Consider the following 117261-nt stretch of genomic DNA (forward strand, 5'->3'; position numbering starts at 1 on the left):
CTGCTCTCGGGGCTGTTGCCGTGGTCACTAGATGCCTGTGACCTTCCTGTCCTTTCTTTGTGCCCAGGGTCACTGCTGCTCCCTGCTGTCATCTAGCAGTGCATAGGCAGAGTGTTGTTATTAATGGTAGTCACCTTGTGTTGAGTCAAGTCACTAGTGGATTCCTGCAGGGATCTGTGTTATGACCACGGCACTTCACCATCTTTATTTCTTATTTGGATGAAGGCATCAAAATACAGTCCTTAAATTTTCGTTTAAGCACTTTACAGTCACTGGATTCAACATCGAGTTCAACAATTTCGGACCATAACCTCTGCCCATATTTTGCTCCCTTTCCTCCTTTTTTAACCACCGTCCCCACCCCGCCCCTCCCCCCCCCCACCTCCCCCCCGCCCACCCGCGATCTTGTGTAATTTTTTTCTCTCTGTCTCCCATGGCAGCTGGTAATTATTCCGCCATTCACACCCTAGCTAGACTCATCTTTTGCTAACCTGCCATTACCATCTCAAGTCAGCTCATCATCCCTTTGTCTCTCAATTCTTTCCTGTCTTCCACCCTTATCTTCTCTTTTGTTCTTTCCTCCCATCCCCCTTTCAGTGCTCCTTAAGAAGCAGTTCATTTTGAACATTCACCAGTTCTTACGAAGGGTCATCGACCTGACAGGTTAACTCTGTTTCTTTCTCCACAGATGCTGCCTGACCCGCTGAGATTTCTAGCATTTTCTGTTTTTATATCTTAAATTTTCTGATGAGACTAAGACACCTCCCTATCTCTCTAACCTTCTCCAGCCCTACAACCCTCCAAGAACTCTATGTTCCTCAAACTTTGGCCACTCATGCAGCCCCTCTCCTTTCACCCCACCAATGGTAGCTGTGCCTTTAGCCGTCTAGGGACGAGGCTCAGGAATTCCCTTCCTAAAATCCTCTGCTTCTCTCTCCTCCTTTAAGACCCAACTTAAATCCTAGCACTTTGACCAAGTCCAGTTTGGATCCTGTTATATATGTGAACTTGTATTTACTCTGTACAGCCACCAGAGGGCTCATCCCTTGGAGTCCCAAGGGAACCCATAATCCCTTGGGAACACAGGTATTTAAGGAAGCCTCACTGGTTGGAGAGGCACTCTGGAGACCTGCAATAAAAGATTAAGGTCAAACTTTACTTTGAACTCACAGTGTTCAGTCTGACCCTTTCTCCATACATAACAACTATCAACGAGATACAGATAGCGAGCCCAAAGATGCAGAGAACAGTGGGCATCCTGGAGAAATTCTCGGAGTAGATGATTGGGAAACTTTTGTGGAGCGACTCAACCAATATTTGTAGCCAACGAGCTAGATGGGGAAGAGAACGCTGCCAAACAAAGGGCGATCCTCCTCACCGTCTGTGGGGCACCAACGTATGGCCTCATGAAGAATCTGCTCACTCCAGCGAAACCCACGGAGAAATCGTATGACGATTTGTGCACACTGGTCCGGGAGCATTTGAACCCGAAGGAAAGCATCCTGATGGCAAGATACCAGTTCTACACCTACAAAAGGTCTGAAGACCAGGAAGTGGCGAGTCATGTCGCTGACTTAAGACGCCTTGCAGGACATTGCGAATTTGAAGGACATTTGGAGCACATGCTCAGAGACTTTTTCGTACTTGGCATTGGCCACGAAACCATACTTTGCAAACTTTTGATTCTAGAGACCCCAACCTTGAGTGAGGCCATAGCAATAGCCCAGGCGTTCATTGCCACCAGTGATAGTACTAAGCAAATCTCTCAGCACACGTGCTGCTACAAGTACTGTGAACAAAGTGATGTTGTTTTCGAACCGTAACATACAGGGCAGGTCATACATACCTGCAACTGCACATCCGCAGATGTCTTAGAGTCCACCATCTAGAGTGATGAATGCAAGGCCAGTAACACCTTGTTGGCGCTGCGGGGGTGATCATCGTTTCCATTCATGCCGATTCAAAGCGTACGTTTGCAAGGGTTGTGGAACAATGGGACACCTCCAACGAGTGTGCAGGCGAGCTGTAAATCCTGTTAAAACTTGAAAACGACCATGTTGTAGAGGAGAAAAGATCCACGGAGGATGACGATGAACCAGAGCCTCAGACCGAGGAGGCAGAGGTATATGGGTTGCACACATTCACCATGAATTGTCCCCCGATAATGCTGAATGTTGAGAACTAAATGTACTCCCGGTGTCAATGGAGCTGGACATGGGTGCGAGCCAGTCCATCATGGGCAAAAAGACTTTCGAAAGATTGTGGTGCAACAAGGCCTCAAAGTCAGTCTTAATTCCAGTTCGCACAAAACTAAGAACTTACACAAAAGAACTGATTCCTGCAATCGGCAGTGCTACCTTAAAGGTCTCCTACGATGGAACGGTGCACAAGCTACCACTCTGGGTGGTACTGGGCGATGGTCCCACGCTGCTCGGCAGAAGCTGGCTGGGAAAGATACGCTGGAACTGGGACGACGTCCGAGCGCTATCGCCCACTGACGACACTTCGTGTGCACAGGCCTTAAACAAATTTCCTTTGCTGTTCGAGCCAAGCATCGGGAAATTCCAAGGAGCAAAAGTGCAGATCCACCTAATTCCGAAGGCGCGACCCATCCATCACAAGGCGAGAGCAGTACCGTACATGATGAGAAAAAGGGTAGAGATCGAGTTAGACCGGCTGCAACGAGAGGGCATCATTTCACCGATCGAGTTCAACAAGTGGGCCAGTCCGATCGTTCCTGTCCTCAAGGGAGACAGCACTGTCAGAATCTGTGGCGATTACAAAGTAACTATCAATCGTTTCTCCCTGCAGGACCAATACCCACTACCAAAGGCCGACAACCTCTTTGCAATGCTGGCGGGAGGAAAGACGTTCACGAAGCTGGATCTGACTTCAGCCTACATGACGCAGGAACTGGAGGAATCATCGAAGGCCCTCACATGCATCAACACGCACAAAGGTCTTTTTGTTTACAATAGATGCCCGTTTGGAATCCGATCAGCGGTGGCGATATTCCAGAGAAACATGGAAAGTTTACTGAAGTCGGTCCCGCACACCATGGTATTCCAGGACGACATCTTGGTCACAGGCCAGAACACAGTCGAGCATCTGTAGCACATGGAGGAGGTTCTTAGTCGACTCAACCACGTGGGGCTCAGGTTAAAACGCTCGAAGTGCATTTTCCTGGCGCCTGAAGTGGAGTTCTTGGGAAAGAGGATTGCAGCGGACAGCATCAGGCCCACCAACACGAAGACGGAGGCAATCGAGAACACACCGAGGCCACAGAACGTGATGGAGCTGCTGTCGTTTCTGGGACTCCTGATCTACTTTGGTAACTTCTTACCGGGATTTAGCACACTGTTAGAACCATTGCATATTTTACTACGGAAAGGGGACGAATGGGTTTGGGGCAAAAGCCAAGAAAATGCCTTTGTAAAAGCGAGAAAATTGTTATGCTCAAACAAATTGCTTGTGTTGTATGATCCATGTAAGCGTTTGATACTAGCATGTGATGCGTCATCATATGGCGTTGGGTGTGTATTGCAACAAGCTAATGATTCTGGGAAAATATAACCGGTTGCGTATGCATCCAGGAGTCTGTCTAAGGCTGAGAGAGCCTACAGCATGATTGAGAACTACAGCGTGTGTCTATGGGGTAAAGAAAATGCATCAATACCCGTTTGGGCTAAAATTCGAATTGGAAACTGACCATAAGCCACTTATATCCCTGTTTTCCGAGAGTAAAGAGATAAATACCAACGCATCGGCCCGCATCCAGAGATGGACGCTCACGTTGTCCGCATACAACTACGCCATCCGCCACAGGCCAGGCACAGAAAACTGCGCCGATGCTCTCAGTAGGCTGCCATTGCCCACCACGGGGGTGGAAATGGCGCAGCCCGCAGATCTAGCCATGGTTATGGAAGCATTTGAGAGTGAGCAATCACCCGTCACTGCTTGGCAGATCAAAACCTGGTCAAGGCAGGACCCCTTATTATCTCTAGTCAAAAGCTGTGTGCTTCACAGAAGCTGGTCCAGGTTCCCAGTGGAAATGCAGGAAGAGATTAAGCCGTTCCAGCGGCGCAAAGATGAAATGTCTATACAAGCAGACTGCCTTCTGTGGGGCAATCGAGTAGTGGTCCCCAAGAAGGGCAGAGACACCTTCATCAATGACCATCACAGTACCCACCCTGGCATCGTATTGATGAAAGTGATAGCCAAATCCCACGTGTGGTGGCTCGGTATCGATGCGGACTTAGCGTCCTGCGTTCACAGATGTAATACATGCTCGCAGTTAAGCAATGCAACCATGGAGGGGCCGCTAAGTTTATGGTCTTAGCCCTCCAAACCGTGGTCTAGGGTACACGTCGACTATGCAGGCCCGTTCTTGGGTAAAATGTTCCTTGTGGTTGTGGATACGTCCTCCAAGTGGATTGAATGTGAGATAATTTCAGCTAGCACGTCTGCTGCCATACTGAAAGTCTGCGGGCCATGTTTGCCACTCACGGCTGACCCCATGTCCTGGTGAGCGACAACGGGCCATGTTTTACCAGTGCTGAGTTCAAAGAATTCATGACCCATAATGGGATCAAACATGTCACATCTGCCCCGTTAAACCAGCGTCCAATGGTCAGGCAGAGAGAGCAGTGCAAACCATCAAGCAAGGCTTGAAGAGGGTAACTGAAGGCTCACTGCAGACTCGCCTATCCCGAGTCCTGCTTAGCTACGGCACAAGACCCCACTCACTCACTGGGATCCCACCTGCTAAACTGCTCATGAAAAGAGCACCTAAGACAAGGCTCTTGTTAGTTCACCCTGATCTACATGAACAGGTAGAGAGCAGGCGACTTCTACAAAGTACATACCATAATAGCGCAAATGTGTCATGTGAGATTGAAATCAATGATCCTGTATTTATATTGAATTATGGACAAGGTCCCAACTGGCTTCCCGGCACTGTCGTGGCCAAAGAGGGGAGCAGGGTGTTTTGGGTCAAACTTTCAAATGGACTCATTCACCAGAAACACTTGGACCAAATCAAACTCAGATTCACGGATTATCCTGAGCAACCCACCTTAGACCCTACCTTCTTTGATTCCCCCAACATACACACCAGTGGTAACCAGCACCACGGTTGACTACGAAGCAGAACTCATCATCCACAGCAGCCTAGCAGGACCCAACACACCAGGCAGCCCAGCAAGGCCAGCTGCACAGCAGCCCAGCGAGGGCCCAACAAATGATTCAACAATACCAGCTTTCACACCGAGACGATCAACCAGGGCAAGAAGTGCCCCAGATCGACTCACATTGTAAATAGTTACACTATTGACTTTTGGGGGGGGAAGGGGGGAGTGTTGTTATATACGTGAACTTGTATTTACTCTGTACAGCCACCAGAGGGCTCATCCCCTGAAGTCCCAAGGGATCTATAATTCCTTGGGAGCACAGGTATTTAAGGAGACCTCACAGGTTGGAGAGGCACTCTGGAGACCTGCAATAAAAGACTAAGGTCACACTTTACTTTGAGCTCACAGTGTTCAGTCTGACTCTTTCTCCATACATAACAGATCCCTGTCAAATTTTGTTTGATTACACTCCTGTAAAGCTCCTCGCAATGCTTTCCGACATTAAAGGTGGTCTAATAACATTGAAGTTTATTTAGATATAACAATTGGCCAGCAGACCACGCAGTAGGACACAGTCTGTATACAGCAACAGAATAAGGCTTGTACCCAGTAAAACAACTCGCATCATCCTACGTTTGTATCACAATTCAGCTTCTAGTTTAAAACACATTCTGTGTGTCTTATCAAACAATCCCCTTAGACTAAGCAAAAATGAAGTGACCTTTTCTTTATTTCTGCCAGAGGCATAAGAGCATTACCTCAGGGAGTTGTTGATCTTGTAAATCTGGTGATTTGAATCACAGCCAGTTAGCACCAATGAACCAGAGCTTAATTGAACATTTTGCATAGACACACCCTTCTCAGCATTCACAAGAATATGTAAAATATGACAATTATTACTATGCATTATAAATATTGAACATTTCTTCATTACACTCCATGATTTTTAAATCTATAAATAATAGATCATGACTCACCTTTTCTGTAAAATTCCTTTATTCATTTCTTGGTTCGTTTGTTCCTGTATACCGTACTTCGCACGCAGGTGAACAAGGGAAATTAAGGATAGTGTTAAAGCCAAGGAAGAGGCATATAATTTGGCTAGAAAAAGCAACAAACCTGAGGACTGGGAGAAATTTAGAATTCAACAGAGGAAGACTAAGGGTTTAATAAAGAGGGGGAAAATAGAGTACGAGAGGAAGCTTGTAGGGTACATAAAAACTGACTGCAAAAGCTTCTATAAATATGTGAAGAGAAAAAGATTAGTGAAGACAAACATAGGTTCCTTGCAGTTGGATTCAGGTGAATTTATAATGGGGAACAAAGAAATAGCAGACCAATTGAACAAATACTTCGGTTCTGTCTTCACGAAGGAAGACACAAATAACCTTCCGATTGTCTGGTGAGAAGGAGGAACTGAAGGATATCCTTATTAGGCGGGAAATTGTGTTAGGGAAATTGATGGGATTGAAGGCCGATAAATCCCCGGGGCCTGATTGTCTGCATCCCAGAGTATTAAGGAAGTGGCCCTAGAAATAGTGGATGCATTTGTGATCATTTTCCAACAGTCTATTGACTCTGGATCAGTTCCAATGGACTGGAGGGTAGTTAATGTAACACCACATTTTAAAAAAGGAGGGAGAGAGAAAACGGGTAATTATAGACCGGTTAGCCTGACATCAGTAGTGGGGAAAATGTTGGAATCAATCATTCAGGATGAAATAGCAGCGCATTTGGAAAGCAGTGACAGGATCAGACCAAGTCAGCATAGATTAATGAAAGGGAAATCATGCTTGATGAATCTTCTGGAATTTTTTGAGGATGTACCTAGTAGAGTGGACAAGGGAGAACCAGTGGATGTGGTATATTTGGACTTTCAAAAGGCTTTTGACAAGGTCCCGCACAAGAGATTGGTGTTCAAAATCAAAGCGCATGGTATTGGGGGTAATGTACTGATGTGGATAGAGAACTGGTTGGCAGACAGGAAGCAGAGAGTCGGGATAAACGGGTCCTTTTCAGAATGGCAGGCCGTGACTAGTGGAGTGCTGCAGGGCTCAGTGCTGGGACCCCAGCTCTTTACAATATACATTAATGATTTAGATGAAGGAATTGAGTGTAATATCTCCAAGTTTGCAGATGATACTAAACTGGCTGGTGGTGTGAGCTGTGAGGAGGACGCTAAGAGGCTGCAGGGTGACTTGGACAGGTTAGGTGAGTGGGCAAATGCATGGCAGATGCAGTATAATGTGGATAAATGTGAGGTTATCATTTTGGGGGCAAAATCACGAAGGAAGAATATTATCTGGATGGCAGCAGATTAGGAAAAGGGGAGGTGCAACGAGACCTGAGTGTCATGGTTCATCAGTCACTGAAAGTGGGCATGCAGGTACAGCAGGCGGTGAAGAAGGCAAATGGTATGTTGGCCTTCATAGCTAGGGGATTTGAGTATAGGAGCAGGGAGGTCTTACTGCAGTTGTACAAGGCCTTAGTGAGGCCTCACCTGGAATATTGTGTTCTGTTTTGGTCTCTAATCTGAGGAAGCACGTTCTTGTTATTGTGGGAGTGCAGCGAAGGTTCACCAGACTGATTCCAGGGATAGCTGGACTGTCATATGAGGAGAGACTGGATCGACTGGGCCTTTATTCACTGGAGTTTAGAAGGATGAGAGGGGATCTTATAGAAACGTATAAGATTCTGACGGGACTGGACAGGTTAGATGCGGGAAGAATGTTCCCGATGTTGGGGAAGTCCAGAACCAGGGGACATAGTCTTAGGATAAGAGGTAGGCCATTTAGGACTGAGATAAGGAGAAACTTCTTCACTCAGAGAGTTGTTAACCTATGAAATTCCCTGCCGTAGAGAGTTGTTGATGCCAGTTCATTGGATATATTCAAAAGGGAGTTAGATATGGCCCTTACGGCTAATAAAGAGATCCAGGGGTATGGAGAGAAAGCAGGAAAGGGGTACTGAGGGAATGATCAGCCATGATCTTATTGAATGGTGGTGCAGGCTCGAAGGGCCGAATGGTCTACTCCTGCACCTATTTTCTATGTTTCTATGTTTCTATGTGAGAATCCACCAAAACAATAAACAGAAAAAATGGCAGGGGAGAAGTATGCGTAGGATTCAGAAAAAAATTATTTTATGTTCAGCAGCTTTGGCTTCTCTCTTTCCTGTGCTGTTGCTACTCTACAAGTACCCTCTGAGAGCAGTGTAAGCTGGTAGCTTTGAGTTATATTGCCAGCTCCACATTATGTACACGAGTAGTAGAAATCTGGAACTCTCTTCCCCCAAAAGGTTGTGGATGTTGGGACAATTGGAACTTTCAAAACTGAGATCGACAGATTTTTGTTGGGTAAAGTATGGAGCAAAACGAGTTGAGATACAGATCAGCCATGATCTAATTGGGTGGAGCAGGCCCTAGGGGCTGAATTGCGTAATCCTGTTCCTATGTTCTGGAATCAGAGAAAAGCAGGGCACCCGCTTAAACTCTTAAACCAAAGCACAGTGTGTGGTAACCAGCATACAAATGCCATAGACATTTTGCTGCTGAGGTGTCTTGTTTCCCATTTACTGACATTGAAAATGTAAAGGCAGGGAACTTTTAAAAATGCAATTGCCAAAGCCCAACTACTTAGAGTGTTCTCACACCTGAAACCACGCTCACTTGGTTTGGCTGTAGTTGCTCTGCGCACATCGTTAACCACCTTGTCACTGGTTTCAATATCCATACCCTCCGTTACTAGCAAACTGTGGCTGCAGTATTTACCATGTACAGGATGCACAGCAGCCAATCACCAAGCTTTCTTCAACAACACCTCCTAGTTTTGCAACCTCTACCACCAAGAAAAACAAGGTGTCATAGGGACACCATCACCTTTAAGTTCCCATCCAAGTCACACACATCATACTGCATTGGATATATATTGCTCTCCCTTTATTGCCTCTGGGTCAAAATCTTAGAATTCCCTTCCTAAGACCATCATGAGGGCACCTTCAGCACAAGGATTGCATCCATTCAAGGAGGAGGTGCACCACCCCTTTCTCATGGCAACTAGGGATTATCAATGAAAATGATGCCTTGCCTGGATCACTCACATCCTGAGAACAAATAGTAAAAAAATCTCCGATACACAAGTATAAGAGAACTGCCTTCTTAGTTTAGATTTTTTTCTGTTTCTATCTTGGCTAAAATTGCTTTTCTTTTTATTTTATTTTTTTTTATTTCCTCCTTTTTGTTATTACTTACAATCTTGTTCGTTTTTTCTTGTTTTTCTTTCTTTTTCTTTTTGAGGTGATTTTTTTTCTCTCCAATTTTCTCCCCTGATGGCACTGACTTGTGTTTCATAGATGCCAGTGGCCCAAATAGTTATTCTTCCTGTGTGGCACTGGACATTGAATCTGATTGAGCCGTGCTCCGTTCTTGCTCCACGCGCACACACTTTCCAACATCAGTCACTGGATTGCTACCAGTAGTGGGAACTTTAGCTATAACTGTAAGCTTTCCTGAACCTAGATATACTGAAGCCTTCACACCTGTCCCATCAATGATCACCTTACTCATCACATACCGCAGGAGGAGGAGGGATGGGAAGAGGAAGAAGAGGGATGGAGAAGGCAGGCAGCAAATTCCCGTTCCAGATGAATTGTCTGTGAACGCCTCATCAGATGCTGGTTTCTGTGACTGGAACCCCAGACCACTTCCCTATCTTACCATCCCTCTGTCACGGAACATCACAATGCCTTCCTGGCACAAAGCTGAAACATTAGCCACCACAAAACGCACATTCCAAACAAAATTTATAAATTTATCCAAAGGCAATCAAAATTACAATATCAACTATTCACCCATGTACATTCCCTTCGCCTACTCGTGTGCTCCTACACAGTGCTCCCCCAATGGCTGCAGTATGGCTGGTGGAAGGCTATTAACTTTCAGTGAGGGAGACTATAGGTTGTAGGACAACCTCGACCAGCTGTGGGCCTACCAGGCCTGGCTGTGGATTGCAACACCTCAGCATGTGTGGCAGCATTCTGGGCTGGCTGATATGCAGCGACAAGGGCAATGGCGGAGTGGCAATGGTGGGAGCAGGAATGCTGTCATCCTGAGAGAGGACAGCAGGTTCTTGCTCCACAGACCCACTGCCAGTTCCCCTGGGGCAGTGCCTCAGCATTCCTAGCAATCTGTTGGAGGACAGATTGCTGGCCTGCTGTGACATCCTGCAAGCCCCTTTTGAGACGCGTAAAGCCAGAGACAAGGGCAGCAGTCTGAGCTTTCACTCCAGCACTGAGACTTCGGGTCGCTTCTGCCTATACTGTAATGGAAGCTGCGAGATTGTCCATCACACCCAGCATCATCTGTGCGTCCACAGGGTCTCTCATGGAGTTGCCCATCATTTCCATCCTGGAATTCACGGGCTCCAAGCTCAGCGCAAAACCCTGTGCAGTGTTGGAGCTGGACTCCTCCATGCTCCTTGACACTGACAAGAGGCTCTCAGGCAGGCTTGCCATTTGCGTTCCCTGTACTTTTTTTTCACCTTGTGCAGCCCCTTTAACGGTCAGCCCAGGCCATTCAAAATACTGCACATGCTCGGTTTTTACATTGAAATGCTGGCAGAAAGGCTACGCAAGTTCCCTGGGGCAGTGCATGGCCACGCGGCCACACACCTTGCAGGGAACACTGCCTGCCATTGCACCAAGCATTTCTGTGTGCACGCTTATTCTGAAGATCGCCCCATCGAGGTCATCATCTGAGTCCTGTGGAGCAAAACTCGTGCGCGAACTCGCCCTCTGGGAGCTGTCACCCAAGCTATCCTTTCCCCCTGGCTTGGTTGCAGCCCACTCATGCAGATGACTCACCACATGCAGGTTCCACCTCTATACTGCCCTCTAAAGGCTGTGCAGTGCCATTTTCTGAACTGGTGTTTGCGAGTGTCAAATACAGTGCCAGTGTCTCTTCTTGTTCGTCTCCTCCTTCAGTTTGCTGATGATGAGAGACAGGCTGGCCTGCTGGCAGTTCTTGCGTATTTGAAAGCAGAAAGGCACCAGGGTCAGGTTGTGGTAAGGGGTGTTGTGTTCCTAACACAGATGAGACTGCACACAGGGAGGTTAAAGTAACAGTGACCTCAGTCTTTATTAAGACACTCCAAAGTGAGGAACAGACCTTAGGGGCCGGCTTATATACAGTGCTCCCAAGGGATGCTGGGATCCTTTGGGACTTCAGAGGATGAGCTCCCTGGTGGCAGAACATGGGAGTGCATGCTTTACAGATACACAACATCACTCCCACCGAAAGTCAAAGTGAAAACTATTTACAAGGTGAGGCGGTCGGGAGCCTTTCTTTCCCTGGTGGACCGTTTCGGTACAAATGTCTGTTTTGGTGTGTTGGCTGTGCCCTCACTGGGCTGGCGTGTTGTTGGCCCTGCAGGGCTGCTGGGTGAGCCTGGCTATGCTGGGCTGTTGAGCGTGATGGGTTCGATTTCCTGGTCTGGGGTGGTGTCATTGATCCTTTGGGTGTGTGTTGTGGGCTTGAAAAAGGTGGTATCTGCTGTGCGTTGTTCAGGGCAGTCTGTGAACCGCAGCCTCGTTTTGTCCAGGTGCTTTCTGCAAATTTGTCCATTGTCTAGTTTGACTACAAACACCCTACTCCCTTCTTTAGCTACCACCGTGCCTGCGATCCACTTGCGACCATGTCCACAGTTTAGTACATACACAGGGTCATTCAGATCAATTTTCCGTGACACAGTGGCGTGACCATCGTTTACATTTTGTTGCTGCCGCCTGCTCTCTACCTGATCATGCAGGTTGGGGTGAACCAGCGAGAGTCTGGTTTTAAGTGTCCTTTTCAAGAGTAGCTCAGCCGGGGTCACCCCTGTAAGCGAGTGGGGTCTCGTGCGGTAGCTGAGCAGTACTCGGGACAGGCGGGTTTGGAGTGAGCCTTCTGTGACTCGTTTAAGGCTCTGTTTGATTGTTTGTACTGCCCGCTCTTCCTGCCCATTGGAGGCTGGTTTAAACGGGGCCGAGGTGACGTGTTTGATCCCATTGCGGGTCATGAATTCTTTAAATTCAGCACTGGTGAAATATGGCCCGTTGTCACTGAACAGTATGTCAGGCAGGCCATGGGTGGCAAACATGGCCCTCAGGCTTTCAATGGTGGCGGTGGCAGTGCTTCCTGACATTATTTCACATTCAATCCATTTTGAAAAAGCATCCACCACCACCAGGAATATTTTACCGAGAAACGGGCCCGCATAGTCGGCATGGATCCTCGACCATGGTCTGGAGGGCCAGGACCACAAACTTAGTGGTGCCTCTCTGGGCGCGTTGCTCAACTGAGCACACACGCTGCATTGCCGTACACAGGACTCTAAGTCAGAGTCGATACCAGGCCACCACACGTGGAATCTGGCTATCGCTTTCATCATTACTATGTCCGGGTGTGTGCTGTGGAGATCCGAGATGAACGTCTCCCTGCCCTTTTTGCGTAGCACTACGCGGTTACCCCACAACAGGCAGTCTCCCTGAATGGACAGCTTGTCCTTTTGCCGCTGGAACGGCTTGATTAGCTCTTGCATTTCAACGGGGATGCTGGCCCAGCTCCCATGCAGTACACAGTTTTTTACAAGGACAGTGTTGTAGGCATTAGGCACCTGCTGAATATATCAAAACACTAGGCATTAGGCACCTGCTGAATATATCTAAACTCATATAAGTTTAAAGTGGCCACATATAAAATGGCTGCCCAAGCATGATGGGTACTCAGTTAGTCAAGTAATGAACTGGGGCTGACCGAGCAATGACTGAGCAATGACCCTGTGAGGCCCACTACCGGGAATGCCTTAGCTCACTCACTTCAGACAAGATAACTATAAACGAACCATTATAGTACCTGATGTGGAATGTCCTTTGACTAAGGACTTCACACAGCAGAGCCCAAGGAACAGAGATAAGGGGGGGGGGGGCCACCTCACATAACGAGGTCATTAATCAGCCCGAGCTGACAAAAACCGAACATACAGCCCCTGAGATATCAGGAGAATTCTATTGGGTTAAAGAAACCTATATGTAATCTATAATCATTATGATTGGATTGTGTCCAGCCGAAGTGGGCTGAGTAACTGTAAAGAACTATTGTAAAACATATAAATATCGATGAGTTTCTTTGTTCGTCGGAGAGAAGTGCCTGGATCCAGTCCTGAGGCTTCCTCCCCGCTAGAGAAAATAAAGGCCACATTGGCGTTGGAACCGACTCTGAGTGTTGAGTGATTCTTCCGAGAAAACATTCATGCTAACAGACAGCAGAAGATCTTGGCTGGTTCAAGTCCCAATCTGGCGGCCGTGACAGGTGATTTATCATTTTCAAACGCTTCCATTGCCATCAACAAGTCTGCGGGCTGCACCGCCATCAACAAGTTTGCAGGCTGCGCCATTTCCACCCCCGTGGTGGGCAATGGTAGCCGACTGAGAGCATCCGCACAGTTCGCAGTGCCTGGCCTGTGGCGGATGGTATAGTTATACGCTGATAGTGCGAGTGCCCATCTTTGTATGCGGGCTGAGGCATTAGTATTTATCCCCTTGTTTTCAGCGAACAGGGATATGAGGGGCTTGTGATCGGTTTCCAGCTCAAATTTGAGGCCAAACAACTACTGATGCATTTTCTTTACCCCGAACACACACGCTAATGCCTCTTTCTCAATCATGCTGTAGGCCCTCTCGGCCTTAGACAAGCTCCTGGAGGCATAGGCGACAGGTTGCAACTTTCCCGCAACGTTAGCTTGTTGTAATATACACCCGACTCCGTACGACGATGCATCACATGCTAGCACAAGTCTTTTACGGGTTATACAATACAAGCAGCTTGTTGGAGCATAAAATGTTTCTGGCTTTCTCAAAAGCAATTACTTGTTTTTTTTCCCCATATCCAGTTCTCACCTTTACGCAATAACACATGTAGGGGCTCTAAGAGGGTACTTAACCCAGGTAGGAAGTTACCAAAATAGTTGAGGAGTTCCAGGAACGACCGCAGCTCCGTGACTGGATGCGTTCCTGATAGCCTCTGTCTTGGCGTCTGTGGGCCGAATGCCATCCGCCGCGATCTTTCTCCCCAAAAACTCCACTTCTGTTGCCATGAAGATGCATTTCGACCTCGTCAGCCGCAGCCCTAAATGATCCAATCACTGGAGGGCCTCCTCCAGGTTTTGTAGGTGCTCGACGGTGTCCCGACCCGTGACCAATATGTCGTCCTGAAAAACCACCATGCGTGGTACCGACTTGAGTCGGCTCTCCATGTTTCTCTGGAAGATCGCTGCAGCCGACTGAATTCCAAACGGGCATCTGTTGTAGATGAATAGTCCCTTGTGCGTGTTGATGCAGGTGAGGCCCTTTGAAGACTCCTCCAGCGTCATGTAAGCCGAAGTCAGCTCGAGCTTGGTGAACGTCTTGCCTCCTGCCAGCGTCGCAAATAGGTCGTCTGTCTTAGGTAGCAGGTATTGGTCATGTGGCGAGAAACGATTAATAGTTACTTTATAATCGCCGCAAATCCTGACCGTGCCATTACATTTGAGTACTGGAACAATCGGGCTGGCCCACTCGCTGAATTCCACTGGGGAGATGATGCCCTCGCGTTGCAGCCTGCCCAGCTCGATTTCCACTCTCTCCCTCATCATGTGAGGTATTAATTATGCGTTGTGGTGAATGGGTCATGCCTCTGGGACCAAGTGGATCCACACCTTCGCCCCGGAAAAGTTTCCAATGCCTGGCTCAAAAAGGGAAGGAAATTTGTTAAGAACCTGGGTACATGAGGCCTCATCGACATGTGATAGCGCTCGGATGTCATCCCAGTTCCAGCGGATTTTGCCCAGCCAGCTCCTTCCAAGCAGTGTGGGGCCATTGCCCAGGACAATCCAGAGTAGCAGTTCATGCACCCGTGCCCTCGTAGGTGACCTTGACCATGGCAGGACAGTGATAAGCTCTTTGGTATACATTCTCAGTTTCGTGTGGATGGGGCTCAGGGCTGGTCTGAATGCCTTGTTGCACCACAGTCTCTCAAACATCTTTTTACTCATGATGGATTGGCTAGCGCCAGTGTCCAGTTCCATGGCTACAGGTAAGTCATTCAATTTTATGTTTAGCATTATAGGTGGACATTTCGTCGAAAATGTGTGCACCCCGTGTACTTCAGCATCTGCCTCCTCTCTCTGAGGCTTGAAATTGCTTTGATTCACCATGGACCGATCTTCCTCTGCCACATGGTGGTTAGCATGTTTTGCAGAGCTTGCAGCTCGTCTGCAAGCTCGTTGGAGGTGCCCCATTGTTCCACAGCTCTTGCAAACATACCCTTTGAAGCAGCATGAATAGGCTGAATGGAAGTCTCCACAACGCCAACAAGGTGTGAATTGCCTTGCATTCATCCTTTGTTGCGGACTCTGAGTCATCTGGGTCACCTGGGACTGCTGGCAGTTGCAGGCTCGTGGTTTCTGCCTTGTACATTTCTGCTCGCAAACACAGTTCTAGTTAATTTATGAACATTGCTAGCACTTGTGTGCTGAGAGATTTGCTTGGTGTTATCACTGGTGGATATAAACGCCTGTGCTATCGCAATGGCCTTACTGAGGGTCGGTATCTCGACAGTCAAAAGTTTTTGTAGGCTGGTCTCGTGGCCAATGCCCAGTACAAAAAAGTCTCTGAGCATTTGCTCCATGTAGCCATCAAACTCACATTGTCCTGCAAGTCGCCTTAGCTCAGCCACTACCTGACCTTCAGATCACTGGTACGTATAGAACCGATACCTCGCCATCAGCACACTCTCCCTCGGGTTAAGATGCTCCCAAACGATTGTACACAGCTCCTCATACGACATATCTGTGGGTTTCACTGGAGCGAGAAGATTCTTCATGAGGCTGTAGGTCGGTGCCCCGCAGACCGTGAGGAGGACCGCTCTCCTTTTTGCAGCGCTTCCTTCTCCGTCCAGCTCGTTGGCTACAAAGTACTGGTCTAACCGTTCGACATAGGCTTCCCAGTCTTCACACACCGAGAACTTCTCCAGGATGCCCACAGTTTGCTGCATCTTTGGGTTGGATTTGTGTACTCGTCGCCAGTTGTTGTGTTCCTAACACAGATGAGACTGCACACAGGGCGGTTAAAGTAACAGTGACCTCAGTCTTTATTAAGACACTCCAGAGTGAGGAACAGGTCTTCAGGGCCGGCTTATATACAGTGCTCCCAAGGGACGCTGGGATCCCTTGGGACCTCAGGGGATACGCTCCCTGGTGGCAGAACATAGGAGTGCATGCTTTACAGATACACAACCAAGGGGAATCCTTGCATACCATCAGCAACTTGTAAATGAGAAGAGATTGTGGGATGAGGGGAAAATGGGATGTGAGCTGTACATCATCAGCAACTGTTTCAAGTTCTCTGTTGGCCATGGACTTCGTCCCTGCCTCTCCAATTATTTCAAGCATATTCCAGGTCCTTGGAACCCCATTGGTGGCCGTGATTGATTCAGCAATCTCTTCTGACAACCTTCTGCAAATGACTTTGGATAGTCCCTTGACTGCCATGGGTAGAGGACAGCCCGCTTTAGTTGTACCCCCAGGACCAAGGCCTTCCAGCATCTGAAACTTTCCTAGCTCATTCCCTAGATGTTGTGCCATCGCCATCTCCAGAGTGAGAATGAGCTGCTTCTGCTCCCCTTTAAGTAGGGCAGAGAGCCTCAGCCAAACCTTATTGGCTACTAGACTGCACCCGATAATGACCCCATGTTGACCGCTAAGCCAATCGGCAGCATGTTTCGTGCTGAGATCAGCGCTCCAATCATTATCATCATCATGGGCAGTCCCTCATATCGAGGATGACTTGCTTCCACGCCAAAAAGGGATGAGTTTACAGCTGTTTCAATGAAGAACCTAATATTCCAGGTCCCTACCTACATGTTGACGGGTGGAAGATGCCTGTGCGTGGATTTTTTTAACATGTGGTGGCCGTTGCATACCAGCCACCACATGGGCTTGACAGAGCTAGGTCTTGGTACAATGGCAAGGATTAACCAAGATGACTGGAGACCAGCTCTGCTGCACGGACCTAGTGCGCACACATATTGCAGTGTGGGCTGGCTCGTGCTGCCCCTGGGCCCTTGACTCTTCTGGGTCCCAAACTCACACCTCTCCTGGGACCCGATCATATCGCTCCATGATCTCTTGCTGCTCCTGCGCCCCAACCTCGCCGCTCCTGCTGTACCTGCCCACGCTCCAATCACCGACCTGGATTTTGGTGACGTCGAATCCAGTCGCCCTCTTCACAGCCGTCGCTCTCCAGCACACACTGTACCTTGAAGTGGTATGCTCCTTTATAGGCCCCGACCTGCTGATGGTCCTTGCAGGTCAGGGCGGCCACGCCAACTGCCGGGTCAAGCCGCACGCTGCTCCTCAAAGGAGGAAAAGTTTATGGAGACAATGACACACAAAGGTCCGGAATGTTCTGGAACTCATCTGCGTAACTATGACACAAGAGCAATGTAGTGACATTTTTTTCCTTCCATGGAAATTCACAGGCCGATTTACGCCACAATATCAGTAGACGCGAATTTGCTCGATCGTTTGTGCTATTTCCAAGACAGAATTTGCCGCTCGTATACACAGCTCCACCCCCAATGCTAAAGACCAGCTCGTGCAATTTTCCTGCATGAGAAATGTAGACACAGCACGATCCAATTAACCGATATCAGCCTAACGAAGATTTCTGGAGCGTGATTTATGATTTATTTTTCTTACTGAGACCTGGTGTCTGCTGAAACAAAGTGCCAACAGTCTCGGAACGACGAAGCAGTGGGAATGGCCCTCCCAAAGGGTATACCCCTGTCCTGCATAATAAAAAGATGTAGAGCTACAGCAGCGGTATGGGGTGCAGAGAGCGAGGCACCATGGCAGAAGACGGCAGCCCACTCACTATTACCCCTGTTGATTACGCACAACACCGATTTTAATGTTTCGGCAAATGGGCTAAGCGAGAAATTCTTTCGTTAAGTTCCTGTCAGCAAGATCAGTGTAGAAATCGACATAATTTCTACAGAAGAGCATCCAGTCATTATAATGACCAGGCAACATACATTTTGCATGCTGCCTGCACCGCTTAGAACTGGCGCATACAAATAGCACTGGCCCGTTATAGCGCCTGTTTCGGGCCTTATTCAATTTCAAGTCCTAAATGTTTTAACAGATGGCATACGCATGGTCAATGCGATCTCTTGGACATGTTTCAATCACCTGTGGGGGTTGGAGAAGAATTTTAGAGGTTTTTTCCACTCATTCACCTGCGTAATTTTCCTGTTTTTTGCCTCTCTCAGGAGATTACATGGTTGCGGAGGAGGGGTGATGGTGAGTGGCAGGGAGTGTTTCATCATGAAGCTCCAGGCATCGTGAGTGTGGAGCAGGCTTGATGCACCAGCTGGGCTTTTTCTATCAGCCTTTTCGTATGTTTGTATGTTTCACCTGTTCTTACCTTTTTGGTGTCGTTGTCTAGTGGGATTTGATTGTTTTATCTTTGCTCTGGATCTTCAGTTGCAAACTGATGATTGGAATAACAGCGGGGATTATTCAAGCTGAGAAATGGCCTATTGTGTGTAATTCTTTAATTGCCCTCATGGGGATGCTGTAGCAAACACGGAGATGTGCTGAGAATATTTTCATGATCAGACATCAATTTTATTTTACATGAATGTTTCATTCAGGTGCTCAAGATTTTAGCTGAATTGTAAGTTGTTCAATTATCCTAAGGTATTGGAAGCTACCTTTTGTAAAAAAAATCAATGCTTTGTTTATAAATGAGATAAAGAAAGAACTTTAAGAAAAACATCCTTGCCACTTGAGAGGGCAGTTAAGTCAACCACATTGATGTGGGACCTGAGTAATATAAAGGCCAGACCAAGTAAGGACATCAGTTTCCTTCCCTAAAGGACAATAGTGAACCATTATTGGGAGGTGTGCTTTGTGAGATGTGGCTGGACAGGAAAGATGGAAGAGCTCAAACTCCTGGTTTCTTGTCCAGGGTGGAAGGGAGCCCAATGTTGTATGGAAAACTCATCTTAAATTAAGAGCTAGTCAGATTCAGAAAAAGAGCTAACTAGAAAAAGTGAATGTTAAAGAAAGAACTTGCATTTATATAGCATCTTTCATACACTTAGGCATCTTGAAGCACTTTACAGCCAATGTTTCCTTCTGAAGTGTAGTCATTGTTGTAATGTAGGAAATGTAGAAAATGTGGCACCAATTTGCACACAAAGGTCATCCACTTTGGACCCAAGGTAGATCGATCAGGGTATTTTCTAAATGGCGAGGAGCTAGAAACTATGGATGAGCAGAGAGATGTAGGGGTCCAAGTACAGAATCATTAAAAGCTAATGGACTTAAAAAAGCCAATGGAATATTGGCCTTTATCTCAAAGGTATGGAATACAAAGGGGGGGAATTTATGTTCCAGCTGTACAGAGATCTGGTTAGACTACATCTGGTGTAGAGTTCATTTCTGGGCACCACAACGCAGGAAGGAAATACTGGCCTTGGAGGGAGTGCATTACAGATTCACCAGAATGATACTAGGGCTAAAAGGATTAAATTATGAGGACAGGTTGCAAAGACTAGGCTTGAATTCCCTTGAATATAGAAGATTAAGGGGTGATCTATTGGAGTGTTTAAGATGATTAAAGTATTTAATAGGGTAAATAGAGAAAAACTATTTCCTCTGGTGGGAGAGTCCAAAAAAAGGGGGCATAACCTTAAAATTAGTGATAGGCCATTCAGGGATGATCTCAGAAAATATTCTTCCCACAAAGGGTAGTGTAAAATGTGGAACACACTCCCCAAAAGCTGTTGAGGCTTGATTAATTGAAAATTTCAAAATTGAGTGATAGATTTTTGTTAGGCAAGGGTATTAAAGGTTATGGAACTAAGGCAGATAGAGTTAAGATACAGATCAGCCATGATCTGAATGAACAGGTTCAAGGGTCTGAATGGTGTACTCCTCTTCCTACGTTACTAGTAAATGACTAACAAAGTCATTCTTATATCGAGGCACAATGGCCAAGAACAACCAGCTTGTTGTGAGGGATCAGCTCTCCCTCAGGGGATGGGTCCATCTATGACTGGGCTCCACTTAAAGGGCTCAATTTTCCCCAAGCCCGTTTTCTGGCGTATTGCCAGAATTACTCCCGTTTTTCTAGGCCAAAAATGCGCCAGAAATAATTTGCCAAACTTTCCCTGATGTATAATTCGAATTTGGCGCCGCGCAGCGTGTCCAGTCGCCTCGGGGGGTGGAGCCTGCTGTCTGCGCTGAAAAACAAAGTCGCACCTTCTGCGCATGTGCAGAAAAACAAGGTTACGTTTTTGACGTTGTTGCAATGGATACGTATGCTCAGTACAGCTTGGATTTGGCAATCGGCCATTTTTAAAGAGCCAGTTGCGTGTGTGAGAAGGAGTGCTGTGAGAGCATTGGAAAATCACAGCTGCAGCAATACAAGATGCAACGCAGTGCAAGGACCAAGAATTTCTGACAGGAAGAAGTGGAGGCACTAGTTACTGTGATTGAGACCAGATGGCAGGAGCTGGATACCAGCAGAGGTCACATAAAAGTTCCACCCAAAGAAATGAAGAAACGCTAGAACCAAGTTGCAGAAGATTACTGCGCAGTGGTGACCACCACGAGATCTGGAGGCCAGTGTAAAAAGAAATGACAGGACCTTGATCAAGTAGTTAGTGTAAGTAATATTTTAATTTATTCAATGCAATTGCAATTGTAAATACGACCATCTGTATATGTCCCACCCAGCAGAAAGACACCCTCTCTAAAAAGTTAGGTTTTTATCTTTGCAGAGCAAGGTGGCACATGATAAAAGGGAAAGAACTCGAACAGGAGGAGGCCTGGCAAATCTGCACCCACTGACACCCTTGGAAGAGAAGGTCGCTGCTTTGATGGGTCCTGCCTGGAGAAAAGCAATCAGTACTGCACAAGCTGGGCCCACACTCGAGGGAGAGGGTCAGTCCTGCAAATTCATCATGGACCTTCAAATCAGCCTGCTGCCTGGCCTGTGATGTGTGAGCCTACTCATGCCACCCACCCTGCCCCCTTCTCTGCTGCTAACCATTTGACTGTTCTGCCTTTCTTTGCTGCTGCTGTTGTTATTATTATTATTGTTACTGTTGTAACTGTTCTCAAATTAAAAGTTTTTTGTAAGTTATGTAAATTTACAAGTTTATAAGTGATCTTAAAGTTTTTAAGTGATCTTAAAGAGTGATCTTAAAGTAAAGTTTGATACAAGAATAATTTTATTAAAGTTAAGTTAAGTACATTGTAAACTTTTGAATAAAATATATTTGACATTAAAACTGAATCATGTTCCATTAACACAACACAACATTACGGAACAATTCCAAACAGTAAACATATCCATGAGGAATTGTTGTCGCAGAGCTCTCAGGCATCAGTAAAGCGTTCACGGATGAGCTGCTAGCGCAAGGCTCAAGCAATCAGTAAAGGGGCACGATGGCCCGCCGTCATGCTCCAGCCTCAGGCATTTGCATGGCTTCCTCATCCTCATCGTCCTCCCCCTCCTTCTGCTTGTCATCTGCATCTTCCACATCATTATCATCAGCCACCCTCACTGCAGGTGGGTCTTCCACTACCAGGTGCTGCTGCCTCATGATGGCTAAGTTATGCAGCATGTAGCACACAACAGTGAACTGACCGACAATCTCAGGAGCGTACAGCAAGTAGCCTCCAGAATGGTCCAGGCATCAGAAACGCTGTTTCAAGATGCCAATGGTCCTCTCTACTATGCTGCGCGTCGCAATGTGTGTCATGTTGTATTCCCGGTCAGCTTCCGTCCAGGTTACACGTCAAGAGCCAGTTGGCAAGGCCATACCCTTTGTCTCCCAGTAGCCAGCTCTGCCCTTCTGGCTGCTGCTGAAACATGGCAGACATAGCGCTGTTGCGTAGGAGGAACACATCATGGGTGCTCCCAGGGTATCTTGCATCAACTGCCATGATGCAATGCATGTCGTCACAAACGAGCTGCACATTAATGGAATGGAAATCTTTTCTGTTCCTGTACAACTCGGAATCCTCCAAAGGTGCTCGCAAGGTGATGTGAGTACAATCAATGCAGCCCTATACCTTTGGGAAGCCAGCAATCCTGGGGAAGCCCACAGCCCTGTCACACATTGCTTGGGCGATCATGGGGAACTTTATGAAGTTATTCCTATGCACATACAGTGCAGCCGTCGTCTGGCGAATGGAGGCATGTGTTGCATGTTGAGAGATGGCGCACACATCCCCAGTTGTAGCTTGAAACGATCCGGAGGCATAGAATGAAAGTGCAGCTGACTTCAACTTCGACTGACAAAGCAGTCCTCCTGATGCTTCTAGGTTGCAGGTCTGCTTTGACTAACTCACGGATCTCACTTACAACTTCTTTGCAGAAACGCAGCCTTCTGACAGAGTCTGCATCACTCGGGTGGAGGTATGGACGCCTGTCTCGATATACCCAAGGTGGGTAAGGCCTCCTGCCCAGCATCCTATGGGCTCTGATGTTCCTGATGCGATGAAGTCGAATCAATTATCTCCTACGTTGCACCATGATGCAGAAGGCTCGCACAAGGTATGGCATTGTCAGTATTGCTCCCATACTTAAATTTAACCTTTGAAAGAAGCTCAAAATGGCAGGAAAGCAGGAAAGCAGGTCAGGTTCACAGTTCTCTCTCCCCCCAAGGTCTGTATGGATGGACCACACCCAAAGGTGTGACTTCTCCTCTCTTCCCCCTCACTTAACTAATTAGAGTCTTGCTACTTCTCCTCTCTCCTCCACCCATTGCAGTCTTCAGTGCAGGAAGTACCTCGCTCCCCGGGCTCGAAGCATTCCAATCGGCACCTCGCTCCCTCTTCCCCGCAGCCCACCCCCCACGACCACGGCTTGTTTTGTAGCCGAACCCCAAGCCCCTGTGTCCGGGCGCAGGGCTAATTCTGTCGGCCAAACCTACGACCCTCCAGCCCTGCTTCATGACGTTCGCTGGTGGCATGTGAGTGAGTAAAAAAATGAGAAAACTTCTGAAATCCAACAAATTTACACTTCTACATTGACAGGTAAAAAAAAGTTTCACTTTATTATTGATTTTGACAGTTTTCTTGAATCACTCCAAAATCTTCGATTTAAAAACAATGGTGTCTTTCAGCGCCGATTTGTGAATGTGCGCTGGTTTTCTTAAGTGCCCAGAAGGTTTTTCGGGAGTGGCCAGATACGCCGACCCAGGAGGAAAAAATGTTGGCCAAACTGTGAAAAATTGAAAAAAATGGCGCAGACATGAAGGAACTCCCCAATGACGTAAAAAGAAATGGCCTAGAAAAATCGTAACTAAGTCAGTTACGTCGTCGCAGATCGCAGGGGGAAACTTGGAAAAAAATAAATACGCCAGAAAAAACAGAGCTGCCAAAAAAACAGCGTAAATGACCGAGGAAACTTGAGCCCATAATGTGTAGAGTGGAGAATGAAGAAGGAAAATGTTGATTCAGAACGTACTGGTCTGGGGAAGCACAGAGCTCAAGAAACATTGGTCATCACCTCAAAAAAGTATACTCACACGGTCCCCTTAACAGGCTACGTGGGCTATTAAAAATTCCATGCAATTGCAGTTAAGCTGGCTCACTGGCTGTGTGGGTCCAGCAGGTTATTTATTACTTTAAGAGGACAACTTTCAAAACAGGAGCACCTAAAAGAAATAGAGCTTGTGCAGACCCCTCACAGGGACTGCTCCAAGGCATACTGGTGGGCTTGGATTACAATAGCTTGACTAAGACAGATAGTGAACTAGTTGCTAAAGAACTTCCAACAATAGTACAACTACCAATCAATGAGTGAATACAGCTCGATAACCCTTCCCAGAAAGCACAAGGAGACTGCCTGGAAGAAAGTTATCCTCTGAAGACTATTAAATATAACTTGTAGAGTTGACTCAATTAAGTTGCTTCTGAGAATGAAATGTTTAGATTAACTTTCCAAAACTATACAAAAGCAAAATACTGCAGATACTTGAATCTGAAATAAAAACAAAAAATGCTGGAAATACTCAGGTCAGGCAGCATCTGTGGCGAGAGAAGCAGAGTTAACGTTTCAGGTCATTGACCCTTCGTCAGAATTGATTTTATATCCGAAACTATAGTTGAGCAGTGATTACAAGTCACTGGCTGCCATTCCCCCACCTTGGGATCATGAAGTCGTATTTAAAACTTTAAAAAAAAGACGAATTTAAAAAAATTAATTCATGGGATGTGGGTGTCACTGGCAAGGCCAGCATTTATTGTCCATCCCTAATTGCCTTTGAGAAAATGGTAGCTGTCCATGTGTTGCGGCGCCCCCAGCCCCGACCTGCGAGAAGACAACATCGGCAGGCAGGGGTAAAGGTAGGAGAGCTAGCCACTGCAGGGAGCGGCGCGAGCTGACCCAGAGTGCGACCACTTCTAGAAGGGCGACTGGACTGACGTCACTGGAGTCCAGGCAGCCCATTGGATTGGCGTCCAAGCCCAGTGCGGGACTGAGATCCGAGCCCAGCGGAGTGCTGAGAGTCGGGCCCAGCAGGAGCGGAGGTCATGCCCATCGGGGGGCGGAGGTCGAGCCCAGCGAGGGGTAGTGCAGCATTTAACAGTGGCGGGGCCGTGGCCCAGGAGCGGCGCAACATTTAACAGCAGCGGGGTCCAGGGGAGGCGCTACAGAGCTTGGTGTCCAGTCGTCTTGGTTAATCCTCGCCACTGGACCAAAACCTAGCTCTGTCAAGCCCGTGTCGTGGCCTGCATGCAATGGTCACCACACGTTAAAAAATTCCATGCACAGGCATCTTCCACCCTTTAAGATGTAACTCATTGTAACACCTGTGAGCCCATCTTTTTTGGGTGTGAAGAGCGTCATCTTCATCACGAGGGACTGCCTAGTAGGAATAGTAGAAAGTCCCAATATAGTTTCTTATAGCGGTTTGATACAACTGACTGGCTTGTTCGGCTGGAGTCACATGCAGGCCAGACCAAGCAAGGACGGCAGATTGTCTTCCCTAAAGGAGATTAGTGAACCAGATGGGTTTTTACAACAATGCACTAGTTTCACGATCACCATTACTCATATTAGCTTTTTATTCCAGGTTTATTTAATTAACTGAAGTTAAATTCCCCAACTGTGGTGGGATAGGAACTCACGTCTCTGGATCATTAGTCCTAACCTCTGGATTACTAGTCCAATAATATTGGACACATCAAATTGGTCAGGGTAGGCTTGAGGAAGAGTTCATAGAGTGCAAAAGACAGGTTCCTTGAGCAGTATATAATGGAACCAACCAGGGGGCAGGTTATCTTAGGCCTGGTCCTGTGTAATGAGACAGGATTAATAAACAATCTCCTAGTAAAGGATCTCCTGGAATTTAGCATGGTTAAATTTCAAATTCAGAAGGAAAAAGTTGGATCTCAAACCAGTGTACTAAACTTAAATAAAGGAGACTATGAAGGTATTAGGGCAGAGTTGGCTAAAGTGGACTGGGAAAATAGATTAAAGTGTAAGACGGTTGATGAACAGTGGCGTACATTTAAGGAGATATTTTACAACTCTCAAGAAAAATATATTCCAGTGAGGAGAAAAGGGTGTAAAAGAAAAGATAGCCATCTGTGGCTAACTAAAGAAATAAAGGACGGTATCCAATTAAAAACATGGGCATACAAAGTGGCCAAAACTAGTGGGAGGACAGCAAATTGGGAAGCTTTTAAAAGCCAGAAAAGAATGACTAAAAAAATGATTAAGAAAGGGAAGATAGATTATGAAAGTAAACTAACACAAAATATAAAAACAGACAGCAAGAGTTTCTATAGGTATATTAAAAAGGAAAAGAGTGGCTAAAGTAAATGTTGGTCCCTTAGAATACAAGACCAGAGAATGAGTAATGGGGACCATGGAGATAGCAGAAACTCTGAACAAATATTTTGTATCCGTCTTTACGGTAGCGGACACAAACAACATCCCAACAGTGGATAGTTAAGGGGCTATAGGGGGGCAGGAACTTAACACAATCATCATCACTAAGGAGGTGGTACTCAGTAAGATAATGGGATTAAAGGCAGAAAAATCCCCTGGACCTGATGGCTTGCATTCGAGGGTCTTAAGAGAAGTAGCGGCAGGGATTGTGGATGCATTGGTTGCAATTTATCAACATTCCCTGGATTCTGGAAAGGTTCCAGCAGATTGGAAAACTGCAAATGTAATGCCCTATTTAAAAAAGGAGGCAGACAAAAAGCAGGAAACTATAGACCAGTTAGCCTAACATCTGTGGTTGGGAAAATGTTGGAGTCATTATTAAAGAAGCAGTAGCAGGATATTTGGAAAAACATAATTCGGTAAGGCAGAGTCAGCATGGATTTATGAAGGGGAAATCATGTTTGACAAATTTGCTGGAATCCTTTGAGGATGTAACAAACAGGGTGGATAAAGGGGAACCAGTGGATGTGGTGTATTTTGACTTCCAGAAGGCATTTGACAAGGTGCTACATAAAAGGTTACTGCACAAGATAAAAGTTCACAGGGTTGGGGGTAATATATTAGCATGGATAGAGGATTGGCTAACTAACAGAAAACAGAGAGTCGGGATAAATGGTTCATTCTCAGGTTGGCAATCAGTAACTAGTGGGGTGCCGCAGGGATCAGTGCTGGGACCCCAACTATTTACAATTTATATTAACGACTTGGAAGAAAGGACTGAGTGTAACATAGCCAAGTTTGCTGACGATACAAAGATGGGAGGAAAAGCAATGTGTGAGGAGGACATAAAAAATCTGCAAAAGGACATAGACAGGCTAAGTGAGTGGGCAAAAATTTGGGAGATGGAGTATAATGTTGGAAAGTGTGAGGTCATGCAGTTTGACAGAAAAAGTCAACGAGCAAGTTATTATTTAAATAGAGAAAAATTGCAAAGTGCTGCAGTACAGCAGGACCTGAGGGTACTTGTGCATTAAACACAAAAGGTTAGTATGCAGGTACAGCAAGTGATCAGGAAGGCCAATGGAATCTTGGCCTTTATTGCAGAAGGGGATGGAGTATAAAAGCAGGGAAGTCATGCTACAGTTCTACAGGGTATTGGTGAGGCCACACCTGGAATACTGCGTGCAGTTTCGATTTCCATATTTACAAAAGGATACACTTGCTTTGGAGACAGTTCAGAGAAGGTTCACTAGGTTGATTCCAGAGATGAGGAGGTTGACTTATGAGGAAAGGTTGAGTAGGTTGGGCCTCTACTCATTGGAATTCAGAAGAATGAGAGGTGATCTTATCGAAACGTCTAAGATTATGAGGGGGCTTGACAAGGTGGATGCAGAGAGGATGTTTCCACTGATGGGGTAGACGAGAACTAGAGGGCATAATCTTAGAATAAGGGGCCGCCCATTTAAAACTGAGATGAGGAGGAATTTCTTCTCTCAGAGGTTTGTAAATCTGTGGAATTCGCTGCCTCAGAGTACTGTGGAAGCTAGAACAGTGAATAAATTTAAGACAGAGATAGACAGCTTCTTAACTGATAAGGGATTAAGGGGTTATGTGGAGTGGGCGGGGAAGTGGACCTGAGTCCATGATCGGATCAGCCATAGAAACATAAAACATAGAAAATAGGTGCAGGAGTAGGCCATTTGGCCCCTCGAACCTGCACCACCATTCAATGAGTTCATGGCTGAACATGCAACTTCAATACCCCATTCCTGCTTTCTCGCCATACCCCTTGATCCCCCTAGTAGTAAGGACTACATCTAACTCCTTTTACATAAGAACATAAGAACATAAGAATTAGGAACAGGAGTAGGCCATCTAGCCCCTCAAGCCTGCTCCGCCATTCAACAAGATCAGGGCTGATCTGGCCGTGGACTCAGCTCCACTTACCCGCCTGCTCCCCGTAACCCTTAATTCCCTTATTGGTTAAAAATCTATCTATCTGTGATTTGAATACATTCAATGAGCTAGCCTCAACTGCTTCCTTGGGCAGAGAATTCCATAGATTCACAATCCTCTGGGAGAAGAAATTCCTTCTCAACTCGGTTTTAAATTGGCTCCTCCGTATTTTGAGGCTGTGCCCCCTAGTTCTAGTCTCCCCGACCAGTGGAAACAACCTCTCTGCCTCTATCTTGTCTATCCCTTTCATTATTTTAAATGTTTCTATAAGATCACCCCTCATCCTTCTGAACTCCAACGAGTAAAGACCCAGTCTACTCAATCTATCATCATAAGGTAACCCTCTCATCTCCGGAATCAGCCTAGTGAATCGTCTCTGTACCCCCTCCAAAGCTAGTATATCCTTCCTTAAGTAAGGTGACCAAAACTGCACGCAGTACTCCAGGTGTGGCCTCACTAATACCCTGTACAGTTGCAGCAGGACCTCCCTGCTTTTGTATTCCATCCCTCTCGCAATGAAGGCCAACATTCCATTCATCTTCCTGATTACCTGCAGCACCTGCAAACTAACTTTTTGGGATTCATGCACAAGGATCCCCAGGTCCCTCTGCAGCGCAGCATGTTGTAATTTCTCCCCATTCAAATAATATTCCCTTTTACTGTTTTTTTTTTCCAAGGTGGATGACCTCACATTTTCCGACATTGTATTCCATCTGCCAAACCTTAGCCCATTCGCTTAACCTATCTAAATCTCTTTGCAGCCTCTCTGTGTCCTCTACACAACCTGCTTTCCCACTAATCTTTGTGTCATCTGCAAATTTTGTTACACTACACTCTGTCCCTTCTTCCAGGTCATCTATGTATATTGTAAACAGTTGTGGTCCCAGCACCGATCCCTGTGGCACACCACTAACCACCGATTTCCAACCCAAAAAGCACCCATTTATCCCGACTCTCTGCTTTCTGTTAGCCAGCCAATTCTCTATCCATGCTAATACATTTCCTCTGACTCCACGTACCTTTATCTTCTGCAGTAATCTTTTGTGTGGCACCTTATCGAATGCCTTTTGGAAATCTAAATACACCACATCCATCGGTACACCTCTATCCACCATGCTCGTTATATCCTCAAAGAATTCCAGTAAATTTTGAATATATTTAGTGAATTGGCCTCAACAACTTTCTGTGGTAGAGAATTTCACAGGTTCATCACTCTCTGGGTGAAGAAGTTTCTCCTCATCTCGGTCCTAAATGGCTTACCCCTTATCCTTAGACTGTGACCCCTGGTTCTGGACTTCCCCAACATTGGGAACAATGTTCCTGCATCTAACCTGTCTAACCCCGTCAGAATTTTAAACGTTTCTATGAGATCCCCTCGCATTCTTCTGAACTCCAGTGAATACAAGCCCAGTTGATCCAGTCTTTCTTGATATGTCAGCCCCGCCATCCGGGAATCAGTCTGGTGAACCTTCGCTGCACTCCCTCAATAGCAAGAATGTCCTTCCTCAAGTTAGGAGACCAAAACTGTACACAATACTCCAGGTGTGGCCTCACCAAGGCCCTGTACAACTGTAGCAACACCTCCCTGCCCCTGTACTCAAATCCCCTCGCTATGAAGGCCAACATGCCATTTGCTTTCTTAACCGCCTGCTGTACCTGCATGCCAACCTTCAATGACAGATGTACCATGACACCCAGGTCTCGTTGCACCTCCCCTTTTCCTAATCTGTCACCATTCAGATAATAGTCTGTTTCTCTGTTTTTACAACCAAAGTGGACAACCTCACATATATCCACATTAAACTTCATCTGCCATGCATTTGCCCACTCACCTAACCTATTCAAGTCACTCTGCAGTCTCATAGCATCCTCCTCGAAGCTCACACTGCCACCCAACTTAATGTCATCCGCAAATTTGGAGATACTACATTTAATCCCCTCGTCTAAATCATGAATGTACAGTGTAAACAGCTGGGGCCCCAGCACAGAACCTTGCGGTACCCCACTAGTCACTGCCTGCCATTCTGAAAAGTACCCATTTACTCCTACTCTTTGCTTCCTGTCTGCCAACCAGTTCTCAATCCACGTCAGCACACTACGCCCAATCCCATGTGCTTTAACTTTGCACATTAATCTCTTGTGTGGGACCTTGTCGAAAGCCTTCTAAAAGTCCAAATACACCACATCAACTGGTTCTCCCTTGTCCACTCTACAGGAAACATCCTCAAAAAATTCCAGAAGATTTGTCAAGCATGATTTCCCTTTCACAAATCCATGTTGACTTTGACCTATCATGTCACCTCTTTCCAAATGCGCTGCTATGACATCCTTAATAATTGATTCCATCATTTTACCCACTACCGATGTCAGGCTGACTGGTCTATAATTCCCTGTTTTCTCTCTCCCTCCTTTTTTAAAAAGTGGAGTTACATTGGCTACCCTCCATTCCATAGGAACTGATCCAGAGTCTATGGAATGTTGGAAAATGACTGTCAATGCATCCGCTATTTCCACGGCCACCTCCTTAAGTACTCTGGGATGCAGCCCATCAGGCCCTGGGGATTTATCGGCCTTCAGTCCCATCAATTTCCCCAACACAATTTCCCGACTAATAAGGATTTCCCTCAGTTCCTCCTTCTTACTAGACCCTCTGACCCCTTTTATATCCGGAAGGTTGTTTGTGTCCTCTTTAGTGAATACCGAACCAAAGTACTTGTTCAATTGGTCTGCCATTTCTTTGTTCCCAGTTATGATTCTGACTGCAGGGGACCTATGTTTGTCTTTACTAACCTTTTTCTCTTTACATATCTATAGAAGCTTTTGCAGTCCATTTTAATGTTCCCTGCAAGCTTCTTCTCGTACTCTATTTTCCCTGCCCTAATCAAACGCTTTGTCCTCCTCTGCTGAGTTCTAAATTTCTCCTAGTCCCCTGGTTTGCTGCTATTTCTGGCCAATTTGTATGCCACTTCCTTGGCTTTAATATTATCCCTGATTTCCCTTGATAGCCATGGTTAAGCCACCTTCCCTTTTTTATTTTTATGCCAGACAGGAATGTACAATTGTCGTAGTTCATCCATGCGGTCTCTAAATGTCTGCCATTGCCCATCCACTGTCAACCCCTTAAGTATCATTCGCCAATCTATCCTAGCCAATTCAAGCCTCATACCTTCAAAGTTACCCTTCTTTAAGATCTGGAGCATGGTCTTTGAATTAACTGGAGCTGAGTCCACGGCCAGATCAGCCATGATCTTGTTGAATGGCGGAGCAGGCTCGAGGGGCTAGATGGCCTACTCCTGTTCCTAATTCTTATGTTCTTATGTCCTTATGTAATTGGTTCCTTCTCCATCCTAATGTAGAATTCTACCATATTATGGTCACTCTTTCCCAAGGGGCCTCGCACTACAAGATTGTTAAGTAATCCTCTCTCATTACACAACACCCAGTCTAAGATGGCCTCCCCCCTAGTTGGTTCCTCGACATATTGGTCTAGAAAACCATCCCTTATGCACTCCAGGAAATCCTCCTCCACCGTATTGTTTCCAGTTTGGTTAGCCCAATCTATATGCATATTAAAGTCACCCATGATAACTGCTGCACCTTTATTGCATGCATCCCTAATTTCCTGTTTGATGCCCTCCCCAACATCACTACTACTGTTTGGAGGTCTGTACACAACTCCCACTAGCGTTTTCTGCCCTTTGGTATTCCATAGCTCCACCCATACCGATTCCACATCATCCAAGCTAATGTCCTTCATTACAATTGCATTAATTTCCTCTTTAACCAGCAACCATGATCGTATTAAGTGGCGGAGCAGGCTCGAGGGGCCGTTGGCCTACTCCTGCTACTATTTCTTATGTTCTTATGTTCTTATGTAATGTAACCACTATGCTACTATGCCCCTAGTGGCCTGAATGGAGCAACTGGCAGGTTCAAACCAGATCCTAATTCTACAGGACTAGAAGTTCTGATATTCTGAAAAAACTTTACTCAAAGGCGAGAGTGCTACCAAAGGAAGAAAGACGAATGAAGAAAAATTAATAAACCTGACAACTACACAGTTGTGCGATTAGGAAGGACCAACAAGAACCAGTTCACTGTTTTAACTAAATTTGCATTTGAAGTTAAAGAAGATTACTTCCCCTTCCCTGAATTCAAATTCCATTCATTTCACCACTTGGCCATTTCCCCAGAACAAAACCAACCATGCCTATCACAACATCTATTTCTTAAACAATTCCAGGGTTGCCAGTTCTACACTAGTCCCAAGTCCATTCTGCATGTTGATCACTGAAAAAGAACTTCCTCACATCAGTCCAAAAGTTGTATCTTACAGAACAGAATTGAGAGCTGAATGACTTACTCCTGTTCCTATGCCAATCTGAACCTACATCCTCTTTGACCTACTATGATTTAAGGGAGCAATGCTTTTTCTATATGGTTTTAACCACTTTGCACATCTCTCTGGACGTCCCATTTTTGTAGTCCCTTTCCAACATTAAAAAATCCTAATTCCTTTGGTCCTGCCTCATAACTCGACGCCAAACATTACTATCAGTTTTCTCTGCACGACATATCTGTAGCTTCAATATTTCCCATGTTTTGTGATGTAAATGGGATATACTATAAATGCCAGTTATTTGTATCTACACGCATTACTTTTATGTAAATCAAATAGTTTACACAATAATGTACAAGTAGATAGCAAAACACCAATGCAAACACATTTAACACCAGCCAATTGGGGAAAAAAGATTTATTTGATATTAAGATTTGGACATTCAAATATACTTCTGGAGCTCAATTTCTCCAATTAGAAAATTATCTAGTGAGATGCAACTACAGCAAACATTAACTCTGAAATTAGATAGTGGGCAATTTACACCACTTTTGATTTGCATTTAGTTGGACAATTTATGAAGACAGCATTTTTTCTGAGATCTGATCAAGTAATCATATACCAAAATACTATCATGGGATATTACACCTTAGTACTACTATAGGATATTACAAAATTTGCATAAATGCATTTTTAATCCAAACATATGGAAATTTACTACTACCAATCATGTTATTCCTGATCTAAGCAAATATAAAACTGTTGGTAAATTATCTAAATATTTATCAGATGATAAACTGTAATTTGCTCCAATAAAACTCAGTAACAAAATACATCCCTATGGCTGAAACTGATATTAACATGAAACTTTTACCATAAGGAATAGTTTAATTACCAAATCACTAGACTGAATCATGAATGCTGTCAACCCTTTATTTTTAATTGTCCATAAAATGCTCAAGTTAGTACCTCGTGTCTAAGAATATCTGAATAGGTGCATGTGTGCTCCTAACATTGTCCTTCAACCCATGACAATTTTACTAGAATTCTCTTTGCAGATAAAAAATTGTGGCATTAGGTTTTTCACTCTAAAAATCAATCGTTCCTGCAGTAGTTGAGAACAAGAAACATTAAGAAATAAAAACTTCACAGGAAAAGTGATCCATCCGTGGCTAACTAAAGAAGTTAAGGATAGCATTAGATTAAAAGAAGAAGCTTATAATGTTGCAAAGTATAGTAATAAGCCTGAGGATTGGAAGAGTTTCAGAAACCAGCAAAGGATGACCAAAAATGTCATAAAAAGGGAGAAAAATAGTATACAAGAGAAAACTAGCAAGAAATATGGAAACAGATTGTAAAGCTTCTACAAGTATATAAAAAGGAAGAGAGTAGCTAAAGTAAACATTGGTCCCTGAGAGACTGAGGCAGGAGAAATTACTATGGGAATAAGGAAATGGCAGAAAGGTTTATTTTTTATCTGTCTTCACTGTAGAAAATGCAAAAAGCATACCTAAAATGGTGGGGAACCAAGGGTCTAATGAGGATGAGGAACTTAATGTAATTACTATAAGTAGAGAAAAAGTACTAGAGAAACTAATAGGCCCAAAAGTCGACAAATCCCCTGGGCCTGATGGCCTACATCCTAGGTTTCTAAAAGAGGTGGTTGCAGAGATAGTGGATGCATTGGTTTTGATCTTTCAAAATTCTCTAGATTCTAGAACAGTTCTAGCGGATTGGAAGGTAGCAAATGTAACATCGCTATTCAAGAAAGGAGGGAGAGAGAAAACAGAGAACTACAGGCCAGTTAGCTTAAATCCATTGTTAAAGAAGTGGCATCAGGGTACTTAGATAATCATAACATGGTTAGGCAATCAACATGGTTTTATGAAAGGGAAATTGTGTTTGACAAATTATTAGAGTTTTTGAGGGTGTAACTAGCAGGGTAGATAAAGGGGAACCAGTGGAAATAGTATATTTGGATTTCCAAAAGGCCTTGAATAAGGTGCCACTTAAAAGGTTATTACACAAGATAAAGGCTTATGGGATCAGAGGTAATATGTTAGCATAGATAGAGGATTGGTTAACGGACAGAAGAGAGTAGGGATAAACGGTCTTTTTCAGGTTGGCAGGCTGTAACTAGTTGGGTGCTGCAATGATCAGTGCTGGAGTTTCAGCTATTTACAATCTATGTTAATAAGCTAGATGAAGGGACCGAGTGTAATGTATCCAAGTTTGCTGATGATATAAAGCTAGGTGGGGCAGTAAGCTGTGAGGAGAACTCAAAGCATCTGTAAAGGGATATAGATAGACTAAGTGAGTGGGCAGTAAGGTGGCAGATGGAGTATAATGTAGAGAAATGTGAGGTTATTCACTTCGGTAGGAAGAACAGAAAAACAGAATATTTTTTAAATGGTGAAACACTTTTAAATATTGGTGTTCAAAGAGATTTGGGTGTCCTTGTTCACGAAACACAGAAAGCTAGCATGCAGGTACAGCAAGCAGTAAGGAAGGCAAATAGCATGTTGTCCTTTATTGCAAGGGAATTGGAGTATAAGAGTAAGGAAGTATTGCTACAATTGTACAGGGCCTTGGTGAGACCACACCTGGAGTATTGTGTGCAGTTTCGGCTTCCTTGCCTTGGAGGCGGTAAAACGGGGGTTCACTAGATTGATTCCTGGGATGAGAGGGCCTATACTCTCTGGAGTTTAGAAGAATGAGAGGTGATCTCTTTGAAAGCTACAAGATTCTGAAGGAGATTGACAGGGTAGATGCAGAGGTTGTTTCCCCTGGCTGGAGTGTCTAGAACTAAGGGGCACAGTCTCAGGATAAGGGGTAGGTCATTTAAGACAAAGATGAGGAGGAATTTCTTCACTCAGAGGGGGTTGTGAATCTTTGGCATTCTCTGCCCCAGAGGGCTGTGGAAGCTGAGCCTCTGAATATATTCAAGGCTGAGGTAGATAGATTTTTGGAGTGTTGGGGAATCAAGAGATATGGAAATCGGATAGGAAAATGAAGTTGAGGTTGATAATCAGCCATGAACTTAGTGAATGGCAGAGGAGGCTCGAAGGGCAATATGGCCTGCTCCTGCACCTATTTCTTATGTTCTTAACAAGGGCTGGTCTTCAATCTACAGCCGCATGCAGTCCCAAGGCTCTGGCAATTAAACCTCAAAGCCCAGGCAACTCTTATCACAAACCATTAAGGAAGAAATACAGATTGGAATTTTGTAGGCGTGCAGGTTTGGAAAGGTTTTTTTTAGCACTTTACCTCATTGGTGGGTACATTATGTTAGGATTAGGTAGCCAGTTGGGCTCAAAATTAGGATCTCTCAGCTGCTTGGAAAAAGGAAGCTAGCCACTGCAGCAGAATCAACAAAGGTCTCGAGGCGGCAACAAACTCAAAATGGACCACAAAATTAGACATCATCAAAATTCACGTAGCTGATTGGTTGCATATCTTGGAGAATGTTGGAGGCCAGTGGAGGGGTAGGGAGCCAGAAGCAGGCGCGAGAGGGGTGAAGTGGGGACGGGCGAGGGGAAGGAGTGGCGGAGGTGGGGGGCGGAGGCCGGGAGCAGCAAAGGTGCGGAGGTGGGCAGCGGCGAGGTGCGGAGGCCAGGAGGCAGGAGCGGCGGAGGTTGGGAGCAGCGAGGAGCGGAGGTCGGAAGCGGCGAGGAGCGGAGAAAGGGACCGACAAGGAACGTCCTATGAATTCCAGGGAGAGAGATCCTGTGGGAAGGAGGACGGTGGACAGTAGGAGTATGTTTGTATTTGTATATATGTACTAGGCCAATGCAGTGGAGCCTGGTCTCCAGTCATCTTGGATCCTCTTGCCACTGGACCAAGACCTTGCTCTGTCAAGCTCTGTGGTAGCTGGTGTGCAATGGCCACGCCACGTTAAAAGAATTCACACACAGGCAACTTCCACCGCTTAAAATGAAGTTTGGGACCTAGAATGTCAGAACACTCATGGACAATCCCAATAGCAACGTTGTATTGTCATCGTTGCCTGGGAACTCAAAACGCTTTGACAAGACATCACCACCCTAAACGAGATCTGGCATAAAGGGGGAAGGCCAGTTCAGGGAACAAGGTGGTGGTTACATGTTCTTCTGGAGAGGTAGAAGAACGCCACCTCCATGGAGTAGGCTTCGCCACAAAAAATAAGCAAGTTGGCTGCCTCAGACTCCCCTTGCGGGATAAACGAACACCTCATGACTCTTCGGCTCAACCTAGCCCGGAAGCAATGTGCATATGCCCCAACACTGGAAGCTACAGACGAGATCAAAGAGGAATTCTACTCCAACCTTGAAGAATCCCTGTCCCGAGTACCAACGGGCGACAAGCTGATCCGCTTGGCGACTTTAATGCCAGAGCTGGAAAGGACACAAGCCTCTGGAAAGATTTGATCGGCAGAGAAGGGGTAGGGAAAATCAACGCCAATGGTACTCTCCTGCTGACAAAATGCTTAGAACATGGCCTTGTCATAAGCAACACCTTGTTCTGTCAGAAAAACAAGTACAAGATTTCATGGCAACACCCTCGATCGAAGCACTGGCATCTGCTAGATTACGTCATCGTCCGAGCGAGGGAGCGCAAGGACATGCCCATCACCCGTGCCATGACAGGAGCGGACGATTGCTGGACGGACCACCGCTTAATCTGCTCGGTGACATCATCAATATTGCTCAAAAACAGCGACGGCAACAGAAACAATGCCACAGGAAAATCAACGCTGGAGCACTCAGAGACCATGCTAAGAAAGGAGCAAGGATGTCTTACTACAGTTATACAGAGCCTTGGTGAGACCGCTCCTGGAGTATTTTGTGCAGTTTTGGTCTCCTTACATAAGGATTCCCTCTACTTGCCATAGAGGGAATGCAACGAAGGCTCACCAGACTGATTCCTGGGATGGCAGGACTGTCGTATGAGGAGAGATTGGGTCGACTAGGCATGTATTCACTAGAGTTTAGAAGAATGAGAGGGGATCTCATTGAAACGTATAAAATTCTGACTGGGTTGGATAGACTGGATGCGGGATGTTTCCCCTGGCTGGGAAGTCTAGAACAAGGGGTCAGTCTCAGGATTGGGTAGGAAATTTAGGACTGATGAGAAATTTTTACACTCAGAGGGTGGTGAATCTATGGAATTCTCTACCACAGAAGGCTGTGGAGGCCATGTCATTGAATATATTTAAGAGGCAGTTAGATAGATTTCTACAAACAAAAGGCTTCAAGAGGTATGGGGGAAAAGCAGGAATATGCTGTTGAGATAGAGGATCAGCTATGATCATATTGAATGGGGGTGCAGACTCGAAGGGCCTACTACTGCTCCTATTTTCTATGTTTCAAATGCCTCACTACCAACCTGGCGAGTCAAAGTGATCCAGAGACTCAGGGTGCTCATGGCGCCTGGTCTGCCCTCAAGGCCTCCTTAATTAAGATCTGCGAGGAGACACTCGGTCACTCGACCAGGAAACACCAGGACTGGTTCGACGAGAACGACCAGGAGATCCAGGAGTTAAGCTACAAGCGCACGGCATTCTTAAATTGGAAACAGTCTGAAGGCCGAGGTCCAAAAAAAACCTTGCAAAATAAAATACAGATGGTGGGTTGAGAAAGCGCAGGAGATCCAGCAACTAGTCGACAACCATGACGTGTATGGATTATTCAGTGCAGTAATGACCAAGCACCCAAGGTCCTAGCCCATTGTGGTCATAGAATGGAGAAGTTTTAATCAAGGACAGAGAGGCAGTCAGTGCTCGTTGGAAGGAGCACTTTGAAGATCTCCTTAACTGGGACTCTGTCTTCGACACGAGTGTACTCGACTCCATCCGACAGCATACTAAGCGCTACCATCTCAGTCCAACCCCAACCCTAGAGGAGGTTGAAAAGGCCATTCGACAACTGAAGAACAAGGCCTCAGGAGCAGATGGAATACCCGCAGAAGCACTAAAACATGGTGCTTTAAGTTTGGCGCGAATATATGAGGTAATTTCCCTTATTTGGAAGCTTAGCATGCCAGGGGATCTCATACGCCGTAATCGTGACCATCTTCAAGAAAGGAGATTAGTCCGATTGCAGTAATGAGAGGAATCTCCCTGCTGTCTACCACACGGAAAGTTAGCGCAAGAATCCTCCTCAATCATCATCTTCCTGTGGCATAAGAGTTCCTCCCAGAGTCGCAATGCAGATTCCGCCCACTAAGGGGCACAATGGACATGATCTTCACCGCGCAACAAATTCAAGAGAATTCCAGGGAACACCAACTTCTATACATGGCCTTCTTTGACCGAACAAAGGTCTTTGACAATGTCAACCGTGAGGGATTATGGAGTGTACTCTTCAAATTTGGCTGTCCTCAAAAATTTGTCACCATCCTCCACTTTTCCTGATAACATGCAAGCCGTGATCCTGACCAATGGATCCATCACAGACCCAATTAATGTGCGAATCGGGGTGAAGCAAGACTGTCATTGTACCAACGCTCTTCGCGATCTTTCGTGCAGCAATGATACAGCTCACCTTCAAGTTTCCCGCTAGAGTGGAGATAATCTATAGAACGGGAAACGGTTCAACCTCCGTCGCCTTCAGTCCAGATCCAAGGTCGTGCCGTTCTTTTGTACAACATGCAGATGACGCTGGCATCTGCGCTCACTCAGGAGGATGAACTCCAAACCATCGTCAACACATCCAACGCAGTGTACGACAGCATGGGTCTTACACTAAACATCCATAAAACACAAGGTGCTCTATCAACCTGCCCCGCCACACAGTACTGGTCCCCGATTATCAAAATTCATGAGGCCTTGGACAACGTGGACCATTTTCGATACCTCAGGAGCCTACTATCAAACAAGTGCAGACATCGATGATGAAATCCAACACCACCTTCAGTGTGCCAGCACAGCCTTTGGTCGCTTAAGGAAGTGTGTTTGAAGACAAGAACCTTAAAACTGGCACAAAGCTTATGGTCTACAGAGCAGTAGTGATACCTGCCCTCATGTATGCTTCTGAGACATGGACTATATACAGCAGGCACATCAAAGCACTGGAGAAGTATCATCAATGCTGCCTCAGGAAGATCCTGCAAATCCATTGGCAGGATGGGCGCACCGTCAAGTGTCCTCGCGCAGGCCAACATCCCCAGCATCGAAACATTGACAACGCTCGATCAGCTCAGACGGATGGGCCACAGCGTCCTTATGCCCAATACGAGACTCCTAAAGCAAGCGCTCTACTCGGAGCTCCAACAGGGCAAACTAGCCCCAGGTGGGCTGAGGAAACGCTTCAAAGACACTCTCAAAGCCTCCTTGAAGTTCACCATCCCCACGGACACCTGGGAATCCCTGGCGCAACATTGTTCAAAATGGAAGAGAATAATCCGTGAAGGTGTCGAACACTTCAAGTCTCTTCGCCAGGAGCAAGCGGAGACCAAGCGCATACGGCGGAAGTACATGACAACCTAAGCACTTCAAAAAAAACGGCCTTTCAACCAACGTACTTTCAACCACCATCTGTCCAACCTGCGACAGAGCCTGTGGTTGGACTTAAGTCATCGGAGAACTCATTTTTAATGTGGAAGCAAGTCATCCTCGACTCCGAGGGACTGCCTATGATGATGATGATGGATAAATTATAAATCTGAACACCAAGATCCAATAGTATCAGCAACTTAAGATATATAAGTGCAAATTAACAGGGACAGATATAAACTTCACATGTGACACTCCAGGCTTCATGGCACAAACCCATGTACTGTCAAATATATATTTATATATACACATACACACACAACATATCCCAGGGATGCAATGACAATGTCTTAGTGAGTTGAACTGGATAAAGCATCTTCTGCACAAGCCCTTACAGGTGCCATCCCAAATCTTTCTGAAGGCGAAAACACTTGGTATGAGTGCAGATACGAATTGTTGAGTTGTTTTATTTCTCAGACAGCAAGTGAACATAGAGAAACAGTTTATGATTGAATAGAGTTCAATCAGTGCAACTTTTTTTGTATAAAATAATGAACACTCTTCCCTGCATTAATGGGTCATCATGCCTGACCAAAATAATGTTCAACTACTCTCCAGCTTCCTAACCTTTTTAGTCTGAGCAAAAGCCTGTGATAGCAGCCTGCTGTTTAAAGAGCTGACTGTCAGTGTGTGTTTGCCTCAAATGTTATGCCTATGTTCACAACCAGAGAGGGCCTATGCCAGACAACTACCAAGCACACTGGAACTTCCCAACACAATGGGAATCAGAAGCAGCTTTCTAGATCTTTCCAGTGCAAAACAATTTAATGGATTCTCTTTTTTCTTTGACAATCACACATTTATGGAACATGGGACAATGGGCTAAATGTCAAAAGGGAACAGTCCAGGCCTGTTAATTTTATTAAAATTGAAAACAAATTCTGAGATTACAATTATGAACACCATCATAAAGAAACAAAAGTCCAAAGATTAACAATTGATGTATTTTCATATGTGGATGGAAGTCACTGCTTTAGAAAATGAAAACCACCCAAACTAGTTTTACACATGCAAATAAGCTTATTAGCATATTTAACAATTTATTAATTCAGAAAGTTTGGTCCAGACTATCTACATGAAACATTTTCATACCAAATGACATTATCTGAATAGCCACTTTACATCAGAAAGTACAAAGGAAGTAATCACTTTCTTCAACACCACTTCTTTATGTAATAAAGCAACACACGCTGAAAGTGATCATTTTTTTCATTTATTTTGTACAAAAGTTTTGCAGTTAAAGGTATTGTAACAATTTCTACCATAAACATACAGTAAATCTATCAGGCCACTGCGTGCTTTTTTTAATTTTGGGGAGAAAAATAATGATGAACTTTAGCATTGATTAAATGCTATTAAGCAAGGGATTTCTTCTCTTAAAAAAGTTAAAACTGGATTGTAATAGTGTCTTTGAATATTGCTTTCATCATTAACACTGAAAAAAGTTGAAATCTAAATGAGTTTTAAAAAAATTACTTGCTACAACATAACAAGGTCACACAATCAGCCCATTATACTTAACTTGCATACTTATTAGCAGCAATATTTTTCTCATTAATCAATGTGCAACTACATACAACAAAGTCTACGCCAAGTGCAGATTTGTTCCTCACAGCTTTCAACTGAATGGAGGGTAAATATTTTTGATTAGACATTAACATTCACAGGTGACAATAAGTCACCAGAAAACCATCCCCGTCCCCTGAAACATCCCTCTACAAAAATCTGTGCTTCTGGGTTCAAAATTCAGTTGATATAGTCCCACATGCATGAAAGCAATAGATGTACAAGGGTCATAATAAGTTCCAATATGTAATTTAACTTAAAAAAATAAAAATAAAAAAGGAACAGCTCTAAACACCTTTCTGCTACTGTAAACACAAAAAATTGACAGTGCTTCAGCCAACTAGTTATCTCCTATATCTTCCTCGTTCTTTGTCTCTATCTCTGTCTCTCTCCCGCATCCTCTCCCTTTCTCGTTCACGTTCCCTGCCTCGGTCGCGTTCTCTGTCTCGTCGGCTGTCTCGAGGCCGTTCACGCTCTCTCTCTCTTTCCCGTGGTCTACTTCGTCGATTGGTGACAACTGCCTGAGTGCGGCGAAGGAAGTCATCGACTCTCATGTCATAGTCATGCTGTTGGAATGAATAAGTACTGTAATTAAAAAGTGAAATTATCGACCTTGCAAAGATCCACAGCTAGAGCACACCATGTCTGAACAAAATCTCTTCTAGTCATTACTTAAGACTGTATTCCGCTGAAGACTATATCTTTTATACTGTAGCAAAGGTCAGGTTTTTTTAAATCTTGTTCGTTACGGAGCAAGGACAGCAGTGCACTTGACAGTTACCATAGTTCCCTGAAGACAAGGTCAATAATATCACGTAACAAGATACTGTTTACAAAAGTGAGATTATAACTGCATCAACATTCCCTCTGTTCTCTGCCGGTCCCGCGCAGCCCGGGACCAGCTTTTGCAATGTTAAAGTGTGAAGGGGCTGTGCGCCCAAAAGAAAAATTACGGGGAACATTGAACTGCATGCTATGCAAAAACTCCAACAGTTTTTAATAACCCATCATAATGAAAGGTAAGTGACTGGAGCCACAACACAGATCTTCAATTATACTTTCAATTTTAAAAAAAAACAAAAGATTAACAGAGAGTCTGATGGTGAGCACCATAAAAGTGTTCTGCCTAGTGTAAATGTGGGGTGAGATTTTTCTTGACTGATTGAAGTTTATTTATAAATCCCCTTGCTTGTTTTGAGAATTAACCATGCTTAAAAGACATGTTTCAATGATTTCCCCAAATTTACATAGGTCTTTAGGATCCAAATTTTCCCTCACCAATCTTCTCCCTTTTAAAAAAAATCCTAAAGTAAAACTTGAAACACCTAGGTCTTCAAATTGACAATAAAACAGAATTTAATGATTCATTAGCATGATCTGACAAGCTAACTTCCCCCTCCACTCGTGCGTTTATAAAGCATTGTTCTGAACTACAACTGGGGTTCTTTGACTGGAGGGGATAACACAAAGAATTCTGGCATATGAGTAACATAGGAGAAATTGCAGCAATTAGAACACTGTATGGTTAACTTCTTTACAGGCATTGAGGGTCAGATACCAGGTTGGTACTTCAATGCCAGACAGCGATGAAGTGGTTCAAAAACAAAAAGGAGTCCTTTTTTCTTCATGTGGTCAAATATGAGACTTCAATCCTTGTGATAGAACCACACTCCCTATGTGTCTTCTGTAAATTATGAGAGTCTAGATTATATTGATTGTGAAGAAAGATAGCTGTAACACTGCCCCCCCCCAACACCACCACCAGTTACCTCTTTCCACACCCAAAAAAACATTAACTATTATGGTTTTCTGACTTTTAGCCAGCTTCCTATCCATGCTGCCACATATTTTCCATGAGAGCAGAGAAAATCAAGCCCAAATATTTTCTAATGGGCTTAGATGTCTCAGATCCTGGAGTTATGGCCAACTTATTAAATACGACAATCCAAAGAAATTCTCTATCTCAGGCGCTCACTTAACCATGATGCAGAGAAGTTCAGACAGATAGGAAGGCTGAATAAAAGGAAGAATTTAAGATTAAAGTGCCTGATCTTAGTTGAAGTCATATTCTCCCCAATGTTAACTTAAAATTTGTTAGTATTGCACAGATTATATTTCTGTATCATTTAACTGGAACCAACCCATTGCTTATCACAACACTTGATCAAGTAAGTTGCTACTACAATGAGCATCAACTACCAGTATGATAGTTGCAGGAATTTTGCACAAAGAACACCTACTGTACATACCACTCGCTTGTCTCTGTATCTGGCTTCATGTGGGACTGGATGATGTCCAGAATATGGTGGGTGTGCCTGAGGTGGTGGGGGGTGATGTTGGTAATAGGGATGATGTGGAGCCTGCTCCATACCAGGATACGGTGGCTGTAAATTGGAAACACATTTAAACGTTAACACATCATCCTCGCCTTCATTTGTAAGCTTTTTGAAACTACAGTAACTGGCTTTATTGCATCCAATATTAAATTATTGACATTTTATTCCCAACAAAGGACTCACAATCATAAAAAACTGTTTAGCAAGGAAGTGTGCAAACAGCAAAGGACTCCATTAGACTCTAGGTCAACAACACTATGCTCAGCCTAAGGGCAGTCAAGCTTGCTTTTCCCAGCAGGAGGGTGATAAAAGAGGATAATTTAATCTCCAGACTGTACAGACACTGCTGAGTAAGGCATGAATAATGGATAAGTTAGCATCCAGTCTGGTTTATAACTGACTTGTAACCCATCTTTTCATATCACTGTGTAAGTATTTAAAGGATGGGCTGGTAGTTGTAACGCAAGCACACTAAACTCAAGTCTTCACTACAATTGCAATTTCACTTAAAGCATAAGGCTGGGTTGCGAAGTAAAAATTGAGATTTTTTTTTGGGGGGGGGGCGGGGGTCAGGGTTTGAACTGCCTCACCTGCTCCACCAAGAATAACTTTTTTTTTTAAAAAAGGGGTGGAAGAGAAAGGACAGAATATGGAAAAAGTGAGAAGTGTTAAAAGCTCATTACTATTACTTTGACATGCAAACAGCCTTTGCCAGATATAAATACCCAAAGCACAATGATGGTCAAAAGTTCTCTACCAAGTAAAGCATGTCTTTGCAACAACTCACCATTCCCTGCCATGGTGGTGGTGGACCAATGCTGTGATGAAATTCCCTCATATAATCATTGTAGGACTGTGAATAAAAGATGCATTTGTAGATTGAAACCAGGCTTTGAAATGTATTTACCAATACATTAGTATGAATGTTACTGTGATTCAAAGGTTTGAAATTTTACATAAAATAACTTACTCCATTTAAAAACACATCACGTCTAACGCCAGAAAATCGTCTGTTGGGATATAAAGTTTTGAGATGATGAGTGAATTTATGCAAGAGAAACAAAAATGCAAATGAGTGACATGTTCAGTTTAGACAACCTACCTCTCTACTTCTTGGTACCGTGGATCCTTCATGTATCCTGCCCAAATATGAACATATTAACAAGCAAAGTTTTGCATGAGCATTTGCACAGAAAACCATTATATTAGTACAGCTAACACAAACATTTAGACAATTCATGGTTTTACCTTGAAAAAACCTATACTCTCTACCAACCTGCAAAGATCTGTATGCATTTAAAAATACATTTCCACACACACCAGCCTTCAAGATTCCAAATATGTCCAAGAAATCCATTTATACAGCTTGACAGATCATTAAAACTAGGGCACATACCCGCTGTTGTCAACTTTAGTTCACGCCTTTGTCAACACTTACCAGTCACTTGCTGGGTCAGAATATCCCGTTCAATTTTGCTAAGTCAACTCTTATGATATAGCTGCAGGTTCTGGCTCTTAGAAGACTCTGGAACATGTTTCTCCCAAATCCATCTTGTATATATAAAAAATTATTAAGCAAATGTCCATGGACAATGCTACTGGCAATTTATTTTGGCTTTTCCTTGCTTGGAATATTTTGTTTTATAGGAGGGAATGCAGACCACATCCTTGATGGATTCTGATCTGGAAGAGTTACTGAGTTCAACAGCATTGAATTGGTCCCACAGGAGGTGCTTTTTAAACTTAGTATTTTAGCAATTATGCCATTTCATTAAAGCTTTCTGCAGTGTGTTCCTTCCATTATGATAAATCCCTTAAATGAAAACAATGAAGGTATGGGACCAGGAACCCAATATTATAACAATTTTTAAATTTACAGAGACTATAAATTACGAGGGACAAGAATATTGGAATTCTAAATTTAAACCAGCTTTGCAATAAATAGAAAAATGGCAATTCTATTGGGCTGTAATTTGGCCTGAATCGCTTTCATTAATGGGACTTTCAGTATGGGAACCATTCAACTCGGGAGAAAGGCAGCTCAAGTGTAATGAAATATTAAAATGCTCTCTGACCTCAAAATAATCTTTATTATCCCCTCACTTAAATAGAGCATCTTCTGTGTTGAGAGAATTACTTAACAGAAGTATAGATTTTAAACTAGGACAATGTCACTAATTAAAGTAGTACAGGGTTGCAATGAAAGATCAGCCAAACCATCTAACCCAGAGGCCCTATCTAGCTTTCAATATAAAAATCGGAGTTCAAACTTGAAAATAACCACTATGTAGTAATCCGATGGTGTATAATTTGAAGACAGGTTCAGAGCTCCTGGATTTAACTCTGGTAACCCTATCTACCAAATAGGAAACTGTTGTTTCAAGCACAGCTAAACTTTATCACTGCTTTTTAAGAAATGTATTCCCCAAATTTTAATACAAAATTTAGAGATTCAGTCAGAAAGATCGTTCCTTTTACAATTATTTTTTTTAGAGAAACTCAATCCTAACCTTTGTGCCTTATTAAATAGAGAAAACATTCTTGGGTGAATCTGTAAGGTTAATATAGCATTTGTTGTGTCACTGTTATATGCCTGAGGCAAATATGCCATAAGTGTGAAAGCAGAGAGTAGGGGTAAAAAGTAGCTATTCACAGTGGCACAAGGTGGGTAGTAGTGCTCCATAAGGATCAGTACTGGGACCAATGTTGTTCACAATTTACATTAACAATTTAGACTTTGGAATCAAAAACACAATTTTTAAATTTGCGGTTGACACCAAATTGGGGGCGAGTCTGAGGAGGACTTTAACAAATTACAGGAGGACATTAATAAACTTACAGAATAGGCATATAATTGGCAAATGAAGTTCAACACAGATAAATGTGAGGTATTGTATTTTAGTCAGAAGAATAGTGAGGTCACTTATTACTTGGAGGGCGAGAATCTAGGTGTGGTAGAGGAACAACGGAATCTCGGAGTACAAATACACAAATCGATAAAAGTTGCAACACAGGTTAGCAAGGCCATAAAAATGCAAACCAAGCACTAGGGTTTATTTCTAGAGGTATAGAATTGAAAAGGAGGGAAGTGATGCTAAACCTGTAACAAACCTTGGTTAGACCACACAGTATTGTGTACAGTTCTGGTCGCCATGTTGTAAAAAAAGGATATAGAGGCACTGAAGAGGGTGCAGAGAAAATTTACAAGGATAATACCAGAAATGCGAGGATATACAAATCAGGAAAGGATGAACAGGCAGGGTCTCTTTTCTCTTTTTAAAAAAAAAGGCTGAGGGGTGATGTATTAGAGGTCTTTAAAATTATGAAAGGTTTTGATAAGAGCGGAGAGAGAATGTTTCCACTTGTAGGGAAGAGCATAACTAGAGGCCATCAATATAAGATCGTCACCAAGAAATCCAATAGGGAATTCAGAAGAAAATTCTTTACCTAGAGTGGTGCGATTGTAGAACTCGCTAATACAGGGAGTGGTTGAAGTGAATAGTATAGATGCATTTAAGGAAAGGCTAGACTAGCATGAGGGAGAAGGGTACAGAGAGTTATGCTGATAGATTTAGATGAGGAAAGACGGGAAGAGGCTCAAGTGGAGCATAAACGCCGGCATGGACTGGTTGGGCCGAATGGCCTGTTTTTGTGCTGTATATCCTATGTTAAATAAATTGATAAGCAAATAAGAGCGGCATTTGCAACGTGCAGTACCTAACTGATAACCTAACTGCGCAAGACTCAAATCTCAACCCATTTCACTGAATAAGGCTATCTGCAGATTTTAGCACTAGCAACAGGTTAATCTTCATCCTCCGGGTCAGACTTCCAAAACCTTTTTCTATAAGCAGACTCTATACTAACAAGCATTGGTTTCTGAAATAGCATTCTTTTATTAATCTGCACTAATTTACTCTTTTACTAACCGTTTTAAACCTTCTGTTCACAGTCAAAGTCCAAACACACAAATATTTTAGGGAGGCACTCCATTCATTTCAGAGTTAATTACATAAAATCAGTTGCAGCATTATGCAAATGGGGAGCCTTAGTTCTTGCTTAAAAATACAAAACGTTCCATAGCCATTTAATCTAAAGCAGTACCATGGATCAAGTTTCTCATATTTTTTTCTTGAACAATGAGTAAATTGCCGATGGCCTTGCCCACGGTCAGATGATGAATACTATTTTTTCCCTATGTAAGATAACAATAGAGCTGCAGATGTACCTCACCGCCTAGTGGCCAGAGCCTGCAGCTACATAAAGTTTGATATAGAAAAATTTTAGCAAAAGCAACAGACAATGATAAATGCCGAAGTGACAACAAGAGGTAAGGCTTGTGGATAGCAAGCAAGTGTCCTGTGCAAAGCAGAAATATACTCAAACCTTTTTATGTAACAATTTTCCTGTTGCTTACATGTGTATATATATATATATATATATATATATGCGCGTGTGTATGTAGGTGTGTCAAAACCTAAACTCTTCAACCAATAGTTCTCAAGCTAGCAAAACTCAAGAATGGAATAAACAGGAGGGCATTTCATTTTGCTGGCTAGGATCTGTGAACAAATTGAACCTACGAAAAATGTAACCTCTTAGTAGAAGGTTCTTTCATTCTATGCAATGTCAGAACGATTTTCACATTGAGCATAAAAAGTTAACATTGTGTTTCAAGTTCAAGGGGATAGATTTCTGAGTGCAGAACGTCTCATGACAGTAGCACATTTCTGAATTTGGACAGAGATCGCCACACTTCTGACATTCTGCTCATTAAAGTGAATGAGTGGAAGATTGTGTGGGGCATGTTGACCTGCACATCCGAATTCCCCAAATCAGTTACACTATGCAAAGTTCTGCTAAAGGAGCATTAATATATAAAATCTCCAAAATGACTTGTGGGGAAGGTAGCACACAAACAAAATAGAAGCAAAAAGTGCTGGAAATACTCAGCAGGTCAAACAGCAGCTGTGGAGAGAGAATCAATTAATGTTTCAGGTCGATGACCTTTCATCAGATGCTCTGATGAATGGTTATCAACTGAAACGTTAACTCTGTTTCTCTCTTTACAGATGCTGCCTGACCTGCTTAGTATTTCCAGTACCTTCTGTATTTATTTCAGATTTCCAGCACTGCAGTATTTTGCTTTTGTACTTAAACAAAATAGGTTCAGTTGCTGCAGTATTCATTTTCCATCGTGTTGAATCACACCAGGCAATATCCTCAACAGGACTTTCAAAAATATTTGGCCGGCACTCCTTAGTGATGAATACAATTGGTGAAAAGCATTTAACCCACTACTTTTACAACAGGCAGTTCTGAAAGTGTAGCATTTCCGAACTGTATAAAGATTCAAAGCTGTAAGCATATCAGTCTTCAAATCATATTTCCAACTCGTGTTATTTCTGGCAATTTAAGTACAGTACAATCCAAATACCCAAATTATATTGAATTTTGTAAATAAAATCATAGACCAAAATCAAAGTTTTATTAATATGAGTGATATTAACAAAAGATAATATTTCAGGAAGGACATTAAGGCCTTAGAGTGCAGATGAGATTTACTAGAATGGTGCCAGAGATGAAAGACTTTGGTTAAGTGGAGACTCTAGAGAAACTGGGACTGTTCTCCTTAGAGCAGAGAAGATTAAGCAGAGATTTGATAGGTGTTCAAAATCTTCGAAGGGTTTCTTGGGATTTAAAAAAGGAGAAACTGGTTTCCAGTGGCAGAAGGGTCAGCAACCAGAGGACACAGATTTAAGGTGAATGGCTAAAGAACCAGAAGCGGCATGAGGAAACATTTCTTTTAACGCAACGATTTGTTGCAATCTGAAAAGCACTGCCTGAAAGGATGGCTGAAGCAGATTAAATAGTAACTTTCAAAAGGGAATTGGATAAATAATTGAAACTAACTAAAAACCCTACAATGGCAGTGATAATTTCTCTGCACTCCTCCAATTCTGGCCTTATATGCATCCCCGATTTTAATCTCACCACCGCTGGCAGCTGTGCCCTCAGCTGTTTAGGCCCCAAGCTCTGGAATTCTCCCGAAACCTCTCTGCCTGCCTCTCTTCCTTTAAGCCATTCTTTAAACGTACCTCGCCTTTCCTAATATCCCATGTGGCTCAGTAACAAATGTTGTTTGATAACATGTCTGAAGCAACTTGGGATGTTTTACTATGTTAGGTGCTATATAAACGAAAGTTGTCCACACATAATAGTGTAGTGCTTATGGCAGTGGACTAGCTACCCAGTGGTAGCAAATTCAAATCCCACCACGGGAAGTTACAAAATAACAACTGATTCATCGGGAAAGAGTGTGATTGAACTTCCACACAATGAACAATACTACTATTTAATCTGCTGTTTAGATACCAAGAACAATTTGTTTTAAGTTAACAGTAATGTGTTACTCAAGTCAACTATAATATCCAGGTTTTAGAATTCAACCAGCTACACCCAGACTATTCAAAGGGTTTAACTTTATCTAACCTGTTGTTGAAAGCTTCAGGTATTTCACTTTTCATTACTTACCTTTATATTGGCTACATCTGCTTAACACCTTTTAGCTTTCACTGCTAACTGCAAACATATCTTAAATCATGGTCAGTCAACAGCACTAACCATATACCTGAAATGGAGAGAAATCTGTACAGCACGTTATATGCTTGCACTTACCTGAAATTTCTATGATGCATGATTATATTTTATTAGGAAACGTGAGGATTCCATGTAGCACGATTTGAATGGGAAACTTGAGCAAGTGTACACAGACTCATGACTGCAACTACACAGCACAATATACTTGACTTTGTCCATTCAAGTATATCTGCAAATCATACAATTGCAGTTGAGTTAGGGTAGACTTCATTCAAATGCCACATTTCTAACTCAAAAACTTCAATATGCTACAAGATAATGACCTGGTCTTTGTGAGAATTCTGGTGGGTAGTCAATCCTTGGTCTCTTTCTGGTGTTATAAGAGTCAAAATCTTCTGCTCGACGCCTATGTAAATTAGGTAAACAGAATTATTATGAAACAACGTGATGAATACAATTGAAAAGCTGACAAAATGTAAAAAAAAACTTTTATAAAAAAGGTAGCAATCAAGAAATGCAAACATATAATGGGTTTGTTTTTTCCTGTGCTTCATTAATCAGAATTACTGTACCAATGAAACAGTTCATCAACTTGATCAGGTGAATTTTTGTATTTTGAGACATTTAACTCAGTGCATACCATGTCTTGCTAACAGTGCATTAAACCCAGTTTTTTTTTTAAAAAAGGATTTCTAAATCACTCATTTTAAAATAGTGCAGAAAGGCTACAGTTAAAACTAGATCATCAGATCTCAAAAAAATTTGAAGAAAGTTAATCAAATTTGAGCACACAAAAGTGACTAGCTATATTCCTGGTGGCTCGATTTTAATATAATGATGGCAACAGAAAGCTTACTTAAAAACTGCCACAAATTTTCATTAAGTTGCAATGCAAAATACAAGTTATCACATGAACACAAAGGGGTGTATCTTTTGTTCATTCTTATTAATGACTCTGGCTGGTTAATAGTTCAGAATTTTCAAATATTTTATACAGTACTAGAGATTTGAAATACAATGGTCCAAACATAATTTTATCCCCACAAAGAAAGACGTAGATTTATATAGTGCTTTTCACGACCACCAGACGTCTCGAAGCGTTTTACAGCCAATGCAGTACTTTTGGAGTGTAGTCACTGTTGTAATGTGGGAAACGCGCAGCCAATTTACACCCAAGCAAGCTCCCACAAACAGCAATGTGATAATGAGCAGATAATCTGTTTTTGTTATGTTGATTGAGGGATAAATATTGGCCAGGACACCAAGGCTTCTTCAAAATAGTGCCATGGGATCTTTTACGTCCACTCAAGAGCAGATGGGACCTTAGTTCAACGTCGCATCCGAAAGACGGCACCTCCAACAGTGCAGCACTCCCTCAGCACTGCACTGGACTGGAGTGTCAGCCTAGATTTTGCGCGCTTGGGACTTGAACCCACAACATTCTGACTCATCGGCGAGTGTGCTATCTACTGAGCCATGGTTGACACAAAAAGGAAGAAGTCACCGAGACCCAACTTTCAAATTACAACAAACAACCTGTTCTTTTTTTTTTATAAAACAGCTTATCAAGGAAAAAAAACAAAATCCTTAATTTTACCTATTCTCTTCCTGCTACACAGGACATGCACTGTCAGTTCTAAAATTCACATTTGTATTATTATGGATGCAACAAGTGAATAAATAGTGGTGAAAAGATCAAGAAATTCAAATCTTATTCACACAATGGGATTCATTCAAGTGTGCAATTTAAGGTCACATTTGATCCCGATTGTCTCCATGGGGAAAAAACATTAACACACAAAAACCTTAAACAAAATGCCTTGGAAGTCTTGATAGCCCAAAACCAACAGGAAAGGTGATGTCAGTTATGTTCATACTAAATTACTTTTCTCCAGCTTTCTGTTGCATATGTTTTTATATATTATTTAAAATAAAAAATTAAGCATAACAGAGCTTTCACGGTAAGAAAAATTCATTAATTCTACATCAATTCTTGCTACTGAATTGAGATGCAAGCAGTTACAGTTTGGACATCAACTCCACATTATAGATTAACCAACATTTGCATTAAAGCTCCAAAATGATCAGGTACAACTACCAAATGCGACATTGCAAATGTACGGGTAATGCCCATTAACTATTTGAATAGAGCAGACATTTGAGAGACTGTATGCAAGCATTAGTAATAAGGAAGGAGCTGATTAATCCAATGTCTAAATAGGTTACCCAATTTTGACCAGCAGAAATTATAGTTTGATATTTTGGCAAATGAAAGTTGACTCACAGTAACAAATTAATAGGATGCATCAACCCAGTAACTCAAGAGTAATGAAGAAAAAGTGGATTTTTCTTACCCTATTATTCAAAACAAAACAAGGGCAACAACAGCAAGTTCATATAAAAATGCTGGTTAAAGGAAGAACATACCGCTTCTTGTAGTTGATTTTTGACCACACAACGAAGGTTTTAATTTTGACAGTAAAGTTCATAAAGCAGTCCCAACTAATGACTTATGATGTGTGAGCCACAAACATAAAAGGAGGGCCTGGCAGGCTGAGTAGAGGTGTTGCGGTAGCAATGCTATTGCAGTCCAGTGCAAAAAAATAAATTCCATTCACAAAGACCTTTAAAATAGCAGTGAACCCCTTGGTTCAGAACTTCAAAAGACAGCTGGCCGCACAGTCCATAATAGCCACAAAGAGAAGGGCACTGCCAGGTTTCCTCCTACCTAATCGACAGTCCACTACATCACTGAAATGGGCCACTGTTGGATTATTTTCTACCTACCACAGGTGCTTTTCATAAAAGGAAACATTTGTCAAAGGCTGCAACCCAGAAAACTACATCAATCCATAGTCCTTTGACAGAGTGGAGGGTATTGGAAGACTTAAATCTGTCGTTTGGTAGTTGGCTACAGGCAAAAGCACTAAGCAGAGTGGTTACATCAGTTCTTTGAAATTCTCCGCTTTTTTCACCGTGTTAACACCCATTTTCTCCCCCCAGGATTAGGAGGGAAACTGTATACTGTTCATAAGCAGTGCTCAGCGAGGTAGCTTCAAACTGTAAACGTCCAGAGGCACTGTGGACATCTAGGAAGATCGCACACGGACTCAGCAACATCCACTCTCTGGTTTGTTGCCAGGTCTCCAAGGGCCATCGATTTTTCCCTTTTAAAAAAAACCTAACCACGTGGATGCTTTCAGAAGCTCAGCAGCTTGATGGAAATATATTCACTGTGACTAATTTTTTTTAAAGGAATACTTTCAATAGGTGTATGCGTCACGGTGACCAGGGTGTAGCACCAAGTGAAAGAGTCCCATATTTAATGCTCTTCTTGACCAAGATAAAATAACTTAACCCAAAATGAGATGTCATCTTCTGCAAAATTAATAGATACTGATCCTTTTAAAGTCCCAGAGCACATTATTATCCACAGGAATACACCTGAAAGAAAAGGCTTTCACAAGATATTATAAAAGCAAGTTTACCATTAAAAATATGTAATTTACACGCCACCTACCACACCAAGATTTAATTACTTCTACACAATACCTCAAACTCCCTCCACCCCAGTTTATGTACAGAATGTACCACTCTCTGTACTCATATATTGGAAACAATATAATCACCCCATTTCTTTATTACAGTTCATTCTGGACATTTATGCTTTAACCACGTATGGCTCCGCTCTTTTACTCTTGAAGACGAAAAGCCACTGCGAAAGCACCCACAGCGGTCAGGGGTAGGCTGTGCAATCCTCACTGAAGCCACAGACTAGTCCATGCAGCTTGGCATGAGGATTTTAAAGTGATCTTCTGTATCGCTGGTACCATGAATGGTGGGTGACTCTTAGTGCTCCATCATGTTATTCCAATACAAGTGCCTACTATCAGTCCAAAGAACGTTTCTAACCTTCCCACTTCCCGGACAGGATCACGCCGAGAAGGCCGCCCTCTTGATCGTGGCTGAGAATGCACTCTTCTCTTGTGCCGCATTTTATGAATGAACTGATACAAGTCAATGCTTTCATCCGGTGGAAACAGAAGACAAAGCTGTGTGCCACATTCGGGTTCAATTTCCTACAAAAAAATATACCAATGACACACAAAAAAAAACAGGCAATTTCAAGTCTGTAGTAAGTCTGAAAAGTTAAGATTTGTATACCTGCCCATCCCGTCCAATTTTAACTGGTTTGTTTTCATTCCACAGGTTTACAAGATGCCCAGTTTTTGTGAACGGCAACTCACGTCTGGAAAAATAATGTTTTAAATATAAATAAGTATAAGGGTGAAATATTCTATCTCATGCAAATGAAACAGCAAATTGTTCATTTACAGATCATGGAACAACTTGCTGCCATTCATGCAGCTATTTTTAAATTCCTAATTTTATTTTTCTTGAAAAATATTTCATCCCCCTTCTTGGGTCTTCTCAGCCTTGAAAGAAGACATGTTATTTACTTGTTCTCAGTCAATTCACCTCTTCACCTAGGCACAAGGAGGAATGCAGGGAATATAATGTGAATAGGAATATTAACCATGATTAAATTTAAGGATGGGGATGAATACTTCAGTCCAGTACTAACGGACTGCAACATTGAGATGCCATTTCTCAGAGGAGACAAATCTGTTCAGGTGTACATTAAAGATACGACACATATATTTTGAAAAGCGGGAAGTTCCCCCAGGATTCTGGCCAAAGTAGGAAGGGAAGAGAGCAGCATATATATATACTCTATGAATGGTGCGGAAATAACTCAGGATTATGCCTTGGTTATGTAGACTTGACTATCCCAATACTCTTCAGACCAGCCTCCCATCTTCCACCCTACATAAACTTATGCTGCCTGGAATTCAACTCGCACCAAGTCTTGGTCACCCATCAAGCCTGTGCTTGATTGCCTACACTGGCTGCTGGTCAGACAACCTCAATTTTAAAATCCTCATCCTGCTTTTCAAATCACTCCATGTCCCTCCATATCTCTAACCTCCTCCAGTCTACAAGCCTTTGAGATCTCTGCGCTCGTACAATGGTGGAACTGCTTTCAGCTGCTTGGGCCCCAAGCTCTAAAATTCCTTCCCTGAACCTTTCGGCCTCTCGCGCCTCCTTTAAGATCCCCATAAAACCTATTTGACCAAGCTTTAGGTCATCTGTAATATCCCCTTATGTGGCTCGGTGTAAAGTTTTTTTTGATAGCGCTCTTGTTTTTTACTACATTACAGGAGATATGAACTCATTGAATGGCGGTGCAGGCTAGAAGGGCCGAATGGCCTACTCCTGCACCTATTTTCTATGTTTTCTATATATAAATGCAAGTTGTTGCTGATAAATGATGATGATTTAGAGGTCAAAGTAGATATGATAATTAACACGTGAAGCAACTGCAAAACACCAAACAAAGCAAATAGAATTCTGAACTATAAAGGCAAAACAGCAGAGTACAGGTCAGGGGAGGTAATGCTGCAATGGTATTGTGCACTAATCAAAACATATCTTAGTAGTGTCCACTTCTGGTCATCAAGACACAAGAGACACGCAAGCATTCGAGAAAATGCAGGGAAAAGCCATGATATTGATCCACAGTATCTTGTGCATCTCCTTCCCTTCATCCCACGTCTGGTAGCTGTGTCTTCAGCTGTCTACACCCCACTCTGGAGGTCCTTTCTTCAACACCCCCACATCTCCTCCTTAAAATCCATCTCTCTGACCAAGTTTCTGATCACCCCTCCCTTGGCAGGGCAACTTTTAAAAAGTTACACCGCTGAAGCACTGTGGTATATTTTCCTATATTAAAGACAAGTTGTTGCTGTTGTTGTCAGAGGCCCAAGATGTGAGGAAAGACGGGAGAAACTTAGACTTTTCATCCATGTAAAGAGACTGGGTGTCAGCTTTTTAAGATAGGTTTAAGATAGCAGCGAGTAGAAATAAATGGGTAATTTTCAGGATGACATGCTGTAACTAGTGGGGTACCACAAGGATTAGTGCTTGGGCCTCAGCTATTTATAATTTAGATCAAGGACTTAGATGAGGGGACTGAGTGTAATGTATCCATGTTTGCTGACAATACAAAGCCAAGTGGGAAGGTAATTTGAGAGGAGAATGCAAAGAGACTGCAAAGGGATATAGACCAATTAAGTGAGTGGGCAAGAACATGGCAGATGGAATATAACAGAAATGTGAAATTATCCATTTTGGTAGGAAAAATAGAAAAGCAGAATATTTTTTTTAATGGAGACTGGGAAATGTTGGTATTTAGAGGGACCTGGGTGTCCTTGTGCACGAATCACAAAGTTAACATGCAGGTACAGCAAACAATTAGGAAAGCAAATGGTATGTTGGCCTTTATTACAAAGGATTGGTGTGTAAGAGTAAAGAAGCCTTACTGTAATTATAGAGGGCCTTGAGACCACACCTGGAGTATGATGTACAATTTGGTACCCTTATCCAAGGAAGGATATATTTGCTGAAGAGGGTGTGCAACAAAGGTTCACCAGACTGATTCATGGGATTGTCATGCGAGGAGAGATTGAGGAGACAAGGCCTATATTTAGAATTTAGAAGAATGAGAGGTGAGCTCATTGAAACATAAAATTCTTACAGGGCTTGACAGGGTAGATGCTAGGAGGATGTTTCCCCTGGTTAAGAGTGTCTAGAACCAAGGGTCAGAGGCTCAGAATAAGGAGTTGGCCATTTCGGACCAAGATGAGGAGATATTTCCTCACTCAAAGGATTGCGAATCTTTGGAATTCTCTACCTCAGAAGGCTGTGGATGCTCAGAGTATATTGAAGACAGCGATCAATAGATTTTTGGATATTAAGAGAATCAAGGGATATGGGGATAGTGTGGGAAGGTGGAGTTAAGGAAGATCAGCCATGATCTTGTGCAGGGGCTTTCTGGAAGGATAAAGATAGGCCAAAAAGTCTTCTTGACCCATATTTATCATGATCCTATGAACAAACAACATGACTACCCTTAGATTTTCCCTCTTCCCCCATAAAGTGATTAGCTTGTACTCAGCACAACCCAAACAGGCAGACTGCTAGCAGAATCCCACATTGCACCATTCCATAGCAGACTGCAGCTCAGATATCTACTTTTAATGTTTTTGAATTGGTTGTTGCTTCTATTAGTTCATAGTACCTGCAAATCCAGTCAATTTTGAAGACGCCGCCTAACATTTTTGCGTTCATTCCTGCAGGCAGCACCCAGTGTATCGGAGACCCTCCATGGTGTGATTCTGATGAAAGTCTAGCAAATCCTGCAAAGTGATGTTTATTAAAAGCAAGTTACATACAATTAATGGATGCCATCCACCTATATATTATGCTCATGTTTATACCATGTATTATACATTTAATTCACTTTCTATTCAGTTTCAGGTATGAATTTTTAATTCAATATATTGTGTCTTGAGCATCAAGCCATTAGTGAGATATGAATTACTGGAAACAGGACCACAGCAGGCATTCCTATTCCCAAGTAACATTCACTCAACTACTGCCAATATTTTGTAACTAAACGTATAAATATTGAGTGATTTGCATTGAACGGAATTATAGTTTGGTGGGGGTGGGTTGTGGGGAGAGAGATAGAGCGCGCGAGAAAATACTAGCTGGTAAGAAATTGTGCTGACTTAATATTCACAAATGCCCCATCTAGCAAATAAACATTTGATTTAACCACCAACAACTTGTTCATATTCCCAGCATATGCATAGAGTTTATATGCCTGCCATTTTGAATACAACTATAAAATTGGCAATCTATGGAATGATGCTGGTGTCCAGCGGAGAAGATCTTTTGGGATGGTTCTACACAACAGGGATGGAAAATTTCAAAAGAACAATGATTTTTTTTTAATTAATCGTGCATGGACATGAAATTCACTCGGATTATGGTTTTCTCCGCTAACTATAGTGATTTGTAAATTTTGTGCATTTCTTCCAAAAAACTAGAATAAAATTCTTTAAGAAATCAAAAAGATTTCTGGCAAAACAGTTTTCTTCTACATTAAGTTTCTCATTTCGAGAAAAAAAAAGGAAATTACACCAGGACTGTATTAACTGCTTTCCCCCACAGAAAACACTACAAAATTTACCCCAGTACTCAATTTCCTCACCCTGAAACTTCCCACTTTCTCGAACAGAGAATATCAGTATAACGCTCCGAGCATCTCTGAATGCTGTGTTGAGCTTCTTCTCGTTCACTGGCAGTGTTGACCATACACCCTAATAGGAGAAAAAACACAGGGGGTGGGAAGAAATTACACATTAAAGTTAATTATCCACACAGCTGTGGCATATTCAGATCAGTGAATGATACATTTTAACAAGTTGGAAAGCAAACTTTTGAACCCAATGGATGTTTACATTTAATGCACAATTCTCAGCTGAAACCAATCTAGGTATCTATGTGGGGATGGCCTTTGGCAACGATACCAACAGCATAACGGGAACAGATCAGTTTGTCGTGAAAACATAACTCTTGCACTGCCTCCCCCCATTCCTTCACAGTACTGGAGAAATTGATGGGACTAAAAGCCGACAAACCCACTGGACCCGATGGCCTACACCCTATAGTTTTAAAAGAGGTGGCTGCAGAGATAGTGAATGCATTGCTTGTGATCTTCCAAAATGCCCTAGATTCTAGAACATCTGCTTGAAAAGGTAGAAAACGTAACCCTGCTATTCAAGGAGGGAGAGAAAATAGGGAACTATAGCCAGTTAGTTTGACATCAGTCGTAGGGAAAATGCTAGAATCCATTATTAGGGACGTGGTTACAGAGCACTTAGAAAATCACAATATGATTGGGCAGAGTCAACACAGATTTATGAAAGGAAAAGTGTTTGACAAATCAGTTAAGAGTTTTCTGAGGTTGTAACCAGCAGGGTGGATAAGGGGGGGACCACTGGATGCAATGTATTTGGATTTTCAGAAAGCATTCGATAAGGTACCACACAGGAGTTAAGTACACAAAACTAGGGCTCATGGGATTAGGGGTAATATATTAGCAGGGATTGAGGATTGGTTAACGGACAAAAAACAGTAGGAATAAATGGATCATTTTCAGGTTCACAGGCTATAACTAGTGGGGTACCGTAAGAATCAGTGCTTGCGCCTCAGCTATTTACAATCTACATCAATGACAGATGAGGGGACAGAGTGCAACGTATCCAAGCTTGCCCACGATACAAAGTTAGTTGGGAAAGTAAGCTGCGAGGAGGACACAAGGAGGCTGCAAAGGGATTTTGACAAGGTTCAGTGATCAGGCAAAGACATGGCAGATGGACTCTGATGTCAAGTGTAAACTCATCCATTTTGATGGGAAAAAAATAGAAAAGTAGAATATTTTTTAAATGGAGAGAGACTAGGAAATGTTGGTATTCAGAGATACACAAATCACAGAAAGTTAACATGCAGGTACAGCAAACAATTAGGAAAGCAAGTGGCATGTTAGTCTTTATTACAAATTGATTGGAGTACAAGAGTAAAATCTTGCTACAATTATATAGGGCCTTGGTGAGACTACATTTGGAGCACTGTGCACAGTTTTGGTCTCCTTAACCAAGGAAGGATATACTTGCCTTAGGGGTGCACTGCAAGTTTACTAGGTTGATTCCTGGGATGAGGTGATTGTCCCATGAGGTGAGATTGAGTGGACTCGGCATATGTTTTCTCAAGTTTAGATCTCATTGAAACATAAAATTCTTAAGGGCGTGACAGGTAGATGCTGGGAAGATGTTTCCCCTGGCTGGGGAGTCTCGAACTGAACTCGGGGTCAGTGTCAGAACAAGGGGTCGGCCATTTAGGACTGAGATGAGGAGAAATTTCTTCACTTAAAGGATGAGCTTTGGAATTCTCTACCCCAGAGCTGTGGATGTGCAGTCACTGATTATATTCAAGACAGAGATCAATAGATTTTGGGATAAGGGAATCAAGGGATATGGGAACAGTAGAGTTGAGGCAGATGATCAGCCATGATCTTATTGAATTGCGGAGCAGTCTCAAAAGAGCTGAACGTTCTACTCCTGCTCCCATTTCTCATGCTATGTTTACTGATGCAAACAAGGTCAGCTAGAAAATTCAGGTCATCTTTCAAAACCAAGTCTCAACAATGTGAGGGTTGCTCCATTTTGCAGCCATAAAAATATTTTGAATTCTCAGTTTAATCAGTCAAACATGGATATCAGCAAAATGAGCTAAACTAATCATTTTAGAAGGCCACACTTCTTTAGATAGAAACTATTCTCATTGGCAGAAAGGTCGAGAACCAGAGGACAGATTTAAGGTGATTGACAAAAGAACCAAATGTGACACGAGAAAAACTTTTTTACGCAGTGAGTGGTTAGGATCTGGAATGCACAGCCTGAAAGGGTGATGAAGGTAGACTCGAGCGTGGCTTTCAAAAAGGAGTTGGATAAGTATCGGAAGGAAAAAAAATTACAGGGCTACGGGTGAGGGCACGGGAGTGGGACTAGCTGAAGTGCTCTTGCAGAGAGCCGGCGTGGACTTGACGGGTCGAATGGTGGTCTTCCGTGCTGTAACCATGATACTTAGAAACTAGATCCAAACAAATTACTCTTCAAATTCCTGCCGGAGGTTTTAAGTTTTAATTATGTACATTATGTTGAAACCGCAACAAGGCACTTGTTAAATACCCTATGAAATGATGTTAATTTGAAGGGAAGTACATATATGGAGAAACTTAACTTTATGCATTTAGTATATAGAAAACAGCATTGCAGGACAAACAAATCCTACATTCCTATTTTTGTCCTTAATTTGTAAATATGACCCCCTGCTTTTCAGTCTTTTCTGTGTGTTGTTTGCCAACTGGTTTTAATTCCCACTTAGCTCATTGGCTTGGATCTGACGTAGGAGCCTATTGTGAGATAGTGTAAAATGCCTTGCTGAAATTGAGGTAGAAAAGTCTTTCCTTTATTTACTCGGTCTATAATTAGAAAAGCAAGACCTGGCTCTCCTTAAATCATGGTGCGAGATTAGCTCATACCTCTCGAGATACTCCCTTCTATTATCTCTCGAGATACTCACTTATGTTATCCCTCATAATACTTTCAAACACGGTACCACCATTCGAAGTAAAGCTTAAAAGATCATAATTTGATAGCTTATCTCTTGACCCTTCTTTGACTTGCTATTTTCCAACCATTTTATTCACAAATATAATTATTTACATAAATAAGCAATATAGGTGAAATGCTGAACAGTCCAATACAACAACTGACATTTATATAGCACCTTTAACATAATAAAACATCCCAAGGAGCTTCACCGGAACATTATCAAAAAACAAAATTTGACAGCCATATGACATGTTAGGGCAGAGTGTTAAGTTTTAAGATGTATCTTAAAGGAGAAAAGAGAAGTAGAAAGACGGAGAGAATTTAGGGAAGGAATTGCAGAGCTTAGTAGGCAGAAGGCCTACTAAGCAATGGTGGAGCAATTAAAATCGGGAATGTTCAAGAGGCCAGAATTGGCAGTGGATGATACTTCTGGGATTATAGTGCTGGAGGACATGACAGAGATAGGGAGGGATGAGGCCATGGAGGGATTTCAAAACAAGGATGAGAATTTTAAAATTGAGGTGTTGCTTAACTGGAAAACAATGTAGGTCAGCGAGCATGAGAGATATAGGTGAGCGGGACTTGATACAAATTAGGACACGGGCAGCAAAGTTTTGCATGGCCTCAAGTTTATGGAGGGTAGAACTAGTGAAGCCGTCCAGGAGTGCGTTGGAATAGTCAAGTCTAGAGGTAACAAAGGCATGGATGAGGGTTTTGGCAGCAGATAAGTTGAGGTAAGAGCGGAGACGTGCGTTATTCCGAAAGTGGAAATGGCAAGCCTTAGTGAGGAAAGTTATGAAGTAGGAAGCTCAACGCGTGATCAAATATGACACCAAGGTTGCGAACAGACCTCATCAGCCTCAGAGTTGCCAGGGAGAGGGATGAAATTGGTGGCAGGGGAACTCATGCTATGTCACCGAATGATGAAACCTAGATGATGAGAAATAAGAGATGCAAATACGACTGGAAAGATGGGAATGGAACCAGGTCAGTGCAGTCCCATCCAGCTGGACGACAATTCAGAGGTATTGGAGCAGAATTTTGTGGTCAACCATGTCAAAGGCTGCAGACAAGTCAAGAAGCATGAGAAGGGATAGTTTACCTTTGTCGCAGTCAATTAAATGTCATTTGTGACCTTGGCGAGAGCAGTCTCAGTAGTGTGGCGAGGGTGGAAACCTGCGGAGGGTTTCAAACAAGGAGTTCCCGAAAAGATGGGCGTGGATTTGGCAACAACACGTTCAAGGACTGGAGAGGAAAGGGAGGTTTTGGAGATGGGGCGAGAACTGAGGGGTAAAGTGTTTTTTTTTGAGCAAAAGGATCATGACGGCAGATTTGAAGGATAGAACATAAGAATTAGGAGTTATAGGCCATTTGGCCCCTTGGAGCCAAATCATGGCTGATCTTCTAGCTTAACTCCACTTGCCTGCACTATCCCCATATCCCTTGATGTCCTTAATATTCAAAAATCTATCCATCTGTCTTGAATATACTCAATGACTGAGCATCCACAGCCCACTGGGGTAAAGAATTCCAAAGATTAATCATCCTCCAAGTGAAGACATTTCTCCTCATCTCAGTCCGAAATGGTCGACCCCTTATTCTGGAGACTGTGACCCCTGGTTCCAACCAGGGGAAACATCCTCCCAGCATCTACCCAGTCAAGCCCTGTAAAAAATGTTGTATGTTTCAATTAGATCAGCTCTCATTCTACTAAACTCTGGAGAATATAGACCAAGTCTGCTCAATCTCACCTCATAGGACAATCCCCACATCCCAGAAATTAGTCTGGTGACCCTTCGTTGCACTCCCTGTATGGCAAGTATATCCTTCCTTAGGTGAGGAGACCACAACTATACACAATATTCCAGGTGTGGTCTCACCAGGGCCCAATATAATTGCAGTAAGACATCTTTACTCTTATACTCAAATCCTCTTGTAATAAAGGCCAACATACCATTTGCTTTTTTAATTGCTTGCGTGTTAACTTTCAGTGATTCGTGTACAAGGACACCCAGGTCCCTCTTAATACCAACGTTTCCCAATCTCTCACCATTTAAAAAAATACTCGGCTTTTCTATTTTTCCTACCAAAGTGGGTAACTTCACATTTCTCCACATTATGGGCCCAAGTTTCGAGCCGCGCCTAGAACGGCGCAGTCCCAACCTGGACGCCCGTTTTTCGCGCCACAAAGTGCGGCTAAAAAAAAACCTCCAGATTCTCCAGCTCCCTGCAGGTCCTCTGGCCCTCGGCGCAGCGCAGCAGGAGCTGTAGGGGGCGGAGCCAGGTCTCTGCGCTGAAAACAGTGGCGGGACCTCTGCACATGCGCGCTACAGTGGGCGCGCATGTGCAGTAGCTCCAGGCGCCTAAAACTCTGTGGGAGGGGCCGAAGCACGCAGCCCCCAGCCCTGGCCCAATGGCCTCACTGGGGCTGCGTGAACAAGGCTCCTCCCACGGCCAGCTCCTGCTTCCTCCCGACCCGACTCCCGCTTCCGGACCGGACCAGACACCCGCCCCCACCCCCGACCTGACTCCCGCTCCCCCCGCCCCAGGACTGGACCCGACCCCCGCTCCCCCCCCCCCACCGGATTGGACCCGACCTGACTCCCCCCCCCCCCACTGGACTGGACCCTCCTCCCGCTCCCCCCCCCCTCCCCCGCGGACTGGACCCTCCTCCCGCTCTCATCTCCACCCCCCCCCCGGACCGGACCAGACACTGACCCGACTTCCCCCCCCCCCCCCGCCGGACCCGACACTGACCTGACTCCCCTCCGCCTCCGGATCTGAACCTCCCTCCCACCACCACCACACCCCCCCCACCCCCCAACCCGACCCAACGCCACCTACCTGTAAATCTGGTGCTGGGGACGGGCCCTGCCCGTTCAGCCTCCCTCCCCTTCCCCACCCCCCTCCCTTCTCCTTTCTCTCTTCCCCCCACCCCCCCTTCTCCTTTCCCCCCCTCCCCTCGCTGTCAGAAACAGACACTGACAGACACAGAATGAGAGACACACACAGACAGACAGAGAGATAGAGTCACTGACAGAGACACACTGGGGGGGGGACATCCCAGCACGCTGTTGGAGGGCTCCCGGTGCTGCAGTTGGTAAGTAGAAAATGTTTTGTTTATTGATTTTTTTTTTGATTGATTTATTGGTTGATTTATTGATGTATTTATCATTTATTATTGATGATGGCTCTTTATTTGTAAAACTGAAGTGTTTAATGTTTGTAAACTTCACTTTAAACCCGCCCCCCCTCCCCATTCCCTACGCCTGATTTCTAACCTACGCCTGATTTTCTAAAGTGTAGACAAGGTTTTTTCGAGCGTACAAAAATCTTCACTTACTCCATTCTAAGTTAGTTTGCAGTAAGTTTTCACTCACGAAACTTTGAAAACAGGCATAAGTGGCCGGACACGCCCCCTTTTGAAAAAAAAATTCTGTTCCAAAGTGAAACTGTTCTAACTGACTAGAACTGGAGCAAACTAAATGACGAGAATTCCGATTTCTAAGATACTCCATTCTACACCAGTTGCTCCTAAAAATCAGGAGCAAATCATGTGGAAACTTGGGGCCTATATTCCATTTGCCATGTGCTTGCCCAGTCACTTAGCCTGTCTATATCCCCTTGAAGTCTCTTTGCATCCTCCTCACAGCTTACATTCCCACCTAGCTTTGTATCATCAGCAAACTTGGATATATTACATTTGGTCCCCTTATCCAAATCATTGATCTGGATTGTGAATAGCTGAGGCACAAGCACTGATCCTTGCAGTACCCCCACTAGTTAAAGTCTGCCAACCTGAAAATTACCTGTTTATTCCTAATCTCTCTTTTGTGTCAGTTAACCAATCCTCAATCCATGCTAGTATATTATAGGCTAGTTATATACCCGAGGAGAGAGAACCGTTAACTGTATCAGCAAACATTGGAGCCAGCAAGGGAAGTTGGTCGGTCAGCAGTTTAGTAGGAATAGGGTTGAGAGAGCAGGAGGTCGCTCTCATTGACAAAATGAGCTTTGAAAAGGCATAGGGGAGACAGGAGAGAAACTTACAGAAATATGCAAATTCAGGGTTATAGCAAAGGGAAACTGAGGGGAAGTTAGTCCCAATGGACATGGGGAAGGGAGGAAAGTAGTAGAAGCAGTTGAACAGATGTTCTCAATCTTTTTAATAAAAAATTCCATAATCTCCTTGCATTTATTGTTGGAGGTGAGAGAGAAGGCAGGGGAGCATGGTTTGAGAAGTGTTCGTGGTGAAAAGCCTGGTGTATCTCTATCTCCTGGATGATCTTAGAATTTTAATACATTATTAAAAGCCTGTAAACAATTCACAAACCAGTTAAGACTTTTGAAATCTCATTTCTTTCTGGGAATTACTGCTGCTCAAGTTCTGCAAGTCAAAATGAAGTACTTTCCAGAAAGAAATAAGCAATCTTGCTCCTCAGTAAAAACAAATATTTTTTGTAAAAAACACACACGTTAGCTTCTGCACTAACCTACTGATGCTTAGACATTCTGTCTCAGTTGTGAATATGCCATTTCTCTGGACGGCCACTTATTGTTTATAGTTCATCTCCACGCTCTAAAACAAGGATCATACTTGGCAGTCTAACATTTATGTCTAGGATTTAACTTTGATCTAAAAACCCTTTCCTTTTCATTTGTTCTCAGCAACCTATTTGGTGAGATCACAGGGCAAATGCACTATTTATAAAACAATCTAAGAAGGTAACGAGGGGGATGGAGTCTGACCAATCCAATTGATGAGAAACTCATAGGAATAACAAACAAGTGTTCTTGTGGTACATTTACTTAAAACCTTGCAACCAGAGCATTAGTTTGTCAAAATATTTTGGCAGTAAACTGGGCTCTCATCTCTTGAACAATTAAGTTCAATGTAGGAGTGACCTCTATTTAGAGTGTGACATTTAAAAGCAGCTAAGGCAAAAACAAAAGAAATCATGGACAAAAAAATCCACATCACTGTCACATTATTACCTCCCCACATCAGTTTCTTCCCAACTGTTGCTAACATCACTCGACAGAACCAAGACAGCGTTCTAATCTTGAAGGGAAAGCGCATCAGCTGTCCCATTTTACAAACCATGCTGATGTTGGATGACTAAGTTAAACAGCTGCAACATAATGCCCCATCACAACAAATATACATCACATGTCAAGGTCAACGAAACTGAAGTACTGTGGCCAGAACACTGACTGCTCACTCTTGTAAGTAGCTTCTGCACTAACCTACTGATGCTTAGACATTCTGTCTCAGTTGTGAATATGCCATTTCTCTGGACGGCCACTTATTGTTTATAGACAGCCAGTGCCTTTGGCCTGACTAAGATTAACCATTTCCGTTATCGGGTACAATCTAGCATGTTTAGCAGTGGACGTTCATAAAAGGAATCTTTCAATCTTGCAAATATTTTCTCCACATCAAGAGACCAGGCCACCTGTTTTGGCTTTGCCCTTCAAGTCAAATTCATTAATGGCGAGACTGTGTTACCATAATAATAATAAACCTTTGATAATAGCTGTCTAACCCGAGAAATGCCTGAACATGTCTCAGTCATGTGGCAGGATCTACTTTGCCTGGTGGGATCAAGATGCAAATTAACTGCTCAAATTTAATATCAACGACTACCCTTACAAGTCAGTGTGTAGGCACAACACTCCACAGAAAGCATCATTTCTATCTGTTCAACCTGTGAATTAGGTCTTTAAAAACTGAATATATAGAAGTTGTTGTCACAATATAAATTTAGAATCTGAGAATTGATATAAAATGTTGTACTATGACCTCCAATACATCCTCTATACCAACAGGAGGATACACACGATTGCCACAAATTTGTGAATGATGCCAAGCACACCCAACATTAGGTTATTAAAACATTAAAAGTACAGTTAAATTCATTTCATATAGATATCTGGTACACAAGACTTGTACCTTAGCCTTTGCCAGGGATACATTCTCATGGTTGTTGCTCTTTATGAGGAAAAATCGTGCATCTCGAAGAACATACTTCAGTTTACTAGTTTGATCTGTAAAATGTAAATGTAAAATTAGTTCAAATAACTGCTAATAGCACAACTGACATCTGTTTACAGGGCAAATGTTGTTCGATGATTTCCATTCAGAGGCCTCAGCAACTTTGTACCAGAGAAGTAAATGCTCACACAAACATCCACCTATAAAAAACACTTTCATCAAGAGGACTGTCACGATCATTTAAAAAGAAAAGTAAAAAGTAAAAAGTGCAGTGCAACAGATAAGCACCTTGGGCCCAAGTTTCCGCCCCCCTGTAAAAACAGCTAACCTCCATAAGGTGCGCCGACTTTCTAGAATGAAAATGGCGCCGAAAACTTACCCGCTAATTCTCCGAGCTTCTCAGGAAGACTTCAGCCTAGGTGTAGCGCAGCACAAGGGGTGGGGGGCGGAGCCAGGTCCCGACACTAAAAACAGTGCCGGGACCTCTGCACATGCACGCGCTAGAGTGTGCGCGCATGTGCAGTAGTTCTTCACAGCCCGATGCTCTGCAGTTCAGCCTCCTGTTCAGCCCCCCCCCGCATTCAGCCTCCTAGGTCGGGTTTTTGGGTTCAGCCTGTAGCAAAACACTTCCCACATGGATGTTATTTTCTCCAGTGGTCAGCCCCGTTAACTGTTTACTGCACCTTTTCGTGCGTTGTTTACAAGTGTAAATTTACAACTGAAAAACACAACACAACGCATTATATCAAGTTGGCTGTGGGCTGCAAGGTAATTGACTAGCATTAATTAAAAAAATGCTTTTAATCGCAAACTGTGAAATAGTCATGTGGCAAAGCGGATTTCGCGTTGATCAATCAATGCTCCCTTCAAGTATAGCTGCGGTTTCTGTTAAAATATTACTATCATACATCATCTTTCAAGGACGTGTTTTCTGGTTTTTATTAGGGCCACACTCGGTAACTCATTGCATTATCTGCAACCAAAAAAATTCCCTCTAGCTTGTAGTGATTACATTGTCGCTGACCATGGACAATGTAATTGATCACATTCGCCATTCATTTAACTAATTGAGTTAGTGTATTTTTTAATAAATATTTTCATTTTTATTCAGCCCAACTGTATTGAGTAAATGCACATTTGTCCGTCTCTCTCCCCCCACCCCCCCGCCCCGTTCAGCCTTCTCACCCCCCCCTCCCCGCGTTCAGCCTCCACCCCTCCCCCCCCCACTGTCAGAAACACGGACACTGACAGAGACAGAGAGAGACATTGACAGAGACATGGACAGAAACACATTCCCTTCACATAAAAGTAGGACTTCTATTTTTTTTTTTATTTGTTATGGATTGGTTGCTTATTACTTTGGTCTTGGTGCTTTAGATGCAGGGTTCCTTCTAGTTTTTAGTAATTAATTGCTTATTACTTTTTGTGCTTCGTTTAGTGCTTGGTGCTTTAAATGTACTGCTTTGTTTAGTGCTTTAAATGTACTTATGCTTCTTTATTGTTGTTGTGAAGGTGTTTATAGTGCTTTGGAAAATCCTCTAATCGTCTCGTCTCGTCCTCCCCGTCGATGTTGATGTGTCTGCCTCAGCCGGGAGCCTGCACTTGCTTATTTATAAAAAGAGAAACAACTGTTCTCACTCAGCAGATATAAGGCAAAATATCATCGCAAGAGGTTTTAGGCCATTTTAAGTGATGTGTTTAATGCTTTAGTCCTTTGTGTTTAATGCTTCTCACCCCCCCATCTCTGGCTGTGCCTGCACTGAACTTAACTCTAGGTAAGGTTTTTAACTCTAGGTAAGTGGACACCTACTCCATTCTAAGTTAGTTTGGACTAAGTTTTCGTTGCCTAAACTTGCAAAACAGGCATAAGTGGCTGGATACACCCACTTTTGAAAAAAAAACTAAAACTAAACTAACTCACTGGAACTGGAGCAAACTAAATGCCGAGAATTGCGATTTCGAAGATACTCAAAACTAAACTAGTTGCTCCAAAAAAGCAACTCCACCCGACACTTGAGCCCATAGTCCTTTTGCCACTGGGTTTTGAGTTTTAATTTGAACAAGACATTTGACAGTTGTAAAAGTCCAAAGTAAAATAAAATTGGACAACCTCATTGGAATTCTAAGGCAGCCATGGTAAACAGTTCAGGACTGCCTATAATTGAATACAAGTAGGCCTAAATTAGGCCTGTAGGTTACAAACAAAAAGCAGAGATGGGATTAAGCATGACTGCTCTTTCAAAGCCACTATAGGCATGATGGACCGAATGGCCTCCTTCTGTGCTGTAAGGTTCTAGGATATTATTCTAATTTTGGCAAACTCACCCAGAAAGGATGATTGGGAATCATTGCTGCAATAGGAGGTAATGGCACAGAAACAATGACAGCTGAGAGATCATATCCCTGCACATGGCTGCACTATATATGACCAGAGAGCACTTGATGCGAACAACAAATAAAAAGCTGTTCCACTCCTAACTCTCCAAGTATTAAAATAGGCTGACTTACACAACCAAGTTGTCCATTGTTTGGACATAAATTACTTTCTATGGAATAATTAATGGAATATTTTATGATCAGGCCTAATTCTTTAATATAAAAACATACACCCATGTAAATATTCTATTCACAAGCTGCATTTGAAAACTTTTTAAAAGCATGATTGGATCTTTAATTGGAGTTGCCATCCTTGCCACATTTCTGATGGGCAATGAAATAACACCAAAGAAACCACCATTTGCTGTTGGTTGCATAGCAGGTACTGCCAAGAGGCAAGGTAAAGCAATCAAATGCCATGTTTAAGCATCCATCCTTGGAAATGAAGCAACAATGGCAGCTTCAACTGGGAGGTCAATCACATTAAAATCTGAACTTTTAAAAATGAATGGTGTCCGAAATTGAAGCCAAACTGCACTAAGAGGAGTAATTTCTCTTTCTAATTTGCAGCAAGAAGTTTGGTGGTACAAACAGGATTGAAGCTGCATTGGTTTTGATAGCATTAAAACTTGCCTCCATATAGTTGGTTCCACACCAACAGTATCCAATATATAAGCTGTCAGTTCACTCAAACAGCCTTTCTGATCTCTAGTTTTGTATAACAGGTCAGACACATCAAATGGAGAACAGAATTATAATCAGAACATATGCCTTAATCCCTCAATGCACTTTTAAGTATAACTACTTTATATTTGTTGACATATACAATCATTTCATAAGCACACACATCTAACTCCAGCTTAATGATAATTTGCATTGAAGCTCTCTGTAAAACTAGAAAAAACACGGTCTTACAAAAAAATCATATACACAGTAATCAACCATTTTCAGGAAGGGTATTAAATAATTGTTCGTCTGCAATTTTTCCTGTTCCCAGGCTTCTCCCACTCCTGCTGCAGCCAATAAGTGTCCAAAAGCTGCCTGGAGAAACTTTGGTGCAGCAGCTGATTTCCATTGGTGAGAAATAAAACTCCATATAATCCTATTTCTGGCAAAATGCTGCATTAGATTTTAACAAAAATCTCAACCTAGATTTTACAAAAAACATTTTCACTGCCCATTGCTTGGTCAAACCCATAAAAAGAATCTGGCCTCCATTTCTCGCAAAAATATATATAAAATCCTGAATGCAAGCCACACTTGTGAAACTTGGGCTAACTTATGCAACTAATACCACTCAATATAAAAGTTGGGGGCATGACATTTACACTGCTGTAATCAATTCACATGTTAAAAATGATTACATTTTGACAAAACCAAACAGGTGCCATGTTAATAACATAGCACCATTAACTGAAAGCAAGCCATCAACTCAGCAGAAAACACTCAGGTACTGGTTACAGCAACAATGCAATTTGGAGACTGCCTCAACTTGGAAATGCTCAGAAAATCAAAATTGTGGATACAAGACCACCAGCCAGTTCAAGAAACGACTCCTTTAGGAAAGCATTAGGAAGACAGTGGCAGAAAAAGATTCATCATTGGCAGCTGTTCAGAATGGGAAGACTCTCAAAGGATTTCTAGTCCCTGATGATGGACTTATCCCACATATGTGGAAGATAAATGAGTGAACAGAAATTTTGATCAATACCCTTTGCTTTATTTGATTCCTTAGGAAAAACTGCCTTTGTGAGGAAACTGAGGAACCAGCAATAGGAGCAGACATTAACCGTGGGTATTTTGGCAATCTTGCCAAACCGTATACCCCAATTAAGGTAAATAAAATAAAAATCATCAATTAGTCAATAAAAGTAGGACAAAAGCATTTGCCAAAATCAATTACAAACATCACAATTCATTTTGTTTCTGCTCTCCCAGCCTCTTCCAAGAATTGGTGCAAATAGCATTATTGATTAGAAGAGTAATTTTGATTACAACAGTCCACTGTTTAGCAGGAGAAACAGAACAAGTAGGATTTTAAACATAAAAGGCCCATTTCAAATTTTTAATCTTTCTTTTGAGTAAGGGATTTACTCCAAGACTTTGAGTATATAATCTATAAAGTTACAATGCTACACAATTTCTGAATCCCCCTCTTCAAAAGCCCAACTCATTTGCTGTTAGTTACACAGAGTTGCTTGGGACTACATACAGGCTTATGACACATTAACACTGCACAACCATTTCAAGAAGCAGTTCTACAATCGTGCTGCAGAATCCTAGGGTTTCCTAGTGAGGGAGCAGAGGAGACAGAATTCATAGGGGAAGCCCCAAATTCCCTAAATTCAGGCAGAAATCTGCTCAAAAATCATCTGTGCAGTATGTGTACCAGCAAGTTGTCATGATGCAGCAAGAACAGCGTGGCTCGGCACAAGCAGCTCATTTTGAATGCTAAATACGCCCCAGCAAAAGGAACAGAAAATGTGTAGATCATATAAAAACAAAACTAAATTTGCTGGGGGAAATTATGCACACGTGGAACCACAACCCAATAGTTTTTTTTCCCCAGTTAAAACGTGTTAAACCAAAAAAATGAACTTTTGAACTTTTACTGAAAATGAGCTGCATGTTGAATGATTTATCAATGTTCGCTTTCCACCATTTTACAGTAGAATCTCCCAGCTTTCAGTTGAGGTTTATAAATTATGGAGCATTGCATCTTTAGTGAGTTATAAAGACATACAATATTTATTTTAGAGCTCAGAGCATTGTCCAAAGAGGTCAAGTATGACACTTAACCTAACAGTTGCTTTTCAAGCTGCACAGCAGCACATTGAGGGTGTGCTGCCTTATGCTAACCTCCAAGCTAGTCGTTTCCATACCTTTACGAACTGCACGCACAGATGATGACAGCTTCTCATGTTTCTTCTCTGATCCTGCATTACAGTACACAAAACCCATTAGGCCCTTGCTGTTTAAGCTCCAAGCACAACAAGTTCCAAATGAAACACAAAACATACCTGCATATGAATCGGACGCTGAGCTTTCACTCCTATCAAACACAATTGGAGAAATGTCTCTAGACCGCTTTTTCTTCTCCTTTTTATCTGTCTCATCGTCTGAAGAAAATTTAATTTGTAACAATTCTATTTAATTATGTTCTAAGAATCACTGACTGTAGTATGAATGATGAGGGTTGAAAATTCCACTAAATTTGGTCTGGACCTGATGAAAGTTATAGATCAGTAAACGGTATATAAACTGAACCATATTGTTGCAGTGCCCAGTATCTGCTACTAGGCACATACACAGCACACTAGCAGCTTTCAGTGTTTGAAAACGTACAGTTGAATCCAGATAACTACAGAGCTGATCTGAAACAAAATTATAAAACTGGAGCCAAGATTAACCAATTTATAAATCTTTGTCTCGCCCGTGAAATTTTGTGTTTCAAATTGAACCGATCAATTAACAAAACAAATACTGTTGCTATCATTATATTGCTCCCACCGGTGGAGTACCAACACCATGTAAACAGTGATGCAGCTGAATGACTATACACTGATATAGAATAGGATGACGGTACAGCTTCATGTATGCACACGGAAAGGTTTGGTTAGTCGCCTGATATTTTAGGTCCTTCTGACTAAGTGCTGACAGGACAGTCGGCACTTTTCAAATGGGAAAAATCATATGGCGCCACCAAGGCCAACTTAAAAACCAAGATCCGAGAAAGGTAGTGTAAAAACTGGCCCTTCACCTCTGGGCTCAAATCAAGCCCAGAATGAGGATTTGAAAGTCTCCTGGCTGTAAAGGATAGCCTCTATCCAGTTCCCAATGGACATGTGCCTGTAACACAAAACTGTCTCCAATTTGACACTAATCAGAGGGCCACAGAATGGCAAATGTAGGAAATAGAAAAGTGGCAACTCGTGTAGCAAGTGTCCTGCTGAGGCTTTGGCTGAAACAAATTGTTGGGGCAGAGTAGAGGGAGCTTTACTCTGCAGCTGACCACACTATGATTAACCTGGGAGTGATTGATGCAAATACTAGGTGATCAATATGGAAATCATTCCATTCCCGAATACCGACAACCCTTCGCTAAGTACAAAATTCAGGGGGGAAAAATTGGCTTTGCAGCACCACTGGTGTGAAGTAACAGAATACTGGACCAATATCAGACCACAATAGCAGATATACAACTATCTTATAGCACACTAGCACAAGAGCCCTAAAAATGTGCCTTGTCGGTGAAATTTGGCAACAAAATACCTGAATAATTTAAAATGTTTTGTGTTCAAATAAAGATTTTGCTTTAATCAGGAATTCTACAATGGTAAATGGTTTAGTACATGAGCATTCTATGCTTTGATCAGATGGTCATTTATCTGAAGTCAACTGTACTGCTACAGTGCAGGTTGAGGATCTGAAGATTTGGCACTATTAGGTCCTGGATCAGCAGTGCTCTACGTTTAGTCACCAAGCAGTCAGCATGGCCACCCAGTCAGAAACTTTAGTGGTTATGTTAAAACAGAAAGCCAAAAATCGCTTAATTGCAATTCTCTTTTTAATGCAATCACTTCTATGGTCCTTTTTTTCCCTGCATCCTATTGTGAAAAGTGTGTCATGCAGAAATCTTGCTTTAACGAGACTTTTCACTTTTCAATCTGTTGGTCACTATGCCTAAAAAGAATTTACCATTTGTTGCCAATGTCTGTTAGTGTGGCATGGAATTCCAATTGCTTTTCAAGGTGGCCCAACGAAAAACAGCATGCAACTTGGAGCTGCGTGCGGAAGAGGATGTTTTGAACAGCATGCAGGAATTGAAGATTCAAAAGCGAGTCACACAGAAACATGGCATGCCCGAATCGCGGGTTTCTATAATTTTGAAAAGAAATCTGGACTAAGAAGGGAAAAATATAGAGAACCAGGAAAAAAAAAAAGATGGCCAATGCTGTAAGCAATGTTTCCTCAGCTTCGTGGCCGTGCAGCAACCTGCAAGGTCCCGCACAGGTTTTTCCATTGTAAGCATTGCGCATGTGCAGAAATTTAAAGGAACCGCACATTATAACAGGCCGCGCAGAACAAAGTGCAGCTTGCAGGGAACATTGGTTGTAAGTAGTACTGTTTATTAGGTGGTTTAAATCACAAAAGTGCTCAAAGTTCAGTTTGACAGCTGCCTGTCAAAAGCTAAAGCTAATGAGCTTGCCAGAAAACTGAGTGTGGAAATGCTCAGGCAAATAAAAGGAAGCTACACACCAGACCAGTTGATTTTTGTTGCTTCTCACTTTATAGAATTTCCTGTTTTATTGCAATCTGCGGTTGCAATTAAGCGGGTTCGACAGTACATTTTAAATTTGATCAGACCAGCATTAACTGGGTATTGTGGCCAACCTCATGAGGAGCCATGACCACTGCAATGGTAGCAACATAGAGCCCTGAACTGCACAGCCAAAAAAAATTTAATAATTTTCAACCCCCTGAATCATTATACATTAGGTTGACATATTCCCACCCTTTCCCAAAACACAAGCAAATGGGAGGATAGTTCTGGATATCAGTTATATTAGTTGACAACATTTGGATTAAGCCCACTGCTTAAAACCACAAAACAAAAATCAGACTGTAAAAATTTGGAAGTTAAGGTAATCACAATCGAATCATGTATGGAGATTTTAACTAAATGAATTACATGGATTAGGATGCAGGTAGATACATTTAGACAGACTGCTGTACTGCATCTGTTTTTGTATCTGCTCACTGTATCCAACAATCTACTCATTTTTCCCTCCCTAGTCTCCATTTCCATAATATACCTATCCACAAGGTAGGAATTGGAGCATTTACTCAAACATGTGACATGAAATGCTAATGGCACTATTATAAAATATGATTAGTATGATTCCCGGTAGAATAAATTTCAGATAGACTCAATTCATGCACTGCAGTGGGTTCAAGGTAACTTCTGGCTTTCTGGACTGACTGCTTTTCTAATTTTTCAACTTGGGCAGCGAAACTGAAAAACACCAATCTTTCAGTAATAAAGATACTCAAAATGAATATTTGTTTTACTGCAATGTTACCTCAATAAAACAAACATCTCATTTTTTTAATCTAAATATATTTTAAAAATGCCTTTCTTGCCCTCTTAGCTGCTGCATAAATTGGAAAACTGGCTTGGAGGATTTAAAGCCCAGCACTGTGAAGGTGCGGAATCATTTTGTCAAGTCATTTATCCCAAGTGGCTCAATCGAGCACCAAGTTAATCTAAAAGTCAATTGATGATCGTTGCAATTAGTTTCCAAGTCAATAAGCTTAACTAGAGGAATAGTCGCAGTCTTTTGTTTAAATATATACTCGATTTTAAACTCTCCGCCCCACCCCCCAATCTTTTAACTTACCGTTTCTCTTCTGGTTTCCTGCTCCAACCTTGCGTTTCAGAGCAACTTCAAAAAGAAAATTACCATTTGATCAGCAAAAATCAATTCCAACGGCCTGATTTTCAGCCAAACAAATGGCATAAATGTTCAGGGCAATGATTTGGCATGCATAACTGAATTTTTGCAGCACTTTTCAGCAAACAAAGGGACTGCTAATGGATGCGTATAGTCATTGATAACTTCTAGGTCAGCTAACTCATTAATGGGATGTTAAGCATCAATCTGCAATGGAGTCTATCACTAGGTCTGTATCCATATAACTTTTAAGACAAGGTAGTTTCTACAAGTCTATAATTGGATACCCACTTATGAATCAACATATACCTGTGCAATTTGTAAGCAAATAGTTAAGGAAGTGATTTATACACTGAATTTTATACAAAATTAAATGGCAAACTGCATTTTTTGCCTTAGCACTATTTTTGATTCAATTTGAAAACATGCATGCGTTAATTATAAAAGTATCTAGTGTAGGATAAGTGTCAAAACTTTTATACATGCTTTCAAAATTGAAATGTACCTGATGCATCGGAACCAGAACCAGATCGGGTGGCAGATTCTCCGTCAGAAAACGAGACAGACTCCGAGTCAGAGTCACTGGCTTCACTACGCGTGTCATAATCCTGTTCATGGCCTTCCTCCTTGCTTTCTCTAGGATCTCTTTCTCTGAAATCACCTTGTTCAGACATATCCCGTTCATATTCTTCCTCCTCTACTTCTTCCTCCCCCTCCTTCTCTTCCTCAGCATCATCCTCATCAGGTTTTATCTCATCTACTGCTTCATCTTGGTTTTCTTGGTCTTCAGATGAGGTATTTCCATCAGTCTCAACCTCTGCTTCAGACTGATAATCAGAATGAACCTCTTCTTTAGAGGAATGGCTTGATCTATGCACTTTTACACTTTCGTCGACATTCCTTATAGTCTTCTGCATTAAAAATATAAGTTTGGTAAAATAGGTATTTTCAAATTAAATAACATCAGAGCACTATCAACCAAGACAGGTTATGTATACAAAAAATGTTCGCCAGCATTATATCCCTTTCTGCTGTTCTCTGTTTTAGCAATCTTTGTTTCTCTGGTTCCGTCTACACCTCTCCATCTGCAACCGGAATGAACTCCAGGCCTTCCACAACTTCAAGCAGATATCTCCAATTATAGACCTCTTCCATGGAGCTCTCTATTTTTCAGATGTGCTAGAGCAACAAAAGTAAGTGTCTCATTGCAATGCATCCATACAGGATCATTGGTTGCAATGGGCTACCTATTATCTGTTTTTACTGTGCACACTCACTCACTGTTGGAACACTTTTTAAGAGATAGGACTTGACTGTCATTGTATTTACCCCGTGACAACCATTCCTTGAAGTCAGGAAAAATGTAAACAATCTTGCTCCTGTCTAACTGCTATTTGCCAGAACTAGTGGCTTCGAACAGCAGGAAAATGTCAATGCTCTTAGTTGAAGGTGGGTGCACAGCATGGAGGGTCTTTTATTCCAGAAAACACGGTAGATGCAAACATCAACTATTTTAGAAACTCTACTCAGCTTTGCCTTACCATGCTATAAGTTTCCGACTCATCTGGAGTTGGTGCTTTAGTTTTTCTGTCGGACTCTCTTCTTCTACTCCCCACTTTGTCAGTTCGATCTTTCTGCGACTCCCTGGAACTCCCACCCTGTGTATGGTTCTTTCTGTCACTGCTTGCAGTTTTGCTTCGTTCATATCGCTGGTATTCATCCTTCTTAAAGGTCGATACATGTCTACCTTTTGAAATAGAAGCCTTTATGTTGTCTCCTGCAGACGGGCAGGAAGATCTTTTGCTAACTTGTCGCACCGAATGGCTTGAAGATTTCTGCCTTTTCCCATCACCACTGTCAGCCCTCTCCTTTTCATTTTTTCTTTTTGATGCTGTTCAATAAAGAAGGTTAACATCCTTTACATCTCAAAAAAATGTAGCAGTTATATACACAATCAAAATCATGACAAGTGAAAATATAATGGTTCAGTTGTATGGAGAGACTAGTTGTAATATCTATAATTAAAAACAAAATGATTAAATAATACATGTGCTTTCATGGTTTTATACGCAATAAAGATATTCTCTGCAGTTGTGAAGAGCTGCTGAAATAGCCTTTTGTCATTGGTAGTTTCACAAGTTAAAACACATTAAATACATGCTTTAAAACATCCATTTTCTCTATTGTCCATTCATCAAAAGCTACTATTCTTGATAAATTACAACACGTGACCATTCAAATAAAGAAATTGTGACTGGGCTGTACTTTGCCTTTAGCGTAGAAACAGCCAAGACTGAGGTAACGAGGCAATACACATACTAAGCAACCCAAAACAAAGCATGAGACACAATACATGTTGTACCTCTCCAATCCGGGACTCTTTGGTCCGGCAACATCCCTGGTCCGGCATAATTCCCAACGAGGGGCCGCGACCCACGCTGTCTTGGGCTGGCTACTCCTCTTCTCCCCGCTGTTCCTCCAGAGTCGGGTCGGCGCGCTATGTCCTGGGGCTGGCCGCTCCTCTTCTCCCCACTGCCCCCTCCTTGGTCGGATCAACGTGGAGAGGGAGCGAGGCGACTGACTGAAGTGCCGAAGCTGGGCCTGAGAAATGCTGCGCAGTAGGAGGGGCACTTACTCCAAGTAAGCGGCATTTACTCACCAATAACCTGTTCACTGATGCCCGGTTTCGGTTCCGTCAGGACCACTCGGCTCCAGACTTCATTACAGCCTTGGTCCAAACATGGACAAAAGAACTGAATTCCAGGCACGAGGTGAGAGTGCCTGCCCTCGACATCAAGGCAGCATTTGACAAGAGTGTGGCATCAAGGATCCCTAGTAAAACTGAAGCCAATGGGAATCAGGGGGGGAAATTCTCCACTGGCTGGAGTCATACCTAGCACAAAGGAAGATGGCTGTGGTGGTTAGAGGTCAATCAGCACAGCCCCAGAACATCGCTGCAAGCGAGAGTCTAAACACCGATTACCATTGCCGAATCCCCTACCATCAACATCCTGGGGGGGTCACCATTGACCAGAAACTTAACTGGACCAGCCACATAAATACTGTGGCAACAAGAGGTCAGAGGCTGGGTAATCTGTGGTGAGTGTCCCACCTCCCGACTCCCCAAGCCTTTCCCCCCCCCCCATCTACAAGGAGTGTGATGGAATACTCTCCACTTGCCTGGATGAATGCAGCTCCCATAACGCTCAAGAACCTCGACACCATCCAGGACAAAGCAGCCCACTTTGGCACCCCATCTAACAACTTAATCATCCACCCCCTCCCACCGTGGCTGCAGTGTGTACCATCTACAAGATGCACTGCAGCAATTCACCAAGGCTTCTTCGACAGCACCTCCCAACCCACGACCTCTACCACCTAGAAGGACAAGGTCAGCAAGCACATGTGTACACCTCCACCTTCCTCTCCAAGTCACATACCATCCTGATTTGGAAGCATATCACTGTTCCTTCATCGTCGCTGGGTCAAAATCCTGAAATTCCCTCCCTAACAGTACTGTGGGAGTACCTTCACCACACGGACTGCAGTGGTTTAAGAACACGGCTCACCACCATCTTCTCAAGGGCAATTAGGGATGGCCAATAAATGCTGGCCTTGCCAACGACGCCCACATCCCGTGAACAAATAAAAAAAAAGGCTTCTGCATGGAACGCATTTTCAGCAACACTCGGTAAGTCTAGAGTACTGCTGACAACGCTAGGTTCGGCATGACCTCCCATGGTGCGGAAAATTCTCTGGTACGTGCCGGACTGGAGAGGTACAAATGTCACCCTTAAACTTGTGATTCATTTAAAAATCTCAAAAACTTTTCTTTATTAAAGTTCGCAGCTCACAAATTAATGCTGAAACGAACCCGAAGATCACGATCTTTTTTCTTAAAAACAATCGTAAACCCACACTGAAAAAATAAGCCCTATTACAGGTCATAAACAGAACCAGCTCAGCCTTGGACGCATCAAACCAAGAAATTTTATTGCATCCACAACACGAGCAAACCAATTGCACCCTGTCACGATGACTCAAAGGGCTCTTGGATGGCATTGCCGGAACTTTAAAAACTCCAGAATATGCACCAAAAAGTTCCATTACGTCAAACTTACCTTTCTTCTCACTAATGTCTTGTTCACTTTCGGGGTTATAAAGCTCATCATCTTGATCAGGAGCTTCCGTCAAGATATCATCCAAAACGTTGACTTCACCATCTGAAAGACAAAAAATTCAACTGTTTCCTTACATTTTTGCTTTGTCGCAAGTCTGCTTATAATAAATTACAAAGGGTTGGATGTTGCAATTTTATAAAGAAACTTTAGACAGCATTTCAATGCAACCTTTGATAAGAATAAACTAGATGAATATGTTTACTGTTGTATTTTCAATCTGGAAAAACTCTCACTTCACATTTCCACTCTATAAACATTCCTTTTCTCTGAATGTGATGCCTCGTCTAATCCCACTCCATTGCTTGTTCCCTACACCCTTTAATGTTGCTCTTTCGCGAGCAACTATCCATTCCTGTTTGAAAGTACTTACGGACGGCAGCAATTGTGGCAGATAATTTCATTCTTACTACTCGTTGTATAAAGACTTCTTTTTAAACCTCAACTTTTATTTTTTTATAATTATCTTCAATGTGTGCCTACCATCATCATCTCATCATTCAGTAGAAACTCTCTACCACCACTTCATAATCTTGAAGCCTTCAAACCTTCATAGCTCAGTGAAAAATGCCAACTTCTCAAGTCTCTTCTTGTAACTATAACCCCTCACCCTAGAACTGTACACAGTACTAATTAAAGCCCCCCCCCCCCATCCCTTGCTCCACTTCGACTGGCAAGGCCCCATGCAAATATAAAGTAGAGTCCTGCAAGGCTCAATGTTTTGATTATTTGGATTGGGGGCAGAATACCAAATCAATAGGTTGAAGGCCTATTTAGATAAGTTTGGAGAATGGGCCTATGTATGGCAGATTTATGATGTAGTTGAGTCTCAGAAATCAACTACCTGCAGTTGGATTAGTTTCTTGAGATGGATAGAGAGGAGTACGTGAATGAAATACATAGGCCAAGAGTTAGATTGAATGTTATCAAGTATTTCTTTTCCAAAGACTCACCGTCCTCTGGTTCAAGTAGGAGGTGAGTATGGATTCCGGAAATTCTTAAAAACAAAGCTGGACAACTGTAAAATCTCTGCACCAGCAAGTGTTAAATGCTAGTCCATCAGCCAGCATTTAATAAATACAGTCCTTAATTCCCAGATAGCAACAGCAGTACCCAAAGACTAAAAAATTAACAGATCAGGTCACTGCCATTGAGATTAAACTAATTGTTGTTTCTAACCTCAAAACTACAGCTGGATTTCCTGCTAGATCATGTCCCAATTTTTTTTTAATGTACACTAGGAATAGAAGAAACAGTGCAGATTTGCCTCAGCAATAACTTGTGCATTTTGGAATAGAAGTATTGCATTTTGTATAAAAATGTATTCCAGATGCTGTGTCAGCAATCAATTCCCCAGCTCATCTAATACTCTCTCCAAAATAAACTGCTCAAAAAACACTTGCATGTGTTTTCTCAATTGTCAGCTTTATGTACTTGGCTACTCTGTGGCTAGATGAGGCAGGTTAACAAGAACCAAATTAAGGCTAATATTCATAAGGGGAGTCATCCCCAATGACCTGGCCAATATTTATCCCTCAATCACCGTTATCTGGTCATTATCACATTGTTGTTTGTAGGAGTTTGCTGTGTGCAAACTGGCTGCGTGTTTCCCACATGACTACATTCCAAAAGTACTTCATTGGCTGTAAAGTGCTTTAAGTTGTCCAGTAGCCATGAAAGGGGCGATATTAATGTAAGTCTTTTCTTTTATTACATTACATGATACCAATACAGTAGTTTTCCTCCAACTCAGTTAATGGTAGAAAAACCCACCCGACAATCCATCCACACTCAGCTGTGATCTTGTCTCAGTGATTCATGCATGCTCGTCAAATCGGATTGCCCTTCAAGTGCAGCATACCAGTTCCACTGTCACATTGTACCATAAAATGCAAGATGCTACAATTGGCTTTTACCTCCTTAAGGAGGAGAAAGTAGGGAAAAAGCAGCCAGGACACTGACATATCATAACTATGATAGCCACCAGTCAACCAATTTGCCAACAGATTGTTTGACACCCCTGGACTAAACAAACAGCCCGGGGGGGCCATTTCTGACCAACGGAGTGCTGTTCTCAAGAGTGGACGTGGGTCTCCTAGCCTCTGCTTTTGACTGCTCGGGGAACTGTGCCTTTTAAATTTTGTGGTACATCATCAGCACCCCCTTCCTGCTCAGGGCTAACTAGAAACGGGACCAACTGATAAAGAGGGACATGCAGTGGAGAGGTTCAGGCTTGGGCTGGAGGAGGCTGAACAGTCTAGGATGCAGGACATTAGGAATCTGTATTGGGAGATCAAGACATGATTGGATATTGTGACTCGGGGTGGAGGGCAGGTGACTGGGATGGAGGAGGGCGTGTAGGAGAATGGGACTTGGGTAGTAGGGGAGAGGGCGACAAGGGACTGGAGAATAGGGGCTCACGGCAAGGGAATTGGGAGGGAGGATATGTGGGGTGCAGAATTTCTTGAAAAGCCAGGAGCAGCAGCACCAAGAGAGGAGCAGCTTGGTGAGTGAAACCTGGGGCTCTACTATGGGTAATTAGTGAATTATTCCCACTGGTGGGCAAATGGGGATACAAAGAGACAGTCAGTTGTGCAATAAATTGCAAGTCCTTTTATACCGCAAGCTCCAATCACCACAGGCTGGGATAGGAGGTGAGCAGCACTTGATCTAGATATTTTAAAGAATTTTAACTCTTGGGAAGAGATACAAACCAAGTAACACTCTTCCTTTAATGCAGATAATGCATGGCTGGCAGATGCCTGGACTAAATTATCCTTGTTTCGGTAAAGGGCCAGGTTCCAACTCGCTACTGGGCAAACAGTAGTTTCACTTACGTATGGGGAAGGCGACAAGAAAGATAGTGCCGTTCACAACCTCAGGACATCCCAAAGCACTTTACAACCAATTAAGTATTTTTTAAGTAGTCAATTTTTCAGTGAATTTTTACACAGCAAGCAGCAATTTTATAATCAGTTTTAGGCATTAGTTAAGGGATAAATATTGGCCAGGACATCGGGGATAACTCCCTGCTCGTCTTCGAAATTGTGCCATGTGATCTTTTACATCCACCCGAGGGGAAAGATGATGTCTCGGTTTAAGTCTCATTCAAAAGACGGCACGTCCGACAGTGCTGCACTCCCTCAGCGCTGCACTGGAGTGTCAGTCTGGATTTTTGTGTTTAAGTCTCTGGAGTGGGACTTAAACCGAGGCGAGAGTGTTACCCACTGAGTCACAGCTCCTGATCGTACATCGGCTGCAACACAAACTCTCTGCAGCAGCCGGGCCCTGGTGCTCTCTCCAGCGGGACAGAGGCCTTGGCGAGCGGCTGACATCAGTAACATGGCGGCAGCAGCCCCCCCGGAGCTGTCCAAATGTGGAAGGGACTCGGGCACGACACCGCTGGGAGAGGTGGGCCGCAGACAGAGCGACGGGCACACGGACCTCAGTCAGTCCCCTCTCCTCTCCTCTCCTCTCTCCGAGGCCCGGATCCGGGCGGCCCCGCGGCGGCTCTATCTCGTTTCATTTAAACAAAAGAGGCCCAGGCCCAGGCCCTTCCCCTCTTCCGGTCTCAACCACAGAACATGGGGAGAGCGATGACGGCGCGCTTGTTTACCTTTATCGTCCCGACTCTCTGCCGCCATGGGTGGGTCCGCCCCGGGGCTGCTGCTGCTGCTGCCGCCGCTCCTGCTCCTGCCGCCGACCGTCCGCTGCTCGCAAAATGGCGCCGTCAAAGCAGGCCGCCGTGATCCCACAGGCCTCCGCGCCCTCCCGCGTCACAATGCGCGCCCCCGCAACGTCACAATCAGCATCTGCGGCCCGTTCCCCGAGCCTTGGGGTGACACGTTAACCCAGTGGAGTTATCATTGTAGTTAGCAGTGGGGTGAACCTTGGCTTCATCAAAAACAATGTTTCGCTGATTTAATCCACCATAACCGAACTCTGCCACCACAGTTAAAACAAATAAACTGAAAATCTGCAATGATAAATTGCTGGAATATAACAACATTTCTGACAAAAGGTCCACACCTGATACATTGGCCTGTCTTTCCTGATAGTCTTGTTCTGCAATAATACTTCAATTTTTTTCTCCATGATCTCCTATGTGACTGTGATCATGGTAAACTATTCCTTCTCAACCTGCCTTCAGCCTTTGACATGGTTGACTACACTATCATTCTCCAATTCCTCTCTTCTGTTGTCCAGCTGGGTGGGACTGCACTTGTCTGGTTCCATTCTTATTTATCCATTCGTAGCCAGAGAATCACCTGTAATGGTTTCTCTTCCTACTCAAACCATTACCTCTGGAGTCCCCCAAGGATATATTCTTGGCCCCTTCCTATTTCTTGTCGACATGCTGCCACTTGGCAACATCATCCGAAAACACATCAGGTTCCACATGTACGCTAGCGACACACAGATCTACCTTACCACCACTTCTCTCGACTCCTCTACTGTCTCTAAATTGTCACACTGCTTGTCCAACATCCACTACTGGATGGGCAGAAATTCCCCCAACTAAATTTTGGGAAGACCAAAGTCATTGGGGTCGAAATTCTGCTGGCACACCCCCCGACATTTTTGGAGCCATCACCGCCGAAATTTTTGCGGTGGGCCCCCAATCAAAATTCAGCAAGAAAAATGGCATCCTACGCTAAAGCGCAACTGCAAATCCCAGTTGTGGGTGTCTTGATTGAAGCGGGATCACCATGGAGAAATTCAGCATTTTGTTAATGTGGCGATAACGAGCCAGCTGCTCCCTGGCCTTCTTAAAGGCCAGAGTTTGCAGCTAGGCCCTGAGGAGGGAAGGAGTTGAGTAGCAGGATGGCTGGTGCTAGTGGACCAAGGCGGGCAAGTCGCTTTACTGATGCTGAGCTGGAGACCCTCATGCAGGGTGTTGAGGGTAGGAGGAGACTGATTTATCCTGATGTGGGGAGACCAACTTGTGAGCTGTTAAGCAATGCATGGAGGGAGATTGCAGGGGAGGTTTCAGGCACCTCCATTCATAACAGGACTCTGATGCAGTGCATAAAATGCTTGACTGATATCATCCGTCTTATGAAAGTGAGTACCTGTTCCACCTACTGCCGACCTTGCACCTGCGAGCCTCTCCTTCAACATTCTCTTATTTTCCATCCTCACTGTTTAGTTGCTGAAGCAGCATTTCATTGTTGACAACTCCATATAAATATACTTGTGTGTTGTCGCAATGGAGGCTCCCTTTCATTTCACACTTACAGCGGCATGTCAGGGACAAACATTGGGCATTCATTTCTGATGCGTCATCACAGTGGTACTTGCCCACCATTGTTTGTTTTGCCGGCCAAACTGGCTCACAATAGTGTTATGTTCAGAATAACTCCAAGACTGTATACTGTAAGCTCAAATTGTTGTGACCTTGATCTCTAATGTAACTCCAGAGTGAGGAAGCAGCACGGTAGACTGCCTTTTATACCTGCTTGCCTGGGGTGTGTAGGTGACCCTTGGGTCTCTAACAGGTGTGCCCCCTGGTGGCAAGCCTTCCACACTAGTAAAGTTTACATACATAACAAATAGAATGGAGCAAAGGAGGACTGGTGGTGACATCCAGGTCCTCACCTTTTGGAGGAGAGGGTTGAGGCGCTCGTGGGTGGACATGGTGCCTTCCCTGTAAGCCAGGGTACTGCTGAGAATGCGCCAGTGCCTATGGTACCTTTCCTTCTGGAAGTCTGCTATTTGCACGCTCCATGCATCAATCTCCCTCTCATGGCAGCCCTTCTCCCATTTATGCTTGCAGATAAGAGACCAAGTGGCAGCACACCCTGCACAATGGAAAGTGAGGAGAGATCTTGCAGACCAGCTGGAGGCCTGCATGAGACCCTTCTCCACATCGTAGCAGACATCTCAAGTAGCAGCAGTGAGAACATTGAGGGCTCAAGCTCTCTGACAGTATCAAGAACACTCCATTGTTTGGGGATGCGACTGATGAAGAAGAGGAGGACATTGATGGCACCAACGCGTCACTGTTTCCATCCACACGCATCAGCTCAGATACTGGAAATGCACGGTCTGATATCGTTGACGTAGTATAGGGGTCTGCACCGGGGCCTAACGGGCTGCAGCATGGTGACGGGCCGAGGCAACCTCAGGTGCCATCTCTCCAAGGGCAAGTCCGCACTGGAGTTGTGCTGAGGAGGACTCGGATAAGCCCATCGATGTTGCAGCTTACCAAAGAAGGGTGGAGGCCTTGCATTCCCAGATGTAGGGGGCACTGACAAGGGTGCCAGAGAGGCTGTTGGAAGTGGTGAGGAGTCCACCTCCCGCATAGTCGACAACTCTGCACACTCCATAGAGCCCATCATTGCCGGTTTGAACGAACGAGGGAATGAACGCATCGATGCTGGATTGGAGAGGATGTCTACGGGCCTGGAAGCTCAGAATGCTCTTATGTACTCTGGGCAACAGGGCACAGAGTGTCATACTGCTGCCATGGAGCGTCAAACTGCTGTCATGTCTGCTGGCTTTGAGACTGTTTGGCTGCTCTGATGCAATATCAACTCCATGCTACCCGACACCTCTGTGTTGCATTCGCAGCTGGGTCCACAGTGGACCTTCCGGTGTCGCAGCACACCACCGACCTGACCTCCCTCAGCTTGATGGTGCTGGTAATGTGCCACCCCCCAGTTAGTGACTCAGGCTCCGGGGACCAGGATCCTGATGTGATCTCTCAGGATCACAACATTCCTGGCCCCAGACCTGCCACTCCGCCAGTGCCTCTACTATGGCCTCGCCCGAGCCAAGTAAGACTAAACCCTCCCAGGAGGGTGCTGCCCAGTCTGCACCCGGCCCTTCCAGGCCCAAAGGTGGTCGAGGGCATCTGACAAGGACATCTGTAGCTCCGACACAGGAACCACAGCAGCCTTCCCAGACCCATGATGCAGCCACAGGGGAGACACGTAGGTGTAGTATTAGGATAGGCACATGTAAGAGGTGTTAGAATATGCACAGGGGTAAAAAATTATGTTGTTAGTTTCAGGTACAGTTTTTTTGTTCTATTGTCTTTTTGTACTGACTTGCATCATGTCATAAATCTTTATTTTTTGCACATATATCTGGGCAGGAATTTCATTTGAGAGTGGGCAATTCTGTGTGAAGGTATTCATTGGGATGGCCATAGAAAATAGGAGCTAAAGGCTCATGTGTGGATGAGATTGTGAATCGAACGGCAATCAGACATGTCTGCACCTCCCTTGTAGGGTTGCGATGGCGACGACGTCTCCTGGCTGGATGGTAACGGGGATCCGCCTCCTCCTTCTCTTGTGCCTCCTCCTCCTCATCAGGTGGTACTGCTCGCTTGACCTCCATCAGCTGACCCCTCATTGAGGGCCAGGTTGTGTAGCATGCAGCAGACCACCATTAATATGGAGAGCCATTCAGGAGACTACTGCAAGGTGCCACCAGACAGGTCCAGGAAACGGAACCTCAGCTTGAGGATCCCAATACAGTGCTCGATGATTCACCTGGTGCCTGAATGAGCGTCATTGAAGGCATGCTCAGCCGCTGTCCTGGGGTTCCATAGTAGAGCCAGCAGCCAGGTGGACAGGGAATATCCCTAGTCCCTAAGCAGCCATCCACAATCTTGATTTGGGCTAGTGAGGAGGGCAGGAACTGTCATGTATGTAACCATCATGCAACTCCTGTACACTGTACTTCTACCCGAGAAATGCACACCCTGACCACAGGGGGTGAACTTGTGGGAGACACTCCTCACCTGGGTTTCCAGGTATAAAAGGGGAGGTCCTACCCAGGGTCAACACTCTTTTTGGCCCTGGGAATAAAGGTTAAGGTCACATAGTGACTGTGTCTGCAGTACATGCCTCGTATGAGTTTGTAGTACGGTGCAGGGGACACCACATTTGGCGACGAGAAACGGGAATCACTGAACCACGAGGATGGCCACCGGTAGCACCGGAACGTTACTGTGTGGGTGAGGATTGGGACGACTTCGTGGAAAGACTCCAACAGAGCTTTGTCACGAAGGACTGGCTGGGAGCGACAGCGGCTGACAAGCGGAGGACGCATCTACTGACCAGCTGCGGACCACAGACGTATGCACTGATGAAAGACCTGCTCGCACCCCAAAAACCAGCGGACAAGTCCTTTTAAAGAGCTCAGCCAGCTGATCAGTGAGCATCTCAAGCCAGCGAGTAGCGTATACATGGCCCGGCACCAGTTCTACACACACCGGCGTCGGGAGGGACAATACAACTCTGATTTCGTTGCGGACCTGCGGCGCTTGGCCAGTCTCTAAGTTCACAGACGCCTGCAGGGGGGGGGAGATGTTAAGGGACTTTTTCATTGAGGGCATTAATCATGCCGGGATTTTCAGGAAGCACATAGAGGCCAAGGACTTGACTTTAGAAGGAGCGGCATTGATAGCTCAGACCTTCATGGCAGGGGAAGAGGAGACCAAGCTAATTTACGCGCGCAGCCCTGGTCCCAATGTGGCGATAGACCAGCGAGTTAACATTGTGAACGCAGTTAGGGACCCCGCAGGCAGACAAGGGCATTTTGAAAACACCCAGGCAGCAACAGACCCCAGGGTGGGCCCGCAACAGGGACAATGGAAAGGGGATCGGCAATTCACGCCATCACGAGGAACAATGCGTCCCGCGATGGGACCATTAACATCCACCATCAGAGTGCTTGGAAACAACCAAATGGGCAATCAGAGAGGAATGCCTGGTAAAAGTCCCTTTGTTAACAACAGTCTCCGCTCATGCTGGAGGTGCGGGGGTAGACATACTGCGAAAAGCTGCAAGTTCCAGCAATATACCTGTAGGATTTGTAACATCAGTGGACACTTGGCCAGAATGTGCAAAAAGGCTGTGGTGAGGCTAATCTGCGAGACAGAGGAACCAGACAAGGGGTCTGCAATGCAGGATGATGCCTGGGGAAATGCCATGGATGCTGAAGTTCTGCGGGTTCATGTGGCTGACGTCCACAGCTCATACACTAAAACGCCACCTATGATGATGAAAGTTTTATTGAATGGCATCCCGGTGCGCATGGAGCTGAATATGGGAGCTAACCAGTCACTTATGAGTACCCAACAATTTGAGAGACTATGGCCACAGAGCTAGCAGGCCCAAACCGGAACGCATTGACACGCTACGGACATACACCAAAGAGATCATCCCAGTGCTAGGCAGTACAAACTTGGTGGTAACACATAATGGATTACAGAACCGGCTGTCACTCTGGATCGTCCCTTGGAATGGCCCCGCGCTCTTGGGGAGGAGTTGGCTAGCCGAGATGAATTGGAAATTGGGGGATGTGCACGCCATTTCAACTGTGGAGCGAAGTTCATGCTCACAGGTCCTACAAAAATTCGGGTCAGCGTTTCAACCCGGTGTCAGAACATTCAAGGGCACTAAAGGAGTGATGCGCATCACTCCGGATGCTAGACCAGTGCACCACAAAGCCAGAGCGGTGCCGTATGTGATGCGTGAGAAAATTGAAAGTGAATTGGACAGGCTGCTCAGAGGGCATAATTTCGGCCGTTGAATTCAGCGACTGGGCAAAGTCCCATCGTTCCTGATCTTAAAGCAGATGGCTCGGTCAGGATTTGTGGCGACTACAAAGCCACCATCAACCGACTTTCGCTGCAAGACCAATACCCGCTCCCGAGAGCGGAGGACCTTTTTGCCACGCTGGCAGGTGGCAAGCTGTTCACAAAGCTGGACCTCACTTCGGCCTACATGACTCAGGAACTGGCTGAAGAATCCAAGCTTCTGACCACCATCACGACGCATGAGATTATTTATCTACAACAGGTGTCCGTTTGGCATTCGTTCGACGGCAGCTATCTTTCAGCAGAACATGAAAAGCTTGCTCAAATCCATTCCTGGAACAATCTTATTCCAAGACGACATCCTTATAACTGGTCAAGACACCGAGGAACTCCTCCACAACCTGGAGGAGGAGCAACGCCGACTGGACCGGGTAGGCTTGCGGCTGAAAAAGGCCAAGTGTGTGTTTTTGGCCCCAGAGGTCGAGTTTTTTGGCAGGAGCTATTTACAATATGCATCAATAATTTAGATGAAGGAATTGAGTGCAATATATCCAAGTTTGCAGATGACACTAAGCTGCGTGGCGGTGTGAGCTGTGAGGAGGATGCTAATAGGCTGCAGGGTGACTTGGACAGGTTAGGTGAGTGGGCAAATGCATGGCAGATGCAGTATAATGTGGATAAATGTGAGGTTATCCACTTTGGTGGCAAAAACACAAAGGCAGAATATTATCTGAATGGTGGCAGATTAGGAAAAGGGAGGTGCTTCATTAGGCTTTGAAAGTTGGCATGCAGGTACAGCAGGCAGTGAAGAAGGCAAATGGCATGTTGGCCTTCATAGCTAAGGGATTTGAGTATAGGAGCAGGGAGGTTTTGCTGCAATTGTACAGGGCCTTGGTGAGGCCTGACCTGGAATATTGTGTTCGGTTTTGGTCTCCAATCTGAGGAAGGACATTCTTACTATTGAGGGAGTGCAGCGAAGGTTCACCAGACTGATTTCAGGGATGGCTGGACTGTCATGAGAAGAGACTGGATCAACTGGGCCTTTATACACTGGAGTTTAGAAGGATAAGAGGGGATCTCATAGAAATGTATAAGATTCTGACGGGACAGGTTAGATGCGGGAAGAATGTTCCTGATGTTGGAAGTCCAGAACCAGGGGACACAGTCTTAAGATAAGGGGTAGGCCATTTAGGACTGATGAGGAGAAACTACTTCACTCAGAGTTGTTAACCTGTGGAATTCCCTGCCGCAGAGAGTTGGTGATGCCAGTTCATTGGATATATTCAAGAGGGAGTTAGATATGGCCCTTACGGCTAAAGGGATCAAGGGGTATGGAGAGAAAGTGGGAAAGAGGTACTGAGGTGAAGGATCAGCCATGATCTTATTGAATGGTAGTGCAGGCTCAAAGGGCCTACTCCTGCATCTATTTTCTATGTTTCTATGTTTCTTCTCGGAGGGTTGTAAATCTATGGAATTCGCTGCCTCAGAGCTGTGGAAGCTGGGACATTGAATAAATTTAACACAGAAATAGACAATTTCTTAAAGGTAAGGGGTTATGGGGAGCGGGCAGGGAAGTGGCCTGAGTCCATGATCAGATCAGCGATGATCTTATTGAATGGCAGAGCAGACTCGAGGGGCCATATGGCCTACTCCTGTTCCTATTTCTTATGTCCTTACGTTCTTAAAAAGCTGGCAGGGGCACTGTCCAACAAAAAGTTGAGTTTTTAAAGCTAAATTTGGTGGCGTGGCTGCTGTAGTGCAGTATTTAAAATTAATACTAACACCAGGTTTGGATTCGAAGATTCAAATAGTCTTTAATTTCTTGCAAGGGAGAGTCAAGTCTGCAGTCAACCTGTTGCTGAGCTATCCTCACTTGCTCTCTCTGAACAAAGAAACACAGGGTTTTTATACAGTTCCTCAGCCTATAATGGCCATACATTCAATACATGAGACATACACTGATTTGAATGGTCAAAACCCTTGTCACTCAAAGTAAAGGTACGATCCTGACCATGCCTATCTCCAGTACTTTTCCATAAACGTCACTGTGTCCCAAAAGTTCATTAGCACATTGGAATGTTATCTTGTATCTCTTGCCTTGACCAGATGGAGTTTTTCCATTGTGTCACTTTTGACCCCTTGCCCTGTTTATCTGCCCCTCTGGGTTTCCTGTGGTTCAACAGTTGGGCCTCCTGTAATTGTCCTCCGGTTACACAGCTTGTAATAATTAATCATTCTGATATGTTAGTTCCATTTAAACACCCTTATAAAGTTGATCACTACAAAAGCCTATGTCAGCTCGTTTTAATTCCGAGATCTATTCTTAACCCTTTAATTATAACCGAGCTCGATAACCCCACTTCAGTCCCCACTTTTGGTACTTGCCCAAGATTACCAACCTAATTCTACTTCATGCTGTGTCCCCTGCTCCATTCTGTGGTGATCAGCCACACGGTTTAGGGGACTCGGAACGTGACCTTCGTCTCAAAGTATTTCAGGGTTCTCTGCTAACAACTTTCGCTGTTCCATAATTAAAGCTTTTGCTTTTCTCCTCTGTTGACTCTCCTCTGCATGCCATGCATAACCCAATTCCCCATCCAATAGCTAGCCCTAACTGTAAGATCACCAATACATGAGAAACATAGAAACTTAGAAAATAGGTGCAGGAGTAGGCCATTCGGTCCTTCGAGCCTGCACCACCATTCAATAAGATCATGGCTGATCATTCACCTCAGTACCCCTTCCCTGCTTTCTCTCCTTGATCCCTTTAGCCGTAAGGGCCATATCTAACTCCCTCTTGAATATATCCAACGAACTGGCATCAACAACTCTCTGCGGCAGAGAATTCCACAGGTTAACAAATCTGAGTGAAGAAGTTTCTCCTCATCTCTGTCCTAAATGGCTTACCCCTTATCCTTAAACTGTGTCCCCTGGTTCTGGACTTCCCCAACATCGGGAACATTCTTCCTGCATCTAACCTGACCAGTCCCATCAGTATTTTATGTTTCTATGAGATCCCCTCTCATTCTTCTAAACTCCAGTGAATACATGTCCAGTCGCTCCAGTCTCTCCTGCGATCCCGGGAATCAGTCTGGTGAACCTTAGCTGCACTCCATCAAGAACGTTCTTCCTCAGATTAGGAGACCAAAACTGAACACAATATTCCAGGTGAGGCCTTACCAAGGCCCTGCAGTAAGACTTCCCTGCTCCTATACGCAAATCCCCTAGCTATGAAGACCAACTTGCCATTTGCCTTCTTCACTGCCCGCTGTACCTGCATGCCAACTTTCAATGACTGTACCATGACACCCAGGTCTCGTTGCACCTCCCCTTTTCCTAATCTGTCACCATTCAGATAATATTCTGCCTCCCTGTTTTTGCCCCCAAAGTGGATAACCTCACATTTATCTACATTATACTGCATCTGCCATGCATTTTCCCACTCACCTAACCTGTCCAAGTCACCTGCAGCCTCTGAGCATCCTCCTCGCAGCTCACACCGCCACCCAGTTTAGTGTCATCTGCAAACTTGGAGATATTACACTCAATTCCTTCATCTAAATTATTGATGTATATTGTAAATAGCTGAGGTCCCAGCACTGAGCCCTGCGGCACCCCACTGGTCACTGCCTGCCAATCTGAAAAGGACCCATTTATCCCAACTTTCTGCTTCCTGTCTGCCAACCAGTTCTCTATCCACGTCAATACATTACCCCCAATATCATGTGCTTTAATTTTGCACACCAATCTCTTGTGTGGGACCTTGTCAAAGGCCTTTTGAAAGTCCAAATACACCACATCCATTGGTTCTCCCTTGTCCACTCTACTAGTTACATCCTCAAAATTCCAGAAGATTTGTCAAACATGATTTCCCTTTCATAAATCCGTGTTGACTTAGACCGATCCTGTCACTGCTTTCCAAATACTCTGTTATTTCATCCTTAATAATTGATCAGCCATGAACTCATTGAATGGCGGTGCAGGCTAGAAGGGCTGAATGGCCTGCTCCTGCACCTATTTTCTATGTTTCTATGATTCCAACATTTTCCCCACCACTGTTGTCAGGTTAACCGGTCTATAATTACCCGTTTTCTCTCTCACTCCTTTCTTAAAAAGTGGTGTTACATTAGCTACCCTCCAGTCCATAGGAACTGATCCAGAGTCGATCGACTGCTGGAAAACGATCACCAATGCATCCACTATTTCTAGGGCCACTTCCTTAAGTAATCTGGGATGCAGACTATCAGGCACTGGGGATTTATTGGCTTCAATTCCATCAATTTCCCTAACACAATTTCCTGACTAATAAGGATTTCCTTCAGTTTCTCCTTCTCCCTAGACCTTCTGTCCCCTAGTACTTCCTTCGTGAAGTCAGAACCAAAGTATTTGTTCAATTGGTCTGCCATTTCTTTGTTCCCCATTTATAAATTCACCTGATTCTGACTGTAAGGGATCTACGTTTGTCTTCACTAATCTTTTTCTCTTCACATATCTATAGAAGCTTTTGCAGTCTGTTTGTATGTTCCCAGCAAGCTTCTCTCATACTCTATTTCCCCCTCCTAATTAAATCCTTTTGTCCTCCTCGGCTGAATTCTAAATTTCTCCCAGTCCTCAGATTTTCTGCTTTTTCTGGCCAATTTATATGCCTCTTCCTTGGATTTAACACTATCCTTAATTTCCCTTGTTAGCCACTGTTGAGCCACCTTCCCCATTTTATTTTTACTCCAGACCGGGATGTACAATTGTTGCAGTTCATCCATGTGATCCTTAAATGTTTGCCATTGCCTATCCACCATCAACCCCTGAGAGAATATACGAATCCACAGATGTATATTCACATTAATTCCCCAATTCCATACATGTTCCCACTATTGAGTGGCTTTCAGGATTTCTTCATTGTCCTTTGAATGCTGTATGGAATCTTCCAAAATTTCATGATGACGATGCATGCTTTTCTCAGTGTCCTTTTTCAATTGCGTCAAATGTTCTTTGAGACGGGGAATGTCTTGATAACTTGATATGTCATATTGTTCCATTTCATCATCCCATCTCGGGTTGTTTAAAGTGATGTTCTTGATGCGTTCCTCTCTTTGTGGGAATAGGTATTGATGGCCTAGTTTGGCCACAGCTTTAGACATAAAACAAATTAGGTTGTGGGATCTCACATATGACATTACTATGCTTGTACTCATTTTTCTTGGTAGGTATGCAGTACGTCCCATCATCCTGGGCTGCCACCTCAGTCCCTCCCTGACTAAGGGGGCTGATTTCTAACGTGCGATTAACTGTCTCAGTGAACCCACATGCTATACATTGCCCTCCTTCCATGGGGTGTGCGCACACTATCACATCCAAATATTGCGTGCAACCATCAGTTTGCACCCCTTGAAATGTGTCAGAGTTTTACCGCATAAGGGGGTGTATCGTGGAATTGAACCCAGGATTGGCCTTGTATTTGGCCTTATATGTTCTGTACTGCCCAGAGGTTCAGCATCTGTACCCTCTATCTGTGGGATAGCTAGAATCATACCTATTTCAATTCTCTGGTAATACAATTACTTTAGGACAAGAACACTTGTGTTGTCCTACGAACATCACAGAGGGTAACACCGTCCTTAGTCCATTTGGATAACTGCTCATTGGATAATTAATTGGGTATTTTCCTGTTTTATCTGGTTTACATTGTATCGGATGTTCCCTATTAACCATCTGCTGTACATTGCACATATAAGTTCTTTGTGTTTCTTGGGTTAGATCCTATAGTCGCACACACATATATTGATAGTTTGGACATGAGGCTCTCTGATTTCCTTGACTTGCAGCATTTGTGTGGTGACCTCGTCCTCGGTTTCTGACAACTGTGAAGTCTGATTGTTTCTCTTTCGTAAAAGGGTTCTCAAACGTTGGGCTAAATCTTGAACTTCTTGGTCTATACTGGCTATGCCAAATGTGTTAACAGCTGTCACCCTCGCCACATACCGATAGTGTGTGTTGGTTGTTAGATAATAGATAAAATAAAAACCACACATCGTCTGAATGAACCATGAGACTATCTCAATCATATGTACCATAAGTATCACCTCAGCGTCTAGCCATTGTGACCCTCTGTTCCCCATTTCGCTTAATGCACATTTACTTGGTTCTCAATTGGCCCAATTAATTATCCGAATTCATTATATCTTCCCTTTGGCAGTTACACTTTTAACTCCTTTCTCAGTGATATTTACTTGCCTACGCAAATAATTACTTAATGAAACCCACGCCCCAAGTCTCAGTTTGGACTGGTTCCTGTCACAATGGGACAAGTCAAGTTGGAACTGTACTGGTATTCCCGGTGTATGGTGCTGACACAATATTCACCCTTCCCTCGTTATACAGATCGTACAGGAAAATGCTGTCCCGCAATTACCTTCATGGTGCAATTCCATGTTATCCCATCCATCTGGATTAATTTCCCGTGTTCATTGTATCCTACTAAATTTTCTCAGGCATGCTTGAGTAATACCCTACAATCTCTAACGGGGATGATGTCATTCTGTTCCTATAAATTACACTTGTGCCACCGGGTACACCTGTACCAACCTTCTGACTTGGCACAGAGTCTTTGTAAGTTGATAAGTGGACGTTGCCCTAGGTCTTGATCAGTTACCCAGAAAGAGAACTTTCCCTCTGCAATATGCTGCAGGTTTCCCTGGGCTTGTTCCACTAACCAAGATCCATACATTACTTCCAGCCGTTTCATTGAAGACGATTTGTTTCCCTTCTATAATCTCGTTTACCCCCTTTTTTAGCATTAAATCAGTTGCAACATATTAATCAGCCTCACCGCCTTCTGTTATGATTCTCCCCAATAATCTCGGCATTATTCTTAACAATCAAGCCCATCACCCTCCCTGAATTCAGTGCAGGTGGTACTGGCCCTCTGCCAAAATCCCTTGATCATTCTCCCATGAAGCTGTGCTGTTTTAGACTTGCACCACCCAGGTAGTTCCACTTTGGTCAGATTCAATATTACAGGAACGACTTTGTGATGTAAATCATGGCACAATATCACCTGAGTTGCGATTACCATTAGCCCATTTGTTGGCCCTGGGATGTGTTTATGACAAACAATTTGCTTTTCCCACAAATCTGTTTATTCGTTGGAGAAAGAGCCCTTGGATGAGTCTTTTTAGTAAAAAAAACCCTCCACTGCTTGTACAACCGCGATCCTGTCCTTGCACCCCTTGATATAATGGGCGGTTACAGTGGTATGATTACCATGCCACTGTAAATGTACCCCTATCCTATACTTTCGGCCATCCCTACTTCTACCCTTCACGATATGTCTCTTACTACCTTGTGAGATTGGTGGGGTTTGAGAGGTATGTCTGTGGACAGGAGGTAGTTCCAAATCCGGGACCCGAGGAGATTCTTTCAGCACCCGTGTCCTGTCCACCTCCTTTTGGATCATACTGTACCTGATTAGGTGGAGGTATCCCATTAGGCACCCCTTCTTCCTCATTCCCCTGGAGAGGATGAATCCCACTTCTGAGATTTACTCTCAGTTATGGTGGTGTGCCCTCCTGACCCCTCAGGCACAATCCACTAACCTCTTTAAACAACATCACTTCTTCCCGAGAGTCACCTACTTAAAACAAAAGAAACACAATCTCTGATGATTCTCTTCAAATTAAGAAGATTTCCAATATTCAAAAGTATTGCCCACTGAGTTAAAACAGAGTTCACAGCTGCTTGTGAGTTAACTTCCTTTGTTTCGAAAGCTGACAAACACAGACACCATCAGTCAATGTCGACTTCAGCCTACAGCCTTTTTCAGTTTAAACCATCCAGTTAAAAATGTTACTTTTGTAAAGTCTCCATGTTTTTATTCTCAAAATAAACATTCAGAAAAACAACTTTGCACATAATAGTATTTCATCCTTTTCTCCCCAGTTACACATTGGTCAGAATTTTTTTAAACCATACCAATTATTAATGTGAAATGCCTTATGTCCAGAACTAAAGACTCTCCACACAATTTACATCAACCAGAATTTGATCATGGCCATAATAAAAGTCTGTTTTTTAATGGGTTAATGAACCTCAGTAACTCCAATATTAAACTTCCCAATGCCACTTGGAAAAGGGAGAGGAGCCACAGGCAAACAAAGGAACAGTCACACATGTTTTCCTAAAACTTTACTGAAACATCAAAGAAAAACACGAGAACAGTAAGAAAGAAACATGATCTTCCCTTTTCTCCTTTTGATTCAGTCATAACTATTTATCCATTATTCCTTAAATCAATTTTCAATTTTTGATCCCTATCATATCTCCTTTAAACCTCCCTTCAATTACTTTAAACCTATGCCCTCTGGTTGTTGACCTCTCCGCAAAGGGAAACAGGACCTTCCCATCACTCTATCCAGGCCCCACCTAATTTTATACACCTCAAAAAGTCTCCTCTCAGGCCTCCTCTGTTCCAAAGAAAAGAGGCCCAGCATCTCTAATCTTTCTGCACAGCCAAAATTCTTCAGTCCAGGCAACATTCTTGTAAATCTCCTCTGCACCCTTTTCAGTGCAATCGCATCTTTCCTGTAATGTGGTGACCCAACTAGAGTTTTCTCCAGTTCAAGCATGACATCTCTGCTTCTGTATTACATGCCTCGACTAATAAAGGCAAGTATTCCATATGCCGCCTTAATCACCTTATCTACCTAGCCTGCTAGCTGCAAGGGTCTGTAGACATGCACTCCAAGGTCCCTTTGTTCCTCTACTCTTTTCAGTGTCATACCATTTAATGTTTGTTTTATAATCTGCACCATAATCTGTTGCCCCTGTAGTTTTTAACACTTTTTGCTGCTAAATGACTACAATTCATGGTTTGGATTCCCACTGAACATCTCCTTTTGGAATTGCTTCCTGCTTTTTTTTTAAAAAACGGTCACCATAGCAACTAACTTCGACCCCTCATTTCTTACATTACAAAGAGCCTCTCTGTCTCTACATTTTCACCACATAACAGACTTTGGATGTCCTATCCCCGCACCTCACTGTTTCTAATTGATGGGGCTGCTGGCCGTTGTTCCTTTTTATGTGTCCTGATGAATGCTGTTGTCATCACATCAATGTCAGTTTATTTCATCACTTTCTCAGTCAATAGTCTAGTCCATTTACTGAATTCATAATACGCGCGAGTGACTAAAACAAGAGCATTCTCCTCCTTTTTGTTTCTTTTCCAACTCCCACCATTTTCTTTGGTCAGCGGGTGGGTCATCTGGTTTCCAATTTTGTTTAATCATTATTTCAATTAGTTTTCGATTTTTGTCTGCTAGATACCGTGTCCGGGATCCCTGGTCCCCACTCGAGTTTCTCACTTCCCATGGCTATAGGTTGTCAGCGGTACGTCCCTTATTTACTCGCCCTGAGTGAGACTAATACAGGCAACCTTATTGGTTGTCAGCGGTACGTCCCTTACTTATCCCTTACGAGTGAGACCGTTACTTGCAACCTTATCAATTATCAATTGCAACGTTACACAGACACACTTCTATATAACCAATCGTAATTGTTTCACCTGAGATGTTCCGCTGACTACTTGAAGTCTTGGCCAGACCTACAGATTCGGATCTCGCAAGGCAGCTGATGCCAGACAGATTTCTGCCCTTGTCCTAACTGTGCATGGTAATTAAAGCATACTCACGCCTTTGACATGGCTTCCATCAGCCGGTGTCCGCCACCTGCTTGAGACCCTGCTCGCAGCACCAATTGTAGTGGAGTATTTAAAATTAACACTAACACCAGGTCTGGATTTGAAGATTCAAGTAGTCTTTAATTTCTTGCAAGGGAGAGTCAAGTCTGCAGTCAACCTGTTGCTGAGCTATCCTCACTTGCTCTCTCTGAACAAAGAAAACACAGGGTTTTTATACAGTTCCTCGGCCTATAATGGCCGGACATTCAATACATGAGACATACATTGATTTGAATGGTCAAAACCCTTGTCACTCAAAGCAAAGGTACGATCCTGACCATGCCTATCTCCAGTACTTTTCCATAAACGTCACTGTGTCCCAAAAGTTCATTAGCACATTGGAATGTTATCTTATATCTATTGCCTTGACCAGATGGAGTTTTTCCATTGTGTCACTTTTGACCCCTTGCCCTGTTTATCTGCCCCTCTGGGTTTCCTGTGGTTCAACAGTTGGGCCTCCTGTAATTGTCCTCCGGTGACACAGCTTGTAACAATTAATCATTCTGATATGTTATTTCTCTTTAAACACCCTTATAAAGTTGACCACTACAAAAGCCTATGTCAGTTCATTTTAATTCCGAGATCCATTGTTACCCCTTTAATTATAACAGAGCTCGATAGCCCCACTTCAGCCACGTAGCAGGATAGCACACCCTGATGACGTCAGTACGGCCGCAAGCCCCATACCATGGCGGATGTCAGCATTTTGCGGTGGAAGTCTAGACCGCCAAAAAAAACTCCGGCGCTGAAAATGCGTCACAGGGGCTAATTAACCGGAACACAGCGGCCACTCGATTTTTCCGAATGGCTGCCGAAAATCCATGGTAACAGTCCTTCCCAGGACCCTGAATTTTGGCCCCATTGTCTTTGCTCCCTGCCACAAACTCCATTCTTTAGCCATCAACTAGGTACCAACTGCATCCCGCTCCCTGGCAACTGTCTGAGGCTGAACCAAACCATTCACAATAATACAAAAGCAAAATTTTGCGGATGCTGGAATCTGGAATAAAAACAGAAAATGCTGGAAATCTCAGCGGGTCAGGCAGCATTTGTGGAGAGAAACAGAGTTAACGTTTTGGGTCGATGACCCTTCGTCAGGACGAGAGTGTTCGGAAAGAATCGATTCTTAACAAGCACTGAAAGGGGAAAGAGAAGAAAGACCTTCCCTTTTATTCTGTGATATTCACAACCTTTCTGTCATATTTGACCCCGAGCTGAACTTCCGACCACATATCCGCGCCATCATTAAGACTGCCTACTTCCACCTCCATAACTTCAACCGACTCCACCCCTGCCTCAGCTTATCCGCTGCTGAATCCTTCATCCATGCCTTTGTTACCTCCTGGACTTCAGTTACATGGATAGACTGAAAAACTAGGGTTGTTCTCCTTCGTGCAAAGAAGGTTGAGAGGAGATTTGATAGAGATGTTTAAAAACAGGGTAGATAGAGAGAAACTGTTCCCATTGGCAAAAGGATCGAGAACCAGAGGATACACATTTAAGGTGATTGGCAGAAGAAAAAAGGCGATATGCAACGAGTAGTTAGGATCTGGAATTCATTGACTGAAAGTGTAGTGGAGGCAGAGTTAATTGTGGCTTTCAAAAGGTAAATGAATAAATACCTGAAGGGGAAAAAAAATTGCAGGGTTACTGGGAAAGGGCAGGGGAGTGGGACCAGCTGAAGTGCTCTTGCAGAGAGCCGGGATTGGCTCGACGGGTCGAATAGCCTCCTTCTGTGCTGTAACCATTCTATGATTCTAGACTTGACTATTCCAATGGCAGGCCTCCCATCTTCCACCCTCCATAAAATTGAGCTCATCTAAATCTCTGCTGCCCGTATCCTATCTGGAACCAAGCCCCGTTCACCCGTCAGTCTAGCACCCTCACAATCTTATACGCGTCGATAAGATCACCTCTCATTCTTCTGAATTCCAATGAGTAGAGGCCCAACCTACTCCAACCTTTCCTCATAAGTCAACCCCCTCATCTCCGGAATCAACCTAGTGAACCTTCTCTGAACTGCCTCCAAAGCAAGTATATCCTTTCGTAAGTATGGAAACCAAAACTGTATGCAGTATTCCAGGTGTGGCCTCACCAATAACCTGTATAACTGTAGCAAGACTTCTCTGCTTTTATACTGCATCCCCCTTTGCAATAAAGGCCAAGATTCCATTGGTCTTCCTGATCACTTACTGTACCAGCATACCATCCTTCTGTATTTCATGCACAAATACCCCAGGTCCCGCTGTACTGCAGCACTTTGCAATTTTTCTGCATTTAAATAATAACTTGCTCTTTCATTTTTTTCTCTGCCGAAGTGCATAACCTCACACTTTCCAACATTATACTCCATCTGCCAAATTTTTGCCCACTCACTTAGCCTATCTATGTTCTTTTGCAGATATTTTGTGTCCTCCTCACACATTGCTTTTTCTCCCATGTTTGTATTGTCAGCAAACTTGGCTATGTTACACTCAGTTCCTTCTTCCAAGTCATTAATAAAGATTATAAATATGGAAACATAGAAAATAGGTGCAGGAGTAGGCCATTCGCCCTGCACCACCATTCAATAAGATCATGGCTGATCATTCACTTCAATATCCCTTTCCTGCTTTCTTTCCATACCCTTTGATCCCTTTAGCCGTAAGGGCCATATCTAACTCCCTCTTGAATATATCCAATAAACTGCCATCAACAACTCTCTGCAGCAGGGAATGCCACAGGTTAACAACTCTCTAAGTGAAGACGTTTCTCCTCATCTCAGTCCTAAATGGCCTACCCCGTATCATAAGACTGTGTCCCCTGGTTCTGAACTTCCCCAACATCGGGAACATTCTTCCCGCATCTAACCTGTCTCGTCCTGTCAGAATCTTATACGTTTCTATGAGATCCCCTCTCCTGTTTCTAAACTCCAATGTATAAAGTCCCAGTTGATCCAGTCTCTCCTCATATGTCAGTCCAGCCATCCCTGAAATCAGTCTGGTGAACCTTCGCTGCACTCCCTCAATAGCAAGAACGTCCTTCCTCAGATTAGGAGACCAAAACTGAACACAATATTCCAGATGAGGCCTCAAGGCCCTGTACAATTGCAGTAAGATCTCCCTGCTCCTATACTCAAATCCCGTAGCTATGAAGGCCAACATGCCATTTGCCGCCTTCACCGCCTGATGTACCTGCATGCCAACTTTCAATGACTGATGAACCATGACACCCAGGTTCCATTGCACCTCCCCTTTTCCTAATCTGCCGTCATTCAGATAATATTCTGCCTTCGTGTTTTTGCCACCAAAGTGGATAACCTCACATTTATCCACATTATACTGCACCTGCCATGCATTTGCCCACTCCCCTAACCTGTCCCAATCACCCTACAGCCTCTTAGCATCCTCCTCACAGCTCACACTGCCACCCAATTTAGTGTCGTCTGCAAACTTGGAGATATTACACTCAATTCCTTCATCCAAATCATTCATGTATATTGTAAAGAGCTGGGGTCCCAGCACTGAGCCCTGCGGCACTCCACTAGTCACTGCCTCTCATTCCAAAAAGGACCCGTTTATCCCAACTCTGCTTCCTGTCTGCCAACCAATTCTCTATCCACGCCAGTACATTACCCCCAGTACCATGTGCTTTGATTTTGCACACCAATCTCTTATGTGGGACCTTGTCAAAGGCCTTTTGAAAGTCCAAATACACCACATGCACTGGTTCTCCCTTGTCCACTCTACTAGGTACATCCTCAAAAAATTCCAGAAGGTTTGTCAAGCATGATTTCCCTTTCATAAATCCATGCTGACTTGGACCGATCCTGTCACTGCTTTCCAAATGTGTTGCTATTTCATCCTTAATAATTGATTCCAACATTTTCCCCACTACTGATGTCAGGCTAACTGGTCTATAATTAACCGTCTTCTCTGTCCCTCCTTTTTTAAGGAGTCAATAGACTGTTGGAAAATGATCACCAATGCATCCACTATTTCTAGGGCCACTTCCTTAAGTACTCTGGGATGCAGACAATCAGGCCCCGGGGATTTATCGGCCTTCAATCCCATCAATTTCTCCAACACAATTTCCCGCCTAATAAGGATATCCTTCAGTTCCTCCTTCTCACTAGACCCTCGGTTCCCTAGTACATCAGGAAGGTTATTTGTGTCTTCCTTCGTGAAGGCAGAACCAAAGTATTTGTTCAATTGGTCTGCCATTTCTTTGTTCCCCATTATAAATTCACCTGTGTCTGACTGCAAGGGACCTACTTTTGTCTTCACTAATCTTTTTCTCTTCACATATCTGTAGAAGCTTTTGCAGTCAGTTTGTATGTTCCCGACAAGCTTCCTCTCGTACTCTATTTTCCCCCTCCTAATTAAACCCTTTGTCCTCCCCTGCTTAATTCTAAATTTCTCCCAGTCCTCAGGTTTGCTGCTTTTTCTGGCCAATTTATATGCCTCTTTCTTGAATCTAACACTATTCTTAATTTCCCTTGTTAGCCACGGTTGAGCCACCTCCCCTGTTTTATTTTTACTCCAGACAGGGATGTACAACTGTTGAAGTTCATCCATGTGATCTATAAATGTTTGCCATTGCCTATCCACTGTCAACCCTTTAAGTATCATTTGCCAGTCGATTCTAGCCAATTCACGCCTCATGCCATCGAAGTTAGCTTTCCTTAAGTTTCTGAATTAACTGTGTCACTCTACATCTTAATAAAGAATTCTACCATATTATGGTCACTCTTCCCCAAGGGGCCTCTCACAGCAAGATTGCTAATTAGTCCCTTCTCATTACACATCACCCAGTCTAGGATGGCCAGCTCTCTAGTTGGTTCCTCGGCATATTGGTCTAGAAAACCATCCCTAATACACTCCAGGAAATCCTCCTCCACCGCATTGCTACCAGTTTGGTTAGCCCAATCTATATGTAAATTAGTCGCCCATGATAACTGCTATACCTTTATTGCACACATCCCTTATTTCTTGTTTGATGCTGTCCCCAACCTCACTGCTACTGTTTAGTGGTCTGTACACAACTCCCACCAGCGTTTTCTGCCCTTTGGTATTCCCTAGCTCCACCCATACCAATTCCACATCATCCAAGCTAATGTCCTTCCTTACTATTGCATTAATTTCCTCTTTAACCAGCAATGCCACCCCACCTCTTTTTCCTTTCTGTCTAACATAGAAACAAGGTGCAGGAGTAGGCCATTCGGCCCTTCTAGCCTGCACCGCCATTCAATGAGTTCATGGCTGAACATGCAACTTCAGTACCCCATTCCTGCTTTCTCGCCATACCCCTTGATCCCCCTAGTAGTAAGGACTACATCTAACTCCTTTTTGAATATATTTAGTGAATTGGCCTCAACAACTTTCTGTGGTAGAGAATTCCACAGGTTCACCACTCTCTGGTGAAGAAGTTTCTCCTCATCTCGGTCCTAAATGGCTTAACCTTTATCCTTAGACTGTGACCCCTGGTTCTGGACTTCCCCAACATTGGGAACATTCTTCCTGCATCTAACCTGTCTAAACCCGTCAGAATTTTAAACGTTTCTATGAGATCACCTCTCATTCTTCTGAACTCCAGTGAATACAAGCCCAGTTGAGCCAGTCTTTCTTGATATGTCAGTCCTGCCATCCCGGGAATCAGTCTGGTGAACCTTCGTTGCACTCCCTCAATAGCAAGAATGTCCTTCCTCAAAGTTCCTATAAAGGCCGAGAGGCGGCGGCAGTCCGAGAGGCGGGAGTTCCTGGCGTTGGTGAGGCCTATAAAAGGCCCAGCGGCAGCAAGAGGTGGCGGTAGTCCAAGAGGCGGGAGTTCCTGGCGTTGGTGAGGCCTATAAAAGGCTCAGCGGCAGCGAGAGACGTACCTGTGCAACTGCAGCGGGGAGAGAAGGCAAAAAAGTAGAAAGAAATCAAAAGGTGACGTCACAGCCAAGGGGGTAAGTGATTGGCTGGTGATTGAGTAGTTTTTCTTTTTTTCTCTTCTATAACAGTGAGTAAACTTTAACATTGTTGTTGCCAATTTAAGTGTATCTAAGGGTTAAGTCATGGCAGGAGAGCTCGGTCGGGTGTTATGCTCCTCCTGTACCATGTGGGAACTCGGACGACTCCAGTGTCCCTGACGACTATGTGTGCAGGAAGTGTATCCACCTCCAGCTCCTGACGGTCCGCGTTGTGGAGTTGGAGCTGAGGGTGGATTCACTCTGGAGCATCCACGATGCTGAGAATAACGTGAGTATCACATGTAGCGAGTTGGTCGTACCGCAGGGAAAGGGTCCACAGCCAGATAGGGAATGGAAGACCAACAGGAAGAGCAGTGCAAGGAAGGTAGTGCAAGAGTCCCCTGTGGTCATCCCCCTGCAAAACAGATACACTGCTTTGGGTACTGTTGAGGGGGATGACTCATCAGGGGAGGGCAGCAGCAGCCAAGTTCATGGCACCGTGGCTGGCTCTGTTGCACAGGAGGGCAGGAAAAAGAGTGGGAGAGCGATAGTGATAGGGGATTCAATTGTAAGGGGAATAGTTAGGCGTTTCTGCGGCCGCAACCGAGACTCCAGGATGGTATGTTGCCTCCCTGGTGCAAGGGTCAAGGATGTCTCGGAGTGGGTGCAGGACATTCTAAAAAGGGAGGGAGCTCAGCCAGTTGTCGTGGTGCACATTGGTACCAACGACATAGATTTTAAAAAAAGGGATGAGGTCCTACGAAACGAATTTAAGGAGCTAGGAGCTAAATTTTAAAAGTAGGACCTCAAAAGTAGTAATCTTGGGATTGCTACCAGTGCCACGTGCTAGTCAGAGTAGGAATTGCAGGATAGCGCAGATGAATACGTGGCTTGAGCAGTGGTGCAGCAGGGAGGGATTCAAATTCCTGGGGCATTGGAACCGGTTCTGGGGGAGGTGGGACCAGTACAAACCGGATGGTTTGCACCTGGGCAGGACCGGAACCAATGTCCTAGGGGGAGTGTTTGCTAGTGCTGTTGGGGAGGAGTTAAACTAATATGGCAGGGGGATGGGAACCAATGCAGGGAGCCAGAGGGAAACAAAAAGGAGGCAAAAGCAAAAGACAGAAAGGAGATGAGGAAAAGTGGAGGGCAGAGAAACCCAAGGCAAAGAACAAAAAGGGCCATTGTACAGCAAAATTCTAAAAGGACAAAGGGTGTTTAAAAAAACAAGCCTGAAGGCTTTGTGTCTTAATGCAAGGAGTATCCGCAATAAGGTGGATGAATTAACTGTGCAAATAGATGTTAACAAATATGATGTGATTGGGATTACGGAGACGTGGCTCCAGGATGATCAGGGCTGGGAACTCAACATCCAGGGATATTCAACATTCAGGAAGGATAGAATAAAAGGAAAAGGAGGTGGGGTAGCATTGCAGGTTAAGGAGGCAATTAAGTCAATAGTTCAGAAGGACATTAGCTTGGATGATGTGGAATCTATATGGGTAGAGCTGCAGAACACCAAAGGACAAAAAACGTTAGTGGGATTTGTTTACAGACCACCAAACAGTAGTAGTGATGTTGGGGAGGGCATCAAACATGAAATTAGGGGTGCGTGCAATAAAGGTGCAGCAGTTATAATGGGTGACTTTAATATGCACATAGATTGGGTTAACCAAACTGGAAGCAATACGGTGGAGGAGGATTTCCTGGAGTGCATAAGGGATGTTTTTTTAGACCAATATGTCGAGGAACCAACTAGGGGGGAGGCCATCTTAGACTGGGTGTTGTGTAATGAGAGAGGATTAATTAGCAATCTCGTTGTGCGAGGCCCCTTGGGGGAAGAGTGACCATAATATGGTGGAATTCTGCATTAGGATGGAGAATGAAACAATTAATTCAGAGACCATGGTCCAGAACTTAAAGAAGGGTAACTTTGAAGGTATGAGGCGTGAATTGGCTAGAATAGATTGGCAAATGATACTTAAGGGGTTGACTGTGGATGGGTTTTGGCAGACATTTAGAGACCGCATGGATGAACTACAACAATTGTACATTCCTGTCTGGCGTAAAAATAAAAAAGGGAAGGTGGCTCAACCGTGGCTATCAAGGGAAATCAGGGATAGTATTAAAGCCAAGGAAGTGGCATACAAATTGGCCAGAAATAGCAGCGAACACGGGGACTGGGAGAGATTTAGAACTCAGCAGAGGAGGACAAAGGGTTTGATTAGGGCATGGAAAATGGAGTACGAGAAGAAGCTTGCAGGGAACATTAAGGCGGATTGCAAAAGTTTCTATCGATATGTAAAGAGAAAAAGGTTAGTAAACACAAACGTAGGTCCCCTGCAGTCAGAATCAGGGGAAGTCATAACGGGGAACAAAGAAATGGCGGACCAATTGAACAAGTACTTTGGTTCGGTATTCACTAAGGAGGACACAAACAACCTTCCGGATATTAAAGGGGTCGGAGGGTCTAGTAAGGAGGAGGAACTGAGGGAAATCCTTATTAGTCGGGAAATTGTGTTGGGGAAATTGATGGGATTGAAGGCCGATAAATCCCCAGGGCCTGATGGACTGCATCCCAGAGTACTTAAGGAGGTGGCCTTGGAAATAGTGGATGCATTGACAGTCATTTTCTAACATTCCATTGACTCTGGATCAGTTCCTATGGAGTGGAGGGTAGCCAATGTAACCCCACTTTTTAAAAAAGGAGAGAGAGAGATAACAGGGAATTATAGACCGGTCAGCCTGATATCGGTAGTGGGTAAAATGATGGAATCAATTATTAAGGATGTCATAGCAGTGCATTTGGAAAGAGGTGACATGATGGGTCCAAGTCAGCATGGATTTGTGAAAGGGAAATCATGCTTGACAAATCTTCTGGAATTTTTTGAGGATGTTTCCAGTAGAGTGGACAAGGGAGAACCAGTTGATGTGGTATATTTGGACTTTCAGAAGGCTTTCGACAAGGTCCCACACAAGAGATTAATGTGCAAAGTTAAAGCACATGGGATTGGGGGTAGTGTGCTGACATGGATTGAGAACTGGTTGTCAGACAGGAAGCAAAGAGTAGGAGTAAATGGGGACTTTTCAGAATGGCAGGCAGTGACTAGATTGGTACCGCAAGGTTCTGTGCTGGGGGCCCAGATGTTTACACTGTATTTTAATGATTTATACGAGGGGATTAAATGTAGTATCTCCAAATTTGCGGATGACACTAAGTTGGGTGGCAGTGTGAGCTGCGAGGAGGATGCTATGAGGCTGCAGAGCGACTTGGATAGGTTAGGTGAGTGGGCAAATGCATGGCAGATGAAGTATAATGTGGATAAATGTGAGGTTATCCACTTTGGTGGTAAAAACAGAGAGACAGACTATTATCTGAATGGTGACAGATTAGGAAAAGGGGAGGTGCAAAGAGACCTGGGTGTCATGGTACATCAGTCATTGAAGGTTGGCATGCAGGTACAGCAGGCGGTTAAGAAAGCAAATGGCATGTTGGCCTTCATAGCGAGGGGATTTGAGTACAGGGGCAGGGAGGTGTTGCTACAGTTGTACAGGGCCTTGGTGAGGCCACACCTGGAGTATTGTGTACAGTTTTGGTTGCCTAACCTGAGGAAGGACATTCTTGCTATTGAGGAGTGCAGCGAAGGTTCACCAGACTGATTCCCGGGATGGCGGGACTGACCTATCAAGAAAGACTGGATCAACTGGACTTGTATTCACTGGAGTTCAGAAGAATGAGAGGGGACCTCATAGAAACGTTTAAAATTCTGACGGGGTTAGACAGGTTAGATGCAGGAAGAATGTTCCCAATGTTGGGGAAGTCCAGAACCAGGGGACACAGTCTAAGGATAAGGGGTAAGCCATTTAGGACCGAGATGAGGAGGAATTTCTTCACCCAGAGAGTGGTGAACCTGTGGAATTCTCTACCACAGAAAGTTGTTGAGGCCAATTCACTAAATATATTCAAAAAGGAGTTAGATGAAGTCCTTACTACTAGGGGGATCAAGGGGTATGGTGAGAAAGCAGGAATGGGGTACTGAAGTTGCATGTTCAGCCATGAACTCATTGAATGGCGGTGCAGGCTAGAAGGGCCGAATGGCCTACTCCTGCACCTATTTTCTATGTTTCAAGTTAGACCAAAACTGTACACAATACTCCAGGTGTGGCCTTACCAAGGCCCTGTACAACTGTAGCAACACCTCCCTGCCCCTGTACTCCAATCCCCTCGCTATGAAGGCCAACATGCCATTTGCTTTCTTAACCGCCTGCTGTACCTGCATGCCAACCTTCAATGACTGATGTATTATGACACCCAGGTCTCGTTGCACCTCCCCTTTTCCTAATCTGCACCACTCCTCAAACCACTCATCTGCCATGTAATCTGTCCCTATCTTTCCTAAATGTTGAAAACCCCTGGATGTTGAGTTCCCAGCCTTGGTCACCCCTGGAGCCATGTCTCTATGATGCCAATTACATCATATCCATTAACTACTATATGCGCAGTTAATTCATCCACCTTATTCTGAATACTCCTTGCATTGAGGCACAGAGCCTTCACGCTCGTCTTTTCAACACACTTTGCCCCTTTTAGAATTTTGCTCTAATGTGGCCCTTTTTGTTTTTTGCCTTGGTTTTCTCTGCCCTCCACTTTTACTATTCTCCTTTCTGTCTTTTGCCTCTGTCTCCCTTTTATTTCCCTCTGTCTCCCTGCATAGGTTCCCATCCCCCTGCCATATTAGTTTAACTCCTCCCCAACAGCACTAGCAAACACTCCCCCTAGGACATTGGTTCCGGTCCTGCCCAGGTGCAGACCGTCCGGTTTGTACTGGTCCCACCTCCCCCAGAACGGTTCCAATGCCCCAGAAATTTGAATCCCTCCCTTCTGCACCACTCCTCAAGCCACGTATTCATCTAAGCTATCCTGTGATTCCTACTCTGGCTAGCACGTGGCACTGGCAGCAATCCTGAGATTGCTACTTTTGAGGTCCTACTTTTTAATTTAGCTCCTAGCTCCCTAAATTAATCTCGTAGGACCTCATCCCATTTTTTTTTACCTATATGCACCACGACAACTGGCTGTTCACCCTCCCTTTTCAGAATGTCCTGCCCCCGCTCCGAGACATCCTTGACCCTTGCACCAGGGAGGCAACATACCATCCTGGTATCTCGGTTGCGGTCGCAGAAACGCCCATCTATTCCCCTTACAATTGAATCCCCTATCACTATTGCTCTCCCACTCTTTTTCCTGCGCTCCTGTGCAGCAGAGCCACCCACGGTGCCATGAACTTGGCTGCTGCTGCCTTCCCCTGATGAGTCACCCCCCTCAACGGTACCCAAAGCGGTGTATCTGTTTTGCAGGGGGATGACCGCAGGGGACCCCTGCACTACCTTCTTTGCACTGCTCTTCCTGTTGGTCACCCATCCCCTATCTGGCTGTGTACCCTTTACCTGCGGTGTGGCCAACTCACTAAACGTGCTATTCACGTCATTCTCAGCATCGTGGATGCTCCAGAGTTCAATCCATCCGCAGCTCTAGTGCCGCAATGCGGGCTATCAGGATCTGCAGGCCGATGCACTTTCCGCACACGTAGTCGTCAGGGACACCGGAAGGTTCCCTGAGTTCCCACATAGTATAGGAGGAGCATAACACATGTCTGAGCTCTCCTGCCATGACTTAACCCTTGGATTAACTTAATTGGGCAACAACAACGTTAAAAGGTTACTTACTGATAAAGAAAGAAAAGGAAAAACTACTTGCCAATCACTTACCACCCCTTGGCTGTGACGTCACCTTTCGATTTCTTTCTACTTCTTTTTTGCCTCCCTGCAGCTGCACAAGCAAGCCTCTCCACGCAGCTCCCAAGCCTCTCGCCTCTCCACGCAGCTCCCGAGCCTCTCGCCGACGCACCATGAACTCCTGACAACTCACGGACACTGGGCCTTTTTATAGGCCTCTCCACACACCTTCTGAGCCTCTCGCCAAAGCAGCACGAACTCCTGACGACTCACGGACGCTGGGCCTTTTTATAGGCCTCTCCACGCACCTCCCGAGCCTCTCGCTGACGCACCATGAATTGTTGGGGTCCCAGCACTGATCCCTGCGGCACCCCACTAGTTACTGATTGCCAACCAGAGAATGAACCAATTATCTCAATTCTTTGTTTTCTGTTAGTTAGCCAATCCTCAATCCATGCCAAAATATTTCCAACCACGTGAACTTTTATCTTGTGCAGTAACCTTTTATGTGGCACCTTGTCAAATGCCTTCTGGAAGTCCAAATACACCACATCCACTGGTACCCCTTTATCCACCCTGTTTGTTACATCCTCAAAGAATTCCAGCAAATTTGTCAAACATCACTTCCCTTTCATAAATCCATGCTGACTCTGCCTGATTGAATTATGTTTTTCCAAATGTCCTGTTACTGCTTCTTTAATAATGGACGCCAACATTTTCCCAACCACAGATGTTAGGCTAACTGGTCTATAGTTTCCTGCTTTTTGTCTGCCACCTTTTTTAAATAGGGCATTACATTTTCCAAGCTGCTGAGACCTCGCCAGAATCCAGGCAATTTTGCTAAATTACATCCATTGAATCCACTATCCCTGCCGTTACTTCTCTTAAGACCCAAGGATGCAAGCCATCAGGTCCAGGGGATTTCTCCACTTTTAGTCCCATTATCTTACTGAGTATCACCTCTTTAGTGATTGTGATTGTGGTAAGTTCCTCCCACCCTACAGCCCCTTGACTATCCACTGTTGGGATATTTTTAGTGTCCTCTACCTAAAGACTGATACAAAATATTTGTTCAGAGTTTCTGCCATCTCCATGTTCCCCATTACTAATTCCCTGGTCTTGCCCTCTAAAGGACCAACATTTATTTAGCCAATCTTTTCCTTTTTTATATGCCTATAGAAACTCGTGCTGTTTTTATAGTTCGTGCTGGTTTATTTTCATAGTGTATCTTCCCGTTCTTAATCATTTTTTTAGTCATTCTTTGCTGGTTTTTAAAAGCTTCCCAATTTTCTGTCCTCACACTGGTTTGTGCCACATTGTATGCCCTTGTTTTTAATTGGATACCGTCCCTTATTTCTTTAGTTAGCCACAGATGGCTATCTTTTGTATTACACCCTTTCCTCCTCAATGGAATATATTTTTCTTGAGTTGTGAAATATCTCCTCAAATGTACATCAACTGTCCTACACTTTAATCTATTTTCCCAGTCCACTTTAGCCAACTCTGCTCTCATACCTTTAGTTTCCTTTATTTAAGCTTAGTACTTTGGTTTGAGATCCAACTCTCTCACCCTCCATCTGAATTTGAAATTCAGCCATGCTATGATCACTCATTCCAAGGGGATCCTTTACTAGGAGATTGTTTATCAATCCTGTCTAATTACACAGGACCAGATCTAAGATAGCCTGCCCCCTGGTTGGTTCCGTTGCATTATGATCAAGGAACCCATCCCTTATGCACTCTATGAACTTTTCCTCAAGACTTCACTGACCATTTTGATTAGTCCAATCAATATGGAGGTTAAAATCACCCATGATTATTGCTGTTCCCTTTTTACAAATCCCCACTATTTCCTGGTTTATGCTCCAACCAAAAGAGTTGCTTCTGTTAGGGGGCCTATAGACTACACCCACCAGTGACTTTTTCCCCTTGCTATTCCTTATCTCCATCCAAACTGTTTCAACATCCTGATTCTTTGAGCCAATATTGTTTCTCACTATTGCAGTGATTCCATTCTTTATCAACAGAGCTACCCCAACTTCTTTTCCTTTCTGTCTGTCCTTCCGGATTGTCAAATACCCCTGGACTTTAATGACAAATATTTGATATAAGGACAAATCTCTGCTGAATGTTCAACAGCCTGTTTGTAAAGATGGGAGTGGCCCAGGTGAACTGTGATGGACAGAAAATCCCAACCGATCAAGAGGGATTGCTGTATAAACAGACTTCTTTGGGAAACAATGTCCCGAGAAGTCGACTCTCAGCTGGTGAAGAGCAGGAGATGGCTGCTCCATTGTCTGTATGGAAATGAGCCAGTTAACTAGATCTTTTTGCAGACCAAAGCCATCACTGACCATTAAGGATATTAAAACATATCAAGACATCAAACTTGAAGCATCTTTTGTTACCACGGAGGCCAGGCCCCGGAAGGCAGGAAGAGGCCACAAAGGACTCGAGTGGATGACCCATCCAAACCTGGGAATAAGCCTGGAAACCATGCCCTGAGGCCCTGCGTCCATTAAAACACAGACAACGATCTGTGTATTGGAGGAATATATCTCAAACATTTTGGATAGCTCTCTCTCTTGCTACTTCGCTCGCCTCATCTTCCTCACCAAGAAACGAGCACTCTGCCACGGGAGGGAAGGACAGAACATCACGAAGAGCTGAGCCTTGCTTTCCACCCCAATACGGACCACAACTCAAACTGGGACTCGAATACTGCATCGGAGGTACAGAACCAGGAGCCACGTCGTACAGGAAGAAGCTGCAAGCAAGTCCATGGGCAATTGGGGTGAGCATTATCCACACCCACACATCCTTAAGACCACTTAGCTGTGTGAAGGGGCGTTGTATGTTGTTGGGGTAAAAATACTTCTCTTCCTCAAGGTGGACTCCCTGATATAAGGAATCGACACCTGCCCGTATTATATAGCGACCATGGAATCACTCAGACGAAACCTCGGTTAACCGGTTTTTATTCGAACATGCTCGGGAAGGTTCCGATGAACACTTCTCCAATCAGAGGTTTTACAATTACAATTATACAGTTTTTTTGAGGGGTGCAACCCTCCTATAAAACCACCAATTGGCCTACTGCTCAGACTGGCTCTGAGTGGTTCTCCCCTGCCTGTCCATCTCTCATGGTGTCAACTTTGCCTCAGTTTCTCATGATGTGTTGATTAACTTTTTTTTCCAGGGTGGTGCCTCCTTATCCCTCACCCAAGAACTCTAGTCAAAACTACCAGTCAATACCATTCTGTTCCCATGCTGCTATAATCTATGTTCCCAAAAATGTGTGCCCTTGTTCTATACTGAATATGTATGCTTCCATGAGTTTGTTCTAAGGTTAATCCAACAGATGGTTCATTAACCATCAGGCATTGCTGCTTCCCTCTTCTTAACCCAATGTAAGCGAGTGTATAAGGGTGCTTTACATACATAAGCGGGTTATACATAATCGTTCAATATTACAATCCATACCTCCAAGCTGGGCGCCCGTTTTTCGCGCCTAAAACGGCGCCTAAAAAAAAAATCTCGATTCTCGAGCGTTCTGCAGCTCCTTGTCTGCCTGGCGCGGCGTGCAGGGGGGCGGAGCCTACACTCGCGCCGATTTTGTAAGTGGGAGGGGGCGGGTACTATTTAAATTAGTTGTTTTCCCTGCCGGCAACGCTGCGCGTGCGCGTTGGAGTGTTCGCGCACGCGCAGTGTGAAAAAAACATTGCCTGCCCCTCCCTCTCTCTAACTCCCCCTCCCCCTCCCCCATTCGCGGGAACATCGCTGAGCTGACTAAGGCTTCCACCTCAAGTGGAAAGCTCTTAGCTGCCTCGTTACTGCCTGCCCCTCCCTCCCCCCTGTTCGCGGGAACATCGCTGAGCTGACTAAGGCTTCCACCTCAAGTGGAAAGCTGTTTGCTGCCTCGTTACTGCCTGCCCCTCCCTCCCCACCCCGTTCGCGGGAACATCGCTGAGCTGCCTGAAGCACTTTCACACAGGTAGGAAGATGGTTTATTTAATCTTTTCTTTGCTTATAAATGTTTATTCAGGTTGGATTTATTTGTATCAGTATAAATAAGGATTTATTGTCGAATTTAATGAGTTCCCTCCCCCCCACCTCGTTCTGGACGCCTAATTTGTAACCTGCGCCTGATTTTTTTAATGTGTAGAACAGGTTTTTTCAGTTCTACAAAAATCTTCACTGGCTCCATTCTACTTTAGTTTGGAGTACATTTTCACTGTGGAAACTTTCAAATCAGGCGTCAGTGGCCGGACACGCCCCCTTTTTGAAGAAAAAATTCTGTTCTAAAGTAGAACTATTCTACCTGACTAGAACTGCAGAAAAAAAAATGTGGAGAATTGCGATTTCTAAAATAGTCCGTTCTCCACCAGTTGCTCCTAAAAAAAAAAAAAATCAGGCGTGAATCATGTGGAAACTTGGGCCCTACATGTCAGATCAATTCACTATCTTCAGTATCTCCATTCGTGACCATTGGTCTGTCTCCACAGTGACCGTTTTTTTATCGCCTTACAATTATCCACGCCGATACATTTTAAGACCACTTAGCTGTGTGAAGGGACACAGTATGTTCTAGCCAAACCATAGGGGTTCTTTTCTTGTGTACTGGATATTATATGTTAGGCCATGGTAACTTGACATGGCAGGGGCTTGTTGAACAAGCCAGTGTTGTACTTTTGTATTGTATTACACCACTGTGTACTGTTTTACTAGTGGTGCAGTTGAACTTTATTAAACACTATACGGTTGAGCCTGTTGTCCGTGCCAGATTTGTCCATGGTAATCCCTATCGTCCAGAACTTGTAGTAGCAGATGTTTCGGTAAGCCCGAGCAAACCACTTTCATACAGGGACATCCCATGTCAGATACCAGCAGAATTTTCCTTCTTCAAGCAGAGTTATTATACTCAAAAGAAAGACTTCACTCGCTTTCTAGTTTTGATATCATAACTGGTACAAGGTGTATTTATATTCTAACAATAAAATAATGGGCATTTGATGTATTACATTCTGACGAGCCCATTCTCCTCCAGCTATCACTATAATGAGTGAAACACAATAAACACAAATAGAAAAAAGCAAAGAACAAGCAGAGCTTGGAAAGATCTTCCATTTTATTGTTTTTAAAGAAAAATTGGAAATGCTAAATGTGTATTAATGATTTCATTTAAATTCATTTCTAGAGTATGAACAAATCTGGGGAGCTGTTGCTCCATTTGAAGGCAGAGGCCCCATCTGCTGCTCTGCCCCACCTCAGTAATGAAGAATTTTTTAAAAAGGTTCACAAAGCACATAGCTTGGCCTAGGTACAATTAGGATTCAGAAGTAGTAAATTTCTTCAGCTCCTTTGTTTTAAAATGACAACTATTGTGAAATTAGTTGTGCTGCCTCAAAACAACATTATCAGTAGCACAGCTCAGACTCTGCTACTCCTGAAAATGTGTTTCAGAGTTCAACTGGCTGTGCAGCAAGCACCATTGTAATGGCTATTTCCTACTTATTTAAAAACCCCCGAGTTGCATTGCTATGACAATAGGAATTTAACAAGGCACCAGTTTGGTGTGATGTTAAACAATGTTACAACCAAACACTAGAGCACTCCATTAGTGAAGGAGCATGGTGATTGAAAAGACCATGCCCAACCTCAGGAAATCAAAGTTGGTGAATATGTCCCAGTGAGAAATAATGAATGATGAAAACTAATAACTCCATACAAACCACTCATCTACCCCATGTTTCGCAGACTTGGTTCCCGTA

The 117261-nt window shown here is 43.8% G+C and overlaps 1 protein-coding gene across 4 annotated transcripts; it reads right to left on the minus strand.

Moving 5' to 3' along the window:
• Positions 1 to 40692: 40692 nt before the first annotated feature.
• Positions 40693 to 84292, minus strand: ythdc1 (YTH N6-methyladenosine RNA binding protein C1). 4 transcript variants are annotated; one of them, XM_070886203.1, is made up of 17 exons: positions 84153 to 84292; positions 80480 to 80581; positions 77900 to 78249; positions 76864 to 77269; positions 72924 to 73022; positions 72786 to 72839; positions 67486 to 67580; positions 58568 to 58676; positions 57590 to 57707; positions 54613 to 54697; positions 54361 to 54527; positions 50772 to 50854; positions 44951 to 44987; positions 44819 to 44858; positions 44636 to 44701; positions 43762 to 43896; positions 40693 to 42078 (listed from the first exon to the last, which is right to left on the minus strand). In XM_070886203.1, the coding sequence occupies exons 1-17, from the start codon at positions 84178 to 84180 to the stop codon at positions 41857 to 41859; spliced, it is 2196 nt and encodes a 731-aa protein (XP_070742304.1). In that variant the 5' UTR covers positions 84181 to 84292; the 3' UTR covers positions 40693 to 41856. The 4 variants fall into 4 exon arrangements, with proteins under 4 accessions (XP_070742304.1, XP_070742319.1, XP_070742312.1 ...); XM_070886218.1 differs by lacking the exon at positions 72924 to 73022; XM_070886211.1 differs by lacking the exon at positions 72786 to 72839.
• Between the last annotated feature and the right edge of the window lie 32969 nt (positions 84293 to 117261).

The sequence above is a fragment of the Pristiophorus japonicus genome, chromosome 1, assembly GCF_044704955.1.
Source record: "Pristiophorus japonicus isolate sPriJap1 chromosome 1, sPriJap1.hap1, whole genome shotgun sequence".
Taxonomy (NCBI): Eukaryota; Metazoa; Chordata; class Chondrichthyes; family Pristiophoridae; genus Pristiophorus; species Pristiophorus japonicus.

Bases quoted from the DNA above. Each gene is read 5' to 3' on its own strand.
- ythdc1 (XM_070886203.1), bottom strand. From the start codon at position 84,180: ATGGCGGCAGAGAGTCGGGACGATAAAG. The intron at 78,250-80,479 runs GTAAGTTTGACG...TTTATTGAACAG, and splicing joins AGACATTAGTGAGAAGAAAG to CATCAAAAAGAAAAAATGAA. The intron at 54,528-54,612 runs GTATACAAATCT...ATTTTTTTGTAG, and splicing joins AAATTGGACGGGATGGGCAG to GAAATTGAACCCGAATGTGG.